Below are 141,330 nucleotides of genomic sequence, written 5' to 3'. Positions count from 1 at the left end.
TTAACGGTAAATTATATTAATTTGTCGCTATCGGTATTTATTGATTATATTTCGTAACAAATATGTATTTTGTATATAAGAGTATTTTTAGCAGCGATACTTCAGCTGTCTGTACCCGCAGCTGTATTTTGGGTTTTCTGAAGAAAAAGAAGAGGGAAAATAAAGTGTGTCGCGGCCAGACCTGTGCGACGCTGTGTTTTTATCACCGAGGGGCTCTCCGGGAGTTTCAACCTCTCCGGGGAGGGCAGCGCCGGCTCCGCGGGGGCTTTCCGAGGTGCGCCCGGTGCGGGGCCGCTCCCTTTCGGGGGAGGAAAGGCGATGGAGAGCGGCGCAGCGGGGTCCCGCTCGGGTTTGAAACCGGCCTCTCTCTGCAGGTGCCTTTTCCCGCAGAGCTGCGGCCGGTCTCCTCCTGCCGGTCTCCAGGTGAGGTGTGCCCGGCTGCGGGGCTGTTTTAAGGACGTCCCCGCGGCGCTGGTGCCCGGGGCAGCGTCGCCTCAAGCCGACCTCATCCTCCCCGGGGGTGAGTTTAGCCGGGGGCAACAGCCAGAACCCGAAGCCCAGAGCGGGGGCGGGGGGAAGCGTCAGGCCAGCTAAAAGCACAGGAGATGGGAAAGACACTGTCTGCCCTGCCACGGTAAGAAGAGAACCCGCGTGAATTCCGTAAGCCCCTCCCGGCCCTCTCCTGCCGGGACTCAATTTGTAGCTCGTAGATTTACGGCCAGGCCGCCTCCCCTCTCCGCACTGCCCCGGCGGGACGGCCGCCGCTAGACAAAGCGGCCCGCGAGGCCAAAAACCTATTGTGATGCTAATTGTTCTCAGCTGAGCCCGTTTGCCCGCGGCAAAGAGACGCTATTGAGGCAATTTGTAGAAGAAAAGAAATTTGGTTACTGGAAACAAAGCTGCACGCACAAACAACTCTGCCCCCACCCCCCCTCCCCGCAACAACCTCCCCGCACCGCAAGGAAAGAGGCGAGAGTGGAACCTGACCGGGCACGGCAACGCGGGGTCCTTGCCTCGCCGCTTCGCCACCCTCCGTGCCCCCGATGGGGAGGCAGCCACCGGGAGCCCCTTCCTTCCCCCCCTTCCCCTTCCCGCGGCATCGCAGGAGCCCTGGGGCCGGCTGGAGCGGTGCAGCTCCAGCAGCGCGGGGAGGGCTGGGTGCCGGCGGGGGCGCGGAGCGACGCGCGGCGCTGTCCCGGAGCCCCGTCCCGCACCGGAGCCGCGGGCTCTGGCCATGGTGCTGAAGGCCGGCCGGAGCGGTTCTTCCCCTCGCCCTCGGGGTCTGCCCGAGGCCACACGGCGTGATGCGGAGCCCCTCCCGATGTGTCCCTGCCGGGAGTTGCGGGGGTGCCGTCCATTCAGGTGGGCTCTGGGGGACATCGCCCGGCCCTGCCCTGAAGGGAGAGGCCGGCATGGCCCTGGTGCTGACCAGACGCTCCGCAGGTCAGAAAACACGAGGGGCTTGGTGGGTTTTGGAGAAGCAGTGACCTCTTACTCGTGCACTTGATCCAGCCTCGGTCAACGGACGGAGAGGAGCCTCAGGTGTTCCACACACCTGGAGAAGGGAGCAAGGGCACGCGGTGCCAGTGTTGACAAGCAAGGTGAGCAGATCTCGCTTTCTGCTTGAGCTTTTTTTGGAGATCTGCACTTCCTGCTGTCTCCTGCGACCTGCCCATTTATGCAGAGCCTACTCCCCCCGCCACCTTTGCCTATTCACTGCTTTGGGAAGAAACACGCACATTTCTGGAGAAACACAGGCCATGGGGCAAGGCTGAGGACTCGGAAAAGGCCGTGTGCGCCTATCTCTGTGTGTACTCTTATAGTCCCGAACGTGATCTATCTGTGTCGTAGATCAGATAGGCAGAATGAAAGCCCTAATAGTATTCCTGCCCCTTCTTCCCCCCCCCCCCCCCCCTTTTTCTGGCTGAATTGTGTATTGTTTTCCTACTCTAACAGTCTGCAAAGTGTTCCAAGGCCTCTGTGTGTGGCCACAGGCGAAACACCGTCATTATTTGGGTGATAAAATCATTTAATGTTTTCCCTGCTAGCGCAGCTCCAGTCCGATATCTCCCTACAGGAGGTATGGTATTGCCCTGGCTATCTGCATGTACCGTGGGACTGAGGATGATCACAACACACTCACTTATCCCCAAAAGCAGCGTTCTTGCAAAAAATGGCAAAAAACTCAGGGTGGGCACGGGCAAGAAAAGGAGCAAGAAGAGCACAGCAGTCCAGTGAAGTGCACGTATTACAAAAGTTCACAAAGATGTCTGTACTGTTGTATTTTCAGAAAGGGGTCACCGCAGTGGGTTTTACTGCCTTGCCGATTTTTTTTTTTCCTGGAGACTTAGGATGCTTCTGGTCTTCCAGCCGTGGGGCTGTAGGTTGGGGGTGGATGGGGAGGGGGGCAGATTTACTACCTCTAGAGAACTAGTGACTTCTTTAGGGGCTTGAATGCGGTTTTTTCCCCCTTTGCCTCCACATTATTAGGTTAATCATTGCTTGAACCGGTTGCTATGGTTTTGGCAAACCCATGGAAACTTGATAATGAAGACTGAAAGACTCCTTTTCCATTTATCTTTTCTCTATGTTTAGTGCATGATGGTCTCATTTCTCTTGACGGGGCTGTCCCAGCGCCAGTGCCCGGCTTTTATAAGGATGGCTGCTGTAATGGCCTCCGGACTTTTTGATGTGGGAGAAACAGGTGGCTGCTGGGACTGAGGCCGTTTCAGAGGCACGGGCTTGTGCCTTCACATACTCACAGGCGACAGGGTGAAAACCAACTTAACCCGGGTCCTGACACGTTTGGTTGCTGAAATCCCCTGCCAGGTGAACTCAGCTTTTATTTTTGCAGCCAGGGGAGAATGCTTCACTGCGACCTGATGTTTTCATGCCCTTAATATTCAATTTTATGTTGCCTTCTGTTTAGACAAGACAGTCAGAACATCAGTTGGACTTGATGATTTTAAAAGCCTTTTCCAACCTTAACAATTCCACAGATCCATGATATTTTTTTGAATACGTGACATCATAATTTATTACAGAAATAAGCAGATTTTATACCTGTCTCGCTCTGAATCTTCCCTCTCCTCTGTGGCTGCTGAACTCTGGTTTTACAGGTATTGACCGAACTCCGGCTGTGGAGTCTCCCACAACTGTCCTACCAATGCTCTGTTCCAGTCAAGGTTAAAATGGGGGATTGAGGATAACAAGCGGCTGAAAACAGAGGCTGTAAATTATTTGAGTGGTTCAGAGAGGCCGGGCTCATTGTCAGGGCCAGGGAAGGGGAAACACCCAGGTCCTTTCCTCAGCGACAGACTCATCCCCCTCCTCCTTGCTCCTGGTCGGCTCCCTCGTGTCTGAAGGCTGGCAAGAAAATGAAGGTGATTCCCATAATCCCAGGGCAATTCCTTTGACCTCAGGCCCCCACTCCGTGCTCTAAATAAGGCTTTAAGTGAGTTGCTTCCTGCCCTCTCACACTGTCTGCCTCTGACACCGCAGTCAGGTTCCGAGGAGGAGGAGGCTGCAAACCCCTGGCTGTCCCCTCCATGCCACTGGCAAGCAGCGGGGGCTCCTGCAAGCACAGCACAGACCCTCTCACCTCTTGCAAAGTGCACGGGGGCACGCCGGTGTCCCCCAGAAGTGCTCCTGTGCCGGGCCGCGGCAGGATGCTTGGCTGCGGCTGCACTGCCCGCACGTTTCGGTGCTTGCCGGCAGAGAAAAGGCGAAGAATCGGTATTCTTTCACATGATCAACCTTCAAAAGTCTGCCTTTCCCCCCCCTCCTCCCAGCTATAATGACAATCCAAAGAGTTCCTGATAGGGTTTTAAAAGATGCTTATTCATTCACCGTCCACCAAGCATGAAAATGCAGCTCATTTGTTCATTTGTAGCCATTCTTCGCCCAAACGACCCCACAGGGGCTGAAGCCTGTTGCCGAAAACTTGTCACTCACACTTTTAACTTCTTTTTGTTGTACTTCTCTTTATTTCATTCTTCTGGGTCCCCACCTCCGCCACCACCCCACCCTCTCCTCCGGTCACAAAGGCAAGTCTGGGAAGCTCTTTAAGGCCGTAGTGCCCCCTTTTAAAAAATCAATGCAAAAAAAAAAAAAAAAAAAGAGCAATGGCTGAAAGGAGATCCCAAGTTTGTGTAAGGAAGGGGGAAGCTCCATCCTGTCTGCACAGCACAGACGGCGAGCGCAGGAGGGGGGTGGTGTGGTACTGGGTGCCAGTACCCCTAAAACACCTTGAGCCTCGCCTGGGCTTCATGTGGCACCCTCACCAAAAGAGCTGGGCCTTTCTGTGTGGAGGGAAACATAACCTGAGGGTTTAAGGAGCTTTTAAAAGGAGGCCAAAAGCATCGCACAAGCCGCGAGCTTCCTGAGGAGCTGCCACTGAGGCGGCCTCTCTGCCACAGCGTTCCTCTGCTCTGCTCTGCTCAGAGGCTTTGCAGCCCAGGGCTGATGTGACAGCACTGCCTTCTGACAGGACTGCTCTGCATTGCCCTCTGGGAGCTGTGGACTTTCACAGTGCCCGTGGAAAGGGTAGATCAGTGTGCACTTACATTTTGAATTGGGTTCGACTGTGCTAACTGATCTCTGAGCAGGTGCTGTGTGCTTGTGAATCCAAGTCCGTGGCTGGCTAGTTGGACTCTTCTCAGCTTGGACTGTTTAGTGATGCTCTTCCTTCCCATCGGAGGAGGTGTGTGATAACACTCCCAGCATCTTTCTCCGTTCCTGGATACACAGCGTCCTTTGGTGGTTTTATTTTTTTGGGCAAAAAGCCCAGTGTCACCTTTGCTTGAGTCACTCTGCCTCCCTAGTTATTCTCTTACCTGGATTATCCCTAGAAGACCCGTGTTGGGACAAGCAGGAGTTTTCCCACTAGGAACTTTCTGTCCCTCTAAGCTCCATTCACCCCCACAGCAGTGTTTGCTGGGCCACGGGCAAGAGCAGAATGCCAGGGATGAGACTTCTGGAATCGCCTACAGCTGCTCCATCATCACTGGGGATTCTGCCTGGTCCAAGTGTGGGGCTTCTCTTCCTTCTGTGTGTGGGACAAACAGAAGTTTTGTGCTTAATGGTCCCCACTGATATTTCTGACTGTATCTAACCCTTGAAGCCAGGGGTTGTGCAGCTGCAGCCATGAAGAATTGCTGCCTTTTGTTTTCATTTCAGCCACAGCTGTGAGGCTTTACCTCATTTTCCCGGGGCCTCAGATGTGATTCTGACTGGACTTCGTGCAGATCTGCCTGGAGGTGGCCCCTGCATGGGGAATCACATCTCCACCTTCAGCCTAAAGGCTGTGGATGAAATGTGGGCTGCTTGCCCAGGTTCAGCTTGTTATCTCAGCTCGAACCTACAGGGAAATTATCTCTCCCCTCCTTCCCACCCTGCATTCACAAGCGGAGCTCGTTTCCTCTCACCATCAAGGCACCCTGTCCTCAGTCTACAGCGCGCAGATTTCAGTGGAAAAAGTTGCTACCAATATGCCCTGGTATAAAGTGTGTATAAACCCCCTCTCCAGGGCTGGGGTTGAAAGGGAAAAGAGAAACCCTCTCCCTGTCATCTCCTAGGTACCAATCCGTCATCTTCTAGGTACCAATCCATCATCCCCAGGTGTCAGGCACCAGGGCCTAAGCCCAAGCAGGCTGTTTAAGGCACCGAGACCTCACGCCTGCGGGACAGGGAGAAGATTAATGGGGCAGGTGTTGGTGCCCAGAGCTGGCTCTTGCCCTGATAAGGTGGGAGCTGAGATAGCGCTGGGTCAATACTCAGTGGTGGCCACCTGGAGCTGTGGCTGGAGCCACCTGAGGGGTTCCAGGGAGGAGAGGGCACGGGGAAGGGGGGGGTCTTTCTCCCACAGCCCAGCCGTGTCCTGGGGCAGATGCAGCTGCTGAACCTCACCGCAGCTCCTTGTGCCATGCTGGTGAAGAGCCCCTGCTCCCGGCTGGACCCCCGGGCCTCCCCCAGCCATCTGTTCCCCCTGCCCTGCTCCCACCCAGCGGCTTTCTCCACACAGCCCGGCTCCTGGGGCAAAGCCAAGGTTTCAGCCTCCCCCACCGTTAATAATTCCCGAGGGATCGCCGCGTTCCCATTTATCACCCTTCCTCCAAACCCCAGCTGTTATTTATGTGCGTGCCCCACTCGCCTTTCCCAGTGCTCTGGTATGCCCTTGCCGCATCCCGTGATGCCCCAATGTCCTCACATTTTGGCAGGGATTTATTTTTTTTTTCGCGTATGTGGGGGTCCCACCATCAATCCTCCCCACTTGAGGCACCAGAGCTCGCAGATAAATGGTGCTGTTGGCTGCACGCATTCAAACCCTGAAAAGGCACCTGTTGCTGGAAAAACTGCAACCCAGGTTATCCAAAACCTTCTGTGGTTTGAAAAAGCTACTGTGGTAACAAACCCTGATGTGGTTCATCCTAGCCAGCTCCTGGAACTTGGTTTTGTTGAACATTTATCTGGTGGTGGGTGAGTGCTATGGGAGGGGTCTGCCAAATGTTATTAAATATTTTCTTTGAGGAGCAGCATGCTTCTGGCTGCAGGTTACTTACTCCTGCCCTTGGAGTCTGTAGCTGGGAGATGTCCCTGCCTTGCCCAGCTCACTTTATCTCAGCGACCTGGGAGGATGACAGATGGGACCCTGGGGATGCAAACAGCAACGCTACAAATCCATATTTTTTGAGTACACTTGCCATCCTGCAGCACGGCCTCTACGCTATCACAAGAGGAGTCTTTTGGAGCGTTTTCTTGTTTTCCCATGGTCTGTCCCTGCTCTCTTGTGGGATGCTGCGCTGTCCCGGCTGCCCCACGCCGGGCTGCACGGCCGATTAGGGACCCTCTTTGTCACCTAATTGGATTTTTCTCCCCTTGTTAGCCCGCAATGAAAATGTCAGGGCTGCAGGGAGGTGCCCATTCATCTCAAATTAAATTCGGTCCCCTCTCGGGCGAGCCGCGCCGCTATTCACCCCGCAGCAGGCAGCTGCCGCTCACCGGGGGATGCAAGGGTGGCTGCCACGGAGAGGCGAAGATGCTCATGCTTGGCCGGAGACGCGGAGGATTGGGGTCTGCTCTCTCTCCAGGTGGTCCCAGGCGTGCCGGGGGATTTGCGGGCCGTGCACGGCGGTGCCTTGCCAGGAGGTGGTGCTGGGACCCTGCGCCCTTGGTCTTGGCCGGACACGGGCCAGGACGCCGGGCTTTGGGCACGCTGCCTTTTCCAGGGGAGCCGTGGGTTGTCGGGAGACGCGAGGGGTCGGGGGAGGTGATGCTGGGTCATGGCAGGAGAGCAAGGAGCCCTCCACAAGGAAAAAGCAGGGGAGCTATGGTTCAGAAAGGGAAGGACCCTGTCCCTGGAGCAACATGCCGGGGACAGAGAACGACAGACCGCAATTTCTGCCTGAAGAGCGGTATTTTGGGGAGGTTTTCCATCCTCCGCTGCTCTGACATTGCCTAAGCTCGCTCACGAACCCCCAAACCCCACTGCAGCCAGGGGAAGGGACCCCAGGCAAACAACGCTGCAGCCGGCGTGTGCTGGAGACGGCTTCTGAGCTGAGCACTGAGAAGTTTCTGGCACTCCGGGTTGTGGAAGGGTGTTTCATAAACGGCAATTACAGAGCTGTCAGCCCCCGAAAATGCAGCCGCAGAGGGGCAGCTGGTCTGTAAAACCAGATCTCAGGTCAGGTCGTCTTGGCCACCAGGCGCTGGGGAGCAAGAAAGCCATGGGGAGGCGATGGGAACAATCGCCTAATTGCGTACCTAGGGGCTACGCGATTGCCCCCGGAACGAGATGCTAAATAAGAAAGAGGAGGGCTTTTTTTGAATGCGCCGTCTGACTAGAGAAGGTGAAATTATTTGTGGCAAACAATGGTGTTGATAACTTTTTCCGTTCCTCGCTTTCCTGCGAGTAAACATCTATTCTTACTTCTATAAAAGCCTCCAGCAGCCAGGATTGTTTCTGTCCTGACTGGATGCCTCCCAGCCGGGGAAAGAGCTTTCCTGTTGCCTGCCCAAATTCCTCCTCGGTGATCTGCTAAAGCCCAAAGCGCCTTTGCCTTTCCCTGAACCGCACTTGCACCCGAAAACCTCTGTGACCTAAACTTAGCAAAAAGCAGATGAAGGAGCTCTGGGGCTCCCCAGGGAGAATTAATGATCTGCAAACAGACGGATACTCACAAAATGATTTTTTTTTCCCCCCCTTGCTCTCCTCCCCTCTCTGCTGCTGACATACATATTTGGAGAGACACTTGGAAAAATGTACCCCTGGGTGTATGGTACCCAAGAGAGATTTGGGATTTTGCAAGGTTCACGGGGGCTCAGAGCAGGCGATGGATGAGGAGGAGGATAAGGGGTCTGTGGGAGCACTGGGAAGGGAAGACCATTAATTTCCTTGCTCAAATGGCTTCTGCCAATGCTGCCTGGGAACTGGATCCTCAAAATCCACCCTATGGACAAGCAGAGCCAAGCGATGTAGGTGAGCTCCCCGCTGCCTTGGCTCACAGCATGATTGCGTCACTGGCCAAGCTGCGAAGCCAGAGCTCCTGCTCCAAGATATTTTTATTGCCTGGGAACAAGGCTGAGGAAAGGTGTGGTTTGTTTTTATTTGTTTCCCCCCCCCCCCCCCCCCCCCCATCTTTATTTGACCAAATCCAGGAAAAACTCAGGGGATGGCTTAGATTTTGGAGCAGCGCAAGCAAGCTCTGCTTTGCAGACAGTTCCAGACAGTTCACAGGGCTGCAGAGATGCTGCTCACAGTCCTCTTTCCCTCACACTGTAGTTTTTCATGTGCCTTCACGGTGTTAACAATGAATGCATGAGGTTCCCTGGAGCAGAGGGTGGGGGAACCCTGGGGAGCCCCAGCTTCCCAGCTCCTGCAGGAAGGAGCGGCTGCTGGTGCGTCACAGCCAGAGGTTTCTTGGCACACACTGGGAGCCCCCGAATATGCTGCAGGACAATACATCAAGAGGGTGAAAAAAAGCCCAACAATATCTCAGGAAGCAGCCCAGGACACTGCAGGGAAGAAGAGTGATTTAGACCATTTCCTGGCCTGAAGGTCCGTGCTATGCCATGGCTGTGGCTGTCCTGTCCAGACTCGTCGCCAGAGTGGCTGAATGAGATGGTTTGCAGCTCCCCACATATTTCTTCATCTACTTACCTGTCAGTTATTTGTTTATATAGTATTTATATATTTCATCAAAATCCTCGAGTTTTGCATTCCCAAACAGGCTGGCGAAAGCAGAAATAAAATCTGCTAATGGTGTGTGGAGAAACCTGGGGGAGGTGTCTGAAGGGTGAAAATATACATTTCTTATAGCACTGGGCAGTTTTGCCTCCAGTGGCCTGAGTCTGTGGCCTGACAATGTTTGCCACCTCTCCTTACCCCAGATCCTGGCTTTGGAGTGGGGATTCCCACGGGAGGGCAGCCTGTCTGTCCCCTCTGCCACTGGCACTGCTCTTGCTGTGTGCTCTTCCCCATCCCTCCTCCCGCTGTCACATCCACGCTCCCGGCCCTGGCAAGGCCACAGCAACGACCTGGCTTTGCTGCAGAAGCAGGGATTTGCAGAAAGCAAATTAAAAATCCGAGCAGCTGGGAGGGGAAGGGGCTGCACTGCCTTTCCCACTGCTCCCCCCTGTACTTTACACCTGGTCAAGGTCAGCCCTGTAAAACACAGCTGGGGGAATCCCTGTGGCTTCTTGATTACTGTTGGTGTAGCCCCTCCCAGGATAATCTCAGTGGAAACAGAGCTTGCTAGAAGCAGAGTTGGGGGGCTGAGTTTTTGCTGTAGGGCATTTTGGAGTCTTGGAACCCTGTGCTCCTCCAAGACACCTCTGCCCTGTAGGATGCCTTGGAAGGGCATCAGCCAGAAATGGAATGGCCCAGCGTTTTCATATTGCTGGAAACCAGATTTTTTTTCCCCAGATCTTTTTATATCTTTATATATACAGACAAGATCTTTAAAGAACTTAGTTTTTAAAAAAAAGTCCTTGGCCATGGGGCTCATCTCTCTGGAGCCAAGCTGCATGACCTCTGTCAGAACAGCCTGATGGGTGTGCTTCAACCACTATTGCACAGCAACCTACTTTTGGTTTAGTATTTGTATCAAAATAGAAGTTAAAGAGCCCTTTCTCAACACTTATTACTTTTTATATGACTTTCATGACTTTATTAACTCCAGTCAGCATTCCTAAGTATTTTTTTCTTGCTTTTCAGCTGAAAAACTTTTTTCACCTGGACTAAACGGCTGTGCTCCTGCTCTGTGTGAGTCTGGGGTGTTTATAAAGGTTCTGATGAGCTGGGTTTTGGGAGCAAGAAGCCCAAGGCAGGCAGTCCCAAGCCTCTACTAAGGGCTCCCCACCTCACTTCTGCCTTGGATCTGTGCAGAGGGGCTTCTCTGTGTCCCCCAAAGTCTGAGAAATGCTTATTGGACAGCCAGAGCTTTTCCTGCCACAGTGAGATGGGACTGAAGCTCCTTTCCTGTGGCAGGGATGTGTCTGGAGAGGCCTTGTGCATTCCAGTAATTCCCCCCAATTACTTTAATTTCCTTCCCCTCCCATTTTCTGTACCTCTGCTCTGCCGTGCGTGATGATGAAAGGTATTTTGACTCTCAAAGAAAAAAAATCCAGACCGTGGAAATCAAAGTCTCTTTTTTAGAGCTTCCCAGAATCAGAGAGGCTGGGGGCTAATAAAATCCCAAGTTAGGAAGTGCCATGGAGGCTGGAGCCTCCCAGAACATGGAGCCATTCATCACAGAGCTGTGTCCTGTGGAAAAGCAGAGGGGAGACCTGAGCTGGGAAGGTGAGGAACAGGCTGGGCTTTGTTAGACAGGTGTCACAGCCCAGGTAGGCTGGAGAGGTGGCTTTGGTGATGCTGGCATGTGCCAGACCTGGCTGGCACCTGGGCTGGCGGTGGCCGGGGGAAGGTGCCGGGGTTTCCTGCGCTCCCTGTGCTCCAGGAGCAGGCTCACACCTGAGCTGAGCTTTATAGGCTTGGCAGGGCAAATAAAGAGGATTTTTGCCCTGCCCTATAGACTACAGCAGGCTCAGCTGGCATAAGCTCTGCAGAGCAAGGGTGACTTTGGACTGTGCTTTAGGGATGGGCAAAGAAAGTCTGTGAGTGCTAATCCTGCACTGGATCCAACTGGTCCAGAGGGGCTGGGCCTAGGATTAACCAGGGCACAGTGAAACAGTGCAAGGGATATGCACATCTTAGGGGCAGACAGATCTGTAAGGCCACCAAGGATGAGCCTCAGCAGGGATAGGACCCCTGGGATAGTTATTAGTTGTGTCATGCCATTAATTTGTATTAATGACCCTGAGCAGCCTCACCTGGAGCATCCCCACATCCATGGTCTGGCTCTATTTAAGCCCATCTTGGGGTCTTTTCTCTTTCCTTTCCTCCAGGTGGTGTAGGAGGGTGTAAATTTAGGGAGAGAGCTAAGCTCCTGCTTCATGCAGGTAGGCCAGTTGCTGCATTGAAGGTGTATAAGATATAGGTCTACTTCACAGGTCCCTCTGCCTCCTACACCTTGGCTGTTTTAGAGATTAATGCCTCTTCCTCAATTGTTGGTATGCACCTGATGGAGGAACAACTTTTTGGTAGGAAGAAGATTGGTGGGGAAAAGTCATCATGGTGTGGGCAAGGAGAGGGTTTTGTCCAGCAAATGTGTTTTTTGGGAATGGTGAGTTGTGCCCTGTATGAGGCTGGTGATGTGGGGGTGGGACTGAATCTGGTTTGGCTGGATCTTCCTCTTCCCATTCCTGTGACTGTGCAGGCCAACCTTTTGGGGAGGCCATGAGGTCTAGGCTTGCAGAATGGCTTTGTCTCTGCTGGCATGGTTCAGGGAGGGAAGCAGTGCGGTGGGGGGAAAGTGGTTATTTTATCCCCCCCTTGCCCTCTGCATAAACACCCAGGAGAGATTTCCAACTTCTGCCTCTATTTCCAGTCTGGTCCTGTGGGTCTTGCCTGATGGGTGAGGAGTTCTGCTTTGGAGGCAGAATGTAGAGGTAAACTAAGGTAACATCATGTCAGCTGGGTCAACTTGATGATTCTTAAATTACTTAAATTGCTCAGTTGCCACAGGTTATGATATCCCACTTAATGTGGGAGATTTACAGCACATTGGTTTTTATAACTGCCTTTCCAGAGCCTTCCCCATCCACCTCTGCTTCCCAAGCAAATCCATTCCCATATATGCATGGCCACACCCCAGACAGAGCATATATGGGAATGGATTTGTTTGGGAAAAATGTTTTGTGCAATCAAGAGCCCCATGGGGTATTTCTTTTACTTCATTTTTTAATTTTAGGTCATGATTCTTTTTGCTTTAATTTTTTTTTTATTATTTGGCATTGGCCAGGGAACATTGCCTGGCCATGCTTTGCAAGGCTGAGTGAGTCTCTCCTGGTATGGGACTGCTTTCTGCAGTGATGCTGGACAAATCTGTTAAGCAGAAGGTGGTAGAGGAGGAATTAACTTTTAAAACATACAGACAATGCATATGCAAAATATTCCTGTCTAATGCAGCGCCTGGGATTTGAGAAAATGGCAGTAGCAGAGTGGTGGGGCTGTGTGGGATGCATGGCTGGCCTGGGCTGAAGGCAACAAGGGTCCAGCCAAACACAGGCAGGGCTGAGGAGCTCCTGGCAGCCACTGAGGAAATGATGAGAGTTTTTAAACATTGTTATTTTTGCCACTGTGTCTCTGTTTACCTGATGGTTCTCCCTGCCTGGGTACTCTCAGTCTGTGCTCTGCTATGGCTGAGCTGGATGTAAGGATTTAATGAGCAAAATGTCTGATTTATGGATTTAAAAAAAAATTTCTCTCTATGTACAGCATTAAAAATATATATATTTTTTTGGAGGCTAGCTTGCCTAGCTGAGCAGGGGCTGCTCTGTGATATGTCCACTACCAGCAAAACCCATGCGGTGAAAAGGGTTGGGGCATACCTGTTAACACATGGATGTGCAAATCCCCACCTTGCAGGTGGTCAGCACCCACTGGGGACAGTGACTCGAGTGGTATTTGGGTCCAGCGACAAGGACGGGAAGCAGGAGCTGCTCCAGCAAGGGGCAGGTGCAGGGAAGAAGTGCCATATGTTAAACAGCCTGGAGGAAGCTTTCAAGCCTCCGTTGTAAAAGTCTCCCATCTTTCTCCCTGTATTTAATGCATCTTTGTATGGACACTAATTCCTCAAGTATCCACGCCAGGGCTGACTTTTAGTATGTTTGTCCAGGCAGACTGCCAGCGAGCAGTTCCTACAAGGCTCCCGAGCTCTGACATTTGTTAAGGCAGCAGTAAATCACGGCAGCTCTTTGGGCAAGGTTTTTCCTGACAAAACAGTGGAGACGAGCAAAAGAGAGAAAAGACTACAAAAAAAAAAAAAAGGTGCAAAAGGCTTATTTATGCCAGAGAAGACTAACTGTCCTGAATGAAGCAGATGGGGGACAATGCTGGAAAACTCCATCTCCCCTATTCATTGTTGGGCAATAACTGAAAGGGGGAATGGTATGAGGTTGATTCTGTCTGCTGAGGAAGGTGATGAGGAAAGCTCAGCTGGCCTGCTCAGTCAAGGAGGAGCTCGCTGTGATGCCAAGGCCTTGGAAACCTCAGGCTGAGTTAGAGCTTTGGTAACAGTGGGATTATAGTCCTAAAATCCCTTGTCCTGAGCCCCTTTGGTTACTTTTGTCCCCCTTGGCAGCTGGCTGTGGTTTTGAGGGGAAAGATGGTTTGGGGAAGAAACAACTCGGTGTTATTGAATGGGGAGACCTCACCCCAAAACACCCCCTTCTGTGGCAACATCTCCATCCCAGTGTGGGCTGCATCCCATTCTGCTGCTGCAGCCCTTCTTCCCGCGCCTACCCCCAGCCCTGATGCAGCATGAGTATTTATTTATCCCTGCCAGCTATCTGTCTTCTCTCTTTTTCCTCACTTATTTATGGCTGTTGCCTTTCAGCTCCCGGCCACCGCAGCCTGAACTTGGCCATTATGTGGGGCTCATTGCAGAGGCCATCAATCTGAGGGGCCAGCATGCAGCCTGATGGACTTCCCTCATCGTCATCAATTTTCCCCATCGTGCTGGTGCATCCCTTTGGATCTGGGGCAGCTGCACATGTGCCCCTGGTGGCCTCTGCACTCCCACCCCTGGACACCAGCTTCATCCTCACAGAAGTCTTTTGTCCTGGGATGCTCACAGGCATCAGGTGGGCCTGCAGAGGGCTTGAGGTGGCTTCAAAAAGGTGGCAGGAATGCATGGCACAGGAAAAATGTCATTATTTTGCTCTCAATAAGCACTGTGGAGTCCTGCTTAGCTGGCCTGATGTTTAAGCTCTATAAGTTTAAACTCTTAAATTCTCTGTATTAATTGGGCAGCCAAGTTTCCCCTGTGCTATCTCCTGGCGCAGGCAGCGGTGGGCTCTGATGCCTTTGTAGATGACCTCTCAAAGAGGGTGCTGAGCTACAGCTATTGCCTTTCTTGGCCCTGGGAGCACTCCCCAAGGTGTTTTGTCCATCTTGCTGTGCGTGGGTGCTCTTTGCATCTTGATCTGTGAGGAGCTGGTGCTTCAATGGCAAATGGAAAAGCTCCCCCTTGTTTCAGAGTGATGTCAGGAGAATTATGTGCTGCAGGGATCTGTTTTGGAGAGGAGGCAACAGACACTGCTGAGCTCTGCCTGCTCAGTGCTTGGCAATGCGATAGCCCTGGGTTGTGCCAGGTTTTCAGAGGTGAAAATCTCCCAGAGGAATGGCTCAGGCTGCAGGGAGATGACACCCAGCTCAACCAGGGTGTCCAGTGCCTCCCTGAATTGTCCCAACCATCTCTTCCTGTTAGGGGCAGGAAAGCAGCTGAAAATGAGAAGGTAATTCTTAGTGACTTGCATGGTTTCATCCTGATTTATCCAGAATAAGTCAGAACCGGAAATAAGGCACGGTTCAGTTAAAAAAATAAAATCAGAAGATCTGCTCCAGCCGGGCTGTGGTCTACTGGGTGCACGTGTCTGGAGCTGCGGAATGCCTTTTGTGGCTGGGTGTTGATGCAAACAGAGCAGCTTTGCTCTGTGTGGGTGCCACTGCCCCATCTCCACTGAGGGATGGAGGTTGTGGCTTTTGGGGGACCCAGCAAGATCCTGCCATCCTTCACCAGAGGGACCAAAAATTTTTGGGCTAAAGTGATGCAGGGCTGACCACTGGTCAGACAGGAGCATTGCAGGAGCTTAATTTCACTAGAGGCAGAGGCCAAAGTCACTGGCGTGCCCCGTGGATGCCGAGAGCAGCTCCTGGGCTTTGCCTCCTGCCAGTGTGAGTGTGTTACCGTGGCTCTGCTGCTGCCTTGTGGTGGGTGATGCTGGGCTGTCACCGCCTCGCCCGTGTGAGGAGGAGCAAAAGCCCAGGCTGGGTCTCGCCCAGCTGCTTCACGTCGCTGCCTCGTTGGAAAATAAACGTGTGGCTGCAGCGGGTGAGCGGCCGGTGACATCTCTCCTTCCCGTGGGTATTTTTAGGGGTGGCACTTAGACTTGGCACAGGTACAAGCAGCTGGAAAATGCGTGGCATTTCCTCTTCCTGACAGGCAATCCAGGGAGGCTGGATGATACTTTTGGTCCTGCTGTGCTGGCTATGAAGAGCAGGGGCACTGAAATAATGTCACCCCTGCCCTGCTGCCCAAGGGGTTCGGAGAGGCCGGTGCTTGCAGGTCTGGCTGAAATAAAGGCTGGGTGTTGCACACTGCAGTGGCTCTGTGCAACTAAAACACTGCTGGTTCCCACTGTGGGCTGGTGCTTCAAATCCCCAAAACATTGCTGTGTGCACAAGGAGCTTTTCCAGGGGGCGACTCCAGCTGCTGGCTGCTGTGATGGGGACTTCTGCTGTTGGCATGCTCTGGTATGAGCTGAGAGTGCACAGCCTGGGCTTGTGAGCCTGACATCTGCTGCCATCACAGCTTGAGAGGGAATAGCAGCCTGCCTGCCTGCTGGTCCTTCTGCCCAATGTGCTTGCTGTGAGAAGAAAAGCGTGATCTGTGGTCTTGCGCTTACCCACCTCCCCACCTCTCCTTCTCTCTCCCTTCACCTGGAAAAAATCCACCATTGGAGACCCATCTGGAGAAGTCTTTTAGGAGGGGAAGGGCATAAATTTCCCTCTGGCTCCCCTGACCTTTGGTTTCCCAGGGGAGGTGTGTGGAGGGAGAGGAAGCATTTTCCCCACGGCAGTGACACAGAGGACCGGGGTCTCCCCTTGCAGAGCCAGATGTTATATAGATCTGCAGACCCAGGCTCTTGGGGTGGAAAGGTGCCCTGAGCTTTGCCTTGAAGTCTAGGAGAAGGATGCTGGTAGGTGGGCTAGGAAAGCTTTGCCCTGTCCTGCTGGGGATGGTGCTGGGAGAAATGGAACCCCCACCACATGTGCAGGAGGGGAGCGGAGGAGCCGAACTCGACCTTGGTATTTCCAGTCCGTACATCACAAAATGCATCGTTCTGAAGGGATGCAAAGCTCGGAAGCACAATTCTCTGGAGCCTGGCGGGGAGGAAACCTGCAGCCCTTTGTCAGGGCTGGCTGTGGCAGCAGCCTGGCCCACAGCACACGCCTCGGGGGTTCGGTGCAGACGCTCCCCGTGGCGTACCTGGGCCCGGGCTGAACAATACCTGCTTTCTTCCCTGGGAGCAGAGAGGGGCTGCCGTGCCTTCCAGAGGGGAGATTTATGAGGTGCTCGGCTGCAGGGGACTCTGACATTGATCTCCCCTGCTTGGGAGGAAAGGGAAGGAGAAGGGCTCATTTTCAGTGTAGCAGTTGTCACAGTGGCGCCTGGATTTATCCTGCTCTGCAGTAATACAGTATGGTGCAGCACAGGGTAATGGCTCTAACCATAAAAGCTGGGTTTCAAAGCTAAATTCAGCTTTGATTTCTAGCAGTGAAGTATTAATGCTGGATAGATTAGTCCAAGGCTTCCTGTGTCTTTCCTGTGAAAACCAGGCAAGTTGAATCCAGGTGCTTCCGCTGAATTCTGCTGCCCAGCTTACTGCTGCCCTAGGCCAGGCAGGCTCGAGGCACTGCTGATCCTAATATCACCCTTCATCTGTGTTAAGGAAAAGTGTGTGTTGGCCAGCCAGCTGTGAACCTGAAGGTATCACCTGGTGCCCTCCCTCAATGTGCTTTTGGCTGGACAGACCTGGCAGGTGTCCCCAGACACATCCCAAGCTGTGGCTCTGCTGATCTGCTCAGTGAGAGAGCTTGACTCTTGTTTCAGCTGTCTTCAGGATAAAAAAGCTACTGGTCTCTTCCAGTTGTCCCTTAATTTTGCCTTGGGAAGGTCTGGATCATGTTTATTTTGGGTGAGATGGTGACACCCTGCCTGGGGGGAGGGCAGTAACCGACCCAACCTGGCCCATGCTGCTGTTCCAGTTCCCTGGAAGATGCTGTGGCCCCACTCTGGTTTGTAAAAGGGAATTTCCTTGGAGATTCCTCAAGGAAATGTGCCATCCATCCTCCTTCTAAGGAAGAAGATGGGTAGGTTTTACAGGATGTCAAATGATCTTTCCACCCTGTTATGGGCATCTTGGAGATAGCAGATCCCCCTGAGACTGCACTCCTGGAGTGGCAGAGGAAGGGCAGCAGTGATTTATTTGCTGAAGAAGCCAGAAGAAATTCCTTTAGGCACTTGGGGGTATCTCCAGCTGACTGTGACCCCTCTGAACCACTGCATGGGCTGGAGCAGGGTGTCCTTGTCAGATTAATTGTGTTTAATCTACCCATCAGATCTTTACTGTGGGTTGGTGTGTGTCCTCTTCCTGGATCCATGACTTTGGTGCTCAGTCAGGATTTAAAAGGTCCAGCTCTGTCCCCCCTCTGTGCTGGTATATATAACAGCTCAAGGCTTGAGGGGAGGGTAGTTGCTGACCACTCTTTCACAGACAGCTCTGCACCTGTTTCTCCCCAATGGTCTAAAGCATAATAAAAGGATATAAATACTGCAGTGACGTTTAGTTGGGCCAGCTCAGAGCTCCTGGGCACAAGCAGCCCAGTGTGGGGCCATCAGCTGTGCCTTGGCAGGCCCTGCTCTTCAGGGAAGGCAATTTGAGCTCCTCAGTCTAGCAGCATCAGGAAGAGATGGCTTAGATTTTTTATTTTTTTTTTCTTTTTCAGGGTAAAAATAAAAAGGCCATGCCAGCACTGTTTGCACACCAAATATGTTTATTAAAATGCATATCAGTACCAGAGAGAAGCTTCTGGGACTGCCACTTATCTCTGTGTGGAGCTGTGGAAGTGGTGGGTTATAATTTGGGTGGCTATGCATAGCCCACAAGGTGCTGCAGAGGGAAGGAGACCCAGGGAGCACAGTGATTTCCCTGTGCCTGGTGTGGGGGAATAATCCTGTGCTGGTTCCTTTCCTCAAAAGCTCTGATTTTTCATTTGGGAGGGGGAGAAGGAAACCCTTGTGCTGGTTAAAAGTTACTGGGAAGGAGCCTGTTCCTGAAGGCTATGCTGTCATCAGGGGTGGCCCCAGCCCTTGTCCTCACGGTCCCCACCTGTTCTCTGTGGTACAAGCAGGTAATCCTGTTCTCTGACAGCACCCTCGGCGATGAGAGGTGTGACATCGTGTGGGCCATCCCTGGAGCCGCAGGTCCCCTCTGGCGTGTGTCCTGGCGGTCCCAGAGCGCTCCCTCCGCTCTCCAGGGAAGGAGCCTCTTTCCAGGAGATGGCAGCAGCTTTTCGGAGCTGGGGCTGCATTTCCAGCCTGTTTCTGAGGACAGGCAGCTGGGAAGCAGGATGAATGAATAGTCGGGAGAGGAGACCAGGCTGGGTGAAAGGAAGAGGGTGCTCAGGAAGCTGCAGTAGTGACTCTTGTGGCAGCGGGGGCTCTTGGGGTGATGGAAAGCCTGTGTCCAGTGATGCTCAGTGCTGCCTTTCAGTACTGAAAGGGGGCTTGTAAAAAGAGAGGGTGACTTTTTACACAGGCGAATAGTGGTAGAATAAGGAGGAACATTTTTAAACCAAGAAAGAAGAGATTTAGATTAGACGTTAGGAACAAATTTTTCCCTGAGAGAGTGGTGAGGCACTGGCCCAAGTTGCCCAGACAAACTGAGAATGGCCCACCCTGGAAAGTGTTCAAGGTCAGGTTAGATGGGGCTGTGAGCTGGAAGGCATCCCGGCCCATGGCTGGGGAGTGGAACCAGATTATATTTAAGGTCCCTGCCAAGCCAGACCATTCTGTGATGATTCTCTGCTCCCGGGGCATGGCCGCTCTTCCTGTGCGTGTCCCTGTTGCTGTGGTGGGATCATTCATCTCTGGCACTCCAGTGCCTTCCTTTCACCTGGGCCACAGCACCCAGTTTTGCATCACTCTTACTCACTCCCTCTTTTGGCTATTTTGCTCTTCTGTGACAAGCAGGTACCAACAGCCCTGTTGTTTCCCACGGCTGCCCTCCTCATCCTCCTCTGTCCCCACCAGTTGATTGTGCAATAAGACCCAGGGAGGGAGGGCTCCCCCAGCCCCAGCTGACACTTTCTGGCCTTGCGGCTTTGCAAGCAGCTCCAGAGACAGCTGGAGGCTCCCTGGGGTGCAGAGACATGGGCTGCTCATAAAACACCCTGTCTGTCAGTCCTGGTGCCTGGATGCCTATCTGCTGCCTGGACTGGGGAAAAATGGGGATTAACAAAGGGCTGGTTCCCAGCAGGGTGTACCATGGTCCTTCCTTGGGACACATCCCTGTGTGGTGTTGGGCTCTGATGCCACTGTGGGCCTCCTCTGTGAGGGAGATTTTGTCACGAGCCACTGCTGGAGAGATGGTTTAATGGGAAGTATCTCTGGGCTGAGTCAAATGTGGTTAGTGAACGTGGTTTGGCTTCTGTGGAAGTCCCTGCAGATGTGAACAGGAACAGGCTTCAAATGCTGGCAGCAAGGCACATGAAGGGAGGTGGGTGCTGTGTGAATCCATGGGTCAGTTGCTGCTGACCTGGTGCTCTTGATGCTTTACAAGCTCAAAAGCTTTGGGATCATTGTTTTTGAGTGCATATGTGCAGTCATTTGATTCCGTGGTGCCTGTTCTGCCTTTTACAAAACGAGAATAACGATACAGGAATTCTTTTAAAAGGACTTGGAGACCTAAGGCTATGCAAGCAGGGATGGCTGGAGCTCATTGTGATGAATTTTACTTAGTGCCCTGCCTTAGGGACTCTTGCAGCAGGAGGCATCAACTTCTGCATGCCAAGAATGAGATGAAGGCAGGACTTGGATCTTGGGATCATTGGCAAAACCTTATGCCTTTGACAAAGAAGAGTAAAGCCTTGTGATTATCTTTTTTATTTTTTTATTTTTTTTAACAAGAAACCAGTGAGAGGGAAGGGAGCAGCCTCCCAGGCGGTGGCAGGGGTGCTGGGGGCTGCCAGGAGACAGTTTGCAAAGCGAGGGGAGATAAGACACCGAGTGACAGCCGCTAGTGAGCTGTTTCCAGAGGGCAGGGTATAAATAGACAACAAAGAGATTTGGTGTCAGAGCAGCTCTCGCACCTTTCTGCTGCCCAGCCTGGCAGGCGCGAGTGGGGAAATGCAGCTGGGGAGCCAGTGAAATCTGCTCCGGGCTTTAAGTGCACACGGATAACGTAAGGACAAGATAAGGCATTTATCAGCCTCTTCTGGACCTCTGTCCATCTGCAGTGGGCTCACTCTGCAGGGCTGACTGGCCATAGCAGGTGGCACTTGGATGGACCCCCCAGCTGGAGCCCAGAGCTGCTGGCTCCTGCCTTGGCTGCCCAGACGGCTCCTACACAGGCTGTTGCTGTCCTAAGATGGTGCCCTGCTTGTCTCAGCTCCATCCCTTGTAAGTTATGGTGATATCTGCCATGTGCTGCCCCACGTCGAGGCTTGTCCACTTGCAGAGTGCCTGGGCTCTTTGTGGGGTCCTGGCTTGTCCTCCTGTCCACTGGTCATTCTGGGCAGCCTCACCTATGCTTTTCCTCCCCTGTTTCCCTCTCTGGCTGGGCTGTGCTTCCCCTCCAGGTGCTGCTGTCCCCAGATGCTCCGTTTCCATTTTGTAGGAACAAAACCACCAACCTAATGATGCTATAGCTTTGATGAGGTGTTGCAGTGTTTTGCCAGAGCAGCACTGGCAGTTCAAGGGTACTTAAAATACTTACAGAGGTGCACCAGCAGGCAGCAAATCCTTTCCAAGCTTGCTGGCTATTTTCAAAACTACCATAACTTTTCATAATGTTGTCCGTGGCACCACAAAGGCATCAGCCTTTCAGGCAGCTGTTTGGGGTCTGGGTTTGTCTCCTAGCTTGCTGTCAGACTTGGCAGGCTTTGACTCCTATGATGAGCATGTCCTGCCCTGAGTGCTTTGTATGGATGCTGTAAAGCACCGCCAAAAAGACTACAATGACTTGGTGAGAAGAACAGATTTAGGCTGAAGAAAGAAAAGGAGTGGAAAGACCTGTTCTATGGAAAGTCAGCCTAGCCTGGGAGAATAAGAAAAGGCCCAAGTTTTTACGTGCTGGTGAAAATCCATGCTAGCTTTCTGGGCAGCAGGGTATGGAGAGAGGCATCTGCGGGGGCGTGTGGGGCTGCTGGGGCTCGCAGCGAGCTCAGCTGTGGGGATGCTGCAGTGCTCGGCAGGGACAGACAGACTGCCCGTGGTATTCGGGGCACAAAGCAGGGCTGCTCCCCTGTCTGTCAGCCGTGTGGAATTCCTGGGATACGGAGGGCCCTTTGTGTGGGGATCAGCTGTCGAACGGCTGCCTATTTTTAGGCTGGCAGATCCCGTGCTATGCGAGGAGGAGGTTGATGGTGAGAGGTGTGTGCTCCTGCAAGCCAGGTAGTGCTTTCTACCCTAACCTGCACCTCTCTGCGTCTGGATGTAGGCGCAGAACTGAGCAGAGACTCAGCATTTACACACACTTCTGCCTGGTGATGGCTTTGGTCAGCTTATTGCAGAAATGGAGTGAGCTATGATGGCAGCACTTTGGTGCACGAGCTTCCCCACTGGCTGGCTTCAGCCTCAGCTAAGGGCAGGGAGGGAGAAAACCCCAAGGCTTTTCATTTCTCTCAGGGTTTGGGAAAAAAAACAAAAAAAGGCAACTGGGTGACCTTAGAAAAAGGTTAAGAAAAAAGCACAATCTTTCCATGTGTTCGAGGGGAACACCGTGTGAGTACAGCTTGTATCAGACACCAGGGAGGCTAAGCCAGATGTCTGAGGACATAGTAAAGGGGGTTTCATAAACTCCACTGCTCCACAGCTGTGTACAACAGCGTGCATCTTCCTGTGCCAGTGGCTCTGTTCTGCGTAGATGGCCTTGTTCTTTTATCACCAGGTGTGTGGAAGTGCATCCATGTGCACAAGTACAGATTTGGGGTATTTGTTCACTCATCTCCAGGCATGACCTGGAAGCTTTGCTTAAGAGTAACCTTAGAAGACAAGTCATTCATTGAGCATAACCAGTCTTTATCTTTTTTTTTTTTTTTTTTTTTTTTAGGTAATCTAATGTATAGAATAATGAAGTTTTTTCCACTGACCCAGCTCATGGATTCATCATCCACACCGGTAATGCTGAGGGAGAGGAAAAGAGCCCAGTGCTGCTCTCTTTAATAAGAAATCCTTGCAACTGCTCTGACAGAGAAATAACTTTGCCAACAGCCTGCACACTTTCTTTACATGTGCTAAACTGCTCGAGATGCAGCTGAATTTCTTTAAACAAAAGGCATTTGTTTAAAAACATTCTGACCAAAGTGTTACAAATGTTTTATGTTTGAGTTTTCTTTTTCCATGGGAATGAGCTTATGGAAGTATCTTTACCTGAAGTAGGGTTTTCAGTTATGTGAAATTTGCACGTATGTGTTTCTTTCTTTGGCGTTTTTCTTACAAAAACGTTTCTTTTATCATTTTAGAGAAATTAATAATTTCTCTGTTTTTCTTGTCTACTTTCTGTAGATAAGAAGAGAGAATAAGTTCAAAGGAAAACCTTGCAGCAATTCCCTGGACAAGGGGGAATGGTTTTACGCTGAAGGAAAGTAGAGTTAGGTTAGATATTAGAAATAAATTCTTTACAGTGAGGAACTTCTGTGGGTATCACATTCCTGGAAGTGCTCAAGGCCAGGTGGAACAAAGTGGTCCAGGGGAAGGTGTCCTTGCCTGTGGCAGGGGTTTGGAGCACAGTGATGGTTAAGGTACCATTCGCCTGCCTCCCAAACTTGCTGCTAAACATTTTGGAAGCCTTTTTGAAGGCTCTTTCCTGTGGAAGGATCATTTCTTCTGCACCCAGACCTGATTAATAATCAGTGTTCTTGGAAGGGACTTCCCAAAAAGGAAGACAATTGCCATATTTTCTAAAGTTTCTCCAAAAATACACAGTCAAAGGTCTGGGCTGATCAGGGTGTAAATGTAGAGCTACTGAGGTGTGGTTTGGAGAGCTGCTCAGTGCCACTCAGAGTAAAGACAATGAACCCTGTGATTGCTTTAATTTGCTGATTGCATACGTTGCCTATCAAGGCTGGGAAAATACAGAAATCAGAAATCCTCGGCTCTCAGAAATGCCTGCAGAAAGTAAAGCCTCGTTTTTCACCTGGTGTAAAGAAAGGGTTGTTGATAAAAGGAATGGCACATGCCTGTACTGCTGGGATGCAGCAGTGTTTTCCTGATTGCCAGAGCTGGGTGGGATACAGCTCCCTGCCCTCCCGCTCTGGGTGGCAGTGCTTGCTGTCAGTGCTCTTTGTGGAAATCCTCTGGCTCTGTGGAATGGGAGAGGGGGTGTGCTCTCCAAAAGCTGCCCTGTGAGGCTGACGTGTCTGTGCATGTACCTGTTCCCAGCTCCTGGGAGAGAAGCAGTGACTGTGCAGTGTCTTGGAGGCTCTGAAGCCTCAGCCTCCTGCCAGTTTTATTTTCTTGCTGATTTCTGCCCCACCCTGGAATAAACATCTGCAAATGTACAAGCCTTGGAAAAGGAGGCAGAGGCTGTTCCTAAACCCTCTCCTGCACTGAGCCAGGAGCTCCTGGCTCACACAGTTTTGGGGCACCTTCTACAAGAAACAAGACTGGCTGGGTGTCCCTTCCAAGGAGAACTAAATTTGGAGTAAAGCACAGAGCACTTTGTCAGCCTGCTGCTGAAACCTTGACATATGGGGATGTGATGGTCTTGGATCTTAGATCACCTCTGAATAATGTCAGCAATCAAAAACAATAATGGGGTAATGAGAAATTCAGGACACCAACTGTTCCTCTTTGGGGAAAAAAAACAACAAAAAAACCCCAAAAAATCCCAAGGAAAACAATAATGATAAAAAAAAAAACAACAAAACAAACCTCAGCCATGGTCTGGGCAGAGAAACAGTGAGGGCTTGCCAGCACCAGTGGTTTGCAGCAAGGTCTCGGTGTTTGCAGAGCGGTGGCCAAAAGGTGTTACGTTTTTGTCTCTAAATGAGGTTAATGAAAGCTGCATGTATTCAAATCCCTGAGTGCCACTTTGAAAATGCAGGAGCTAACAGTGGTTATTTATTGATTTCATTTTGTCCCCCTGGCTCATGTGGGAGGTTGGAAGAGAGAGAGCATGTGTATGAGAAGGTAGGGGAGAAAGCATGTAGGGATATGGGGAATGTGGGGCTGGCACTTGAAATTTGCAATCCCCCAATCTGGGGATTTTTTTAAATTTTTTTTTTTCCTCAAGCACCAGTTCAGATGGTCCACAGGGGGCCCTGCTTTTGTGCCTGTGCCTCCATCCTCAACCAGGCAGCCATCCTGGCCAGCTTGTTCTACCTCACCTGCAAGCTGCCCAAGGTTGCAAAAACTGGCAGGGCAAGGAGGTGCAGAGACCCACTGGGTAAGCTTCACTCCACAGGGACACCAGGTCAGAAACCCAGGGAAAAAGTAAACTTGAATCACAGTAAAAGGCTGGCTTTAAAAATTATCTTTTCCTTTCCCTCTCTTTCTAGTTTTTCAGAATCTCAGCCCATAAAACTTGGCAGTTCCTCAGGGTGGAGGAGGGTGACTCTTGGTTTACATGCAGCCATTGGTACCCCAGCATGCCCAAAACATCTGTCATCGGTGGAAATGAGCTTTGCTCTGGCACGGCTCTTCTTTCTTTGCAGTAAAGAACAAGCAAATTTGCTTATTTGTGGTTAATGCTTCTTCCAGATGGACAGAAATAATACATGACACACAGCCCCACTGTTGCCCAAACTGTTGAAGCGCTGTGGAACGCATTTGCAGCACAAAGACAAGCTGGGGAGATTGTTTAATTTACTGGTCTCCAGTTTGGAGCAGTCCTTCAGCCACAATATAAATGCAACCTCCCAGCAAGACTAAACTTTCTCATAGAAATGAGCAAAATTCTCAGAGGAGAAAAGCTGTTCCCCCTTGTCCTCCTCCACTGAGATGGCAACCTCCGTGACACCTTCTTGGTAGCCACTTCCAGGCCAGTGTTTGCTGTGCAAGCAGTTACATACCCCTTGTTTGCCACTGCAGACTATGGTTTGCCTCTTGTGCTGATGCTGTGAAGAGGTGGCCTGAATGTACTTTGTACGTCACACCAATATGCCACATGTATATGGGATATTTTGCATGGAACTGATGTTCTTGGTGAAGCTTGACCAATTTTTGCAGCTGTGCTGTAGCTAAAATTTATGAGGATGGGGATGTCCTAACTTAGTGCCCTTATACTGGTTTAATTTACCATTCCTTTTTGCTAATTTAAGGTAGTTTGGGTTTTTATGCTGCCAAATCTTTCTCTGAATTTTATAGGAGTGGAATAGAGGTTTCAAAAGGAGAAAGGCTGACTTTTTGCTCTTCAGTTCACCTGGCAGATTTGCTATGAGATTTTTCCTGCACATGGAACTGCCTTTCTGACAGCAGTGATGCGGTGCAAGTAGTCTCAGTCAGCCTGTGAGGACCAGAGGGGCTCTGGATGTGCATCCCCCCCCTTGCTGTGGAAATGAATTAGTGGCTTTTCTGGCCCTTTTTTCCAGTGCAAGCCTCCTCTGTCCAGCCCTGCAAAAAGTGACCATGAGAGGAGTCAGTTTTCACGTGTCAGGAAGGACTGGGAGGAGAGAAAAAGGGGCAAAGCTAAGAATCATCAGTGCCTTATGCCTGCAGTGTAACAGACAAGTGTAACACCCCTCTGATACCCCAGTGCATCTAAAATGCAACTAGTCTCTGGAGTACTCTCACATAAAAAAGCATTTTCCTAGTTGATCTTTACCTTCTGCGCCTGGCCCTGCACCCTGCTGACTGGGGGGGTGACAGGCAGAGAGTAATTTGTTAAGGTGCAGCTCTGCCTAATTAAAAGTAGCAACATCTTTCCCTGCAGTGAGGTTTGGTTTTTTAGAATTTATCACTCCAAGAGCACAGTGCTGAAATAACTGCCTGGGCTAGACTTGGCCCTGCATGCATTAACCCTTTGCTCCAGCCTGGCCTCTGAGACCTGGTGCCTTTTGCTCCCAGCTAAGTCCTGTGCTGTGCTGTGATCCGGAGCACTGCTGGCTGAGAACTGCAGCCGGGATGTCTCAGATGTGCCTGCAGGTTGGAGCAGAAATGAGGCAAAGCCTCCATGTGTCTTATGGTTTTGACCCCAAACAATACACTGACTGCATAAATTAGGAGTTGGCTCAGGCTCACTTGAAGCTCAGCCCAGGTTTGCTTGAAACTCAGCCTAATTTTTCCTGAAAGCAAAGCTGAGTGGGAGAGGAGTTCTGGGTCAGGGAAGGGGTGCTTGGCAGGTCACAGCAGCCTGAAGAGCTGCAGTTTATCAGCTCACAGCAATTATCAGCCCGCAGAAGCAGGGCTGCCCTATTTCTAATTTCTTGCCTATGCAGAGCCATGCAGATGATGGGCAAAAATGCCTTTGGCATCCCTGGAGCAAGGTGGGGATTGCTTCTGGCTGCTTGTGGATCATTAACACCGTTAGGCCCCTAAAAATCCACCCTAATCAACCCCCCTGGCAAAAAGCTTTATTTCCCCTGTTGCTGCCTTTCCATGCAGGTGCTTGCTATGTGTCCTGGGTGATGACTGCACCAGCTCCTGGAGGCAATTCACATCCTCAGGAGCGCTGCACTGGGAAAGAGGGAGGGAGCCCTGTGGACCCTAATTTCCACAAATGGAGAAGACAAATGATGGAAAAAGTCTTGAGAGGGGCTCGCTGCTCTCGTGGTTAGCAGCTGGGCCCTAAAACAGGCTGTAATTTGGAGGGCTGGTCTATACTTCCATGACAAGAGCAAGCAGCCAAGCTGGGGGAAAATCTTGCAAGCTGAAAAACCAAGTAGAGCTGGTGAGCTTCCTGTGTTTGGGGCTGAACACAAGGTGGGCACAGTGCTGCTGGGTGCTGAGCAGCCTTGGCTCTCTAAGAAAGGGGAAATTTTTAATTTTTTTGTTAGGGTTAGGGTTTCAGCCTCCAGGTTCCTGTCGGGCTAGGGCTTTCAGGTGGAGGTAGAAGGAAACGTGTGGATGGATAGGCACTTGAGGAAATGGGGGAGCTCATCTTGTACTGCTTGTGTGAAGGGTGCTAGTGGGATCAGGGCTGCTGGGTCAGAGCAGCAGAGGGGGGCAGATTGGGGCAGAGGGGTCCAACAGTGCTTTTTGGCAGCTCTCACCTCTGTGAAGCCCCTTTGGACTCCAAGCAAGAAGTTTCTACTTTCTGCAGTAATTTTGGTTTTATTGCCTAGGGGTGAGGGGTGCTGCAAACAAGTGAAACACAGGCAGGGGTGATAAAAGGTGCAAATTGAACTGGCCTCATGCAGTCCCGGGGAAGCAGCAGTGGATGAAGAGACTTTCAACTCTTTTACAGCTCTCAGTTCTTTGTTGTAAATTGAGCTTGAGGTGTTACTGTAAGGAAAACAATAATTTTTTGATGGCTCCATTACAGTTGTGACCGTCCCCTGTGGAGAGCCCTACGGACTGGTGTTTTCTGTTCATTACACCTCACTTTGCCAAGACCTGGTTTCCTGCTGGCAAGTCTCATATCCTCCATCTTTGTTTTCCTTTATTTCCCTAAAAAAATAGCAAGGTAATTATGTTTTCCCTGCACTCTTGCTTACCTCTCCTTACCAGGGGAGACGTGCAAAAGTGATGTGGGCAGCAAGGAACCCCTGAGCTCTCACCCCTGCTACCTATGGGCCCACAGGATTTAGCCTTCTCCCCCCCACCTTCTTTATTCTTCAGGAAGATTTTGGAAAAAAGGAGGGTAGGAAGATGAGGATCCTCTGCCCACCCCTGCCCAGGAGGTCTGATGCTGCACCACATCTCTGTCAGGAATTATAATCCTAGTGGGATATCTCTCCCTTTGGTTTATCTTCGGCCCTAGCAGATGCTTTGCAGCCTTTCCACAAATGTTTGGGAAGAGAAGCCAAAGTTAGGCTCTTTTGGCAGGGTTTCCACAACAAATCCCAAGCTCCCAGGGAAGATGGATGTCATTAACCCAAGCTGAGTCCATGGAGGAGTCCTCAGGCCAGTGCCAGGGGCTGCTGCTGGGGGCTCGCCTCCAGCCAGTGGTGTAAACTGAGGAGGAAATAAAGGCTCTCCCCCATCCTTGCCAGCTCTTGTTCTCCACAAAGAGCTGGAACCCTGGCTGTTCTGACCACCACATGGAGTAGGAGGAGATCCCTTTCCTTCAGTGCTATCTGCTCTGCATTTAATGGGATTTAAGGTCCCTTGTCCATCCCTGCTCACTGTTTGTTTGGCCTTCCCTGTTTTGGCAGGGTTCCTTGCTACTTGTTTCTTCTCTTTGAAGGTCTGTGTTCAGCCACAATGAAGGGCTCCTGAATTTGGAGTAAAAAATGACCTTACTGAGCCATGCAAGGCTAGCATGAGACACCAGGGAGGTGACTCAGTCCTTTCAGTACATGTTTCCATGTTCCCAGATGCTGTAGGAAATAAACAGTAAGAGGTTAACATCAATAGTAAGACACATATAGAAGAAAATGTTGTCCTAACATTAAATCTACAGTTTAAATTGGGCAATGGCAGGAAATTTGGAATTAAGGACGGACGCTTGTCTCACGCTTCTCCATTTGCCTTGGGAAATAAAAATAATTCAGGCACAAAGTGAATGAAATGGCACTGGAAATGCCATATTACTGCATTTCCTGGCTTTTATGGCAGGGAATGAAGAAGTAAGACTAAATGAGGTCTTTTGTGTCCTTCAGTTCAAAGTGATGGCAACAAAATCCAACCAGGTCTCAGGAGTCAACAGAGACCAAGACCAGTTTTACTCAGTTTTATCACTGTGTTGTGTAGCCATGACACTGGAGAGGTTCTTCCTTTGGGGGCAATTATTTTTGTTCTTTTAGTTGAGCAGTTAATTGAAGTTTCTTTTGGTTCAGATCCACTGGGACTACTTGGATGCCAGAGGACAAGTTCAGTCCAAAAAAAAAACAAAAAAACCCCCTCACATTTATTGAGGTAGAGACATTTCTGAGGAATAGAAATATTTCCAGGTCAAAAATCAAAGTGAAGCTTTTGCAGTCTATTTGTGAGTACTGTCTGGACAGAAGGTCTGAAAATCTTGCACTATCCCAATAGGTCTGTAAGTTCTGTGTGTTCCTACAAAGTCACCTTCTGATGCTCTTGTTGAGGGCAAGGAGTGTTTGTTCAATGATCAGTGGGACAGTTGCAGAACATGAACTTCAGGATAAGGGCTGAGAAAATCAACTGAATGACCAAAAGATTTAATAGCTTTAACAACTGAGTTGTTTGCATATTTCTGGAAGGAGGTGCTGGTGTTAAGAAATCCTGTTGACAAAAGTCAGGATTCAGTTCTGTAGACTAGAAATGCCTTATCTGTCTTCTGTTCAGCAGCTAACCTGGGAGATCTCTACAAACAGCCCATTTCAGAGTGTGTTTTAGGGTGGTTCCTAAAACCCAGGAGAGGGAAAAATTAAGTTTGGAAAGTATGTTGGCTGGGCTCTGGGTGAGAGATACATGGGGGAAACAGCACCATCTCAGCATGGAGTGGTTTGGAACACAGACAGAAGTACCAGGAAGGCCTTTGGACTGGAAATGTTTCATGTGTGTTACAGCCTTAGCTCTTTATCCTCCTTTTTCTGAAGAACCGTCTGTGTGGACGTTTGGAGATTATGCTGTTAGCTGAACAAACAAAAGGGATTAAGGCTGGGCTGGTTCATTTTTCCACCCTCCACCCATCTTGGAATTCATTACCATTCATTGCCACTAACCAAAATAACAAGGGGACCAGCCGTGCACAGCGCTGCTTCGTCTGTCCCAATTTCCACGCAGCAGCACATTTGTCCATGAAGACCACCAGACAGACATAGCCATAGGAAAGGAGCCAAGCTTCCCCAAAATGGCTTGGTCACGCCAGGATCCCAACACAAGACCAGATTCTTTTCACCAGAATCAAAAAGGGTTGAGGGATGTTAATTTTATATTTGCCTGTATGTATATAAATGTGTGCATGTGCTCACATTTAAATGCACATATGTCGTGGAAAGGTCTGAGTTTGGTCTTGTCTGACTTTTGGGCATGAAGTCAGTTGAGTCACTACTTGAGTCTGCTACAGTCCTCTCTGTGACCTGTTCTTCCTGCTGGGGTCAACTTGAAGAGCCACCCTTGAGGTCCTTTTTTCTGCCTCCACACATGGGAAGGTACAAGCGTGAATGGGAGAAGATGATCAAAGAGCAGCTGTTATGTTTCCAGATGCCAGGAAGGATGAAAGCAAACCTCCTTCCACTCTGCCTTTGTGGGGGGTATCTGATGGGATGTGACATCTAAGCCTGTGGATGTCTGGTGAAATAACTCCAGGCAGTGCATGGGGACACTCATCTCCCTCTGTAACCAGGGGGAGAGCAAGGGAGCTGTTCCTACATGAGGTCAATCCCTCAGGAGCCCACCAAGAGTCTCAGGGAGATCCTCAAAGTGTGGGTAAGGCACGTTTTTAATGCCTCACAGCAGCTTCCCTCCACGCTGACCCTACCTGCAGCTGAGCTGGGTTGTGACCAGAAAGGCAGTGAGGTCCTGGAGAGCAAAACCAGCATCTGGCTCCCATGCTGACATTCCATGGGGATATGTCACAGCCCTCCAGTGATGGGGCCTGAGTGTGTTTCCTGCACCAGTGTGAAGATTTTGGTATGCTGCTTGAGGTGGTCTGGGAATTTATCTGCCTAAAAATTTGGCTGTGGTGTCTGAACCAGGGGTCCAAAAAATTGTTGTGCATGCAACTCTGTGATGGCTCAGAAAATGCTGCCGATGGAGCCAAATTCCTTCCTCCAACTTGCATGCAAACAACCCACTAATTTCACTGGCAGTTGAATGTGCATATCTGAGTGCAACATTTGGCCAAAAGCCCTTGAGCAGAAGTTTTAGCATAATCACCACCCCCCCCCAAAAAAAAAAAAAAAAAAGATGGGGGGGAATTAGGGGAATTACAAGTGGCATTTTGCAGAGAAAGAAGGATAAAAAAGCAGAAATCAAAGCATTGAGAAGCTTTCCAGTAACAAAACTCTTCTGAGTTCTTTAAACAGCACAATAGCTATTGATGGGTAAAAAATAAAACAGGACAGTATATCCTCTTGAATTTATTCTGGTCCCAACAGGCTGTCCTTGGCATTTTTTTCGGAATAAACCCTTGAGTAAACATGTTGTCCGATGTGGAAAAGACACTGAGCATGTCATAGAAGCAATTTGTAAAATGTTCTGGGAGACACACCAATGCTGTCAGGGCCAGGGAGCTGCTTAGCTTCACTTTGATTTACAGATAAATACAGTGTGTCTGGGGCTTCCAGTTGCCGACTGTGCGGGCAAGCTCCTGATTACCTGCTGCGTTCTGACTCCGTGGGATTAATTGGGACCACCAGGAAGGGTGGCAGCAAGAGTAACCCTCCTGATTGCATCCTGTTGTAAGGACTAAGGAGAAGAGCTTGTGTGGCAAGGTGGGGCTCAGCTTCTCCCATCCTGGGACGGGGGGCATAGAATAAGATGAAAGGTAAAGAGGACATTGTAAAATGGGGATTTTCTGGTTGTTCTCATCTCTGAGTACTGAATGTGGCTGGCTGTGTCTGCCTGTTTTTTAACTGTGATACATGTTTTAGTGTATTTGGGGGTTTCTGCAGGTTAATGAAATGAAGCAAGTAACCTGTTGAGATATATTGGTTTTTATGGCATAATGAAACCTGCATAGCACATTTGCCCTTCAAGCCTGTGGTGCAGAAAAATAAATGCTGGAGTAGCCTGGAAAGGGCTGTCTGGGACCTGGCTTTTATGGATGAGGGGATCAATAGAGGAGGGATGGGGCTGTCTGAAAAATAAAAGTACAAATATAACTCATGCAGAGTGATGAACCACCAGGGTTCTGATGGCTGTCAGTTACTGGACTTTGCCTCTGGAAATGGCTACTTCAACACAGAGCAGGAGTGTGTTTCAAGTGTAAAAAAGTGTCAACTTTTAGTACAAGGTCACAGAAAAGCTAGGATTGTAGAAAGGAGAAGGGAAGCCAGGAAGTTATGCCATGAAAAGTAGCTTTGCACTGAGTTGTTTATTTATTTATTTTTAATATGCCTCAGCAAAGTTATGAAAAAAAGTACAAGTAGATCAGCTGGAAGTGTTGTAATAGTGAAGAGAACCTCATGCAGATGGAAAGAGGAAAATAAGCACTATGTGTGCATGGGGAGAATGGGGTGAGGTGAAATTGCCTGCTTACAGGTGATGCTTCACTGTACTGCTCTCATGGTGCAGGACAGTTCTGCACAGGAAAGTGATTCCATGAGTCCCCAGAGAAGAGCTGTAGAGTTTTTGTCCAGTTCCAAGTGCTTCTTGACATGCAGCAGGTTTGGATCATGATCCTCCACCTTGTAGTCCCTGATTTTTCTAGTCCTGATCTTCAGTTTGCAGCTCCTGCCTTCTGTGAATAAAGCCAAGACAGCATCACTTTCTACCCTTTGCTCCCAGCAGGTACTACGCTCCTCATGTAGGAGATTTTCATTTGGGAAGAGACATTTTCAGAGGCACTTCGGGTTTCTGAGGTTTGGGAAGGAGTGTGTGAAAGCACCCTCTCACCCCTATGGACAGCAAATCATCTTTACCATCCTACAATTGCTTGCAGCTGGAGGGATTTGTCAGTGGGTTCCTATTCCAGACAGGTTTCTGAAAAGTTTCGCTTTCTCTTATGAAGATGCTGTGACCCCAGCCATGGGGAGTCCCCTTGGTGCAGCTGCAGCAGGAGCTGTCATGTGCAGGGTAGACTGGATGCACAGGCTTGGCCATCAGAATCTGAGGTAATAGGGCTGGTATTCACTGTCTGCCTCCCCCATGGCTGCCCTTAGCATTACTGACATCAAAAACCAACTGATGACACCTTTCCTTCTCCTTTTCCCTTTGTTTTTTTTTTTTTTTTTTTTCCTTCTGAAGAGGGTTAAAGAGTGTGTCCCTTCCACAGGTCTCTTCTCCACCAGCTCACCTCCCTCCCTGCCCTCAATCGAAGACAGCTGCCAGGAAATATTTCTGCTGTTTAGCTGAAATGGAAACACATGGAGGTGGTGGGAGGGAAGGAATGGCAGTGTTTATAATGTAATTACTGTCATTTTGTGAAACTCGGGTTGAGGTGGGGAGAGGGGTGTGTTGAGCATGAGGGCGCATCTGTGCACGGGGTGAGACCCCCCAGAGATGGCAGCTGAGGTGAAGCACTACAGCCCTCAGTGGTCTCTGTGAAGAACAGGCTGCTCCTTGAGCACAGACACCGGCTTATCCCAGGTATCCAGGCCACCGAGGCTGAGCAGGTGCCCAGGGATGGCAGCAGGGCTGAGGGGTCCCTGAGGAGAGGCAGGAATACTCAGGGATGGTGGTGAGGCTGAGGGCTGTGGACACAGGCAGGAATGCCCAGGGATGGGGCTGAGTGGTCTCTGAGGTGGGAACTGCCTCGGGTCTGGCCAGTTCCAGCCCATTCTGGCAGCTCAGCCCAGCTCTTCAGACCTGGTGTGACACCTTGGGCAAACTGAGGTAAGGAAGGGTGAAAATGCTGGAAAATAGAGAGGAATGAGTGGAATAAAACATCCCAGTGAGCCCCAGGGGGGTTGAGGAGGAGGAGGTGGGGTCCTACCCTGCTACCTGGGAGAGGAGACACCATGGTGGAGATGCTGTACACGCCTCCCAATTTTCTTCTTGTCCTGATGAGGAGTGTGATTCTGTGGGTGACAGCCGGGCACCTGCGACCCAACACAACCTGAGTCTGGGTCGCATCATTTATGTGAGGAAAAGGAGCCCAGAAGTGTGAGTTTCATGTGTATGGCTGTGGGTTCAAGTGACAGACACTGAGGGGTCAGCTCAAGCCCTGCACACCCCACTGCGGGGTCCACCCAGAGCTTTCTCATTCTGTTTTCTCATTGCAAGGGAAGTATTTGGGTGGGTTTTCAGTTTCAGATGCTCTGATGGCAACACAGTTTTATCATGTCAGGAACCCTGTAATGTGTTCATTTTCTGGGGCAAGAAGGTGTTTTGTCTAAGAAAGGAGGGAGAAAAGCCGCTTTGGCACTTGCAACTTACAACGCGCATTTTGTGAGACAATCGGTTTTGACTACAGGATAGATTTGATAGATGTGTGCAAAGTTAAATGAAGATAACGTGATTTTATTGCAATTGTGATGTAAATTGAGACACAGCTCTGCCAAGAAAGGTATCCCTCCCTCCGGTATATTGCAGAATTGCATATAGTTCATGACTGTGCAGATTAGTTGGCTTAGGGCTAAAAGGGGATATTGAAGACTACTTCTTTGGATCATTCATTGTGGTTTTGTCCTCGTGAGGCTGGGAGCGTGAGGCAGCTCAATGGACTGATTTGCTGTTAGCACAGCTCTGTTTTTTTTCACCAGAAACAATATTTAACTGCTTAGTGTCTGGCTTCAAACTGAAAGAGGAGAGATCTAGGTTGGGAAGAAATTCTTAGAGGGTGATGAGGCCCTGGCACAGGCTGTCCAGAGAATCTGTGGCTGCTCCTTCTCTGGAAGTGTTCAAAGCTAAGCTGGGCAGGGCTTAAAGAAACCTGATCTAGTGGAAGGTGTCCCTGTTTGTGGGAGGGGGTTGGAATGAGATGATCTTTAATGTCCCTTCCAGTCCAAATCATTTCGGGATTCATTCTGTGATTCTGTGCCCTTTCCACACCGCTCCCCACAACAACCCTTGCATGGTTCTTTGGAAGGGTAGCCCCAAGAAATGTGCCAGATGAGAGTACTTGGGCTTTGATCCCCAGCGGGTGCTTCGTGGTGGGGTAGGGTGGGAGTGGAAAAACCTGCAAACTAGGCTCTGTCTAACTGGAGGCAGAGCAAGAAGAGGGAGCTGGTGACCCTGGTGTATGGTAGGCAACAGCTTGGCATGAACACCTGCTGTTGAGACCATACCATTCCTAGAAACTGCACACAATTTATATAAATAGTTGGGGTGTGAACTCCAGGCCAGAGTGGGATTTTTAGTGGCTCTTGCCAGCAGTGTTTGTGAGGACTCTCGTTGATTCTGAGCTGTGTCTGACATAGACACAGCGGTGCGGCTAGGCAATAGGCTTTTGCCAAAAAGCATAATCAATTTTTCATTATTTCTTTCTGCATTTGGGCTATTATTTTCCTCAAAGACATCACTGTTTTCCTTCATTTGTCCAAAGGCACCAAACAAACAAGCCTTCAAAGTGAAACAAGCTTGAGTTTTCTCTCAGGAAACTTGTTCTCCCTATTTTCAGAAACCAGTTCTCTCAAGTCCCTGCTGCTGGGCCTCCCAGTCCTGTTCAAGGGGAGAATCAAAGGGGACAGGGCTTGGTGGGAGCTGTTTATAACCTGAGAGTGTTTGGTGCTGCAGTCCTCATGCTTTCCAAAATGCCAATTTTTGGGGGAAATTGCCTGAATTTGGCTTGGATCCTACTATGTAGCTGCCTGGTCCTGCAGACTTTGAATTTTTTTTAATCCTGTGGAGCAGTGAGCATCAGCCCTGGAGCTCCTTGCACACCTGCAGCTATTGCTCATAGTTTAACTTGTCAGTTCTTCTGCATATGTTATTTTTATCACATCTGCTTTTGCACACATTATGTGATTTACTCCACAGAGAATCCAAGGACTTGGCCACAGCATCACAGGAGTCAAAGGTAGCGCCTTTTAGGACCACAGTGTCCCTTGTGAAGTCAGCCAGGGAAACATTGCATGCCTGCAATTATCCCAGACAGAGGGCAGTTTCAGAGAGGTGTGGGCAGGGAAGTGAAACCAAAACAAAGTATTCCTTTCAAGTAATACACGGGCTCTGGCTTTGCTCGTGTGTACTCCCTGCAGTTGTTTGGGCCTCAGCCGAAGTGGGTGTAAAGTGCAACCACTCAGATTTGATGGTGTTTTGCAGTTCCTTGCTAAAAGTGTGTCCCTACAAGAGGTGCTGGGAAGTGGAGGCTGGGGAGATGCCTGGGTACTGTTTGGTTGTGTAGTGGAGACCTGGCAGCAGATGTGCCAGCCTCTGCTGGGTGTTGCTCAACACCTTGGCTCTCCCAGACAAAAAAATGTGCCTGGCTGAGCCTCTCTTTCCAGCCAGCTGCTGTGGTCATGTTCTTGTGTAAGGGCAGTGCTTGTTACAAGTGAGTCCACCCACTCAGCTGCAGCGTGGGCTTCACTAAAGCTTTTCAGAAGCAATCTTGCCCACCTACAGAATGACTGACAATCCTCTTCTTTGCAAACTCTGGCTGTCCAGAGACCATGGCCCCAAGAAAGCTTGTTCTTAACCTTTTCCCAAAGAGCTAATTTCGGTGCCATGCATGCTGCTAGGCTGACAGAACCCCTGAAAACATGGAGGAACTTGGGAAAGGCACAGAGTCATTGCAATGGAATGGTTGTTCTCCTGTCAGCTTCAATGCATTGAGAGTGAGGGAGACTTACTCAGTGGTGTCCCTAAGGGCTTCTCGGGTCACCCCTAGCACAGTCCACTGCCTTTCCCTGGATAACACATGGCACATGTGTCTTGGAGGTGTGTGATGAACATAAACAGGCTTTTAAGTCATGTCCTGGTTGACAGGAACCTTTCCAGACCTGGGGGAGGATGCCTTTGTGGGCACCAAGACTTGCAAAGTAAGGGCTTGATAAATTTGCCTTGTAACTCCTTGTGGCTGACTGTTTATTCATCTCTTTCTTTCTTTGACCCTTGTCAGCAGTTTATCTTAAGGCAATTTAGAGCGGCCTTGTTTGTTTCCCTGGGGAGGAAAGGGAGGAATACTCCAAGAATGAAAAGCTTTCATTGATCACCAAAGGCCACCAAGCAATAGAGCAGCAGAGGTGGGAAAAACACCAAGTTGTCTGTCCATCAGAGCCCTAGGATTATACCTGCCTTGCAACAAAATGGCTTAAAGGACAAAAACGTCACAGGGACTGAGAGAAAGCCACGGACTGTCTATCTGAGGCCACCCTCTTGCTCAGATCACTCCTGTCTCTGCTGAAGACAATGGGCATCTTCCAGTGCTGTTTCCCTGCAAGTGGTCAGCCCCTGGCACTGCACCTGCCTGTGAGATAGTTGTGTCTCAGCCCCAGCTGCTGCTCCCACCAGCTCCCTAAGCTGGACATGTGGAACACTGCAACTCGGAAACCTGCTCCCAGCCACTTTGGGGGCTGCCTCAAGGCACTTGCCACCTTGCCTCACAAAGTCCCTAACAAAGCAAACGGCAGCCCAGGCTTGTTGCTGTCAGTGGCAGGATTTTAACACCTTGCGGCTGTCAGCAATGTTAGTGTCCCATGCACAGCGTGCCACGTTACAGCCATAATCTGGCTGTAACCTAAACCAGCCTCGAATATATCCTTGATTCTATCCTGGCAGGACACAAGAGAATCTAAATTCAAAAGCAGCATGGCATTTGCCTTCTTAAAATTGTTTCTTTATTTGCTGTAGTGTTGAAAAGTTTGAACAAGTCTAGCAGAGAGAAAAGACAATCTGAAAGAACTTTCCCAGGAAGACTAATTCCAAATCTGGCAGTTACAAAGCTGCTGCAGCTGTCAGATAGGCTTCTAGGAAAAATAACAGGACAGCAGGGCAGAGCTGACAGCTGAACTGGTACAGGTGACAAAAAGCGATGGTGCCTTACCAGGGATTGAAGTGACCATTAGCCTCTCATAGGGTGTAAAAAATCAAATTGCATGCCAGAGTGTGCTTTGGACAAAGCTGAATTAGGACCTGAATGCACTGGGATATCGCTGGTGAATGCAACTGGATTTTCCATCTGGAAGGCATGACTGTCTGGCCTAGAAGCCAATTTAAAGAACAAATTAGATCTGGCTGTTTGTCAGAGTCTCCTCCTCGAAATGCAGTAAGGACAGGGTGGTTATATAATGTAAACCATTCTCAGTAGTTTAGTGGTCCTGAGACAACAAACAAGCCAAGGAGGGAAAAATTGGTTTGCAGAATTCAAAGCCGAAGGAGTTCAGCTGAGGAATTCAGTCCGCATGATCCAGCAGAGATGTGTGCTGCTATTCCTGTATGTCTTGAAAGGAAACTGCCACCAGATCCTCTGCTATTTTCTGTCCACAGGGCCCTACTGATAGGCGTGATATTTCAGCCCCTGCACTGAAGCCCTGCACTCCAAATATGCAGGGACAGTTGTGTGCAGAGCCAAGCACTGTTCCCCTCTGCTGGGGCGCCAGTGGGAGGCAGCTCCTTCCTCACCAACGCATACCAGAGCCCTCAAGAAAAGGCAAGCCTCTGTGCATAAACATGGGTTGAGGTGGCTTTGCCCTGATCCATCACAATATCCACTGGCACAGGTGGGATGGGCAGTTCAGAAAGAATTTCTTCACCTAAAGGGTTTCCAAGCACTGGAAACGGGCTGCCCAAGGAGGTGGTGGAGTCACCATTCCTGGAGATTTTCAAGGAATGGCTGAGTGTGTCACTGAGTGCTATGGTTTTTGTGGCAAAGAGGTGATCGGACAAAGGTTGGGCTCCATAATCTTGAAGGTCTTTTCCAACCTAAATGATTCTGTGGTTTGCAAGGTGTGTGGTAGGCAGCAGTCCCTGCAATCAAGGGGTTCCATGCTGTCTCCTTGCTGACCCTTCTTAAAGCAGAGAAGCTTATTTTTAGTCACTGTATTGGTAGCAGCATGTGCCCAAATTAAAGAAAAATATTTTTTGAGCCTGAAGGAAGTGAACCACCACTTCAGAGTGATACCCTTTATGGGCTATTGCAAGGGTCTGTTTACTACTTAATACTGATTTAGTAATTATATATGCTTTACTTCCCGCTGTTTGTAATCATCAACAGGCCTCTCAAACTTGAAGAAGGTACAGAGCCTGCACGCAAAGTGTGTTTTATTGAGGAGAAAGCACTGATTCATTGAGGAGAAAGAGCAAGAACGTTACAGTGCATCCAGGAGGGGTTTCAGATGCCTGAGGTAAAAAAGGAGTGCTTGGCTTAGCTATGTGGACAGTGAGTTTTGTGGTCGGAGGACCCAGCTCTCCCCTTTTCTCATTGGCACCTGTCACAAGGCTCTCCCTTTTTCTGGACTGGCATAAATCTAGAATGACTACACTGATGTCAGGCTGGTATGAGACCTAAGTGCTGAAGACTAAGGAAGCTAGACAAAGCTTTTGCCCCATTGACTTTAATGAGTCCCAAATGAGAAGGATTTTGGACCCTTTCTCTTGAAACAATTTTGTTTATTGTCACTGAACTTTAGACATGCCCTTTGGGTGCCCAGCCTGATGGAGATGCTACATCCTGGAGTACTGCAGCCATCTGGTCTTGCCAAGTGTGCCTTTGGGATAGAAAAGCATCTTTCCACACTACCCCTGTGATGCTGCTAAAAGGAGGTAAAGGGCCCAGTGGCAGCTAAAAAGAGACTCAATAGATGGCTGACCATTTACTGATAGAGCTGCTTTTGATAAAACAGGTTAACTACCCTACCAGGGAGGATTTACATCAGGTGCTATGAAGGAAATGGTGACGGGAAGGAAAACTCTGCCCACGGGGCCATGCTGCTCTCTGACACCATCAATCTGCTCTCAGGCTCACATCCTTCCTGCTTCACTTTGCTATCCTCTCCCTCGCACTGGGATGCAGGAGTGACCCGTGGGGGGCAGAGGGCACGAGTGAGGGCTTTGCCCTGTGCAGGGGAAGCAGTGAGGCTGCAGGACGACGTTAGCAGGGCTCCTTGTCTCCTGGCTTTCCTCCGCGAGTAATTTCCAGGGAAATTGGACCCGACTCTGTTCCATTAGCCACTAACCTCTCGTCCGCTCGGCCTGTCTTTTGCATTATGATGGAGCAGAGCTGCCTTGTGAGCTGCTGTCAGGCTCTGAATCAGCTTTGATAAAAGACCAAGTGTTGGAATGAGAGGAAGTATTTACCTAAAGTTGTTTTCAATTTCCTGAGCTTGCTATAACCATTCTCCTTCGCTTCTGGATTCCAAAACAATCAGTCTTCTGGGGGAGCCTTGCTTCATTACTTTTGCTTCCCCCAGTGCAGTTGACACTTAGTCTGGGTTTCCCAATCCTCCCAGCTCTGATTCATTAACTTCAAAGCTCCTACAAATCTGCTGCGGGTTTCCCGGCTGCTGGCGCAGGGATACGCGCCTGCCCCGGCACCGTGGGGTTTGGTTTTCCTAGTTGGGGCTGTGACACAGCTCTGCCTCCCTCCCCCTCTGCACGTGGCATCTGGGCTGGACCCAAGGTTTTGGGATTTCCGGCTCACCCCATAGGGGTGTTCTCCCTACATACGTTGACTGGTTGTCCCGGGTTGGCGGCAGCTTGAGCCTGATCTGCACCTGCCAAAGCTGAAGAGGAAGGGTTTTCTCAGCCATGCGCGTAGAAATAGGTAGTGGAGGATTGACAGAGGTGAGGGGGAGGCAGGAGGAGGGTGGGCTTTGGGGTGGATGGAATAGCCCAGCTGTGCAGTGAGGCTGAAGGCATTTGGCAGTAGCTCTTCACTAAACTGTTCAATGGTAAATTTAAATGCAGATCAGTGCTCTGGCTTATCAGTCCCATACAGTGCCAATGCACTGTGGTGAACACCTCGGTGCACAAGTGACTAACAGAGCATACAATGCCTAAGCTTGGTTTTAATAGAGGGAGGTTTTCTGCTCAGCAAGGGGCTGAGGGAGTTGCTGTGGGGAACAGAGGAGCTTTTTCTCAGAGCCCCAGCCTTGGGATGGAGAATGTTATGCCCTGATGGTTTCATGCATGAAAATCTCACCCTTATTTTTCCACCTGGATGAGAAGATTTTGAGTGCTTGCTCTTTGCTACAGCTAAAGCTTCGTACTGCTCTAGCTGTGCTGAGAGACTTTAGCAATGCTCTGCACCAGGATTTCCCAGGTTCACCAAAACAAAGAGTTTGCAAAGCAACTCTCGCAGTGTAGGTACACCTCTGTAATGAGCAAAACCCATGTCCTGCAGGCTGCTGTGGGAATTCTTAGGCTTGCAAGATGCTGGGGAATAGTGCTGAAGGGATGGAGGCTTTTTCTTGTCCTATTTGTAGCAATGTTGTTCTTCTTAATTTAACTTCTCTTTCCCACCCAGGCTCTGCAGGAGCCAAGGTAACAGCAAAAAACAGGCTAGCAGAGATGACCATCTCTGCAGAATCCAGGGGCACCAAAAATTAAAAATCAGCCCCAAACAAGGGGGAAAAAGCCCAGCAACAAACCAAAAACCAAAGAACTGCTGCAAAGAAATAAAACTTCTTCCTGTGGAATGCTTCTTGGCCATGAAGGACTTCTGCTGTGAGAAAAAAGTTCCTCCTTGAAAACGGGTGCAGAGCCTGGTTTGCTCAGAGCCACTTCCCCCGTCATCTGAACAAAAGGTGAGGGGTTAGTTGAAAAAAGGAAGGACAAGCGTGGGCAGTGTAACTGTGTCCCCACCGCTTGCTCTCCTCTGGCAAAGCCTTCCCTCTGTGGGGTGTGCAGGAGAAGGGCTGGCCCCAAACTGTGCAAAACCTGTGTTTGCTCCATCCTCCCCTGGAAGCTCTGACCCAACCTCAGCAGGAGCTGCTGGCAGCCAGGCTCCCACCCTGGACACAGCTCAGCTCTGCTTGATTGTTCTCCCACAGCTCTGGGGACAGGTTCCCACCACTGCAGCTGCACAAAGCCAGTTCGGCTTTGTTGGGAGGGAGGCAACAATGAGCTCAGGCATTTTAGGGTTATGAAAATATAAAACCCTAACCAGATACTGCTAACTTTGCTTCTTGTTTAGTTCCTTTGCTGCTACCAGTGCTAGGAGTTCATATTGTGCAGTGAGCCCCTTTGTTTTGTAGGAGGCCAAGTGATTGAAAACAGCCATGATATTACTATGCATGGACAGTACATTTTTTCCATCTATTTTCATAACCCTTTTCCCAAAGGATCAAATGTGTCTTTATTCTATAACTCCACAATGGGTTAGAGCAGCTCCTCAGGCAGGAATTGTTCTGCTCCATAGGCCATTTAATACTTCCTATAAACAAATACCAAATTAGGTAGGTAATACTCAATATTGCTGACCTTACTTGCAAAGTATGTGTAACTGCATCTCAGAGAGACAAGGGTGGAGATACCCGTTGTGAACCTGAGGTCAAAGATGACAAAATACTTGCTGTGGTTTTTTTTTTTTTTCCTTCTGTTTCAGTTTTTTGGAGTTGTTTGTTTGCTTTAGTTTTATTTTAACAAAAGGCGAGGGTATGTGTATGTGTAAAACTGCATTTCCCACAAAAGAAATGCAGGGAAGCTTTGATCTCAGACCTCTATTGTAACTTTAGGCATCTCTGGTACCTAAGCCAATGTGTATCTAGCTGAGAATGGAGTTTCACAATAAATGCCATGGGAGATATTTTTAAGTATGCATGTGCATGCTTGCTTTTTGTCCCTAGTTAACGCTGTGTGATTTTCTAAATATTGTCTGAATTTGAGCCATGTCATCAAGACGCCACATCAGAGCGGGACCCCTTGGCTCTTCAGAGTGCCCGGCTTGGGATGTTTCCACTCTGCCTTTTGAGAACAGGCTGCTTGGGACACACAGGATACTGTGGGAGCCCTAGATCTTGCCTACACTACGGGCCCAGTGGCAGATGCTGCCAAGCTGTTATGGAGGTGACATTGTCCCACTACAAGCCTTGACAGCCTCTCTGCCCCGGTATCCTGTTTGTGTGAGGGCATTCTGACCTTCCCTTGCCAGGGCCCTGAAAGCCGATGTGAGTTTTTCTATTCCCCACGTTGCTGTTTCTGTCAGGCAGCCCCGCTAAGATGTTCTACTCTCACTGCCTTGCCTTGGAGGGATGTGGCTGCGCTTGCCTCAGCCCCTTGCAGTGCTCCATCTGAGCAGCGTTTTGCAGAAGGGATGGTCTGCAGACCGTGTACTTCCACTTGCAGGAGTCCTTCCCACCCCCTTGTTTTGTTACCCTCCTTCCTCCTCTCTTCTCTGCTCACAAAACATGTGTTTCCAGATGTTGTTCTTGAGTCTAATAAATGCAGCGAAAGGCCTTGAGTTAATATATTTACAATAGCTGGAGATGTCGGCTGCTGGTTAATGGCTCGTTCAAGCACACCAAGACCCCATGTTTCCTGCGGGGGGCTGGGGGAAAGCAGAAGAGCAGAAAGACAATTGGGGTGGGGTTTTTCTCCCCAGTAAATGGTCTGAAAAGGGGAAGGTTAGTGGTGGAATTGAGCACATGGCCATCTCCAGGCAGCTGGCTTCAACTTCCAGCAAGTGACAGGAAGGACACGTTATTTTTTTAATGGAAGGTTGTCTTTTAAGTGAGGGAAGGTGAGGAAAGCCTGCTGCTGTTATCTGTCCCTTTTCAGGTGAAGAGCTGTTGTAGATACCTCACTGGCTTGAACTGTGCTCATAGAATCAAGAGCCTCCTCCATGCCCAGCTCTATCCTTTTCTGGCCTGTGGCATGGAGTGGTTCATATCCACCGTACTTGCCTCGGGTCAAAGAGAGTTTATGGTCTATTGTAATGAGACCACATTGTGCCCTGGGAGGAATCCCCACATGTTGTGAGCGCTGCCTGTCTGTTGCAGAGCAGTGCTGAGCAAAGTCTGTGAGATGCTTTGCCCACATACAGATGTCACTGAGAAAGACAAAGTGCCTGTGCCAGACACTCAAGACTGACCAAGCTGGAGTCTTGCCACACCTGCTTGTAAGTGATCAACTGACCCAGTGCCACGTGCTAGATGTGAAAGTTTTTCATTGCACAGAGAAGTTCCAGCTACTTTGGGAGGTTATATACAAGTTCTGTTTGCTCCAGTTCTTTGTACGTTGGTGCTGAGGTCCTTAACCACCCTGGAAGACTTGCCAGAAGTGACGAAGTGTGTGGTTACTGTCCTTGCAAGGAATTTCATCAACCTCCCGAGGAAAGAGGGATACATCCTCAAGCTCAGGATATGCAGGGCGCTCTGTAAGTCACCAGTCAGTGAAATCACTCGTGATTGCAAGTGAGCATTTGTTGACCAACCTTGAGAACTTGCAGAAGGACTAGTCTCAGGCCAGCGCTCACTTCCTCTCAGGTCCTTGAGAGAGTTGAAGTCTGGGCTGTGCTCAACTCAAGAAGGAGTGCTGAGATGATTCCAGGTGCCAGGGCTGTCTCTGGAGGCGGCTTTTTTGCTGAGCAGTGCTGCAGACTTGATGTATGCAGTTGGCTCAGGTTTGTGGTTAAATTAGTCCATCTTTATTGACATGGGATGACAGGGCTCCTTAATATCTCATGGACAGAAAAATTGCCCTCCTGCACATCTGCAGCTAAGGCTTCTGCCTGAAAGCCATCTGAGTGCAGCTCCCCAGCCTGCAGCAACTATGACAAACCCTCTAAATGAGCTGATCAGCTGGAGAGGGGCTGGTGGGGAGGCAGCAAAAGGCACTTAGAGTCGTTCAGGCGATGCTCGTGTCTGAACAGCAGGATCTGTATCAAAAATCAGCGCAAAAGAGCAGAGAGCTCTCCCCAGACAGCATGGGGAAATGAGATGTAGATGCCCAGCAGATTTCCATTTTTAGCTTAGAGGGTGCATTTTTTTTTGTGATTTCAGTGCTTTGGTTGGTGTAAAAGGGGGAGAGAGATCTTGGGTGAAATAGCTGCAGTCATCAGCAGTTTAACCCCAGTCTTTAGGTAGTGTACTGCAGCACTCTCTAGGACACTCAGCACCACTTGCTAGCTGGTGTTTTCCCAAGATCTCTGCTTCTCAAACACTGTATCATCAGCCTGTAAGCATCTGCCTTTCATTTCTCTCTGTCTACTTATTTGCTGTGATTGCAGGTGGTATCTTGGGTAACTCCCATGGACTATGGTTTACCTCTGGCAGAGCCAGACTTCTTTTCCTTTGGTAAAGAAATAGGCTGCTAGCACAGGGAGACGACAGGGCAGGGGGTAGGAGACTGGGGTGGCTACACCTCCTAAATGAATAGACACCCTTTGTGCACCCGGTCTGTGGGTTACACATCTCTGCCCCTCTCATATGAAAAACTGTTGAAAGGCTGCAGCCACTACAGGGGTGTTCTCCATGGGAGCTGGAACAGCAATGCGAATTTGAGTGGTGAGATGACAAGAAACCCACTAAAAGAAATAAAGAAAGGATTTCCTGCCTCGCAGACGCTAAAACCCCATTTTGGGAAGTGAGTGGCTGTGAAAGGCATGAGGCCATTCAGAGAATTGGGGCTGTGTGCTACCGGGCCCTCAGAGGGTTTGTCTGGTGGAGGAGAAGCAGCTCGTGCTCGTGTTAACCTGCTCCCAGAAGATCTATTTCTTCCAGCCCCCTGAAACAGAGACCACGCCAGAGATGAATATGACTTTTCTCTGCCAGTTAATTTCCAGCACAGACTGCACGCAAAATCTTCATTTAAAACGTGTAAATGACGGTGAAAGAGCCACAAGGGAGCCAGATTTTAAGAGACCAGTTTGCTGCCTGGGTTTTAATGACTGTGCACCACGGTGAGCTCTGTGCTGCTTCACTGCTGAGCGTGCTCAAGGAGAGGACGAAAGAACGGACAGACAGACAGACAGGGGCTCAGCAGAGCCTGCATGTCACCCTGGAGGATGAAATATTGCATGTCGTGCTCAGGAAAACTGGGAGAGGTGGCCCTCCCTTGCTCCTGAAGAACAGAAGGAGGCTTTGTTTCCCAGCTCGGAGCTGCCCTACGGCACGTTTTGGGGAGACTGCTCCCTGCCAAAGCGGGGGACTGCCTGTCTGGTGCCCTGTGCCTGGGACACGGAGATGACGGCAAGTTCTGCTTCACTAGAGGGCCTCAGCAGATTAGTTCCTCTGAACACCCTTGGCAGGTTGTACCCCCAGATCAGGCCCCAGATGCTCCCCCCTTGCACTGCAGCTCGCCCGCCTGGGGTGCTTCTCCCCGCTGCCCTTCGCTTGCTTCTCGCAGAGCCCTCAGCTGCCAGCTCTCGTTTCCAGATGTTTCCCTCTGCTTCTCACCCTGCCTGGCTGCTCTCCTCAAAGTATCGGGGTCCGAACGCCCCACGGGCGGTGCCCCGGGATCGGCGTGGGGGACGCGGCAGTCCGTCTGTACCGTCCCACAAAGAGCTCTCGGCTCCCCAGCAAGGCAAGACGCAGGCTGGTGCGAGCCCAGCCTCTGCTTTACCATCTCTTTCCTGCCACTATAAATAACCTCGGCGAGAGTCACTTCAAAGGGAAGGGCTGGCGGCGGAGAGGTGCTTTGGGGACCGAGCGGGACAGGGGCGTCCCACCGCCCGATCCCACCCCGGCGCTTTGCATAAATAAATAAATCATGCAGCAAGGGAGAGGTGGAGAGAGAGGGCGAGCAGAGGAGGTTACTTCGGGAAGCCGCGCAGCTCGCTCATCCCAGCCCCGTAGTTCGGAGGGAGTGTGTCATGTTACAGGGGAGCCACGATCGGCCAGAGCACAGCGTCGCCGGAGCAGCTGAGAATTACCTCTCTCTAATGGGGACTTTCATGTGCGAGCTTCTGGCCAGCCTGCGAAGGAACTGAAACTGTCAGCTTAGAAAGAATCCAAAACCTACCAGCGAGCCAAAAGACTGAAATACAGGAGGGGAAAAAAAAAAAGAAAAAAAAAATCTTGATCAGATTATTTTTTTCCCCCTCGCACTCTTTGCTGCAGTTGGATCCCTTTTTTCTGCACCCCTTTTATGTGTGTGTGGTTTGTTTTTATTTTTTAAAGACACCCTCCCTCTCCCCCCGCCCGCCCATCCACTTTTGTCATTATTGCTGTCACTTGTGATTTGCTGCCACCGGGATCCCCTTCGACGTTCTTTTTCTATGCCTTCTGGATTGTGCTTCTTGGAGCAGGAGTGAAGCTTTATTTATTCTATTTATTTATTTATTGTTTCTCAGGACAGGGAGGGAATGTTGGAGGAGAAGAGCTGGAAAGGCGTCGACGAAGCAGCTTTTGACAGGGGGTGTGTGGCTCCCCCCAGGAGCGGCGATGGGGAGAGATGCTGCCGCCTCCCTCTGCTGCTGGGCTCGGGGCTGCCCGGCGTCTCCCTGCTCTCTCTGGTGCTCAGTCTCCTGCTGTACTTTCGGACCTCCGACCTGCAGTCCCGCGTGTCCCACTTGGAAGCGGACAGACCCACACAGCTCCCTGCCTGGCTCTCGGCAGACCAAATGGAGACAGCTATTTTGGGAAGAGTTGACCAACTGCTCAATGAGGTCAGTGTTTCTTCATTTTGCATGTGCAGTTTGCAGTATTATAGATTTTAGGCATACGCACACTCGTGTAGTCACCTTATCCTTCCCCCCTTCCTTAAAAATGTATCTCTGCACAAGTGATGCTGCTAGGTCGAATCCCCTGTTCCTTCGGGTCCCTCCCACCTCTCAAACTTGCTTGGTGTTTACTTCTGTCTTCTCAGGCCGTGCTGAGCTGAAGCCTGTGCTTTGCAAAGGGGAAAACCTCCAGCCCTTCCATTTGGGAGTCTTGCATGCTGAAAGAGTTAGAATTAGAGCTAGAGGTTAAATCTGGGGATTCAGCATAGGTTTGAGCCCCAGGAGAGGGACAGGCAAGGCATGTCCCAGCCAGCATGGCTATGGGAAGAGGTGATTGCCAGCAATGTTGTGATGGGCTGGCATTGCTCCTGTGCCAGCCCTGACCCCTTCCACAGCTCCTGGCTGAGGAAAATGAGACACGCTGGCATTGCCAGGATGGTTTCTGTTACTGCCAGGGCATCAGTGCAGAGCATATGGCTGTGCTATACTCACTTGAGTCACTCCAAACTCCACTGGATCCTGTGGGCTCTCCTTTGGGGATGGGGGAGTACTGCTACTGGCTTCAGCAGGTCAATAGAGAGGGCCCAAAAGCACAGATTACTGTGGCTGACACCTTTTACTTTGCTGTGTTGATGCTGCTGGGGGCTGTCTGTGTTCCTCAGCTTTGGCTGACATGAGTATTCCTTGCCTTGTTGGGCTTTGAAGTGGTGTTGACATGTGTCAGGGAGCAGATGGTGGCTCGTGTCTCTGAACTCTCCAGACAGGTCCCCACTGACCTGTTCCCACAGCTCTAGGAGAGGCTTTAGAGGGGTAAAATTCAGGGCCGGAGCCATTTCCACCCACCTCTCCTTTTCTCTGTTTACTTAGCTTTGGCTTGGGTCATGCTGGAGAGATGCCTGGGGCTAGCCCAAAAACTGTTTGTATCTGAAAAAAATCCCTCATGGGCTGCTATTGCCAAATGAGGTGAGGAATGGTATGATCAGAGTGCTGACTACTGGGACCTGCCTTGGGCAGTGCTGCTTGGCCCCTGGGGTGACCTGGACCCTCTCCTGCTTTCTAGGAGCAGTGAAAGTCTGTGGTGAGGAGTTTAAACCTACAGCTGACAGGCTCTGCTTCTGTTTATGGGCCTTGTGAGAGCAGTCCCTGGATCTGCTAGGGTATGCAGCCAAAAGCAGTGAACCCTCAGTTAGCAAACCCTGCAGGAGCTGAAAGATAATGGTTTTGAGTTGCCTCTTTCGATGAGGAATAAGGGAAAGACAGGGTCCATGGGGCAATGTCCTACTTTAAAAAGGGGTTTGGGGAGGCAGAAGCATTACAAAGTATTGGATCTGTGCCCTGTGCTTGCACTCTCATGCATGGACTCCTTCCCTCCCACCAGGCAGGGGATAAGCACAGCAGTCCTTCTGTTGCTGCTGGCCCGAGTCTGCTGGGAAGTCGAAGTTTATCTCTGCTGAGATTTGAGAAGGGCCACAGTAGTCCTCCCGGGATTGGTGCCTGGGGCCGGATGGCCTCGTGTCCTGCCGCTGGCACTGGCACCTTTACACCTTTTTATAGCTTGGCTTAGTGAGGAAAGGAAGGTCTCAGCACCCCTGTATCTTGAGCAGCCCCTCCTGTGCTCCTGGGGGTGGCCACAGTCCCCACTGCAGCCAGTATGGGGAGCAGCTGTAGGACAGGAATGACTGCTTTAGGGGCCAGCACTTGCTCCTGAGTACCACCAGTGTTACCAGCTCCATCCTGGGCCACAACTTCAAGAAGAGCTCGGAGCAAAGTGCCGGAGACTGCGGAGGGATGCCTGGCCCACGTCTGCTGTCCCTTTATACCCGTGAAGGTCTGGTGCCCATGGGGGAGGAGGGCTCTGTCTCTCGGGGAGGAGACCCTTGCCAACTGTGCTGCCCACTTCTGCTAAGCATCCAAACCTCAGACCTCCACACTCAGCCAGACACACTGGCATGGACCAAGCAGCTTGAGGTCCAGGGCAAGGGGCTACTGGTGGACAGATGGTGGTGTGCCATATGAGGCTTTTGATCAGGAAAGAAAAATCCTTCCTTTTCCTTATGTCTGAAGGGGGGCCCTGGACTGACTGGTGAGGGGAAAGGATGGGGAAAAACAGGGTCGATAAAGGGAACAGGGAAAGGATGGGAAAAAAAAAAAAAAAGTTGTACTGACCATGACTGGGGGAGAGGGGTTGCAGATGGGCTTGCTGTGATGGACATGAAAGTGGGATATTCATCTCCCCCTGCTCAGACCCTCACCGCCTCTCATTGCCACATCCTCACAGTTTCCTGGTGTTTCAACCTTAATGGGTTTCACAGCTGCCAGCTCAGTGTTATCCATCACAAAATAAAACAGCAAAGCTTTAAAGGAACCCCAGCTTTAGAAAAAGCTGGTCAGAGGTGGGTGGGGAGGTGGGAGGGGAGGCACAGCACAGGAGCACATTTCTAGCTCTGGTGGCTGTGAAGATGAGCTGGAGGGATGTGAAGAAGTTGGGTCTGTGAGGGCTGATAGAGGAGCTCTAGGGTTGTGCTCAAAGGCTGGAGTGTGTAACGCCCTCCAGTCTGAGCCCTGGCTGTGCCCGGGCGTGCCCCGGGCATTCCCAAGGGTCTGAGAGGGATACCAGACAGATTGCACTGAGAAGTGCAAATTGCCAAAGTCCTTTTAGGGGCCTTTCTTCTAGACATGCAAAAATAAAGCAAAGTGGCAGGGGGAGGAGCTGGGTTGGTTTGCCTAAGACGTTAATTTTAAGGCAGCTGGTGGGGATGTTTTCTCCATCTCGGAGCCTGGTTTTCGAGCACTGGTGCCTGGCTGTGGCAGAGTTTCCATCTCAGCTCAGGAGGAGCGAGGAGAGGGCGGCTGATGCTTTCCCAGAAGCAGCCTGACCAGTGCTTCATTTGCTACTGTGTAAGCCTCTGCCTGGTGTAGGCGAATACCACAAGGGAATTTTCTACCAGACTCAAGTTGACTAGGTTTTCTTGTAAAAACATCTGTGCAGAATGGGCCAGAAGCAGGTAGTAAAGGGAGAACGTTAACTCCATGTAGGAATTCGAATTCCTCTGCATTTATGAGACATCATAAAATCATACAAGGAACACAAACTCGCTACTGGCATTTGCAAGAGAGGCAAAGCTTTCCAAAGAAGAAAACGAGGTCCTTTCCCATGCTGGGTAACATTTGGTGCTATTTTACCTGCCAAAAACTCATCAGGGTGGCGAACGGTGCTGTTGCTGGGAAAAAAAGTCCCAGAATTTGTGAGTTTGTAGAGGTAGAAATGTGTATGTGTGATGCAACAGCAGGTAATCCTGAGCACCCTGGGGGAAGATCAGCTGCCCCCCAGACTTCTCAGGGGTTTGTGTTGAAGGTGTTTGTTGTGGCTTGAGTGATACTGAAGGGATTCAGGAATGTGCCTGTGAATGGGGAGGGAGCACTGATCCTCACTGCTTTCTCAGTAGTCTCACTTCCCTGGAACTCTGCTTACTTATGAAGGCAAAGGAGGGAAACCAGAAAACTCCCTTTTCCTCCTGACTTGAAGCATTTTCCCCACCTCCTTTTATTCCATATCTCAAAGCACACTGCACAGTTGTTCCCTAGAGTCTTCAAGCTTGCTCTAAGCATCCCCTGCCTGCATCTTTAGCTTAGTGTTCTTCACTTCACAGTCATGAGATCTGCTTTTTCCCTTCAACATCTCTGGTAGCTAAGTCCCATTTCCTTCCACATGCTTGCAATCTCTGTACCTAGGTGGTGTAATTTCCAAGCTTTTTGCTCCATCTGGGAGGACTCGCTGCTCCCTTTTGCTTTGTGCCACATGGTCCCATGATCCCAGGAGCTGGGCCTTTAAGAAGAAACGGGGAAATTGGAGGTGAAACAATAAGAGTTAACAAAACCACCCACCCCTGAAATCCTCCTGATGGTTGTAATAGATTATCTATTTAAAATGTGTTTCTCTTAGCTGTTGGAGATAGTGGTGGGAAATGATTTCACCTCCCCGGGTGACTGCAAACAACTGGGAATGCTAAAGAGCTATTAATCTGCCCCCTTTGAAGAAGTGCCCTCCCTCTCACCTAATCTAAAGTGCCCATCCAAAACAGACAGGCACTTGCAAGGTTTAGGAGACCACAGCCACGGTCCTTTAATGTCAGAAGTGGTCTTGCTGTCGCTGCTCTGCCCACCAGTGTCAGCCCCGTGCTGTCACAATGTGGTGAGTTAACAAAAGCCATGGGAAAAGCCCGTGCTGACTTTACTGCCCATTCCCAGCAGGTGTTTCAGGGATTTTCCCTTTCCTGCACTCGGCAATGCTCCCTAAATCCACGGTGGTGATCAGCTGTGGCTCCGGCGCTGGGAAAGGCGTTTTCCAGCCACTTGCCCTGGTGTAGGGGGAAGATGCAGCTGTTATGTCACTGAATAACGTGACAGACAGAGCAAGCCGGCTCTGCTGACAAAGCTAGCCCTCCGCAGGAGGTTTTCAACCTTTCTGGAAGGCAGCCTGTTGCTGCTCTTGATGTTACATGCTCCAGGTATCCTCCCAGTGAAAAAGCTTACCCCAGATCCCAGGAAGGAGATTGCAAACACTAGAGATTCCCAGAGCCTACCTTATTTTAAAATTTTGCTTACAGAAGCCGACCTTGCCCTAAAATTGAATGGTTTACTGCTGCCTGGGAATGGAAGTTTTCTCTTGGAAATGACATTTCTAGTGAGAAGTACATTTGGTCTGCTCTCCTGAACAAAGCCAGCTTCTTGTGTCGGACCAGCCAATATTTTGCATAGTGGAAACGAGGAAAGCAGAAAAGGCTGGGGGGTTTGTTTTGTTTCACCATCTCCACCCAAAGTTGAGCTGAGGTCTCCAAGAGCCAAGGATTTTTTTCTGTGGAAGTGTTTGTTTAATAGACTCTGCAGGAGAATGAACGCCAGGCACTCCTAAATCCCTGGTAGGTTTTGCCTCCCACTAAAGGGCAGCAGTCCCATGGCACCACTCCCCAGGGATGTGCAGAGCTCTTGGGCGTGAGGGAGATACGAGGGATGGGGGGAAATGTCCAAATGCTGCTAAGTGTGCGATGGCTGCATGGTCATGGTGCACAGGGCTGTGCTCCAGCCTGCCCAGCAGCACCAGCACCTCCCTCCTCAGGGGCCCCTGTCCTTGAGAAGGCTATTTCAGTTGTCCCAGGTCTTTCCACTGCCTTGACCCTGCAGATAAAGCCTTAGGGAAATGTTATCGGCCCTGTTCCGTTCCCAGTCATGCTCAAGTCCTGCTGGGTCATCACTTCCCCGTCCAGTTATGCTGCTCCTCTCTTGGTAAGCCTGCACAGCAATCCAGCCAAAGCTTCTTGCAGCACAGCCTAACTCTGCCATTCCCCCTTAGCCCCTCCAGTGCCCCTGCATTTGGTGGGGCAGGGATCTGTTCCATGTTTCCTTGCAGATTTGTGTCCTGTAAAGGCCCCTGTTGCAGCCAGGGCGTTTGGACCCTTGTTCTTGGCTAGGAAATGGCTTTCTACTCCTGCCCTTGCAAACCATCACCCATTCCTTGTCTGAGCCTGGCTCCCAAACATGGGAGCACCGCCCAAATGTGGCAGTCTCATCTTGGGACGTTTTGGTTGGCACATGTGTAGATGGGAATGGGGCTGTGTACGTCCACATACCAGTGTGAGTGTCCAAATAAGAACTCTTGCTGTCCTACTTGTGCCCATGTTTGACCCCTAGCAGTTAGAAGCCAGGCAGTGCTGCAGAGCAGAGCTGTGCCATCTGGGATGGCAGCAGGGTGGGAATGTGCCCAACACGCAGGGATTCACATATCTGTGCTTTTGACTGAGAAGGTAAACACTGAGGAAATGCTCTATGGGAACTGGCAATTTTCCTTGCCTAAAACCCTCTCCTCACCCTGTTATCGAATCAACTTGCTATCAAAACATTTCAGTCTACCGTGCAAAATAAAGCTCTGAAAATATTTAATTTCTAGTCAGTCACAACAAATGTTATTTTTTTGACTTGCAATGAAGAAGCCAGTCCTTTCCAAGTGAAAAAATGGAAATATTCCAGCCAATTCTGCCTTCCTTCATCCCAGGCAGAAACAAGTTGATTTACTTTCATCCTCTCTAAAAGATTTTTTCCCCCAAGCTGATACCTTCTTGCAGGATGATGCTCAATTACTTGTGAAAATAAAGCAATTTCTGTATGATCTTGGGCATGGGCTTCTGTTGTGCCCTATATAAGGCTATTTCATTTGAAATATTGGCCCACTTGTGAAGTAGTTACAAAAATAGGAGGGTTCAACTGGGATGGGAAGTTGAGTTTCAAGGTTAGGAGGGAAGAGAGAGTGACTCTGGAGCTTAGGAACCCCAGCAGCTCAGCCATCCCAAATCATTAACCAAGTGTGGTTCGCAGGCATTAATGAATAACTTACTTTGATTGATTTGTATTTTCTTCACTAAATTACAGTTATTTTATAAAGTGTGCGAGGGGTGCTGAGGATGCTGCCCCTGAAGCACATTTTGCTCAGGACATGGGTTAATTTTGTTCATGTTCCCAGCCTGGGAAGGTGCAGTGACCTCACTCAGGTGGACTTTATTGGAGTCAGGTGGAGTTTATAGGTGGACTTTATTTGCCATTCAAGAGATACACAGATGGAGAGCAGGAACCTGACACGCTGGCACCTTTAGAAATCCAAACTCGTGAAATGAGCATTCTATGTGAAATGAGCATTCTGACAAAATTCCACCTTGAGGAAGCTCTTGATTGTTTTTGCTTTGTTCTGCCCTAGGGGGAAAAATTAAGTTTCACAGTGTCTGAAGATTTCAGGGGATGCTGTTGCTGTTTTCAGTTCCTTTTCAGCCACAGTCTTGCAATGGGACCCTTCTGTCCATCCAGGTGTCTCCAAGAACAGAAGGAGTCTGCTGCAGGGTGGAAGAGGACCTGCTTCAGATCTTCATTTTCTGCCCGCTGAGCGGGTCTTCTGAGAAATGCGGCTTTGTCACGAGGACACAGTCACCAATTTATTTGCCACTGCTGGCTCTTGGTTTTGTAATGCCTGTCAGGAGGACCACATTTGGAGGCCATTATGAAACTCCCTCAGCCTGCTTTCAATCAAACCCTGCGCTTCTAGTTAAAGACCATGAACTTTATTGCCTCTCTTCGTTCCCAAACTGTTCTGCCCTGTCTCTCTCATTTCTGCTTGGGCAGCATCCCCTCCCAGTTCCACTTTTTCAAGAATTTGAGGCTTTGGTTTCAGTGGTATAAATTAATCCTTTTTTTGTTTTTCCTCTTTTGGCAGAAATTAAAGTTCCACTTGCCAAGACATCGAGAAGTTCGAGACACACACCAGCGATGCAACTGCCCGGCAGGTAGGGATTTGGGACAGCTGGCACTTTGGAAGGTTGACAAAAACTCTCCTGTCTGCATCTCACTGAAGGATTTTTTAATGCAGCCTCCTGTGTGAGTGCGAGGTTACGTGTACTTGTTTGCTCAAGGTATAGGAAATTGGTATGGATATGTGGCCAGCATGTGACAGGGACAACAGGAAAAGTGATAGACATGCAGGTGGATGTCTAGGTAGCCAGTAAAGAGAGAAGGATACATCTGGAGGGGCCAGTGCTCCCACGGATTTTAGATAGCAGTTTTGCAGTGGGCAGAAAAGCTCTTGGGAAGTGCAGCCTTCTTGCCTGGTTTTGGAAGGTTTGAGACATGTAGGCTAGATCCAACATCGAGGATGAATTTTGGTGAGCCAAAATGCCTCTAGGGTGAGAAGATTTGAATTCCTTGGTGTTCTACAACGATCCAAGGCATCTTGCAGAATTAACAGCCTTCTGCTGGAAGCAGCCATTTATGATGGGCTTGAATGAAGTGGTCACTTAAGGTCCTACCCATATAACATACAGAAATATTATGGGATTGCCTAATTGCATTATGGTTTTAATCACGTTAATATCAAAAGGCTCTTTGAGACACATCTTCTGAAGTGGTTTCAATACAATAAGTGACAAATTGCTATGGAAAAAAACATTTGTGAATGGCATTTCATTCCACGAGTATGAATCATCCAGCATTCCTCATTGTCTTTTGATGCATTTGACTAGAAAAAAACCAGAGAAGTGCCAGCTACCACTCGCATCCAAAGCTGAAGTTCTGGGAGAATTTGAATCTGTATATTCAAACTGCGTGACTGAAACTCGTTTTGCAAAGAAGGTGTCGGGGAAAGTTATGTCTGGATGAGTACAAGAAAGTAGCATTTCCATTTTCAGTGGTTTCTTCTTTGGTTCTCTGTGGTGTTCAGTGTGACAGTATCTGGTGGTGTGCTTATCAAAGGGTATTTAAATGTGGTCAACAGTTGGGATAAGGGTGGATAAAATTACAAAGAGGTTGTCTTTGCTGTAGGTAAGGTCTCAAAATCATTGTATTTAGGCTTGTACAGACATAGGAGGTACAGTCTGTTGACAGACTAAAATGGATTTGCAACACAGCAGCTTGTAAAAGTGAGAGTGAAAGCTGTACTGGTTTGTGGTGGAAAAGAACTGAAATCCAGGATCCAGCGCTGCAGAACACTGGATTTGACTAGTCCAGATCAGGACTGTTGGACTTTTTAGTCCCAGAAAGAAACAACGGGAGTAACTTTGTTTTAAATTTAAAAGGTGGTACAGATGAAATGTTTTCTAAGTATCATTTCTCAAAAGAGCAGATCAAAACTGAGTTCAACTGATTTTAAATACCAACATTTTCCCTTCAATGGGAACACAAATCACATCCCTCCTCCATTTTTAAGTTCTTGCCTGGACTTGACAAATAAATGCCATAAAACCACAGGAGTGAATGTCCTCCTGGTGTTTCTGAGCCAGCTTGAAGAAGGGAACTTAGAGCTCGAATGCAGAGCAGAGAAAAAAGAGATTTGCTCCTTTTTGAGGCCATGTGAGTGTCACTCCTACACCACTTGTGTGATAGATGAGTCGCCCAGGTATTTCAGCATCGAGATCACAACACTTGGTTACAGATACCCACATCCTTTGGGAAGCTTTGACAGCAGTCTGTGCTGGATTTCTCATAACTCTTAGGTGCCTATTCGTTCCATTAAGCTCACAGTATTGCTGAATAACAGCTTTGATTTGGGAGGATAACAATAATAAATGTCTCATAAGGGTTGAGGCTTCCTTTTTACCTGTCAAATTTGCTTGTCTTCATCAGATATTCTATGGATACAGAAACTATATATAAAATTCTCCCCCACCCTGTCAGCTAATCTATTGAGGGAAATGAAACCATGGTCTAAAGCTGATGTTGTGGTAGGTGAGGTTTTGTTTGGCTTGGAGCAGTACAGAAACAAAGGCACCTTCAGCCAGCTGCTGTCTCCTCTTAGACCCTTTGCTCCAGAATATTTCCCTTTGGTCTCCAGGCTGGTGCAATGCAGGCCACCTGACCACGTTTCAACGTGGTCTCTCTTCCAGTACAAGACCTTGAGAATCCTTTTCCTCTGTGCATTTTCCCCCTGGTGTTTAAAACGCCCCAAGGACCAGACAACATGACTTCTGCGGGAGACCAAGGTATTCAGAAGCGTCAAGATGTTGCAAGACTTGGCGCATGCCTGCTGCTTCTCACTGGCCCACTTTGCTGCCTATAAACACATCGTGCTCATCAGCAAAATAAATGTTTATCATAAGTGACATTTGAGTTCATCCCTAACTGTGAGTCAGGTCCCTGCATGGCAGAGAAGGGGAAAAGGAAGACAAGTTCATTTGCTGACCTGTTCCGTGCGGATGTGGAGGTCTGGGGCCATAGAAGAGCTTCAGAACAGATGGGATTGTGAACATAAACTGTTTGAAAAAGCTGGGAATAGGAGAAAAAGAAGATTGCGAAGTGTGTGACTCTACTGTGGCTGTGATAAGGATTCTAGAAATAACATGGTCAGGAAAACAGCACAGCTGTATTTATAGAAAACAATAAGGAAATAGAAGTTTCTTTTGACTGGAAAGCAGCTACTTCAGATCACTTGGGCTGGGTGTGACTACCTGTGAGATGTTGATCCTTGGCATCATGTTTTTTGAGTTTAGAGGTCACAGTGGGCTTCTCCAGCAGTGTCTTCGTGGGGAGGACACAGCCCTCAAGTTTAGCATAACCTATCTGGGTAATTAATGACTTTGTTCCCTTCAATAGATAACCTCTGTCATTCCTTCTGTCCCCAGTTACTGCTGAACAGATCTGGGACAACTTTGTACAGGCTGGAGAGGAGAAGCATTAATGGCAGTGATGGCTGTACCCAGCTATTCTCCAACCCCAGACCCTGTGCTGGGATGGGGCCAAGTGTGGGCAGGGAGCTCAGCACAGGTTTTGGTCTGAGGTTGTTGGAGGCATGGATGTGACTTGGGGAATTTTTCTGGGACTGAGCAGATGCTTTTCCATATGGTGTGTGGATGTGGTCAGGAGCTACCTGAGGCTGGAGGATCCTCTTACAGCCAATTGACCTCCCTTAATTTCCTCCATGTAGTAAAAATTGCTGCAAGGGGAAAGCATTTTGTTTCAGGTTGACAGGGAAAAAAAAAAACAACTAAGCTTTCCTGGTCTAATCTTGATCCAGTTGCAGATCCAGACTGTGTCTGCCTGGGCAGCGTCAAATAGCCAGGGATTACACCAGAATCCCTTCCCACAGCTTTCCTGGCAGAGGTGGGAGCTTGTGTATTTTGTATATTGTGACTCTCTTTATTAGCTCTTTCCCATCTTCCTTTCCTCCGCTCTGATTTTCACAGTCCCCACGTGGCTGTTTTTCACTGTACTGGCCCTCTGCTTTGGTCTTCAATATCCCTTTAAAAAAAAAAAAAAAAAAGAAAGAAGGCTGGCTGCTTTCCCTCTGCCTCCACAATGCTTGTTTTGGTCCGGTTTCTCCTTGGTCATGTTGGGAAGCTGTGGTGCTGGAGGCGGTCAGCCATGCAAGCAGAGAAGCAGCTCAGAGGGATGCTGAATGACTTTTCCATCCTTCCCTGTGGCAGCACTCTCCTGGGGCAGAGGAGGGACCTGGGCTGCAGGAGGAGGCAGCTCCCAGGGACTGGCACTGGCAGTCAGAGGAAGGTCGCACAGCCCTGCCACAAACTTCTGCTGTTACAAGGGCTTGGAGGATGATGTAGGGCAGCCACAAGGATTTTGGCAGTGGCCAGGAACTGATGTTTTGTCCGGAATGTCTTTGAGGCTTTGCAAAGGAATGTCCCCTGGACATTTCTTCTCATGCAGAATTTCACCCATGTTTCCTATCTGCCTCACGATGGGGCACAGAGAAAGCTGCTTTGCCACCCTTCAGCTGTGATTGACTTGACAGAAATACCAACAGGAGATACTGCAACTCAAAATTGTTTCTGCTGTTTCCCTTCTTGCAGGGAAGCTTGCAGGAGCCAAGGTGCAGTGGCAGCCCCAGCTGGACCCAGGGAGCGTGTGGTGCACACATGGTGCACGCAGTCAGTCCAGGCATTCTGCTTTCCTTCTTGGCTACACCCATCCTGTGCTGTCCAGCCCCCTCAGCACACTGGCAGCTGCTGGGTGAGGCCAGCAAGACACAGTGTAGGGCTGCAGTGGGGTGATGGCTTCCAGCCAGGATGTGACACCCAGAGCCAGCGGGGCAAGCTGATGGGAAGTGCATTTCCAACATCCCAGCCTGTGCCCGTGCCCAGAGACAAGTGCAGAGGAAGGAAAAAATGCTGGGAAAGGCAGCAGATAAGGGGTTGGTGGGGATGGCTGGAGCAAGGGGAGAGTCTCCTGGGCAGTGTGGGCTGAGCCTTGGCCCTGCCACAGACAGGCAGGATGTTGTATCCAAGTGGATGCATCCGTTTCTAACTTGGGGATTGTTATCTTCTCCCCAACATTTCTGTGGAGATGAACCAAAAAAGGGGGACAATGCCCAAGTTCTGCCCCCTCCTCACATCCCAGCTGGGATGTGCTCCATCTCTTGCCAGGTTGTTCTCATGGCTTTTATATTTTATCTCTGTCATGTTTAACATGATCCTTTTCTAGCTCGCTGGGGCTGCTTGGACAGATCATAGGATCATGGATTGGGTTGGGTTGGAAGGGGCCTTAAAAGATTGTCTAGTTCTACCCCTCTGCCACAGACAGGAACACCTTGCATTAGACCAGGCTGCTCCAAGGCCTGTCCAACCTGACCTCGAACACTTCCAGGGATGGGGCTGCCCTGGCTTCTCTGGGCGATCTGTGCCAGTGTCTTAATGCTGCACAGAGGCTCCCATGAGATTAAAAACATGAACACAATGGTGAGCCCCAGGAGGTGAAGATGGTGTTTGGGATCCCTGGTGTGGGGTGAGGGTATGGAAAGGTCAACTCCAGCTATTTAAACACCAGCAGCCACAAGCTGTGTCAGTGGCTGTGGCTCAGAGCCATGAGGAGGATGAGGTGGGAGGGTGCAATGGAACACCCTTGGCCCCTTGGCCTCACTGTCAGGAGGTGCACTGAACTGGTTGAAATGCTATGGTTTTGTATTTCACCCCTTTTGACGACAGTAAGTCAGCGTGGCTTTCTATGCTGACTGTGCAAAAGGTGTTTCCTGCTTTGAAAGTGGCTCAACGCAGCTTTTTGAGGAGCGCTAACAAAAAAATTGGAAAAGAGGACTTCTGTCTTAAGCAGCTGCTCCTTGCCAAAAGCTTTGAGCTCTCTCAGTCGTGTTTTCCCTTGGAAGGACTAAGCCCTCGTGGCAGGGCTGGCCAGAGAGCTGGGATCTGGAGGGAGCAGTGCCTGGGCTGCTGCAGATGGACATCCACCACCAAAGCAGCACATTGCCATGTCAGAAAACGGGATTCTCTGGCACACCACCCCTCAGCGCATCTGGGAAAAAAATTGCAGCATAATCATTGCTTAAATACTACCCTCCTTATTTGCCTGCTTTGTAAGACATCTTCCTGGGAATTCTATTATTCCCTGAAATTTAAGTATATTCCCCCATCCACATTTTTGGGCCCTCCAGAGTATATACACACTTCAGCCTGGAAAGCTGCTCATGCGCCCTGGGCTGCTGGCTGTAATTTGGGTTGGGGTTTGTTTGGTTTAGACATACTGTTGTTTCTTTTGTTTTTAAGATGCAAACCACACAATGAATTCCATGGATTCTGTGAGCAGTTATGAATAAATGGGGGTGAACAATTCAGGAAAAAAACCCCAAACAAATAGTTTGTTTGGTCACTTAACTCTCTTTCTTTGAACGTGTAGGCTGCTGTGCTCTTAACTGGAGCGGCTTGAGGAGTCACCCCAACCTTCACTTTTGTCACCTGTATGTTGCCACATCTGTGGCTGAGGGACGGGAAGAGGGAGGAAGGATATTACTTAAACCTCTAAGCATCAACTCATCCGGCTTAGTCTGCTTTTGGGATCTAAACTGACTTTATTAAGGAGTGTTTAATTGATTTTGATTAGCCTGCTGTTGTCGCCTCAGTGCAGACCAGGGGGGCTTACATAAGCCATTAATACCCTTGTGAGCGTGGCCCATGCTGCGGAATGGTTGGAGAGCTCAAAGCATCCCCGTGGTGCTGCCATGCAGTAGAGTTAGGATGGCACACACCTCAGCCTTTCCCTCTTTATCCAGAATATGCTTAGAGACAGCCAAAGCATTGAGAAAGGAAGGTGATCTGGAACAGTGATGGGCACAAGTGCTCTGAAAGAGGGTGGCCTGGTAGTTTACACCCATCTGCTTGTTCAGATAATTCCCACTTGCCATGCTCAGGCCTGCCTTCTGTACACCCCAAGGCTCCCCTCTTTGTCTTTTATACACCTTCTTATTTTAAACTTTTTATTTTTGGCCTTTTTTATTTTAAACTGTCTGGAAGGTTGGAAGAACTTCTTCCAAAGACATGGAATTGCTCTGGGACTTTTTTTCTGGAGGGTGAGCTCTGCCCAAAGGTGCAAACAGTTAAACATTTATATTCAGGTGTGCATGAGTCCTGGTGGCACAAGCATTAACTTTAATGATGCTTGTATATTATGGCCCAAATGTTATATCCCAGCCCTGGTTATTTGATACAGCCGTTCCTTGTGCAAAACCAGGGATAAACTAACCTATTCCTCAGGCAAAGGTAAGGTGCAGGGAAAGACGTTGAGGAAAAGATTTTAGAGGAGATACCCACCATGGAGCGCTCCGGCCAAAGCACAGATTGAGGCAGGAGAAAAGCATGGTGGCTGTGCTGATCTTTATCAGACGATGGTCCCAATGTCACCTTTACTGCCCATAACAATCCAGTAACAGCCCAGTGGTGCACGGCACCCCACATGCACACTGGGTTGCCTGTGGGGCACCAGGAGCTTCTGCATGTTCGATGGGTTTGTGTACAGATGTTTGGAGGAAGTGTTTACACCATTGCGTGCCTGCGCTTACAATGTATATGGTACATATGGGCATAAATCAGTGCCTTGACAAAGCAAGGCAAAAACATCCCAGCTGGCTGAGCAAACCCCAAGAGCACATTGTGCTGCTACTGTACGGCGACGGCTTTGATTCAGCACGAGTTTGCTACCGGCCTGGAGGATTTTTCCCAGGCCTGGGCTGGGTGCACATGGCCGGGCTGGTTTGCGTCAGCCGCTGACGCACGTCCGGGCCCCGCGACGCGGGTCTCGCGTGTGCTGCCCGTGCTGGCAGCTCTGTGGTGGCTGGAAGAAGCAGGGTGAGCCGTGGCACGGCGGGGCACGGCGCCCAGGGAAGGCCGAGCCCCTTGCGCAAAGCGTGGGCGCCCGCCAGCCGCTGAGGAGCGCTGGAAATACTGAAAATACTGAGAATAAATACCCGGGCTGGGCCAAAGGAGAGGTTGCAGGTGCCAAGCGGATCACTATGAAGCTGCGTGCGAGGGGACTTCGCTCCGGTGCCCGTGTTAGGTGCTGCCATGCACCTGAGGGCGATGGGGAGGTGAAAAGTGGGTTGCTGGCCTGGCCGGTGGCAGGATGGCTCTGTTTGGTGTCCTCGTGGTGGGGCATGGAGGGGTTTTGCAGTGGGATGCAGAGGAGCCGTCCTCTCCGAGGTTTCTGCTTTCAGTGTGGTGATACTCGATTCCATGCTGGCTTTTCCGGGCATCTGCCTACGCCTTTGCCCTGTGGGGAGCAAGAACTGTGCTGATCCACTGGTGCCCGAGGGTGTCCCAGGACGCAGATCAGCAGGAAGAGGGGAGAGGTGGCTTTCCTTCCCCCGGATCGCCTTTCAGCCCTGGTGCCAGGCCAGGACCACAGGTAACGCTGATGGTACAGGGGCAGAGTCAGCCTTTAAAAGGGAGAGGTTGCATCATGCAGGGCTGGGCGGGCCTCGGGAGGCAGAAACCTCATCTGTTAAACATATACCGCCCCCCCTCCGCCGGAGAACATTCAATCCTCTCTTTGATGGACGTCCAAGAAAATACTTCTTCCACATCCTAAACTTGTTAGCACCAGTTAATCATCTTAACCTTCTTCCCCTCCGAACACACTCCGATGAGTTTCCCATCGCTGGCAGCTGTTAAAGACGCAGCGACGCTTTTTGCGCCAGCCTTTGCCGGCGAGCTTACGGACATTAATTATTAAACCTCCCGGCTGGGTGTCCCCGGCTGGGAGAGCAGCAACCCACACCTAGTGCTGAAGCCCCTTCAAAGTGATCATCCTGATGAGTCACTTTGAGGGTTGGATGCACCTGATGCAGCTCTCCCTTCCAGGAGCTATACCAAGTCTGTGTCCCTCTGCACATGGCCTCTTTGGCGTTATGAATGCACTGTGAAGCAGAAGCCCTGGAAAATTGTTTGCATTAGAGTGATGCTCAAACATCCCAGAATAACGTTGCATAATGCCAGCAGCATGATGGTCAGAGGGGTTGGAGAGATGTGCCCATCTGTGGTGTCTGTGCCATGCACCCAGTGAGAGGAGTGGGCTGTGACATGACACCTGGGCATCTGCCCTTCACTGCATCTGGCAATTTCTCCCCTTTCCAGTCTGGAAACCCCTTTGTTGCCCATTACGTGTCTTTGGTTTTCCCCTCAAAATAAGGTTGTGTTTCAGATAGAAGAAAGGTACATCCATCCCCTCTGCAGTGCCCAAGGCTCTGGTGGGGCGGTGATGTGCCCTTTGATGCTGTTTACCTCTTGCACGTAAAGGATTGGGTGGCAGCCCGCTTGCATGGGCTCCCTGCACCAATTCAACCCCTCACTCCCCAAACCAGGGCTGGGATGATTCCTGTTCTGCTTGCCAATTATGTTCTATCCTGGCTGCTGAGACTCGGTGTCTGTTTCTTCCTCATGCAATATCTTGGGTGAGCAGCACTGCAGACAGGCTGTGCAAGCAGGCAGTAATTAAATCAGCATATTCCCTGGGGAGGGGCAGCTGATTAACAGCACATGGGGGGCTGAGGCACACACAGGCAGTATCAATCCATCGCTTGCCTCACTCCTCTCCCTTAGGATGTCTGGGTTTTTTTCTTTTTGCTTTTCTTCCCCCCCCCCTGCCCCCCCTTTCTTTCAAAGAGAAAATGAAGATTATATCAGCTGAACTGGAATCTGAACTGACAGAGCTTTGTGCGAGGGACTTGTTTATTATGATTTGGTGCTGCTCCGGGCAGTGTGTCCGCCTTGCTGGGGACCACCCAGCTGTCCCATCCATACCAGGCTCTCCTTGCTAGGTGGCTCAACCAGCAGCAGGTAGAGGACCTTTTGGAAGGGCTCTTCCAGAGGCTGAACCTGGTACTGGAATGCAGCACTGGGTGGATGCAGCCAGATCCTGGTGGCTGCTCTTTTCTTGTCCTTCTCTGTCATCTGCTGCTGCTGTCCAAGGGAGGAGATGTTGCTGGAGGCAACAGCAGCTGCTGGGAGTTGGCTTCGTCCCTAACAGAGCTGAAGAACACAATGGGCTAGGATTTTTAAAATCCTTTTTCTTGTTTCGTTTTTAAATATTAGCTCCTTATTAGAGTGATTTTGACAGCAAAGAGGGAGTTGTTAAGTCTCCCAAAATGGCTGTTCTTGCCTACAGATTAACTTCCCCTTAGACCCTAGGACATATAAGTACCACACACATGAAAGAGGGGTTGAAACCCCAAAAGCACCCACAGAGCTTACACGTCTCTCTGCCTCCCTGGTCACAGTGAGGGAGCCCCATGTCAGCTCTCTGCTCAACAGGGAGCAGTGTACCTGGCTCTGACCCATCTGAAACCTCTTCTCTCTGACCTAGGGAGAAGCTGTGGTATTCTGAGGCTCTTTGCCATCCCCTGTGCGGTGTGATTTAATGTGAGCTTTAAAACAGGAGAGGGTCAAGAAGTGTGTTTTTGTTCTGAAAGGTGTAGCCTTGTGTTTTTTAGTTTATCCCCAGTTTGTTCATGCGTGTAGTGATCTCTTGCTTATGGATGACCTGAGTTCTTATAGAAAATGCTTATTTTCTGGGGAAGTAGGTGGAGATGGGGGTTATCAAGTGTGGTTGTGAATATTTCTGTCTCTGAATTCCAAAGCCATCCTGGATGGATCCCCATGCTCTGCTGTTGCACTTGGTGCGCAGGGTCCTGGAATTTCCTGGGACGGTGATGGGAAGTGGCTCTCAGGCCCTGTAGGAAGGGAAGCTACAAACATGTGGCTCTTGGCTCAAGGGCTGGTGTGGGGCATGCGCTACCCCCAGCCCACATGGTTTGGCATGCATTCAGCCATTCCTCCCTCCTCCACATGGGTTTTTCTACGTGCCTTTCCCATGCAGCAAACTGCTGCAGACCTTGGTTCTCATTCCTCCGCTTTGCTCTCTTCTTTTCTAGAACAGTGAGGGTTTCCTGTTTTGATTGAATTTGCCTCTTTAGCAGTGGGTGAGGAGCCTCAAACTTTTTTTACCAGGTGTACCACAAGGTCCATGTACTTTGGAGAAACTTCTCTCTAAATATAATGCCCTTTTCCCCTCGTGCCCTCAGGGCCTTTCCTTTTGTCTGGGAGGAAGAGCTTCAGAGTAATTAATGTCTAAATGTGTTTGGTTTTCCTCCAAGTTGTTTTTTCTCTGATCAGGGAAGAAGGGAAAGTATTTCTTGTCCATTTCCATTGTGTTCTCTTTTCTATTTGAGATTATAATGGGATTTCTTGCTACCTTAAAAAATAGCCACCTGTATGACTAAACAAGAAAAAATCTTGCCCTCTCAACCAAATGGAGGTCCTGACAGAATTCAGCAAATGTACTGAATCAAATTTGCCATGTTGGGAAGATGAGAGAATACAGGTGCCTTCCAGACCATGCTCAGCGGGAGGCAGCAGTTGGTTGGGGTTCCTTCTTTGCCTTTCCACTTGGATGGCTCTCTCCATAGTGTGTGCTGTGCATCTGGTGTTGGCACCAAGGCAGCAGGGAAGGGATCTGCATGCTCAGTTTATTCTAGGTAAGGGAAGCCATCAGTCCTTTATCCCTGTAAGCCAACGCAGGTTGTCTCCATATGTGCTGCCCCAGCCTGGCTCCCGCTGGGCACGGCGTAGCCAAGCCAAGCCAAGCCAACCTCTCCAGCTTGAGATGTGCTAAAAAGTATCAGCTAGAGTTGGCTGGATGAATACTCTCCTCTTCTGCTCCATAAAACACACTGAGCAAACCCACTCAGGCTCATAAACCCCATCACATTTTTCCTTTTGAAAGAACTAGCATCAGCCCCACTCCCCTCCACATGCTCTGTTTGGAAACAAGGCGACGCATCAGGAAGAGCCTGAAGGAAGAATTTATGGTGTCTCTAATTAGTCAGTTTGTTCCATCCTTGAAGGAGAGGATAACGAGTGACAGGGATGCATTGCTGGCCTCTGGAGGAAGAGCACTGTGGCTAGGCTCATGTCCAACTGCTGATAGGGTAATTAGTGGTAACTGGGAGCTATCAATCATCTGGGGTGGAAAAATGTCTGGGCTAAAGGAAAGACCCTCCCAAACATTTTCATAACTCAAAAGGGTGTGAGACAGGGTCTGGAAGACAGTACTGGCAGTCCGTGAGGTATTTGAGGAAGAAGTCTATTAAAAGATAAATTGAATACAATGGTCTTTTGTTTGTCCCTGGGTAGGTGACAGAATTTGCTGTTATAAAACTTGCAAAGTATTTTGGAAGGAGGAAGGAAGAAGAAAAGAGTTAGCAGATGGAAAAGGGAGAAGAATAACAAAAATTGGGGGGAGGGGGATAAAAAAGTAACAGTGCACTAGTTATTAAAATTAGCTGTTAATTGCAAAAATTACATAGGGTTAAAAATAATTATGCAATTTACCAAGTGAATAAAATGCGCCATTTTCTTTTGAAGTGCATGAGCAGAGAATTTATTCAAATAATTATTAGCTATAGTAAGGTCCAACTTTCTACTTTCCCCAGACAACCACATTATGAGAGGGATTGTAACTTGCAGCAGGAAGTAAAAATGCCACTGATTTTGGTTTTTGTTTCACCCAGCCATGATTTACTTTGGCCATTTTTTCCTTGTGGTTCCTTCCTAATTCTGCAGCTCTCTGAGGAACAGGGCTTGTGCTGGGCCTGGCTGATTGCTGAAGAAGTGGCCAGCTCCTCGGTGCAGAAATGAGAGACTCCTCTTGAACAACCAGCTGCAATTTTCAAATTGGTTTGGATCTCTCCAGAGCTTTCAGCTGCCACCTTCTTATTCCTGGTGTGGAAGAGGATGTATTAGGGTGGGAGCTCCACGGAGGTTATCAAACATCTGCCAAAGGGTAGGGATAGTTGGAGTCGTGCCTTATGGAATTGGCATGCGTGTTTCAGACTAAGAGTTGTGAGGTGCTTCTGGTCCTCGGGTGTTTGAGGTGAATTTCAAAAACACAGAAGGAGCTGGGGAGTTGGTGGGGTAGTTCCCTGGAGAGCAGGAGCAGGGGAAGAAATTGAGAAAATTCTGCAGCCTGACAGAGAAACTGTTGAAGGCACGAGTTGGAGTTGCCCCAGTGCAAAGGAGCTACCAGAAGAGATCAGCTAAAAAAAAATAAAAATCATTAAGTCCTCATCAAGGTGAAATTTGAAATGGGAGGAAAGTAAAGCTGGAAGGCTTTAAAGAATGAATGGGTATGCACAATGAAAATCTGAGGGCCCAGGGTGATGTGGGACTGTCAAGGACACCAAGAAAAGGCTGAAGTTGTTCCTTGTGGGTGAGGAGACCTTCCTCCTCACCAGAACATGAACGCCAGTCACACCCGACAGCGAGGACTTCTTAAAGAAAAGAGCCTTTGAGGGCTCATAGGGAACAAGTGACATGTCAGAGCATAAGGGCAAGGCAGAGGTGGTGACAGGGAGGAGATCATTGTCCCTCTGTGAGTAAGACCCTGTGGATAAGGTAAACAGACGTGATGTCTTCTGCCTTCACCAAGTTGTCTGCCATTGACTCATGCAGTGAGCTGGGGAGGCAGTTGCTGTTTGAGAATTACTTTTTAAGACACAAAAAGGCCACTGAGGGGGAGCAATGAGAACAACCAGAGGTCCAGAAAACACGGCCTCTCTGGAGAGACTGGAAGAATTATGTTTTGTTTAGTCTAAAGACAAGAGAAGATTGAGGAACAGGACAGCAGACATCAAACACATGAGGTAACCGCAAAAAGGAGAGAAATAAAAAAATTCTCTTCTTTGAATTTGCTGTGCATCAGAGGTCACCGACTGACTTAAACAACAACACTGGAAATTTTGGGTAGTCTCTAAGAAAGATAATAAATATGGCCTTATGAATCAGGGCTTGGGTATTGCCTGGACTGGATTACTGGGGAAACATGTGGTGTCCCTATCCCCAGAGGACAGCAACAGGTTAGAGAAATATTTGCCCAAATGGGCTAGGTACAGACTTTTTATTCCTTTGGTTGCTTTGAAGATGTTCCCTCCTCAGTTTCGTGTCACTCTCATTTCATGGGAATCCTTTAATCTCTGTTTGGTTTGCTCAGGGGAGGCAGAAGGGGAAGAGAAAGGGGGATAGTCAAGAACAGTGGTTTTGGGCTGGTGATTTGCTGGAGCCTGGGGGCACACTGGCTCTTTGGCAGAAGGTGGTGGAGTGGAATGAGCCTGCCACCATAAGGTTTCCATTTACCATCCAGGGGTCTGCACCACTACTGGAAAACCTTGGGGGGGCCTTCAAGCATGAAAACCCACTGGGTGAGCTGACCCTGGGAGTCTTTCCCAGCCTGGATTTCTCTGCTTTCTGTGGTGCTAAGTGCTTCAGCATGGCAGGGACAAATGTGATTGTTTGCTGCTTGGGAAGAGCTTGCTGATCCATGGACGCCTGCCCAAAACAAGCACTGTGCTGCCTGGCATTGGCCATCCCACCATCTCTCCCCTGACAGTGCCAGAGGTGCTCTGTTTGTCTGGGTCCAGCCAGCACTGTGTGGGCCCTCTGCTCTTGACCCTTTCTTGCCCTTGGTTTTTGCGAGGGGCTCTCCCAAATGTTTGTCAGAAGATTTCTGCTTGTCTATTGTTGAGCACTTTAATTTGCCTAACGGGCTGGCTGTGGTTATGCCAAAGGCCCCACTTACCCTTATCAGATTCTTCTGTCTCTGGAGGCTGACTGGCTCCTGTTGTCCCTGTTTTGAAACGAGCAGAGATATTTGGAGATGCACTTGGGATCTGTGATTAAACTCTGCTATCAGACCCCCTCTTTTATTTTTGAAACTAATGCTTAATCACATTAATTTTTCTGTGAGGCTTCACCTTGGTGTCTGCTTTGATGGACTGGACTTTTTTTGGTGCTGTGCTTGTGGCCTTCTGCTTGGCTTGGGCTGGTGGTGATGGTGTGCTGGGATGCTCAGAGTGCCTGAGCAGTGACTTTCATCCTCAACAGCTGCTGCTATTAACTGCCGAGTCTCAGTGATGTCATGGGTTTGATTTTGGGGGTGAGCTTGGATGACTGTCATAACCTGTTGCCTCAGCTTAGCGTTGGTCAGATTTTTTGGCAGTGGAATCCTGATGGTCCTTTTACTGTCCAACATTTCTGCATTTCTGTTCTTTGAAGAACCTCTTGCCACTCTGCAAGGCTGTAGCCAAGAAGGGAATGTTTTAGGGATGGAGGAGCCTGGCCTTTTGCAAGGGCCTTCTGCTTTCTGGACTGAGTTACCCACATGGATTGTCTGCCACTGCTGACAAAACCTGAAGCGAAATTACAGGAGGCTGTGCTTTGGGCAGTCAGTGTTCAAAATTTTCCTTATTATTTTCAAGATTTTTTTGTCTTTAATTCCACTGAGAGCTGATGATAATAATGAATTATAGCAAGGCACATGGCATTTTTGCCTTTTTGTTTGAAGTTCTGTGAGTTAGTGTTCCCTCCGCTGCCCCCTGCATCATTTGCCCCCTGATGGAGGTTGGGAAATTGGCTCTAGAAGAATATGAGTACTCTGGATCAGTTGTGTGAAAACAGCAGCATGGCCAGTGTTTAAAATAGGCCAGACCCATCGTTTGTGCTCCGTGCATTGAACTGGGCCATGCCTGCTCTGAAATGGGGTCAGTCTGCACTGAATACCCATGCAGCCATGAATTAGGGGTTCCATGCCACCTTGGGTAAGGTCATGCTCAGGCCGCTGACATTTTAATCTGCATTTCATAACCAATTGCCTGGGCACAGCTATCTTGTTATCAATTAACATAGCCCTGAATGTCAGGAAGTAACCGTATCTCTCCAACTCCCTAAGGCTGGCTTCTGGGTCTGTGAAATGGCTGGATTTCCTCACAGGGATGGATTACATGTTTACATCTTCCCTGCTGCCGGAGTGTATAAGTGAGAATGACCCAAGTAAGCAACAATAATATCTTAATCTTTTGTATGCTATACAAGAGGGGGAAAAAACCCCTTTGCATGTGAGCTCTTGGAGCAGGCTGGAAGATGCACACATAGCAGACCCTGTACTTCCTGAATCCAAGAAATTGGAGGGAAAAAATTAAGCAACAGCATTTGGGAACCTTTTGGGAATGGACACTTTTCCAGACTTCAGGAAGTGCCCGTAAGTGGATGAGATCATTTCAGTGATCCTCGTGGTCCAGAGAGCACTGCCATCTCAAGTGGGAGAATATCTCTGTCATCAGCAGAAGGCCTCTCACCAAACCTGCTCCTCTACACCCAGCTTGTAACATCGGATAGTCTGGAACACGAGACTTTCCAGATTAGGATAAATTTCACCCACTCGCAAAACTAAGCCTCTCCTTTTCTGAGGCCAAAGAGGCAACAGCGTGGAGGGTGGCATTTTATCTCTCTCAGTGAGTGAGAGAAAAGGAATCATTGCAGTTCTGTTGTGGTCAGTGGCTGGTTGAACGGGCCATGAGGAAGGTCAAGTGAGCAGAGGCCTTGCTGTTCACCACAGGTGTGGTCCTCCTGTGTGCGAAGTGAGGTGGACCTGCCCTTAGGTGGCTGCTCATTTGCTAGCTTGGGTTACGGAAAGGCAGAGCTTCTTTAAGGAAGTTTTCTGTCGGTATGAAAACCAGAGCAGCTGAGAAGGGACAGTGCAGATGGTGCTAATTTCCAGAGGCCATATGTTTGGAGGGACCTTGGGTACCCCTACAAGAATTCTTTGTTTTCTCAACGCTCAGTTTCAAAGGTACTCTGGAGGTCTCCTCTTTGCAGGAGACCACTGCTTCCTCCCACTCGTCCACTCCTGACACGTTTTCTCCATCCCCTCCCTCCATCCCCTGCTGCTCCACAAGCCTCACAGCTGGATAAACAGCACTTACAGTCACTTACAGCCCTCCAGTGCCTTCCAGCACGGAGAGATTCTTCCTGAGCAGCCCGTCGTGGGCGGACGGTCGTGCTGCAGCCCGCGTGCCAGCACCGGCATCGCTCTGGTCCCAGTGAGATCAGGTTCAAAACACACAGGGTCTGGAGGTGCTAATTACAAGTGTGGGTTCTCTGTCCGTGCAGGGCTGAGGAATTTGGTGATCTGGAAGCTCTGGGTCTGTCTGCTGGCTGGGCTTCCCTGTGGAGTGGGCTTGGAAATGTTCACAGTGGCTTTTATCGCTTCTCTGTTGACTCATCCTTTCTCTGTTGACTGTATGGAAAGGGGATCTAGCTCATCTCCTGTGCAGCATCACCTCTGTCTCACCCCAAAAGAGCCTGCTGTAAGGAGAGGAGGAACCCCCAGTATGTGCGATTTGTACTTGTGGCTGTCAAAACCATTGGCTTCCAATTGTTTGTGGAGCCCTTTGGAGTTCACCTCCAAGACCTGGCCCACGTGGAGGCAAGCAGGCCAAGTTTCCATGTGGTTGCCCCAAATTGGCTGGACCTGCAAGAGGCATGTGACACGGGGGACTATGTGCAGTGGTGGTGGTGTGACTCTGTTGCAGTTCAGGGGGCTTTTGTAAAGGGTCCCATGCAGCCTTGTCAACTTGTGGGTTTGTTCCCTTGGCTTGCAGGGTTGTCAGCGTCCCTGTCCGGGCCAGAGTAGCTCTGCCAGAGCTTTGGCCTGGGCTGAGTTCACTGCACTGCCGACTATTGGAGCTGGTGAGAGTAGAGGCTCAAGTATCTCCCTCCTCCTTTACCCACTCTTTCCTCTAATGTGCATCAATTTACTACTTGTATTAAGGACCGAGCCTCTTTAGAACCTCTGCTCCCCCTTGTCATTTATCACTGTGACAGAATATGACCGAAGCATTTTGCTGAAGCTTTATTTTGCTTTGTAAAATCCCCTGTGCTTTGCAACAGGTTAGCCAGCAGCACCTCCTCCCTTCCTGCTGTCTTTAGGACATCTTTTCTCCTACTTCTCCTCCTCCTCCTCCTCCAGCCCATGTGAGATGATGTTGCTTTTGGAAATGCCTCTGTCTGAGGGCTTTGCTTTCTCCTGGGTTACACAGATGATCCCAGCATTTGAAGCCCAGTCCCTGGATGTTCTCTCCCGACTGACTTATTGCAGCCAAGACTGTGTCCCTGCAGCTCACTGAGGAGTGTTTACACAAGACTGTGCAGTCCCCTTCACATAGCCATTAATTTCATAGGGGGCATGTAACAGAGATGGGCCTCCACTGCTCCTCCTGCCTTTGATCTGTGTGGGGTGTGTGGCCCAGAGCTGCTGGCATTGCTGATTTACTCCGCTCTGTGGACCGAGCTTCTGGAGCAAACAAGAGCTCGTGTTTGCTCTCAGCGGTATGGCAATACCACTACAGGCTGTGCTGCTGGCTGGTTCTGTTTGGGCTGGAAGGCCAGTCATGTCCTTAAATTTTTCTTTTAATGTTAGCTGAGCAGTTGAGTTCATGCAATCCATGAGTGCCCCAAATCCACGCAGACAGGTAGGTGGGTTATTAAGGGTCTGCAGCGTTGCTAATGGAAATAAAGTCCGTGTGTTGGCAAGCTATAAGCATTGACCTTGTGACAGGGCACTCAGTCTGAAACAAAATCTCTCCAAAACAGTTCTCTCACAGAACTTTATTGTCATCCAAGCCAGACTCAGAAAACGCTCTCTCTCTTTATTTTGTTTTTTTTTTTTTTAATTTTTTTTCTTTCTTTTCTGCCAGTCTGGCATAGACTAGGATTCCAGCATGAGTCTGACCTTGCTCTCCTAAATGAACTGTCTGATCAGAAGCCCTTTTGTTGTTTAGACTTGGTGTACCAAGCAGGACAGTGACCTCAGCATCAACACCGGAGGTGGGTGATAGCCAGGCCAACCAAATCTGGGTTGTCCCTGAGTTCCTGTCCTAAATTTGATTTGAGTTGTTTTGAGTTGTTGGGCCTTTCAGCTGCGAGTGTTGACTTTAGCTCTGTCAGCCATCATAAAAGGGGTTATTATTTTTTGTATTTTAACCAAAAGTTACATTCCAGAGGTAACCTCTTCTGATCAGCCGCAGTAAAAGCTGAGTCTAACAGTGGCATTCGACAGGGCAGTTTCAGGTCACCAAACCTGGTATGAGAGAGTCATGCTAAGTGAGAGATTTCTAATGTGGAAAATGTGTGTTCATCCCAAGTCTCCAGTTTCTTTTGTGGACATTCAGCCAGGGGCATTTTCAGGATGACGACGTATTCCGCAGGTGCTCGCTGTGACATCTGCCTCCCGTGCAAAGAGGAGGTTGCTGCCTGTTATCTGTCAGCTCGCCTGTTATACTGCTTAGCCTTTACTTCTTGGCACTCTGTGTGAAGAGAAAAGAAAAAAAAAAGAAAACAGAAAGTCTGTAAAGTATGGAAAATGTAGGAACCCCTGACAGTTGTATGGTTTGTCTTGCTTCTCCCACAGAGAGGAAACCACAAAATAGTGAGTCCAGGGGTTTCTTTCCACACACACAATATCTGTCAGGATTTTGAGGAATTTTCTGGGAACTGATGAAAGAAATGTTCTGTTTAAACCCTGACATATATATTGTACAACCATCCTGTATAAGGGAGATGCAGTGTTCCACGCTGGCAGGTTCCAAAGAAAGATTTCCAAAATAAAAGAAGCCCAAAGGATTTGAGGGAATTTCTTCCGAGAGGGCAGGTTGGCTTCTATGGGATCAGAAGCAGAAGAAAAGGGGAACATTTGCTTCTATGAAAGAGAAAATGTACCTGATGTCTTTAATAGCTGTAGTTTCCTTGTTAACTATTTCACGTCTTTGCAAAATCACTGATGCTGGTGGGAAATGGGTAGGAATTTTAGCAGCAAAGCGACTCTTGCCTCCTCAAAGTCAACTTTCTCAGCCCCCAGGGGTGGGCAGGATGTGAGGAAGAGTCCTATAAATAGCAAGTTCCCCACTCTCATGGGTGCCAAGGACCAAAACTGAGTTCGACAGTGCTAAGAGCCTGACCTGCATGGCCTTCCCAACACCCAGGGCTCTGACAGGGCTGTCAGAGGCTGCCCTGCACTCGGTCACTTGGTCACCAAGTTATTAGCAGCTGCTAATTGTGGGGACACCTTAATTAAGAAGCAGGGAGCTCGTGAAAGTGCATCAGCAAATAGGAGCAGACTGAGGATTAAGCCCAAAAGATGGTGCAATGTTTTTTTTCCTAGCTCTTCTTGTTAGGATTTATTGCATTAAAAATAATTTCATTATTTTTTATTTTTCTTCTCTCTTTCAGGTCCACCTGTAAGTACCAAACCTCTACGGTTTTAGAAGCTGCTGACATGGAGTCTGTGGGGCATGAACCCGCAGCCTCCTGTCTGTGGTGTCTGGTGTGGTATCCACCTTTGCAGTCCTGGCAGCCTGGGCTATCCCAAACAGCAAGTACTGCGGGAGCTCAGGGCTGGATTGGGGTGGGATTGCTCTTGGCTGCAGCTCAGCCTCTGAGGGGGAGCTGGAGGGAGCACAGGGATGGGGCCATGGCAAATTCACGTGGTGCAGAGATCTGTGTGTTACCAGCTGGCCCCGCAGCCTCTGGGGGAACCGGCTCTATGTGCTTCACATGCATGGGATGCCACGTGCTGAATGAGATGTGTTTGCAGGAAAGGGAAAGATAGATCACAAACACATGGCAGGGGCTGAGCTGGAGGGACTTGTTCCCTGCTACTCACCCGGACTGGCTGAACGGCCAGGCCTTCAAGTATAGCTGTGCAACTATCAATTTCAGAGGAAAAATTGTGTTGACAGCTTCCTTTTCAAATGTTAGCTAATGTAAAACCTCAGCGCAGACAATTTGGGCTTCAGGAAAATAGCTAGGTTATTGCAGAAATTTTCTTGCAGCTATTAGGAGACCCACAGTGAACCAGGAGCAGCAATGCAAGGACTGAAGCCTTGTATCAGCAGCTCTCAGGATTATAAAGAAACACTGCATTGTCTCTAGCATGCTCCTTCCAGAGGAAATGGTTTATACCCGTGTTACAATAGAGGGACTATTCAGGGTTTCTGCGAAGGAACATGAAAAGTTAAACATACGGTAGTCATCTTTTGTCTGTTCACGCAAAAATGTCTTAAACAGTTTGCAGATGACGTTCTGAGTAGTGGTTGCTGCACAACCTATTTTCTTTCCCCTTTCATCAGGCTGAAATGCTATAGACTGAACTCCCACAGATATATGAGCACAGACCTATTTAATGACAGCAATCTTCCAAAAAGTTGCACCTCCTAGGCCAAAGGGTCTGAAAGCATTTCACAGCTGGAAACCCTGATCCACACAAACCTTCAGCGATAGCTTGTCCCAAGGGTCTTTCGGGACTGGCTGCTGAAGTGGATGTACTTCAACATTAGCTGTGGCTTTCTGGGAGAACAGCAGTTCTCTGCAGGCAGCTGCAGCTGGGTCCTCTGCCACTTCAGCCCACATGTTAGCACTAAAGGGATGAGGTGGGCACAAAACTGGTAGTGGTGCTGGCATTTCTACTGTTGCTGTGAGAAATTAGAGAGAAATCACTAGATCAACACAGGCGTCTTCTAGAGAGCAGCCAGTGCCTTTGTGGGGTGAGGAAGGCGCACGCTCCAGGCTTCCTCTGCAGCAAATAAGGGTTAGAAACCTAATATTGTAATGAGAGATTGAAGCCTGGCAGAAGCACACGGGACCACCAGAGAAGTGCTGACATTGTATGCTACCGTATCCTGGCTTATTGCGACCCCCTGAACCTGTCTCTGCAAGCAGCCTTCTAGGGCAGACTGTGAGGAACACTACAGCCAGTGGAAATAGCAAGAGGAAGTTGGGCAGACTGAGTGCTCTTAGCCAATGTGGAATTTGTCTTGGACTAGTAGGACCCTCATCTCATTCAGGACCTCTTGGGTTTCTGATCAGCTGGCTCAGTCACTGTGAGCGAAAGTTCAGCTCCGAAGAGCCGAGTGAGTCCTACGTGTCACCATAAGAAATATTCCCCCATCCCTCCATATTTCTCCTGATTGAAGTGGAAATGGTTTTGTGAGCAGCAACCTGGGCTCCTGCCTGGCTGACTGTCATACACATTGTTCTGGACAGCAACCCCAAAGCAGTGACCACCCCACATCTCTCCTATTTTTGTTTCCCAGCTTGCAAAAGAGACAACACGCTCTGTGACAGGGCTTAGCTCCCAGTGCTGGTGTTGGCTTGAGTGTGGAGATGGGCAGAAATACTCATTAGAAATTCACCGAGCCCTGCTCGCAGTCTAGGACAACAAGGACAAAAGCCAGGGAAATGGATGAGCAATACCACAGCAGCAAAAGGGAACTAACTTCATGTTCTTCTCTTGCCCAACCAACGCTTCCACCCTTACTCATGAAGTCAGTCAAGGCTTTGGTGAAGGCAAGGGCAACCCGCAGTCATGTAAGATATTTGATGAGATTGGGACTAAAAGGGGCGAAGGAAGGAAGTGATGAAATCGTGCAATAGTCCTTTTGCTGTCTGGACCACATCCGAAGCAAATGATCCTCTCACGGACATTTTCTCTCCCATTTCTGATCATGCAACATTTCTGTGGCAACTACAGCAATTCCATACATGAAAAAATAATATCTAGCAGATGGAAGCTGAGGAAGAAAGTCGAAGCCCTGTAATTAGCTTGTTCTCCGTGGATTTGCAGATACCTTCGGAGCTCGTGTGGAGAGCTGTGGGTAGAATCGTGCCAAAAGGAGAGAAAACTTCACAAGCAGGAGATTAGGAAACCAAAGCAATCAGAGCTGATGGTCAAGGAGCTGTGGACAGTTTTTTTTTAACCATTCTGTTTCCTAAACCATTCCATGTGATTCCATGTCTTTATCAAGCCCTTCCTTCAGAGTTTGAGGCTAGCTTTTGCTGTTTTGTTCCAGGGCCTCACAGAAGGGCCCCAGCTCCTGGTAAATACTTCATTATTTCTGTTTCATCCCCTCATTCTTTCTGTCTGGCAGTACTTTGGTCAGGAGGCCTCCAGCATTCATAAGGTGGTAGAAAGCAGACTTGCATAAAAAATGCGACATGGAATGGAATATTGCAAACAGGACATGGCCCAAACAGAGCAGGGACCACAGCAGCTTTGTAGGTCCAAACTTAAAGGGTAGCATAATGCTCATGAACCCTCCTGGGTGTGGGAAACACCACTTTTGAAGATATCTTTGAAGGTCTGGTTGAAGAGGCAGAGTGTTCAGTGTTCTCTCTGATGGGCTTTGCTAGTTGCAGCAGGATTTAGAAGGCCTAAGTCACCTTGGGACAAATGCAAAAATCCATAACAACAGTATCTGCATCTGAGTTAGTCATGACTGAGGAAGGAGCGTGGGTTTTGGAATTACAGCGGCGTGATTTCCTGGTGATGTTCCCTGCTCCCCAGGCTGCGGCTCACCTGGAGACTGCACGAGCCATAACAGGCAGTTTCCCAGTGAAGGAAATGCAAACTGTGCTGCTGGCTCTCCCCTGACTCAGGACAGAGGCTACTGGTTGCTTTTCATGCTCTTTTAACTCTGATGTGGGAGCTTCAGGCAGCTTTTCATGACTCTGTAACCAACCTACGTGGTATCGTCCACCCACCCACGAGTGCTCTTTGCTGTCTCCTTGTCACAGACAACCTTTCCTTATGGACATCTGGCATTTATTTGCTGTCCTACCGGGAGCTCCCCCTTTGCTGCTGTTGCTTGGAGGGCTGTAACTCTGCAGTCACATACCAGACACGGTGCAGTCATGTACCACTGCAGGTACTCACTCACGGGAGACCTGACACAGCTCAGCCCTGGCCTTGGGCTCTTCCTGCTCGGCCACCAGCCACAGCAGAGACACAAGAAGCAAATTCAGCTTTTACCTCAAAAGCCACGAGGGAAATCAGCCTGGGCTCAGCTCTGGAGGAAAGCAGCATTTAAGGGACTAAAAGCAGAGGAAAGCTCAGTGTTATGTTTTCCAGCAGCCACAAAGTAATCCCAGGGCCAGATGCCGACACCGGGAGTTCCGCTCACTGCTGGCATGCAGAGAAAGGCAAATATTAGCAGGACTAAGAACCCACCTAAAACCCTAGAAGAAAGCAGTTTCCCATAATATATCCCCCACAGAACTTAAAATCAAGCAGCTGGTCAAGGTTTCATCCATTTGGAAGGGGTGCTTTTGCGAAGGGTATATGGCTCTTCAATTTATCACGACATACGCTGCGTGGAAAGGAATGCCCCCCACACCAAACAGCTCCCCACCCAGCTCTGCAGAGGGAAGCGGCTGAACTTCCACCAGGGGATGGTTGGATCCCAAGCAATAATGTCTGAGTTTGGGATACACAGCCTTTGTGTACACCCAGAAGAACAAACAGAGCTAAGTGCCTTCCCCTTCCCGAGATTTCAGATTGTGTTCACACGCACTGGGACTGAGCATGTGGGGAGGCATGAAGAGGTGACACCAATGGGGTGGTGTCTCCAGCTGCAGAAACCAGAAAACCAGGTTTATGTCTACAGACACAGTCAGCCAGGGGCAGGAACATTCTGTTTTACATAAGGAAACCCCAAACATGGCTGGAAACAGAACTGAGGGATTATTATCACGTCATTTCTGCAAAATATAGAGCAAAAGCTACATGACTGCTGAAGCCATAATCATCAAGATCCTTTAGCAATGAGCTGCTATCTTCCAGATCTGCACAGCCTTCAGTTTTGGTGACCAGGAATGCAGAGGGGATAGTTTTTTCTGGTGTTTTTTTTTTTTTTTTTTTTTAATTGCATAGTACAATTTAGCTGTAAGAGGCAGCCAACTGTATTGTAGGTAAGTGGGAGAAGAAAATTGTCACTGCTCCTATGTTCATGTGTTTACGAGGCTCTGTCCAGTGTCACCTGACCCAAAGTCATTCCCAAAACCACTGTTAGGCTCGCTCACGTGCTGACAATGCACTGGGAAGTATCTCAAAGGGGTAGAGGACACTGAAAACAGCTGCTCATATGTCTTCTTCCAGACGTGCTTTTTCCTGTGTCAGCTTGTGTTCTCACATTTTTCTCTTGCTTCTGGACAGGACAGTATTTTCAAGTCTAAGAGAATTGTGTTTTAATGTGATAACTCTATAAATAAAAAGCTAACACCCAGATGACTTTGGTCAAGAAAGAGAAAAACATGACAGCTGGCTGCTGCAGGAAGCCAGTTCCCAGGACCTGGATTTTATGAAGTGTTGGAAATAGGGATTGTACTTTGTTTGACTGGAGACTCCTGTCTTCCTTTTTCTGCTCAAGTTGCTGTATGTAATTTGTGTTGTGAGATGTGTGGGTTTGTCTTATGTGGAAATGGACTGGTGGCTCACACATTCTAAAGACAGGTTCAGTCACATGCAAACACACTCTGCTCTTTAACTTTCTCTGTCTCCCTCTCAAAATCCCTAGACACTTGCACCACAGTGGGAAGCTGCTGCTGTGGTTTAGCTTATTTGTGCTGTTTTATAACCTTGCTTTTGGCCATTTACCAATTCCCTCTGATTTTTTGCCTTGATTGCCAGGGGGACAAAGGTGCGATGGGAATCCCTGGGCGGCCGGTAAGTCAAACCACCTCTTTTGTGTGCCTTATCTTTCCCATTCTTTTCCAACCTCCCCAGGATTTGGGCAGGGTGGCTTTCAGGATAACCCTTGTCATTTGGAGCAAAACTACTCTCCCTAAGGGGCTCCCCTGGTCTCAGCAGGGTGACCAGCCATGCAAGCCACCTACATGCTGGGGAGGTGTTTCCATTGCACTTGCTGTACTCTCCAGGTCCTCCTCTGACTCAGCATCCCTCTGTTTGGGTATCTCCCACTGCCACCTCATGCACCAGCTGGGCTCGCTAACCCTGGGTTTCCTAATACGCATCCCTGCTTGCCACTGGCAGCTGCTCCTTCCAAATAACTCTGCCCTGAGCAAAGGGGCCCATGCCCTGCCTGGCTGAGCGCTGTATTTTGGAGTTGCTCCTTGCTCGGGCATCCCAGGGCGAGGATGGAGAAGAGGATCAGGGCAGGAGCTGAGGCCACCCTGCTCATCCCAGCCCCATAGCCAGGGTTGTGGGGTGGGAGAGCGTGCCTTTTCCGCTGACGCCTGTGTTTGTCTCTCTCTCCCTTTCTCTTCCCTGTACGCTCTTGCATGTGGCTGTTGACGGCTGCCACTGACCCAGGGACTAAAAGGGCAATCTGGAGAGAAGGTGAGTCAGCCACCTGTAGCCTGTAGCACCCCCAAACTGTCCTCTTCTAGGGCCAGCCCAAGCTCCCCCATCACAGTCACGGCCACTGCAACCAGCTTTGGGCTTCCAAACCCCTGGGCTGCCCCATCTTCCGTGTCAGTGCAAGTATATTTCCCAAATTCCTTCCAGGCCAGTCAACCTCCAAAGATGCTGCATTTCTTGTTTATGACAATTTACTAACAGCGTAAGAGCCAGTGGGCACATGCAGGGCTTCCCTCAAGGCTTCCTGGATTTTAACCATTGACTTTCTCCCCCTCTGGCAGCTCTGCTTGCCCCACCAACCTGCAGCTCCCCTCTACCTCCCAGGTTAGCCTGATCCCTGGTGCAGGTGGAATAAAAGGAATAAAAGTGGCATGGCACGCTCCCATTTCTGACACAGTGGGACCTGTTCCTCCTGAGGAAACCTGACGGTGTGGTTTTAAGTCTGTTTTAAAGCGATCCTAATGCTGGCCCCTGTTCTGAAGAGTTTGGCATTTTAGTATTTTTTCCCCAGTGCTGTGAGTACCTCCCACCTGTGAGAGCAGTGAAATGGAGGTGTTTGGGATTCCTGAATTACAATGTGTAGAGATTAAGAAAGGTATGGGTATTTACCTGACAAGGTAAATCTATGCAGTACCATACTACACCCAATCGTCTTCCTCTTCATAATAGAGAGGAAAACACAACAAGGAAGGGTAAAGTAGGATAGAGATTCTTCCTCCTTGTGTTCAGTCTTTGCTCATTGGAGCCAACCAACATTATCTAACAGACCAGAATTTCCAACCCGAAGACGTTCTGCTTTTTTCTCTGCATATCCTTGCATTTGTTTCTGGCCAGAATTTTCATGAAGGGACAGCAGATAGATACAAACAAACAATGGAAATAAAACCACTCCTAATTTCCCCTGCTTCCCCGAAGGCCTCCATGAGAGCCCTAAGTCTTTGGCAGTCCATAGCTTTGTTTTGCAGATTCCTTTGCTTTCTTACAGGCTGCTTGGTTTATGGGATGCTCCATCCCAAAGCTCCTCAGCCCTGGGCACTTCTGGAGCTGCCTCTTAGGAATACACCATGTTTCCAAAGAGAGTGACATGTCCTGCCCATCACACGCTGTGGGTGGCTAGGAGTTGGAGAGGCAGCTGTTTCTTTTTCCAGCAAGCACTTTGCTTTGTTTTCATCCACATCTCAACTGAGTTTGAGAAGTATGCAAGGGAGGCTTTCCTGGAGGCAACCAAATGAGCTGCCCGCAGCTGCCATTTCCCTGGAGCCCAGCACATCCCTCTTTTTCTTTCTTCTGCAGGACACAATCCTCCTGGAACTCGCAGGAAGGAAACAGAAAGGGTTTCAGGCCATCTTTCACACTTGCAGTGGGGCAGAACCTCTGTTTTTCCAGAAAGTGTTTTATGTGTTTATACTTCTCCTTGCTGTGCAGCTTCCATTTTCTGGCATATCTGAGCAGCTCTCAAGGACATATTTTTCCCAGAGTGTCAGGCAGGAGCTGGGGGAGGCCAGAACAGCAGCTGCCCCATAAGCCCTAAAGATCTCACACCTATGGCACCCTCACTTAACCCCAGTCTTGACAGGAATATAGCTGTCTTTGTGTTTTCCCCTCCTATTATCAGCCCCTTTTCCTCTGCTTTGTCTCTCTGCAGGGTGCTCCAGGAGAAGCTGGCATGTCTATCATCGGGCCCAGAGGTCCACCCGTGAGTGTTTTTTCTCTCTATTTTTGTCTGATGCAGGATGTGGGCAAGTTACTGGGAAAGACTTAGGAGGGGCTTTAAGATTCAGCATCAGCTGTTGAGAGCAAAAGCCCTGTATAATGTGGTTACCATGCTGAGCCAGCCTTGGTTTTATACTGCTATTATATACTATATATAATGAAATTATAGCTCATATTCAAGAACCAACAAGGGAGCCTTCCCTTTGCAAGGAAACCCAAATTCCTGCATTTAAAATGAAGAAGCATATTTCCTTTTTGCAATGGGGCTGCTATCACTTTTGGAGAAAATTCGCCCTTTGCCTGGCTGATTTCAGCCTTTGGTTTAATCAGCAGGGAACAAGCACCCTGATTTTACTGAAGAGCAGGATCAGAGCTAAGACGGTGACTGGGGAGCTCGCAAGGACTAAGGGTAGTTCAGAGGTCTTTGTCCTGTACCCAAAATCTTGGAAGCTCTTTGTCAGCATGGTTACCACTTCTTTGGCTGAGAAGAGGCAGGATTTTCCACCCCCTTCCAGTAAAAGCATCTCTGCAAGGTGCAAGGAGTCAGTCAGACAAAACTTTTTGCAAGAACAGGACCATAACAAAAGGCCAAGATGAAGGGTTGGAGTGATTACCTGCCCTAAATGCAGGGTGCTTCTTGCACTGTGGTTCAGCCATCAAGCCTCTGCTTTTGTGCTGGTGCAGCCAGACCTCTCAGCTCCATCCCTGCTGCAGCCTCCACCGGAAATTTCCATGAAAAAAGACCTGGAGATTCAATTCTCTCCCTCGCAGTGGGCACTTCCGATTCTGATTAACCTGTGAAGAGCACTGTCCTTGACCTGCAGAGAGGATGGGCTGCTGGCAACCTTTGTTTCACAGCAGAGGTCAAGTGAGAGGGACCCAGGCAGTGCAAACACTTGGCTACATCTGGCTTTCCAATTAACTTCCCAAAAGCCCCATGACAAGTGTTTCTAATAAAAAACAGCTTTGCCGGTCCCCAGGCCCACCTGCTGGGGATGCTGGAGTTTGAGAAGTGACAGAACCAAAGCCAGGACCCAAATGGGTTTCCCCAAGTGTTTTATGCCTAGCAGATGGTCCCTGGCCACGTGTCCAGGCAAGGAAGAAGGGCTGGCAAGTCTCTCAAGCCAAAGTCTGAGCAAGACCACCCTGCTCCACAAACAGCTGATTTTGGAGGGTAGGTGCCCTGTTGCTTTTGCTGTTTCCCACAAGCTCTGGCTCTCAGCCTTCTGAGCAATGTAATTATAGTAATCAGAGTGAAAAGGCATCAATTCCTGTCCATGTATGCCCTGCAAAGGACACAGTTTTCTTGAAGAACATGTGCCTGGGCTGCAGGACAATTCTGCTTTGGTACTGCTGCCTTTGCTGCTGTTTGGGAAACTGCAGAACACGTTGTATCTTTATAGCAGCAGAAAAAATAGATGGCAAATGGTATCTAAAATGGAGTTTTGCCTACACCAGTCAAAGCCCTGAGGTGCCAGGACTGGCCCAATTCCACACTTTCCCCCTGCAAAGCCTACTGTGAAGATGATCCCAGTTTCCTGGGGAGCTGGTGATAGGTCAGAAGGATGGCTGAGCACTGAAGACAAACACGGAAATCCTGGCCAAGGGGCCACTCGGAAAGATGTGGGATGACAAATAGTTTCCAGATTTTTGTTTGGGGGTTGAAGTTTTTGCTTGAGCTCAGAGCTGCTTAACTCCTGGCCAGAGAGGGACAGTGCGCTGATAGTGGCAGAAACAGACGGTCTCCATGATTTGGCAGCTCCAGGGATTACATACTTCATGCAATCAACATTTTAAAAAGGAGACAAGGAAAACCAGCCACCCAACAAAAACAGTCTCTTGGAATCGCTCGCTGCTGAACTGTTGTCTTGGCGTGATACCGTGCAAATCATTCTGCTGTCCTCCAAGGAGAAAGAGGCAACAGTCTGTAGTCTACAGAGGAAGCCAAATTGCACCACTTCCAGGTTTTTCTCCCTAATTCTTTTTTTAGCACTTTTTGTCAGGGAGGTGTCCAACAGGGAACCAAAATTAATGAATTCTGGCTAGGCTCTTCTTGCTTCTTGCCTTTTCAGAAGCCAGCGGTGGACAGATCCTTTAATTTATAACCTGTGTTCCCTTCTGGTCACTGGCCAACAGGGCCAGGTGGTTTTGTGTGTATCTTGCAAAGCAGAGCTGACCAAGTTCAACTTCGCAGAACTGAAGAAACTGCAAATGTGATTAGGTCCTGCTAGCATTGCATACAAAACCAGAACTCTTCAGTGCGACGTGAGGGGTTTTGTGATGGGGGCATCCCTAAGCCCTGCAAAGAGGCTATTTGGGCCCATCCTCTGCAAGGGTAAACCTTCACTGAGTCTCTCTCTTCTTTTTTTGGGAAACAGACTGCAAAATCCTTCAGTGAAGCAGTATCTTTCCTGGATACCAACAGAGGTAGAACAATTGTGACCTGGGATGTCACAGGCCCCAAAAATTGAAGAACTCAGAAAACTTAACAGCCAGGACATTTTCTCTTTTTCTGGTGTTCTTAACTAGGGGATGAAGAAGCTGCCAAACACATCCCAAGCCAGTGTTTGCTGTACCTGGTCCCAAACTGGTAGCCATAGCTAGCTAGCCAGGAAGGGGTGGGGGAAAAGTCTTGGTGCTCATGTTCCTCTCATCACATGCCCTAACTCTCCTTTTTATCTTGCCTCTCAGAGGAAAAAAGAAAGAAAGCAACCAAAAAAACCCCAACCCCCAAAAAAACAACCAAAAAACCCAAAACAAACAAAAAAAAAACTCCCAAAAACCAACCAACCAACCAAACAAACAAAAAAAAAGGAAAAAAAATCTCCAGAATTATTTGTGAGGAAAATGAATGAGCTGGGACATAAGATGAGGGGAGGAGGAAAGGGATGGTTCCATTTAGACACCAATGACCTGCAAGGCTTGTCTTGCACAGAGCAGCACCCTGCATTAAACATCTCAGGTTTATGGCAGCAAGAATTGCCATAAAATGAGCTCAGCCTCTGGAATATACTCCAAAAACCTAACATATGGGCTAGGGACACCCATTTAATTAATGTAGAGACTTCAAGGAAACTGCTTGCAATCCAAACTGGAGCTGCTCCAGCATTTTCTTGGCCCTGTACAAATTGGAGAGGGGATGAGAGATTTCCCCTCCTTCCCAAGACACTTTCCCCTTGGAGGGGACTTGGGTATCTCTTCAGAGAGTTGTAGGATAATTGGTCAGAGGCTGGAGGAAAGGCTCTGTAGAGAGGATTTAGGATCCATCAAAATTCATTTCAGTTCCTCTAAAGTGCCGTCTCTGTTTCATCCTTCCCAGGGACAGCCTGGAACAAGAGGTTTTCCTGGATTCCCGGTAAGTGTAACTCTTAATTTATGAGGTACGGATGTGTGATATTACTGGGAAGCCTCATAAGTGCTTGCTGTATCTCATCATTTCTTCCTGAAACCAATGACCTGATCTGATATCACTGGAAAAAGCATTTTTTTCTTCATTTGTTTTTCTGCTTTTTTCTTTCTTTTAAATGATACTTAGGGAGGGAAAAAAAAAAAAACAAAAAAACCAAAAAAACCCAAACCACATAACTCTGAAAGGAAATTAATTTAAAAATAAAAAAAGCCCCAAGTGTTAAAATAACATAGTTAAAGCCAAATCTGGTTGGTAAAAGAAAACCACCCTAAGAAATACTCCCATCCCAAACAAAGAAAACAACGCCTAGGTAGGGGAAATTCCGACTTTAATTGAGCTTTTAGGTGATATTCCAATATCAGCAAGTGCCTGGGATCCAACTGGCTGTTGAGGGTCAGCTGGGGACTGTGCTAGACTGAACACCCTGGTCATGCCAAAGGGAAAGGACACAAGACATGAAGAGGAATTCTTCTCCAGCACAGTTGCAAGGGAACAGAGATTATACCCGGGAGAGGACAAAGCAAATTTCATTTCAGTCCAACAGTTGCTGGCAGCACTCTCTGAAGCACCGAGGCTGCTGAAGAGCTCGAACAGTTGCTATTTATTCATTTATGCATTTACCCTGGACAGCTAGGAGACCTGAGGCAAACACAGTCACCCCCTACATCCCTGCTCCTGCCAGGCAGCTCAGCTGCTGCTCCAGGACACTGGATGTGCCAGAGCAGGTCTGCAGGGGAGACTCTCACTGGAAGGTGGGAGGAATTGGCAGCATCCGAGCTGCCTGAGCGGGCTCTGTGGCTCTGCCCGTGGTGGGAAGCAGGGCTGTGAGCTGCCCCTGGGCTGAGGAGAAGCAGATCTCTCCAGGCCCTCGTGGTCTCTTGGCTTTTGGAGGAGCAGAAAACAAATCGGCGCAGCTCATGAGAAAGTGCTGGGTGAGGCAGCTCGGCAGAGCCTGTTTCTCATCAGACAGTACCTTCAGCATGTGCTGAGCTGTATGTCACCTCTTCCCTGGGACACTTTTTTTATTGTATCATTTCCAAAAATTCCTCTTCTCCCAAAGGTAGGCGCCCTTTTAAATCATTGTCTTGCGAAAAACGCTGGTATTCAACTACTTTACTGAAACACTGTAAAATTTTAAATTCTGAGATTTTTTTTTTTTTTTGCAAACTTCCTATGAATCCCTCCTTGCTTCTATTCCTGTGTCCAGCATTGCTGCTGAAATATGCTGGCAGTGAGCCGGTCCCCGCTGAAGCAGTCTGAAATCTGGGCTGGTAGGCAGGGACCAGAGACCTGCCAGGGCTGGACAGGAGGGCAGGGAGTCACCTCACAGTCACCCCAGCCCGTGCAGTCTCGTGGCACATGGTGCTTCCTGGGGCAGATGGACAGACACCCCAGGGAAAGCATTTCTCATCGTTTTCCCTCTTTTATTTCAGGGCCCTATTGGCTTGGATGGCAAACCGGTAAGCAAAGAGCTCTGCAGGCTTCCTGCCCTGCCTCCTGCTAGGTCTCACTGTGCTGCCAGCCTGTGTGTCACACCATATGTTTTAAGGGGATTATTTTGCAATGTCATGCACATGAAGGCTTAAAAGAAAAGTAGGAGGTTGGCAGGCAGAAGGATGCCCAAGATGCCTTGGGGGAGATGCAGGAGTTGGGAGATTAAGGAAGTCAGAGTATGGCCTGTTCCTTTCTCGGTAAATCTGTAAAATAGGAGTTCACAAGTGCAGCAGTCTGGCTGCTGCAGGGAAAGCCTTAGCAGGCACTCCCACCCAGAATCAGACAGGCACAGCAGATCCCCGAGGTATCAGCCCTCTGCCTTAGCCAACAGCTTCCTTCTCTTTGCTGCTGTACTGAAAAGAGCTGCAGGAGAGGAGGGAAGGATCCTAAAGACCTCTGTGAGACCTCCATGCTGTCCTTAGAGATTTGGAGTTCCTTAGAGGAGCCCAAGGTTCTTCCCATCCTTTGGAGAGTTGGGCACAAATGAACCACTTCTCCATGAATGCAGTGGATGTGAAACCCACAGCTCCATGGAGCAGCCAGGTTCCCCACCACAATCCTCCAGTGCTGGAATGGAGAAGGAGCTGGTAGCACATACCTCTGGCTTCTAATTTCCTGCAGCAGGACCTGGTTTTGCCATGAGGAACTTCACCCCCAAGAGAGATGCAGCAGCACCTTTCTTGTGCTGCTCTGGGGACACACACTTCACTCAGCAGAAGCTGTTAAATCAACATTATCTAGAGTCTGCAGTGGCCAAAGCTGATGTGCGTTTCCTTTCTTTTGCAGGGCCATCCTGGACAGAAGGGAGAGATGGTAAAAATACATGTTTGTCTGTGGGTGGTGGGCTGGTTTGCAATGATGTTGTGCCTCAGCTGGAAACAAGCTCATGGGCAGGGTAGCAATCTTACCTCAGCTGATGCACTAGCTGCATCCCTAATTCTGTAACTTCATAATAGCAGTGCTGGGATGCATGTCTGTAATTTTTGCATTATGGCTATCATATTCATCATGTCACAACAGCAACTCTCTAGTTACACATGAGATGTGTTTTCCTTGCACTTAGCAATTATGTTCTTTAAATATATTCTGGGAGCTGACATTTTTTGTGGTTGGCCTCACAGGACAAGTAAAAGTTGATGGAAGGATTTCTGAAAACCCATCTGGCAGCTTTCAACTTATCTAACAACAACCAAAAAAAAAAAAAGCATATTTTTGTATTAAATGCGGTTCCCCGCCCCTTGAAGCTCTGTTTCACATGTGCATCATACTAAAATGCTTTTGGTTGAAAATGATAAACTTAGACTGCACTGTATGGAAGCCCAAATGCTGTCTTGTTCCTCTTGACATCTCTGATGATGAAGCCCCAAATACGAGCGTGTCAAGAGAGAGGCTCCGTAGTCGCCTTCGCTCGCTGAAGCGTTGAATGTTTTCTTCTGCTAATTCTGTAATTCTGTTTTTTGAGCCTGAGTGTCAGTAAAGCCCTCTGGCAAGCACATGTTGAAGATCCCCCTCCCCACTCCCCTGTTGCACAATCCTAGCTCAGGCTTCAGTCCTGGCTGCTTCTGGTTCCATCCCAGTGCGTCGGCCGAGGAGACTCGCTGTCAGCTGAGGTCCTGGGAACAATAAGGGTGTGTTTTCCTGATGATTTTTTTCCCCTCTCCTTTTAATATTTCCCCCCCGTGGTGCAGCCAGAGCATGTGTGCATTTTCACTCCTCCAGAGTAACAAAAAGAACCCGAGTCTCTCTTGGGAATTCTCTTCACGATTGTTTCTAAAAGCTCAGTTTTTCACTTACTCCATACACTGTGTTTTTGTCACTGTAAATGGAAACCCATTCCATGTTAAATTCTGTGTTTCTTTAAAGGGTGCTGCAGGTCCCAGGGGACAACCCGTAAGTATCTCATCCCTATCCCATCTCTCCCCCTAATCCCTTTCCCCTTGCATTCACTGAACTCCTTCATTTACTGAGGCCTTCTTTGATCACTTTTCTTTTGTAGGGACCCCCAGGACAAAAAGGAGAGAAGGTAATTTCCATGGGGGTCTTGTTGGAAATTAAAAGAGATGAAGGGACCTGGTGGACTTGGTGCTGCTTGATCTGACTGTGAGTGAGGCGTGCCAAGAGCAGAGGGCTCAGGGGATGGGGACAGGAGGCAGGGTGCTTATGGGCTGCAAATTGGCATAACTGCACTGAGTTTGATACAATGATTTACACCTTCTGGATCCGACCCTGCGTGCCTATTTTGGTGGCCTCTGTGGTTTAAACTCTTTCCTTTTTAATCCCCTTCTTTCACAGGGTCAGTGTGCAGAGTACCCGCACAGGGTAAGTCATTAGCGTTATTATCCTCTCTCCCCGTGCCTTCCCGCATGATAATCCTCCTTCGTTTGAATGGCTTTTTGTTGGAAGTAGAGATCGTTTCATTAGCAAGAAGCGTCATCTGGACCCCCAGGGCAGTGCTTGGCTGATTGATGTGTTTCGCAGAAAAGCAGCAGATAAGTTTTTCCAGGAGGGATATTGGTTCTCCGGTCTGCTCCTGCCCACCGGCGCTGACCCCTAGATAGCCGCTGTCAATTCTGCCTCCTGGAGAGCCTCCTGTGCTTTGTGCTGGAGAGGGGAAGGTCCACATCCTCACCCTAAAACCCGGTGAAACCCGGGGGTTCTGGAGGGGTGGAGGTCACCCACCCACGCTGCTGCACTGGCTCCATTCTGCTTCCACAGCCTCTGCTCTGGTTGTGTGGCCGGGAGCACTGTGGGATTTGAAGACCTGGGGGAAATTGTCATCATTCCTCCCTTTTCCTTCTCCCTCATGCTGGTGCCATCCCTGCATAGAGACAAGGAGAAGGGTTGTGCTCCTTGCCTGAGGGACACCCTGCACCCCTGGCCACGGTTCTCTGTCAGGTCCCCAGCGAGCTGGTTCCCCTGCTGGTCCCCAAGCCTGGTGGACTTTCTCCCTGCAAGGAGGAGGCTGAGTGGGAGGGTTGATGCCAGTTTAATGAAAGCCAGGATGTTGCTCCACCTGCCCCTTTGTCTTGGCCTGGCCAGCATGTGCTGCAGCCAAGAGCGGAGGGAGAACATCACGAGGTTTGAGGGGATCTAACCAGTTCTAAAAACAACCAGAGTGCTGAAAATCCACTGGAAATGCATTGGAACGACATCATATGAAGTGGCTGGAATTTGTAATCTGGGTGTACAGGGAGACAAGCTTAAGAGCTTTCTGTTTATTTTTGATGGGCCTCTGGATAATCAGCTGGGCTCTGGTCCCTGGCCCGGAGGGAGCAGGGTTGGAGCAGCAGAGCCACTGGAGAGAGAGCTGGGCTGGCAGCAAGGGAGAAGGGGGCCGTGGGTAAGTGCCAGTGCCCCGTTCGATAACAGCCGGTCAGCTGTGTTTATTTAGTGAGCCGGCTCACTAGATTGTTATGTTGAAAAGAAGCCAACAACACTGGTCACCGGAGCAGTGTCCTGAGTTCCTGTTAAAGCCCTTGTCTCTGACTGTGCCCAGTGCTCAAGGTGAAAAGCTGTGGCAGGACCCAGAGCAGCACTGAGAAGGGAGCTGGTGCATCCCTGGAAATAGCCTTGGGGCAGAGACACACTGGTTTGGTGGGTCGGGGTTGCAGGGTGACTGAAGAGCTGCAGGGCTGTGGCAGTAGGGAAGGGTTGAGTACAAAGCCTCACATCCTGGCGGTGTTTCCTTGCCTCTCATGGAGATACTTTTGGTCTCATGAGGCACCAAGCTCGGCATTATAAAAAGCCCATGAGTTGTTCAAGGCTGAGACATGCTCACGGGAAGGGTGACTGTCCTCAGATCAACTCGAGGACACGCTGTCCTGAACTGCAAGTTCAGGGAGCCAGAGGCTCAGACCAGCCAGCAGAGGTGCAGTTGTCTTTCTTCCTCCCTGAATGAAAATTAGGATGGGCCTTGTTGCAAAATGGCGACGCTGCTGACCGAATTGCAATTTATTCTTGCTTTTCTGTTTGATAAGGTTTTTTGTCAGATGTTCTGGTGAGGAAATGAATACCAGCATCCTGACAAACCGGGGATGTTGTTTCAGTTTTGTTTCATACTTGTTTTCTTAGGAAGGAAATGCGGGGTTAGGATATGTGCCGTGGCTATTGTTGCAGTTTCCTAATTTTGTGTCTGTACGAGTCTGTGTGGCCTGCACTGCTGTGAGGGATGATCCCATGCACCAGGGCTGCCCATTCGGGGTGAGAGGGCACTCAAGCTGCTGCAAAGTGCCACTCAGTGGAAGGGGGGGGAGCAGCCATGCTGCGTTTGCTCTGAGAAATGCTGTTTGTCTCACTGACCCCGTTTGTCTCATGTGTGTTCACTGTTCCCCAGGAGTACCTAAGTACCACACTTGCAGCCCTGCGCTCTAACCAGATCCTTACTCTGAAGGTTTGTGGGGAGTGGTCTGAAGGGACCCAGTTCTGATGCAAAGGCTCGAGGGTGCAGATCCAACATTGCATGCTGCCTTCTGAAAAAGCTTCCCATTGGAACGCAGAGGGGGCAGGGCAGGAGCTGGGTGGAAGTGCCTTCAGATTTCTTCTCTGAACCCTCCCGCTTGCACCTGAAGCCATTGCAGGGTCTTGTCTGGCCTGTTTTTAAGACTGGTTCTCTCCATTTTCCTCTCCTTATCCTTTCCAGCACCCTCCATCACCTTCCCTGCAAGCTGTGTAGTATTTCAGATACCCTTCAGCACTTGAACACCCAGGCAAAGCCAGCTTAGCTGGCTCTCCTGAGCTAAGGGGCCTCCTGCACTGTCTTGTAGAAAGGGGAGGTTTGCCTTTGGATAATATCAGCCCAGCTGAATTTCCAGCAGCTCTGCTTTTGGAGTGACAGCTTGTGGCTGTCTGGATCAGTGCATTTGAACACAACCACCTGATCGTGATGCTGCAAAATTGGGTTACCACTTCTCTTTGCAACAGGACTGGGTCCTTGCTTTCACTGCACACACAAAGGACAATGTTTAAAGGGAATAAAATGTGCTGCTTGGAAGTATATGGTTTCTGTGGTGGGACACCTTGCAGGCACACCTCTGGGATCTGAGCACACAGTTCACGTGGGGAAGTGTCACAAGTGGGCACGTTTTTGTGCCTGAGCACAGAAAGGCTCTCCTGCTTCTCCCTATGTAAATCAAGAGCAACTTCAATGGAAAACTGATAGGAACAGGAAAGTGGATCAGGCCAGAGCAGCATTCCTGGGCCTGGAGCCGGCATGGTGGGTGCCAGGCTGACAGCAGCATGCGTACGAATGGAAACTGGATACAGCAAAAGGATGAACAAATGCTCATGAGCTTTAGTGCATTTGATTTCTGTGTGTCCGGGTCAGCTTTGTGCCCTAAGGCAGCATTCCTGGCTATAAGCAGTCAGAAGTTGATGATACTGTTGAGCGAGGAAAAACAAAGCACAGGCTGCCAAGGCAATGCCGTGCTTTGGTGTCCAGCTCCAAGGCCTGGTCTTCTCCCTTGGCCATGGTGCTTGTGTCTGCCAAGTTAAGTGAACCAGGCCAGGACCTCTGTGCTGACACCAGCTAGCCCCCTTTCTCCCACCCCCTTCCACACCTGAAGGAAGGGTGAGACCTGGAGATACACTGGGTTTCTTGTAAAAGAACTAGAAAACTCTGCTTGGAAAACTTGGAGGAAATAGTAATTCTGATAGTTGTCCCAAATCTGATGATGATGAGAAGTTAAGAGAAACAATCCCATTGCCGGACACCCTAGCAGAGCCAGTGAGGGGATGTCTTGCAGTGAGCACTTCCTTATGAGATCAGCAGAGCTGGGTCAAAGATCCCCTGGGTAGCTTCTGTTTCCCAGCAGAGGAAGCTGTGACAGCTCTGTGCAGTGGGAGCACTGGGATGGTGAGCGGGCACCCCACACCTGCCAGGCTGGCACCTGCTGGGTGCCCCTGTGAGCAGCACGGAGGAGCTCAGAGGTCTGCCAGCAGGTACCCACCCTGCTCTCACGCCGGGCTTCGTTTTCATGGCAATCTCTGTGTTCCCCTTCTCTCTGTTCTCTCCCCTGGCTCTCTCTGACTCTTGGTACCCTAATGGCCTCCTTTGCCCTGCGACCTTCTGGTTTGATCTTCTTCAGCTGCTGCCTCTCCTCAATTCAGTGCGGCTGGCTCCACCTCCGGTCATAAAGAGACGCACTTTCCAGGTAGACTTCTCCTCCTTGTTGCCTGTTTCTGAGCTTATTCCAATGCTTGCCATTAATTAGCTTGCTACTTGTCTTTCTTCCCCTACAGAGGGCTTTCCAAGAGTTTCAGGCAGAGCTGAGGGATTTTCTTTAAAGCGGAGGAAATCTTTGATGTGATAATGTTGCTAAAAAGAAATGCAGTGAATCCAGTTTTTTGAACTAAAAGAAATGGGCCATGAAGCTGTTCTTGGGGCTGTCGACAAGCAGCCTCCTCCCTAAAGGAGTCAGTTCTTGCATATTCAATCTCCAGAAGAGTTTGGAACCCTCTTGCTGAAATACATATACTGTCTGTGAAATTTAACTGAGATGAATGAATAGGCAAACGCTTCTTCTAAGGGCTAGTCTAGTCTGAGGCACTCGGGGAAATGTGTTTAAATAAGCTCTTAGAATGGTTTCATTAGATCACATTAAATCTTTGTGTAAACACATTTATTTTGGTTTCCAGGGCCATAATTCATGTTTAGTTTATTTTGGGAATGAATTCATAAAGTGAATTACGGACATATGAATAGTGAATTAGAGTGTCCATAGTCAGAGTTCATGTGGCTTTTAATGAGCCCACTTTATGCTCCCTCATTCCATCCATCAGAATTAGCTTTTCTGTGTGGACAAACTGCTGCAATTACCCCGCTGAAGTGTGCTGGGCACTCTCTATGAAGTGGCTGGGTTTTGTCACCCTGCTGCCTGTCTAGACAGTCGGATGCCAGCAGGGAGCTGCAGGACGCAAGAGACCTTCACCATGAGGTGCCTGGTCCTTGCCCAGTGCTGGGCAAATCCTGACCTTACCACTTGAGCCCGTGGTTTCAGTTCAGTTTCTATCGATTCAGCATTTGCACCACACAGAACCCCACGGATTGCGCTGTTTGCCCTTCAAAGTTGACAGTCTGGAGAACCAGGCCAAGGACTGACCTCTTGGGAAGGCTTTGAAAGCTGAAGTTCCTCTCCAGGATGAAGTGGGAAACTTGAATAGCTGCCCTACATCCTGTCGTCAGCCTGGGCTGCAAATTCCCTCTGTCCGCAGAAGAAAATTTCACCGGAGAGTTTTTCTGTGATCTGTTTTGCCTTCGCTGTACTCATCCTCTAAATGCAACAGGGTGTGGTCTGCTCCTACAGATCTGCCAGCACCAGGCAATTCCAGGAGCCCACCATATGAATACTAAGAAAAACAGTGAGGCTGCAAAATGGATGTTAACACCAGCACCTGGAAGGGAGGAAAATCCTGCTGCTAACTCTGAGCACATCAGCAAGAGTGCTTTGCCCAAGGGCTGGGGCCAAGTGGGGTCCTCTGTGAGGAGGCTGAGCATTGCATTGCTGGGGTGCAGTCAGGGTGGCTGGCTGGCGTTTAAAAGAACTGAAAAGTAGTTCCAGACAGCTAAAAATACAGAATGACAACTGAGGAAAATGACACCTGATGTCCCACTTGCTGTATCCACTTACTGTATGGACTTACTGTCCATTTAGCTCTGTGGGGGTCCTTTGTGCTGAACAAATTAATGAGACTATAATGATGTGGTAATAACACTTCGTGTGTTTAGGGATCTGCAAGGATGGGCACATGCCTAGACAAATTCTGCTGTGCCCAAGACAGCAAAGTGAGGGTGATGCAAACTAGACTTGGGGTGAGCTCCTTCCAGCCACTCCCTGTGCTGGGGCAGGGCTCCTGCTCTGCCTAGCTCCCTGTCCCCTACCAGCACCCCATTCCAGCACCATGCTGTGTTTTACTGCCATAAATTTGGGGGCTGGCAGAGAGCAGCTGAGGTGAGAAGAGAGGAGAGAGTGCCAAAGTGAGATGGTCAAAGCCCCCTTTGCCTTCCCACGGTGCACCCATGCTGGGGGTGTTGTAAGATGCAGTGGAAGTCTTTGAAGCTGGAATGAGAGGTCAAGGCAAGAGGACATCTAGAAATATATTCCAGTGTCCTCCCAACATCATCATTATATCCAAATCACCTTCCATATTTAGAAGCTATGAGACCATTTACGAGGACAGTTCAACAGCACTGAGTATGGAGGATAAGGAAGCCTAGAAAAGAACCTGCATTCCCTTGCAAGGACCACAGGATGAATGAAGATGCACTTTGGGCACCCCTCATGCCTGGCCCAGCAGGCTTCCCAGCGTGGGCTGCGGGTTGGACGGTGAGACACAGGAAAAGGGCTGTCGCTCCACATATGACCGAGCTTCTTGTGAGCCTGGCCCACATGGTGGAAATTTTCTTTTAAATAGAGCTCATGGCAGAAAGGATGAAATTTGCAGCTTATTACTTTCATTAATCATTCTAAATAAAGCAAACATCCCTGTATCTGCATGTTTTAATAAAGGCAGCCAGGATAAACAGCGCACTTGGTAGGAACGCAGGGGACAGATTTCATGTGTTTTCCTCCAGTGTATAAGGCTGTGGAGAGGATAAATGCAGCAGAGACCCAACTGCATACCCACTGACTTTTAATTGAGAAACAGACACGTTCAGTTGCTAGCTTCCCATGGATCCACCAAGGAAAGTTTTTCAGATTTAAATCGGATCACTGGCAGTAGGCTGTCATGGTGTTTTATCTAGGGAGGTAAGCCTAATAAATTAACAGCTTAGCAGGGGTGCCACAGTGCCCTAGGAGCACGTGGATTCATCAGTTATAGATCAGCAGTCTGGTATTCAAATGTGGTGCTTCCAACCCACTGTCTCCTCCGTGCCGCTTGGTGCCACGTCCAGGTCCTTTGGGCCAGATGACATTGCTGAGGCATGAGCCACAGCCACCGAGTGGCCACTGAGGGGCCTGGGGAGGAACCGGCTCAAACAGCTCCATTTCAGAGAGCTGAAAATGGCAGGTGGCTCAGCAGGCACCGCCTTGTTAAATCTTAGAAAAACAGGCTCTGCCTGGTGTACATGGGCCTGCCTTGGGTGGGCTCCAGGAATGCCATGATGATCGTGTTATTTTCTTCTGGGTTTGTGGCATTTCTACTTTTGGTCCTTGGCAAAACAGAGGGAGAGTTGTCCAACAAATATAGTATGGGGGGAAAAACAGACTGAGGTAAGACACTGCGGCTCTGCCTGGAAGCTCCAGTGTCATCACGGGAGGCTTTGCTTCGCATGTGACTGTCAAGTGCTTTGGAAAGCCTCCTCAGAGACTCAAGAGATGTTGGTCTTTGACACATAAATTTTACTTGACTGGCTCAATGAAGAAAATGGTCTCTTTGGACTGCTCTGTCATCACTAGATCCCTTTAGAAGGGAGCTCTGACCAGGTGACCTCAGATGTCTTCGCAAACCACTGGGTGCTGGCTCCTGCTTCCCAGGCAGCCCAGCTGTCCTCGGCAGGGCTCTCCATCGCTCTTGGAAACTTCTCCTGGCAGTAACCTGGGTCTTGCTTCTATCTCCTCTGCTTCAGTCAGGCTGGCCTGCCTTGGGCCCTTGGGGTGGTGGTGTGAAGGGTTTGCTCTGTCTGCTGATAACTCTTGTTTTACAAACTGCAGGGTGAACAAGGACAAGCGGGGATCCAAGGTCCCCCGGGGCCCCCTGGTCCCCCAGGGCCTGCTGGACCAGCCGGACCTGAAGGAATCCCAGGACGTCCTGGGCCAATTGGACCCCCTGTAAGTCCTTACCAAAGCCCAGATCCTTCTGTTTCCCCATCCCCGAGGGTACAGGCTGTTTCCTCTGGCCCCTGTTGCTTCTAGCGCAGCTGAGGTAGCCACAGAGGGGAGGCTTGCAGAGAATGTGGATGTGTGGAGAGGAAGAAGTTCCGAGCAAGGAGGAAGGCAGAGATGTGAACTGGGCACTGCTGCTATCTGGACGCACAGCGGGGGACACCAGGCTCATTTCCTCCTCCTCCTCAGCCCCTGCAGATGGCCCCGGGGAGGAAGTAACGCTGGGGTGTAATTGTCGTGCTCCCTGTCACCCCTTTGAAGTCCTGTCCTTGTCCTAGCAAGCAGCCGAGGAGGGTGGGAACAGAAGCACCGTTTATAAAATAATGCCATTGCTGAATGGCAGGGCAGAGGACAGAAAATGCTGCTAATGTACCTCTCTCTTGCAACAGGGCAGAGCGGGAGAACCTGGAAAGCCTGGCAGAGATGGAAAGGTGGGTACCAGAAACCAGCTCTGTTCCTGGGAGCTGCAGGGGCAAATGTGGTGTGCTGGCTCTGCAGCCACTGCAGAATGAAAGGAGCTTCCGTCTCAAAGAGTTTTCAAAGCCTGCTAGCAGGACAAACAAGTCTGGTCCCTGGAGGCAAATGCACCTCTCCACACATAATCCGGGGGTCAGGGGTCCTGTAAGCATCCTCATTTCTCTCTGAGAGATCTTCATCTCTCTCTGAGGAGCCAAGGACAGGATGGCTAAACAGGTGAATTGCCAAAGCAGGCAACATCAAGGGTGGTATAGTCATTAGAGCATATTTAGAGTAGTTTTCCTTTCCTGCTTACTCACAGGCAGCTCCTGCATAGATATTTTGTTTATTTATATTTACACACACATATGTCTGGTATGCTTCATGGTTCATATCAGGTAAATTGTTTGGTTATTTCTCATTAAAAGACACAAGTGGTTTGTTTGTTAATATATTCTCTCTGTTTAGCTTGCCAGAGGAAGCTGCAAATGCCTGATTTACTCCAGAGCTGCAGTGGGCTGGGAACAAGTTCCCCAAGAGAGCCAGAGAAACAAGAAAAGATTCTGGAGCATAATGCATAAGGCCAAGCAGCTTTTTAGTCTTCAAATTCAGCAAGAACAAACCTAGGGGAATGGAGCACTATGGGCATGAATTTATTTGGGTGTATGGACTAAGATATCTCCATGAAGAATAGATTGGGGATTTTTGAGCTCACCAGTGTGAAATTCTACGGGGTGTTTCAAACCAAACCAGCCATCATCCTCCCCATCACCCTGCTGTCCATGTAGTGTCTACACTTTTACACCCTCCAACCCCAGTATCTGTTTTGATTTTATCCACAGGGCTTACCTGGGCCTCCTGGACCAAAGGTGAGACATCTCACCTCACTTAGAGGTGTAGAAAGATGATGAACAGAGATGGACTCTCCTGACGAGGACCGATGTGTACATTTTGATGGATGGAGGAGGGGTAAAAGAGGTTACATCAAATAGCTGAGAAAGATTCCTAACCCAGCTCAGCACTGCCCCTGGGGCCCGGCCCGTGTGCTGACTCATGGGTTTCATCCAGGGACACGTCTGAGTTACATCTGACTGAGCCAGGCACGCCTCATCAGCCCATCTTGCAAAATTGTTTGCCACACACAGCTTTATTGGCTTCTTCCATTCTCAAAGCATTTCCCAGTGCTTCAGGAATGGGTTTTGCAATGCTATTGTTAACTCTGCCACGGTTTCCCATTTATTCACTTGCCAAAGTGCGAGGGAGGGGGTGGCGGTTGTTGTTTTTCAGCTGCAGCCACCCAAACTAATTGTTTTTTATCTGAGATGTGTAGCCAGGGTGAGGAGATAGGAACCGTGGAGTTGGGGCATAGAGCTGGCACACGTTACCTGTATGCCAGGACTTTCCTGCCAGGGCTCAGCCCAGTGTGGGTAGCTCTGACCCGTGGGCCTGAAGGGACAGGAGCTCAGTGGAATCACTGTGAACAAAAGGCAAATTTTCCACATGGGATGCTCTCCCATCCCAGCAGTACCCCAGGGAAAAGGGCAGAGATTTGTCCCTCTCAGGCCAAGCCTCACTTTCTTTTGTCTTTTTGCCTTTTGCAGGGAGACACTGGGATTCAGGGATACCCTGGCAGAAAGGTAAGGAGGGAAGCTCCAGTGTTGTTCGATGAATTAAGTGCACTGATGCTTTGTGGAATCATGGGTCAAGGTCCATGGGTGATGCTGGAGCCTCCTGTGGAGCTCTGCTCCTGCTGGGTTTGCAACAGGCTCACAGATTCCCTTCTGTTACGTGTGTAAAGAGAGCCTGAGCCCAGAGTTATCTTTATCTCTGCAGCAGCTATGGAATAAATATCTCCCTGTGTGTCTGTGCCTCTCTACACCCACTTCTGGGCTGAAGTGCATCTCTTGTGCATCCAGACCCATACAGGAGGCTGGAAAGGGCCAAATCCCTCTCTGGGATGCAGGAAAGAGTCAATCCTGCTCTGAGTTAAAAGGCAGAAGCTGGCAATGCCCGAATGCCTTCAGCAGCAGCTGATAAACAGCAGGGTTGTCAAGCCCGGAGGGCGTAATGAACAGACAGAGACAGGGGAAAGGCACAAAGGAAGATCAAACGGGAGAGAGGGAATGAGGAGATACTGCTAAAGAGATGTCAGCTGGAGAAGGGGAAGGTAAATATTGCCATCAGGAAAGAATCCTGTGTCCCCTGTTATCTCCACGTTGCTTTATGGGTGCTCTGCAAGCAAAATGGCAAGACCTGAGAGCTTTTTAATTAGCTCTGTATAAACGGAGAAGTTTTCTGTTATGTCAGGAAGTGGGAATTATAGCCCCTGCAGACCACAGCCCACTCCTGCAGACAGACACGATTTATTGCCACTTCTCCCAGGGAACCGTCGGATTTTCCATTAGGAGCCCATCCTGTTCTGTGTGTGCAGCGACCTCACAGCGAGGGCCTCTCCTACCAGCTCCTCTTACATGAAACAACTTGTCTGGCTAATTCACTTCTGAGCAAAGAGCCCACACTGATCTTGGGAGGATGAGCCCAAGGCTGTGACCTTGCTCAGGGAAGGCTGGAAGAAATGGATGAATGTAGGGGACCAAATCCTAATGGGCAGGGAAAGGAAGGCTACATGTTGAGGAAAGTTGTTAACTCGGATATGATGTAGGATATGGGGCCGCTCCTTTCATTCCATACACTCCGTACACTGAGTGGTGCTCCTCTCCCAGCGACCCGGGGTGGGTTGGTGTGTGTGGGACACCTCGGTGTGGGACATCCCTCTCAACACCTCTGCTCACCTTTCTGGCATCCCACAGCTCCTTTTCTTGCTGCTGTGTTTGCTTCTTCCACTGTTTCCTTTCTTCTCTTCCTCAGGGTGAGGTGGGTGAGTCAGGCTTGCCCGGTGCCCGTGGCCTCCCTGGAGCCTCTGGCCCCAAGGTAACCTAAAACTCGAGTCAGTAGGGGCAGATGAGTGGCACAAGCCTGTCCTAAAGGACATATCCAAGGCCAGGGGCTGGAGACAGTTCTCTAGAGCCTGGAATGAACCATGCAGACAGGAACAGTTGCTCCCGTGTGAAGAATCTGGGCAATTGTTGGCCAAGGTGATTCCATGCTATCCTGGACCTGGACCTACACGGTCCCCCATTAAAGAATTAAACTGACCCAGCCTTTATAGGCTTTTGCGCCAGGGCTGTGAAAATGAGGGTGGCTCTGGACCATGAAATGTTGGAATGGTTTCCACAGCCTTACCACGTGCCTCAGTGTGGGCAACCTCCAGCATCCACTGCAAGGACCTGAAGCGCCTTTGCACCCCTGGGAGGGGAGGGGGGGCTGTGGCCAGTGCTTGACTGGTATTGTGTTGCTGTGAGGAGAACCAGAGTGCTGGGGTTGCATTTGTCACACCTCTCTTTTGGCTACTTTGTCTCTTGCTGTTACAATTGAGCTGCTTGCTTGGTTTCCCTTCATATTCACTGTCCCTCTCTGTTTCCCCCCTTTCTCTCTCCTTTGCTGGGCAGGGTGAAAAAGGGGATGCTGGCATAAAGGTAGGCATGACAAATACGTTTTTCTAACACACGGTAGATCACCTGGGAGATGCTGCTCCTTGAGCTGATGGATTGTAAGGGGAGGTTGGGTCCAAGGCAGCTCTGTGGGGTGTTTGATGGAGTGCACATCTGTGCTCTGATTAACCACAGACAGGCACTCCGAGCTCAGGCCATAAACTCAGCCTTTATCCTTTTGGTGGAATTTAATTCTTACCAAAGGCATTTCTCTGACTATGAAGCTTGCTGGTGATTTGTTACATCTCTCTATTTGATGGGCTAGGTTGGGGTTTCCTCATAAAATCTGGTTAGCTGACGCATCAAATCCACTCAAACTCCACGATTCAGGCTGAGGTTTGGCAGCAGCTTTTCTGTCTGTTTCTGGACACTTTTTACAGGCTCATATGGTCTCTGCCCAGATGTTATCTATTTGACTGAAATTTACTGTACCCATATATTTAAAGTATATTACTCAATGCAGACCGTGCTTAAAACATTACAACATTGGCAAGTGCTCATGGCAGTCAGAGCACACTGTGTCATGCCATGCATCTTAGACATCCTGAGGAAAGACTGGTCCTGTAATATTTGGAAAGGCATAAACTGTGATACGTACATTTCAAGTATTTAGACTGTGGCATGCAGCTCATCTATCGTGCAGCACATAGACTTTCTATATCTCTTCCATGTGGGTGGATTACTGTTTGAAGAGAGAAAAGGCCCCTTCAGAGCTTACCAAGGAATTTAAAGAAATGTTCTTTGGGAATTCTGGCTCTGGGTTTGTAGCTGAATAGAGCAACAGTGATTGTCTTCCTACAAGAAGACTACCTCCTCAGAAATACTACAGTGCATGTAGAGTCCAAAGGTTCCCTGTGTCCATCTCCACATCAGTGGAATTCTGTCAGGCACAAAGGTATTGCTCCTGTTTGCACCTGTGTGAATGAAGGTGGAATAGCACCCAGAACTGATATGTTTCAAACGGCTTGGAGTTTGCTGCTCTCTCAACAGCAGGTTTCCCATTAAGCTGAACTGTAGGACTGAAGTCAGAGGTGGCCTGGGAGGGAGAGAAGGCTGAAAGGAGAAGCTGTGTTTTGTCCTTGCTTAAACTCCCATGTTTCACTGCTGGCCCTGGAATGCAGGCTTTGCTCATGCCCATGTACAAGGACTAGACGGCTCTTCATGCTACTTGACAGTAACAGCCATTTGTTACTGTCAAGGTCACTTTCCTCTTGACTTCCTTTCTTTTTGCTCAGAGGAGTTGAAAAGGAAGTGCACACACATTCTTAAATCAGCAGCCAGACCTCACCCAGTAGCAGCTCCCGAGCATCCAACAGCACGTGCATCTGTTGTCTTTGGAAATTGCTTCTTTCTGTTGTCCTCCCACCTAGGAGGATTGATTGGGACTCTAGGAGACTTTTGAATCTTCTAGCTTTGGATCCAATTACCTTGACTAGATTTTACCTTCTCTTTGCCTTGAGGAACCCTGAAGAAACAATGATTCATAGGTTAGCTGTAGTAGCCAATTTCGCATGGAATATCACTGCTTTGGCTGGCAGTGAAGAATATCTCTGGCCTGAAGAGGTTTCTTAGTGGCACACAGACCCCTTGTTCATTTAACCACCTCTCCCTCACCCAGTGGCAGGTGCAGCACAAACTAGATTGTCTCTCAGCTGTTTTTTTTCTGTGGCCACCATTTGTACTTTGATCACGTGAGGACCTAAATCTGAGTCTCATGAAGGTCATTAGGCAGTGATGTAATCAACCCGGGCCACTTAAATGAACATTTGACTTGAGTGTCCCCAGATTGTCACATTCAGTTTCACTGATGTTTTTCTTACTTTTTTTTTCCCCCCTGAAAGATCCATAGGATAAGGCTCTGAGGAAAGAGCCATGAAGTGCCCACAGCTTTTCTCAATAAAGCCCTGATAATTTGCCTCTCACAGCAGAGAGCAAAAGGGAAGGGTGTCTGCTTTAAACCAGCAGCTAATGAGCTGATCAGCGTGAGGCATCATTAGCACCCAGCGGGGATAGAGCTGCTCACACCAGGTACAGGAGAGTGTGAGGCTTCTGCGTGGAGGGAAGAGGAGTGGGAAGAGCTGGGAGCCGGGCGGGATGTTTTGCCTTTTTCCCGGCTCCTGGCTCGGCTGCACCGTTCCAGCGCTGTGATGTTTTGCCTTTTTCCCGGCTCCTGGCTCGGCTGCACCGTTCCAGCGCTGTGATGTTTTGCCTTTTTCCCGGCTCCTGGCTCGGCTGCACCGTTCCAGCGCTGTGATGTTTTGCCTTTTTCCCGGCTCCTGGCTCGGCTGCACCGTTCCAGCGCTGTTTTTAGTGCTGTGCCCGGCACCGTGCGCAGCTCCGAGGGCACCGGGGGATCACAAAGGTAGCAGCCCAGAGGGTACTCGCTGTACTTCAGTGCCTTTCCAACACTTAAGGGTTTAAAGATGTCCCGGAGAGTTGTCTGTCCTGCTTTTTCTACGGTGCTGGGTTTCTTTCTCTTCTCCAGTGGCGCAGTGTCTCGTTTGTTGCTGCCTTCTCCAGTTAGCCCCAGTGCCTGTGTGTCCCGCCGGTGCAGAGGGATGTGCCAGTGCCATCAGGAAACACAGCCCAGGCTGGTTGCTCTTGAGGTGCCCCTGTGCGGGTTCCCGTGCTCCCTCTCACCGAGGGGGTTTTGCTTTTGCAGGGTGAAATAATAATGAACAGCTCTTCAGGGGGCGGTTCTTCCAGGAAAGTCTCTGGGAAGGGGAATTATTGTCACAGGCTGGGCTGCCCTATGGGGATGGTCTCCACAAGCAGGGTGGGTGTCTCTCACCAGAGAGCATTCCCTGCTGGGTCTCACTTAAACAAGACAGGGAGCATGGCTGAAAGAAGAGAGATCCACATTCTCCAGTACGAAGTATTCCTAATTATTGCTTTACATAAGATGTGTAGGTTAGAAGGTGCATGCAGTAGGTCATGTATATTATGATACTAGAAAGTGTTTTACAAAATACAGTTCACAGGATGCTGTAACTACAAAAAGTTATTTTTTTTAAAAAAAAAGCGTACACGTACATCCCTGCTAAATAGCTCTTCCAACCAAGGACTGAACACCCAGAACAAAACGACAGTAGCAGTATGCAGATTGCCTGGCGATGTTTCATTTTCCCGTTATCAGCAGACAAAATTCAGGCTAACAGCACAAAGCAACCTTAGGATTATCTGTCTCTCCAAATAGGTTTGTTCACCCCAGAGCTGCTGCAGGCTGGGTGCCTCCCTGTGCCCCACAGCGTGCTGTGACATGGGATGTGGCAGCAGGGTATGGAGGCTGTGGCACTGCAGTGGGGTCAGTTCAGAGGTGCCACTGATGGGAAGTGGCCCCAGCTAGGACAGTCAGGTGGGGAAAACGGTGCCTCACCTTGCTCAGGAGGGTTTCTCATCACCTGTGCCCTGGACCCTCCTCACGGAGCCCTGGGAGGACTCATCTCTTGTCTCTTGCTGTCTTTCTCTGTGTGTCTTGCTTTGCTTCCAGGGGGAGAGAGGCATGCCAGGGCTGCCAGGAAGACATGGCTCTAAGGTACCTTGTAACCAGAGGAGTGATGCTTGTCTGCCCCATCTCACCCGTAGCACTCGACTGCCCCTGATGCACAGGCATTTGTGTGTGTGTCTGTGAGTCAGTGACTGTCCTCAGCTGAACTATTTATGCTTCTAAATTGCAAAATACAGGGCCTAATTTGTGAAGGCAGTGGTGGGGGAAGAAGTGTTTTAAAGAGCAAATGGCATGCCTGGCCTGATGCTGACTTGCAACATCAGGGTCTTAATGCTTGATGCCAATGAGAGAAGCCAGTTGCTGATGCTTTGTAGGGAATTGGCGTTTTGTAAATTGGGTTCCCAGGTGGATGATGCAGATGTGTGTTAGCCCAGCTGGGATAAGCAGGGCTGCCCAAGTGGGAACCTGGGCTAATGCAGCAATGAATCAGGATCAGTTTGTGTGAGCAGCCCTGCATGTCTGTGGACTGCAGTTTAAGAGTAAATACTAGAAAATAACATGATCTGCATTCACTGATTTTTGGCTGAAAAAATGAGGAGCAGGCATCCCAAAGCCACTCACTGCATGTTGTCCCTTTCATGACTCTAGCCGGTGTTTGCTAAAACCTGCTGACCCTGAGACAATCTGGAATGCTTTTTACCCCCCATTTATTGCATAGAATCCCTGATCTCCATCTTCTGTCCTTGTGTTTTTTAGCTTTTGTCCCTGATTTCTGTTTCAGAAAGCTGAGAGGTATGATCCTGCTGCTCTCTGACTACCCACTCCTCCTTGTTTGAACTCTTCCAAGCTTTTTTTTCACTTTGAACTTGGCTCCCAGTCCTCCTCACTACCTCATGTGCTACATCCCAACACCTCATATTTCCCAACTTCTAACACCACTTTGCTCCCTCCCCTCTCCTTAGTTATCCCTCGTACTCCCTTTTCTAACTGGACCTTTTCTAACTAATGCTAACACAGGGGATGCAGAGATTTCAGAGTGGATGGTTGACAGGGACGACCTGCTTTTTGCATCAGTGCTGTCCAGGGAAGTGTGACAGTCCCAGTGGGAGCAGCTGCTCCTGAGGCTCCCAGACCCCTGTCTCGGGTGGCAGGGCAGCCTGTGCTGTTCCACGGCTTGCTCTGTGCTGCAGAATAGCACCTGAACTGCAGTGCTGGCAAATCTGTTTTTTCCCCTAAGGTGTCTGGCTTCAGAGCTCTCCTGGAAACGTTTTGTCTTCTGTGATAAAAACAGACTGAGGGGGAATAGCAAGACCAAGGCTCTGGGGTATGAGCTGGCCTTTCTCAGGATGCTTGAGCTGATGTAGCTGGGCTCAAGCCTTGAGGCAGGGGTTTGGTCTTTGGTCTGTCTTTGCATTCCTCAGTTATTTGACACTGTTCTACTTGTTGGCCTTTGCTTCGCTTGCAGGACTAAAACCAGGGGCGGTGGGGGTGAGGTGGAAATTCGTTTGTCTGAACTGGGTTGTGCTCGTGGAGCCTGCCTTTGGAAGAGCTTTCTGGAACCCAGAGCCGCTGCCGTGGGTGGACGGCTGCTCAGGGAATGAGGATGTGTGCTGTGGGGTGTTCCAGCATTATTTCTGAGCTGAGGAGAGGAAAAGATGCGGATTTTTTGCATTTTTGGTTTCACCTGACCGATACCGTTTCGTTTTAAAATAAGTGTGTGTCGGGTTACTTTCTAACAAGGTGTTGCTGTCTTTCCTCTCTCTGCCAGGGCGCTCCTGGGATGGCCACCGCAGGGATGAAGGTCAGTTTTGCACTGCAGTGCCTTGAGCTGGGCACGGGCTGGAGCTGGGAGAGCGCAAGGCGCTGGAAAATGGTCGGACAGCTCCCACTGATGGGAAATGTCAGAATTGCCGTGCCTTTGGCAGAGGTACCAGACCTGTCTCCAGCCTCACCCCTGCTGCCCGGCAGTGAGGCTGGGGAACACAGCACAGCCTCCCCTGGCTGCACCCTCAGCCTTGCTCTTTCCCTGTGAAAACAGGGCAAGGAGCAGAAATTCCTTTGTGCCGGCGCCCGAGTCTTGTCTTGCTCTGCTCTTTTGTATCTGGTAAATGTCTGCAAGCACTGTTTTCAGTGGAAGCCGTGAGTCTGAGCTTTGGTGGTTTCTTACGGCAGCCTGGGAGCTGGCTAAAGAAGATGAAACGAATTCCAGGCACAAAAATACACAGCTGAAGCACTCTGGTGCCCTTACTTACCAGCTCAAGACCCCCACAGATGAATGTTCTTTTCCCCACTCTGATAGCTCTAAGAGGATTTGTACTCTCCCCTTGGTGATTGACTTCTCACTCTATTTTCCTGTCTCTTTCTCACTAGGGCGAGCCTGGGACTCCAGGAGAAAAGGTACTCTAGGAAGGTTTTGCTCTGAGCCTGCACTTCTGGTTGGTTTGTGTATTTTCCCCCTCCCTGAGCAGCTGAGGGAGCTGAGGAATGTCTGTGTGCTTCCCAGTGCCCCAATCCAGGCCCTAATGGCACCTGCCACTCTAAGCAAAATGGTAGTAGGATACAGTGATACCGAGTGAGACAGGGACCATACTGCAAATATTTCCATTCTCCTGCTCACGTCTGTGCCAATGGGAATACCTTCCAGCTGCCTTCCTCCTTTCCTCCCTACTCCACAAGAGCAGGGCACACTTTGCTTAGGAAGTAGGTTCCCTCTGCCCCTTCCCTTGTCCATCTTTCTGCCTCCCAGTACTTCTGTGCCCCCCGAAGCTTTCCCATGTCCCTGCAGAGTGCTCTCCCTGTCGCAGTGCAGTGTGAGTTCCTGAGGTGCCCGAGCAGCTGGCTCCTTTTGCTGGAGGCTCGCTGGGTTGTGTTACAGCCCGTGACAGCCGTCTAACAGACACGTTCTCTGTCTCTTTTCTTCCCCACGAAGGGAGATTCTGGAGTGCCAGGGAGGATGGGCCCCCCAGGTTTGCCAGGGAAGAGGGGGCAGCGGGTAGGACACTGCGTGTTTGGGCTGGGTGTCCTGGCAGAGCTGCGCTGTGTTCCTGCGAGCGGGAGCTCCGGGAGGGAGCCTGCCGTGTGTGTGTGCTGCATTGTCGTGCTTGCAGGGGATTATGTGTCCTTTGCTGGCTCTTGCCCCCTTGGTGAAGTGTGTTTGCTTGCAGGAGGTGGGGGCTGGTGGCAGGCAGGGCAGCATGAGATGCCTGGGATGTAGTCTTGTCCCGGGAATGATTAAGGATGGTGTCTCATCTCTTGACTCCAGAAATAACACTCTAAACAGCAATTCAGTAATCTGACCTCCTTCCTCAAGAAATCCACTTCTTTGCACCCTAGTCCTGGCAGCACAGGATGTTTTCAGTAGCTCTTATGGACATGTGTATTCAAAACAGTCCTTGAGTGAATGAAAAGTGGAACACCAAGGTGGAATTAGGGATCCACAGAGCCCTGGGTCGGGATTAGGAATTATATTTTTACAGAAACCTCCAATGCCAAACCTTTTCCTTGGGTATGAGGTCCTGAAAATGTTTTCTCTCTTTCCAGGGAGAGAAGCATTTATTTAGCAGTGTGCATGCTCTGGCAAGGAAATAAAGCTGGGGGAGGTGAGGGGTGGCTTTCAGGTGGCTGGAAGCCAAATTACCTTGGAGAAAAGGGTCACTGCAGTCCAGAATTGCCTAACTGAAAGATTGCTGCTAGTAGATTATTTTCCAGGAAGCCACCAGTGCATGTCTGCTCCTGGAGCATTGATGCAAGCCCCCTGCATGTCAGATGCGTGCCCTTGAGCTCTGACAGCAGCACCACCCTCTGCAGGCCAGCAGCACAGCTCCAGGAAAGAGCTGGGCACCTGTGGGGGGAAAGAGGGTTTGAATTGCTCTGTGTAATCTGTATAAGTTGCTGAATCTTGGAGCTGTAGGGATGGCATCTAAGAGCACACATTTCCCTGGTGCTCCATTTGAAACATCTCTTCAGGGTCACAGCAATCTCCAGTATCTCTCTCTGTCCTGGCAAAATGCAGACTCCCAAACAGGACACTGTCTGGAAACCATGGGTTTAGCAGCTGGGTGAATTGATCTGAAGAGAACTTAACTTCAACATAAAGACCAGTAATTGAGCTCCAATATTCAAAATCTGGCTCAGGTGTCATGGTGAACTGAGCAAAGCCACTTCACCAAGGGAATGCTGGATGCTCTCCATTGCTCACTGCTCATGGCATCCTCTGTGCTCCATGGTGCCTCACACAGCTCAGCCTGCAGCTCTCCAGGCATCATCTTACACCATCAGCTGCTGCCTTTGCCATTTTTGCCACTCCTGTCTTCACTGCTTACATGACCACTGTGTGTCCCAGAGCTTGGCTGCCAGCTGAGACACTGCACTGCTTGGGTTTTTTTGAGAGTATGATGAGTCTGGGATTTGGAGCTAGGGAAGAGGAGCAGAGCATGGAGAAAGTCCTGCACTCCAACTAAAATTCACCCTGGGCAACAGCTTCTGTGGGCATATAGATTGGGGAAAGCCTGTGCAGAAGAATTGACAGGGGAAAGTGTTTAGCAGACCAGAGGGATAGGGAAGATGCACGGGGGGGGGACCCTGGATCCCATTCCCACTCTCCTTTCTTTGGAGAGAAATGGCAAGGATGTGCAGAGATTGTCAAAAGGATGGGCAAAAACATGTTGTGTCTTGAGCCGGTACTGCTCAAGGAGGATGCCTTGTCTGTGCCCAAAATAAAATCCCAAGGAAAGGGGAAGAGGGTGTGAAGCCAGGAGCAGCTCATCCTTTTGCTGCTCCTCCAGGTTGGAGAGCCCACAGAGTCAGCCTTGACCATGTCTGTTTTGCCAACAGGGTGAGAAAGGACGAGCCGGTGACCCTGGGCTTCCTGGACTCCCTGGCCCTAAGGTTTGTCTCTTTCCTGAATTTTTTTTTGTTTGTTTGTTTGGTGAGGCTGCTGTCACCCCTTTTCTTCCCTCCCTCCTGTGCACAGCTCACACATTCTTAGCTGACTTTGGCAGGGTGTTCTGCACTGCTCAGCTGAATGTCATCCTCACACAGGGATGTGGGGTAAGCACACAAAAGATGCCTTTTTGTAGGAATTGAATGCCTTCATGCAGTGAGGGGGAGGTTGTGGTCCTGGGAGCAGGACCATGGAATTGTGCTCCAGTAATTCCCCTTTAAAAGCACGACCTCAGATGTAACATGGCCCTTCAGCCTTCTCCTGCTCCAGGATCCATAGCTGGTGAGGAGATGAACTTTTGGGGAGCAGCACTGCTCTGCTCTGAGTTAGAGGAGCAGCTTTGCGCTCAGAGAGACCCAGGGTGGGTCAGATAAAGCTAAGCCCTGAAACCAACTTTTTCCTGTGCCCTGAGATTTTCAGGTAGAAATCACACCTTTCAAATCAGACTTGCACAGCGTGTTTTTTCTTTGGGAAAGGGGACAGTGCAGTGAATGTCAGTGGACATTTCAGGAAGGGATGAGGGTGTAATGGCAAAGCTTTCCTGTTACTGCCTTATTATCTGCCCTGTGTAAAGGACATGGTGAGTCAGCTGAGTGGCTGATGACTACAGCTCCAGAGGGAGACATTCCAAAAGAAGCCATCACCAGGTGGCTTAATCAGCACAGTTTCAACATCAGAAGAACATAGAGGGAGGCTGGGGATGTGGCCTGTCCACGGGCAGCCTTGCATTGCCCTGTGCAGCTGAAGGGATGAGTGTGGCTGTGGCTGCTGGCAGGGCTCCACAAGGACCCTCAGGCTGGACCATGCTGTCCTGGTTCCTGGCCAGCTGCTGCCTCTCTGGGCTATCAAGAGTCCAGCTGATGGATCTTGTCTTGGCCGGGTCTCTCTAAGCCAATGTTTTGGCAAATGAGATTACAGAGGTGCAGAGTCTGAACTGAGACACATGGCTTCTTCTTCACAAACAGGGAGAGAAGGGAATTGCTGAGAATGCCTTGGTGGGAGCTAAAGGAGAACCTGGCCCTCCAGGTCTGCCTGGACCCCCTGGACCAAAGGTGAGTGATTCTTCCTTCACAGAGTTGTGTGTTGTGAGGGACTGTGCCCAGCACAAGGTGTGTAGGGAGGAGCAAAGGTTGTATTTATCTGTGCCTACCTCTGAGTTACCTGCTGGAGGGATATCAGGCTTTACAGAGTGTTTTGGTACTGTTGTTCTACATGCTGCAGGTGAGAGAGTTTGTGAACTGTTTCTGGAAGGAAAATACTCTTCTTGTGCTCCAATAACTTCCCTCTAGGCTCTGTCAGAAACCAGTCTGAACACTCCCTCTGGGCTGGGTGGGACAGAAGAGTGCCTGGTGGGCAGTCGTGGCAAGAGATTTGGGCTGTCTGAGGAGAAGGGGCATGGAAGGGGTTGCTTGGCTGGTGCAGTTCTGCAGTTTTTCCTCCTGGAAATGCAAAGCCAGCAGTGAAGTTGCACCCTCTCAACACAATACAACCCCATCCCTTTCCCTTTCTCTTCTTGTCAGGGAGAAGCTGGTGATGTTGGTCAGCCTGGTGCTACAGGATCACAGGGAGAAAAGGTATGGAATGCTTTTGCACAACGCAGCTCCGATTGTGAGGTTCAGTAGCTGCAGATTTGTTCTTATGTGTACAAAACTCAGCTGAAAAGGAGAATTTTAAATTAAGCTGTCTAGCCCAGACTGTTTCAGGGAACCAGCAGGGCATGATTCCTGGAGTTCAAGAAAGTGAAGGGACAGGCTTTGCTAAAACTGTAATCTTCCTGTTGCAGGGGGAACGTGGTTCACCGGGAGACCAGGGACCCATGGGCCCCAGGGTAGGTGTTCCTTCACTAACGAAGAGTTTTGGCCCTTCAGAGGGTCTAAGGGTGGTGGGACCACACTGACAGTCCAGACTGGGTCTTGCTGTCACTATTAGCACTGATAGATGGGCAGTGGCTAAGTATGATATGGGCTGCTTCTCCACTCCATGTCCTCACCCCTGCATCAGAGGAAAAACTTCTCCCAGGCCATCTCAGGGTGGCTGATTCATAGGAGGAGGTGGGTTTGGACATCCCAGTCTGGTCTCAGGCCCTTGACCTACCAGAAAAGGGCAGCAAGAGGGTGGGTGCATGCCCACATCACACAGTCCAGTTCCTGGATTCTGGCCTCAACTTCACCTCTTCCCAAACTGCCAGCTTGAATGGTCATGACATGGTGATCTGAGCTGGGCTGGCTACAATTCTATAGAATCTCCTGCACTGCAGAGGCTTTCTTTAATAAATGAAAAACTGGACACTGGTGAAATGGGCCCCTCTGAGCTCCCTTTTTCAGAGTGAATCACAGCTCTGAGCACCCTGATGGAAGGGCAATCCCAGCTCCTGGCTGAAGATCTGGTATTTTGCAGGGTCCCAAAGGAGAGCCTGGGAAGGACGAAATGATGGACTATGATGGGAACATCAGTGAAGCTCTCCAGGTGAGCAGCTGCCCTTCTGTCCTGTGAGGTGACTGCTGGATGTTTTGCTATTTCCCAAGGGATACAGACAGGGGAACAGTGTAGTTCTGCTTAATCTGAGTTTTTAGTTTGGGTTTTTTGGTTTCTTTCCCCCTCCTGTAAATTTTGTAAGCTCCTTACTCATTTGGGCCGGTGTTACCTTAGTGGAGAACAAGCAAACTCCAGGAAAATGCTTAGTTTCTTAATGGCTGTTTTATTTTTTAATTTCAGTTTTATTTTTTTCACTCTTCTTTTCCTAGGAAATACGAACTTTGGCCTTGATGGTGAGTTCCTCTCTGTGCTGTGGGGTTTTACACAAGTAGCCATATGTCCATCCTAAGCAGATGGCCTGACAATTTAGGTGCAGCTAAAGCACTTGGCCTTTGCCATTGGGAGCTAAAGCTGGGGCAGCTGACAGCTGAAAGAAGAGCTCATCTTGCCTTCTGATCATGGCACTTGAATTCTAATCAAGACTTTCATCTCTCTGCTTTGAGAGGTCATACATGCTGCAGAAGGAGCAGGGAAGAGCAACTCTTCGTTGCTCATCTTCGCAACAAAATATGATTTTAGGAATCCCTTGGAATATTCCTCTGTGATTTCCCCTTAAACTTAGAAGAGGTATTTGGTTTCAAAACACAAAAGTACAAACCCTGCTGATAATATGAAAGTATTTTTTTTTCTTTACCTAGGGACCCCCAGGACGTCCAGGTGTGGCTGGACCTCCAGGGCCACCAGGACAGAAGGTATTGTCTCAGTTCAGCACTTGCAGACCTCAGGGAAACACAGGGCTGGCCCAGGCAGAATTCCCACCTACAACTCTTCCCAGTGCTCCTCTATTTCCTGTACAGCACTATCACGCCATCCTGCTGTCCTCTGCCACTCCTCCTCACTCACAGTATCCTGAAAATCTCTTTTCCCACAATGATAATGCCTAATCTGAAAGATGAAGGATCCTTTCTACTTGCCTTCCCCTTCAGGAAGCAGCCTGTGGGAACCAAACTGTGGGATTGTGTTGGTTGGGGACTGCATGACTGCACTTGGGCTGTGAGCTGGCAGACAGGATTAACAAGATTGGGAAAATTCTCAGGCAGTCACATAATGTAATGTTTCAATGGGGGTTTCTGCATTTTTGGGAGGGTTTTTGGGGGATTGTTTCCTGGGGGGATTTATTTTATTTTTTCTATGATTGCAGAAAAACTCATGGGTTACCATGCTTTATTTTTGATGATTATGGGGGGAAAAAAGACTGGATTTTTCATGCTTTTTTTTTTTTTTTCCTTCCTGTGAGTGGTCTGTGCAGGCTATTTCTGCAAAGCCTGCCCTTTTTCATCACACTGCCCCACAGAAGGAGTCAGAATAGCTGCTTTCAGACTGCCAAAGTAACAGTTCTGTGTTGCAGGGTGAAATTGGCTTGCCGGGTCCTCCAGGCCATGACGGAGAAAAGGTGAGGCACGATGCTTTTCCCTTCAGAGGTTTTACCTGCAGTCATCTCTGTCACTGACATCACGCTCTTGCTTTTCCCACAAGGGGAAAAAACTATTTTGCTTCACAAAAAGGAGACTTAGTGGTTTGTCAGTGTCCTAATATTTGTCATGGCAGTGCTACTGTGTCCCGTTTCCAAAGGGCATAGCTGGGAGGGAAAGGATGAGCAGTACAAGAGGCTCTGGGCCAGGCAGGAGTAGCCTTACTCTGTCTGTAAATATTTCGCTTTATGTGGTGTGAATTTCATTTAGGGACCACGTGGCAAGCCCGGAGAAACGGGCCCCCCTGGCCCTCACGGACTGCCAGGAAAGGATGGACCCCCTGGAATAAAGGGAGAGCCAGGCCATGTCGGGGTCAGAGGAGAAAAGGGCGATAAGGGAGAGCCAGGACAAGCGGGCTCACCGGTGAGTAAATCAATGCCTCTCCTGGTGCCTGGAGCACTGGTGCCTTCTCAGCTTATGGGGCAAGACCCCAGGACTCCTTGGGTGCCTCAGAGCCCCTGCAAGGCGGGTGCTGCTGTGTCAAGTGTCACAGTATGGGAGATCCTGGCTTCCTGGCACATGTGCTGTCCTCTTGCTGGAGTGGCTGTCCCCAGTTCCCTTCCTCAGCTGCTGCCCGGTGCCGTGCTGGCGCTGAAACGCTGCTGGAAGCGAGCAGGTCTGACTGTGAGCCGGGAGGCTGAGGCACCAGCACACCCCTTCTTGGGAGGGCAGCTGCATGGGCTAGCCCCTCACATCCCAGCCACTAACTGGAGCAGAGTGCCCAGCCTCCCAGCATCAGTCTGTCACAGCTTCTGTGTCCTCAGCTCTGCTTGGGGGGGTTATGCAACAACTTTCTGCCTCTCTGTGGGATTACCGGGATGAAACTCCTGCCGTCTCCACAGCTGGCTGTGGGCAGTGATTCCCAGCATGGACTCCAGTAAACTGCATAAGCCTGAGCAGAACTTGGAGGCAGGAAAGCAGTATCCCATCCCCACTCTGGGGACTGGTACGTCCGCAGTGACGCAGTTCAGCCGTTTGCCCCTCTGCTTTCAATACTGGTGAAGCCCTACATTTCCCTGGGTACCTGGTGGACGTCCAGGGTTTTCAGAGTATTCTTGGGATGACCAGAGGCAGTCTTGGCTCTTGCACTGATATCTTATGTCTTCCTGACTTAGTCGTGCAAAACTCCACAGATTTTTCTTAATCTATAGGGTCTAGATGGCCCCACTGGAGAGAAAGGAGACCAAGGGATACCAGGACCATCAGGATTGCCAGGGCCCATTGGACTTCCAGGACTGACAGTAAGAATGGAAAATAAGACTGCTCTTTCCTGCTTGGTAAAGAGAAAATAGCATAGAGCAGCACACACGGGCTCACTTCCCAAAGTGCTGAGTACCCTGGGAGCCTCAGAGCCTTTGTGAGGTGTCACAGAATGTCCACCAGGCCTCCAGCAGCAGACAGGGAATGTGAAACACATGGGCTGCTCCCACTTCTCCTGGGGGAGCTGCTGCTTGCCAGCACACGGGTGGTTCACAGGCAGCCTCAGAGGAGGGAGACTCCAGAGCAGCTGGTGGTGATGGGTCTGCTTGTTGTGTGCAGGGAGAGAAGGGTGAGCCTGGGGAGCGTGGGGACAAAGGAATTCCAGGAGAATCGGTAGGTTACTGTTCCTGTATTCCTTCATCATCTCGGCAGTAGGGGAGGGGTGATTTGGCAGCAGTGTTGCTGGAAAGTGGCACACCCCCTCTCTGGTGACACCCCTTTGCTGAGGACAGCAAGCCTCATGCTGTGGGGCTGCACCACCAGCCACCTCTGGCTCCTTTCCTTTCCACCTCTCTCCTCCTTTGCCTGACGCAAGAACAATCTGTCTCACAACCAGCAATCGGTAAGGAATGCCTAGAGAAGAACAGATCTTGGAAAACATAACAAATGCTTTCCTCAGCTTTTGCATTAAATGCATTTCCTCGCCATTATTTTCATGTGTATATATACACTTCCACCCCCCCCCCCCAAAGGTTTTGGTATTCTTGAATTTGCCTGTTCTCTCCTCAAAGCTCACCCCCAGCTTTGGAGCGCCCTGCAGCAAGGAGTCCCACAGGCTATTGGCACCTGTGGAGCCAGACACCTCACCTTCTTTCCTATCTTTTACTCTTTGATCTCATGCCTCTTTGTGGAAATGGTAAAATAGTGGAAGCGGACATTTCTTTGGAAAAAAACTCGCTGCTTTCCCTCCTCTTAAATACTGGCAATTCTTGCATGAGCCTCCCCTGAGTCCTGCTGCTGCTTGCCAGGCACTCAGTCCTGGATTGCTGCTGCTTCCTGACGCAGTCCTTTGGGGAGTCCCTGCTTCCCAGCCTGGTAGAGGAGCTCTGCTGCAGCCTGTGTCCTGTGTCCCCTCTGAGGGCAGCAGTTTGACTGTGATTTCTCTTGCCTTGCTTTCCAGATATCTGGGCCCCCTGGACCCCAAGGCCCTCCAGGACCTCCAGTAAGTTTTGAGTGATTCACCTGAGGAGCAAGGCACTGGGAATGGGATTAGAGCAGGCAGTGGTTGGGGAGGATTCTGTGTGGAGAAGACAGCCGGAATCACTGCAGTGTAGAAATGGGAACATATCACTTCCAAACCCATCCCCAGGGTAGGTCAGAGCTGCAGTGGGCTGGGAGGGCAGAGAAAGAAGGTTTTATGTTAGTCTGAGAGGAAAGGCAAGACAGTGGCAAGATGGGATGGATGGGATTGAAGGGATCAACTGCAGAAATTGTCTTAATAGCACACCTGGCCCCCTGCCAGGGTGTGCTTGGCAAGAGGCTCCTCGTTGGAGAGGAGAACAGTACATGAAGTGCCCATCACACAAACAAAGAGGCCTTTGGGCTGGGGGTTCATGCCCCAGAAAGTGAAACCTTTGTACTGCACCCCTAACTGGATGCCTGGACTTTAACGCCCATCCTGAAATGTTACTTATATCTTGTCTCTCATCCCAAATACAGGGTCTCCAGGGTGTTCCCGGACCCAAGGTAAGGGTACAAAATATTACATACTGAAATGCAACAGAAGTTGTCCCAGGTGCTAAACTTCCCTTTAGTAACAACTTCCTAGTGTTCAGGTGGTGCTTTTCTTCAGTCTTGGTAAGAGATAAATCTTCCTGGATATTTTTTTGAAAGAAATAGATTAGCAGCTCTCATTTTAGGACCCAGAAAAATGGTCATTCCCTCCAGTTTTCACCCAGAGAAGTGGGAACTCACTGGTCTGTGGAATTCTGCCCATGAGAACACAGTTGAAATATTTGTTTGGAGGGTGGAGATCTGTACAGTGTGATGAATAGTCTGCCACAGAGTCCTAAGGAATTGAGCTCTAGCTAAAAATTAGTCTTAAAATTACGTTCTGTGGTAAAGCAGAATTCCTCCACTGTCCTTGGTGGTGAGAATCTTTCTAATCTCCATCTAAATGCTCAACCTGCAACACTGGCTTGCCTGCTGTAAAACAGCTCCTACACAAAAAATAGTGGAGTGGAAATGTTCAAGGAGAGCTGCATCTTTCTGGTGACACTCTGGGCAAAGATTGGAACATGTGCAGAGTGTCTTAATTCTTCTGCTTATTGTTAGTGTTTGGCTACCAGCATTGTTTGGACACTAAAAGGAATGGATATGTTTTAAAAAGCCTTATGGACAGGAATGAGGAGGAAAAAGGCTTTGGGTTACACTTTGAATTTAAGAAAAAGGGGTCTTTTTAAAATATTGCTTTATAGTTTTTAATACAGAATTTAAAAAATACAGCTAGGAAAAGGAGGCTGAGTTTTTTGTTTTTTTTTTTTTTTTCTTGAAATGTTGGAACTGATGCCTTAGCATTTACAAAAGTATTTCCAAAAATTATTTTTGTATTATTTTTTCTTCAAGGCTTATAGACAGCTGTCATTGACTTCCAGTGGATCCACTTCTTAAAATGTAAACCCACTGTATCAGATAACTTCTGGTTATTCATATTTATATAAAATATATATATAGCAACAACAGCAGGGAGAGCAGCACTGAAGTGAGCTCAATTCTCCTCTGAGCATCTTCACCAACAGGGCCTGAGTCTCTTTTTATTGCCACTGAGTTAAAACAAGTGCTCACACAAGGGTAATTTGAATGGCAGTGGTTTTCTTCAAATTAGGCTGAGAACTGGGCTAAAGCCTCACTCTGCTGCCTCTTGTATTCCCTCTGCTAATCCAGCACTCTCTGAAGGGAGGAATGTTTGTTATATAAGTGCTGTTACGGTGGGTTTATTTTCTGCTCCATCCTTCCTTTAGGGGGAAGCAGGGATTGATGGAGTGAAAGGAGAGAAGGGTGCCCAGGGTGAAAAAGGAGACAGAGGGCCACTGGGATTACCCGTAAGTATCCAGGAAGCAAGCAGCACTTTGTGAGCCAAACTTAATATCAGCTGTAAAAAGATCCCTCAATAGGAGATGCACGTGGGGATTTGGTATGTAAAGTCAGAGAAAGAGATGGTCTATAAATAACTGTGCTTTTGCTTTTCAAATCCAAAGCCTCAATTTCTGTACTGAGCCTTCAACTTCTAGACCTGTTGAATAGATCAGCGATCCCTTTATTTCCTCCTGCTTCTGGCAGGACTGGGAAAAACAAGCAGTAGCTTTCCTGGGGGTTCTCTGCACTTCAGGGCAAGACCAGAAACATAAGTCAGAGATGTGGAGAGAGAAACTCCTACCCCAGCCATTTGTCTCCTGGGCTAAGCTTTGTACAAAGCATGGTGGTTCTTAATACAACAGCTTCTTTGATAGCTGAAACATTCCTGTCCCTTCTGCCATGGAAGCAGTGCTCCCCCAGTGTGTCCCTGCCGTGTGTGGACTCTGTCCCATTGCCTGGTGTTAGAGAACTGCTTGGCTTAGCCAGAGGAATTGGGGCACAGTGTATTATAGAGAAGTTGCAGGAGCTCTAGATACAAACCTGATGATGGGTTGGTTGTAACTTAGTCCCACCCAGTTGTTCTGCCAGCCCCCAAGTTCTCTCATCATAAAAAGCACTGGTGGCACAGTAGACCTTCCCCAAATGTTCTGCCTGGAACGAGCACCTGCAGGGTGCATTTTCATGTACTGTGTGGCTTTGTCGTCCTGTGTTCAACCACCCAGGTCCCTCGTCCCTGACTTTGGCTGAAATGTGCGTGTCTTTGTTTGTAAAATGTGTTCCTCCTTTGGCTGTGCCGAACAGTAATTCCCTTCTAGAGCTTGAATGAGTCCTCTCCAACTCGAGGCACTCAAATGAGCCCAGCATGAGTGCATTCCCTGGGCCTCCAGGCAGAGCCAGTGGGGAGAAAGAGGTGCTCTTGGAAGGCTCAAAGGTAAGGGATTGTGCCTCAGTGAAGCAGTGGGAAGTCAGAAGCCAGTCCCTGAAGAAATGCAAGTGGAAGTTTTCTGTGTAAATAGTTACTCCCTCAAGCCTGTGGAGTTTCTGGACAGGGGAAGGAGCTCCTTGTGATAGCCCGAGCAGAAGATTAGCCCAGCAATTATCCCAAGAACTCATCTTTGTGGCAGGGAATGTGCTAGCTGCTTCTCCTACAGCAGACCCCCACGAGGGTCCTTTGGCTTTTCCCATCATTCTTCCTGAGCTGTGGAGGTGGGAAGACTGACTCAGAAGAGTCCTCTTAGAAATGTTTTGTTTGGATCAGTAGTATCAGCTGGCCAACCAGGAAGCACAGCTCAAAGATCAGATACTGTGGAACTTGCATCCTTCCTCAGAGCCACTGAACTCTCTTCAGAAACTTTTTCATGCCTGACCCAGTGTATCTTCAGCCTGTAAAACTAAATGCAGTGCCAAGCAGGTTCTGAAATATTTCAGACTGTAAAATCCTGAAGCTGGATCTGCTGCCTTTTTTTCTGACTTGGAGCTTGGCATCACACTGGAATTCCAGTCCTGAGGTCTGCAATAGGCTTGGGCTTCTCCATGGCTGACACATGAAGAGTTTGTAATGCTCAAGTGGAGGAAAGCTCAGTTTTTGGTCCCTATATCCCACCACAGCTTTCCCTCCCAACCACTGTCTGAGACAAGTCACTGGGCTTGATGGGCCTTGGGCAGAACCACTGTGAGGGCTTCTGGACGAGGAAATTTGGGGCACGAGCCGAGCAGACAGCAAATTGCCACTCGATCTCCGTGTGGTGCAAATCTGCACTGGTGACACAGGGAGATGAGCCACCTGTTTCATAAGCCCCTAGACAACTGCATGTGGAGTGGAGCAAGCCTGCAGCTGACCCAGTGGGCACCACGAGCCCTGGGGTTTCTCAGCAGCAACTTGAACAGCTGACGGGTCTGCGCTGCCTGTAAATGCCTTGGTGGCCAGCAGCCTCTGAGCCTTGTGTCTCACCTGTGTCGCCCAGCCTGCCACAAAGGCAGTGCAGATTCCAGCTCCACTGTCATTGTCCTTGTCACCACCTGCCACAGAACAGCTGCTTCCCCAGGAGTTTTTTCTGGTGGCATTGAGAGAGGGGAATTTGCACTCTTAAGAGGATCTGAAAGTTGCAGGTCAACATTATATGTATTCAGTGTTCTATGTTTTTGTTGGTTTGCTTGTAAGTGCCATCACCTGTCCTTGAGATCTGAAGTTTTGTTAATTGCAGGCGTATGTTTGTCTCAAGTCACTGCTTTACTTACCTCTCCCCTCCCTTCTCCTTTCCCCTCACCCTTCCCTCTCCTCTGCCTTGTTTTTGTGAACCCTCCCCTCCTGTTCAGGGTGCTTCAGGTTTAGACGGCAGGCCTGGACCACCGGTGAGTTCCATTTCTCTGTTACCCCATGTTTGTCCTCCCCAGTATTGTGACTCATTTTGTGTCTGCCACCAGAGTCTTGTTCACACCAGGAGTCATCTTATTTTACCAAAGCAGGCTTGGGAGGGGGTTAAACTTAAGATGAGGAGTCATGTCACACACTTGCCTTCTTTGATGCTACAAGTCTGGATCCTGGGATCACAGCCTGCTTGTTCCACTCTGTCTCAGTAACAAGAGGAGTGAAAGCTCTGCATGGTTCCATGATGCTCTGTTCTCCTGTCCTCTTTGTGCTGGGGGGGGGGTCTCCAACCTGTCATTCTCCATGAGACAGGAGAGGGGACACATCAGGAACTGACAGGGGGAATGGCTTCAAAATGAAAGATTGAGTAGGTTTAGATTGGTTATTAGGAAAAAGGTCTTTGTTATGAGGCCCTGGCACAGGTTGCCCAGAGGAAGTTTTCGCTGCCTCTCCCCTAGAAGTGTCCCAGACCAGGTTGGACAAGGCTTGGAGTGACCTGGGATGGTGGAAAGTATCCCTGCCCATGGCAGGGGGTTGGAATGAGGTGATCTTTAAGGGCCCTGCTGACCCCAAACCATTCTATGACTCTAATGCCAACCTGGTTCTGCAAACCATTCTGCTATTTTTGGGTAACAGCTGTTAAATAACAGCCGAATATTTTTAATCCCTCTTGGGACATCACAGATCACCCATGTACAATCCATTTGGCTATTTAAAAACAAAAAGCAATTTCTCTTCTGCAGTGTAGCTGGGAATAATTTCAGCTGCTCTGAGTTCTAAAGAGAATCTGAGTGGCAGCTTATGCAGTCACTGGTTTGGGGAAACTCTAGATGGATACAGTTTTATAGACATGATTTTGGTGTATTTCATGGCACTAAACGATGCATAAGTGAAGGCAAGATTTCCATGAATGCATGAATCCAAGGAGAGCCTGATTTTTCTCTCTTCCTTTGCCATGCTGAAGTTGTGTGCTGCATGAGCTACTCCTCCACTTGTATTCTGCAGATCTTGACTTCTCTGAAAAGCTCTCCTGATCCACATGAGCTGTCCCCTTGCATCAGAGGGGTTACTCGAGTGACTAAGGATTGCAGACTGACATTAAAAAGTGCTAAACCCTTGCCCCCGTTTGGCAAGCTTGCTCCTGGGCTCTTCCTAGGAGTCAGCTAATGTGCCTCAAGAGTATCCCTTTATCGAGGCTCCATGAGGGTAGACCCATACCTATATGGTACAAGGAGCCTGAGTTGGAGGTGCCAAAATCCTGTTCTTAGCCAGAGGCACTATTACTGAACCACCATGCTGCCCACGTTAAAGATCCCTTTGATTAATTTCCCAGAGACCAGGCGAGTCTCAGGAGCACCAGCAAGGAAGTTTGGTTGTGCTGGTGGGAGATGGCCTCTGTGTCAAAGGGTTAGGAAAAACACTGGGTTTTCCTGTCAGTGTGACTGGGAGCCTGGTGGAGTGACAGGAATGGCAAAGAGGGAGTGGAGGATCCCCCTCCCAGCTCACATATGTGCCTGTGCACACCTGCATTCAGCACTGTAGCTTGGGGTCTGTCAGCTTGCATGAACCACTGACCCAACGCTTCCCATCTCGCTCAGCTCTGGGAGGGGGAAAAGAAAATAAGGAAATAGGCAAAAAGAAATGTGAATTGCTTATCATGTGTGTAAGTTCTGCTGCAGCTTTCAGCCTTGTCTGGTATAAACTAGCAGGAAGGAATTCCTGCTGGTAGAAATGCCTGCTGAAATAATTGTCAGGAGAGCTTCAGAATTAAAAATGAGGCTTTGTACAGTGGTGCTGGTGTGATCTAACATAGCAGTTCCCATGTTCTTCGAATTGCCTTAACAACTGCTTCAAATCCATCTCCACCAACACTGAAAGCTGCTAGGTGCCTTCCACCACCACCCTGTCCTTCCAAGCTGTGCTTTTCCTAAGTGAGCAGCAGTGTCTCCTGGCTTTAAGGAGGCCCTGGAATAAAAGCATTCTGATGTGTTTTCCTTCCTACAACTGCAGGGTATTCCAGGACCAATTGGTGTTTCGGGACCAGCAGGACCAAAAGGAGAAAGGGTGAGTTTGCTCCAGAATCGGTGGATGCTCAGTAACTTCTCTGAAGGTACAACAGCTGTAAGGGATAGAAGATCTCCTGGCTTTCCCTGAGCTGGAATTGCTCTCCCCTTGTGCATACAGGACCCTCAGCTGGGCCTCTGTGGTGCTTGAGTATCTCATCCTTGGGGTTTTCAGGTGCTTTGAAATGCATCCTTTGCAGCTTCTTCTCTGGTGCTCTGCTGCCTGTTTGTAGTGAGGAGGAAAGCAAATAATTTATACTCTTTTTGTATCCATTTCAGGGCAGTAAAGGAGATCCTGGAGTTGCAGGACCAATGGGGCCCGCAGGGCTTCCTGTAAGTATGGGAAGCCTAGGGATTTATCTCCAGAGCCCATTTCCTTGCTCAGGTTGACAGCTGAAGATGCTGCTGTAGTACGTGGTTTGCAGTCACAGCTGGGTTAGGCGTAACTCAGGTTACAAGATTTTGTTCACTATGGGAGTGACAGCTGAGTAGCTTCAGAGCAGACTCAGAGTGATATGGAAGAGGCTGAGAGAGAGGAAACTGATAATTCACCTTTGTCCTTGAACTACCTAAAGAAGCTGTATGGGACTCCCAGGGTGTGTCTCTTAGTCCAAAATGCTGCTTTTGAGCAGCTCCCTTTACCTTTCACAGCTTGGGTGCCTGCCTCCCACCTGTCTACAAGAACCCTGTCTTGTCATTTCAGGGACAAAAGCTGCTTTCAGTGAGGTTAATTCTACTGTCTGGGATTGCTTTTTGCAAAATGGGGCCAGTGTTGGTGCTGTGGTCGAATGTAGTCATGGAGCAGCTTTGTTGTTTAACACGAAAGAGGAAGTTTGTGTCATCATAGTAATTTTTTTCTTATCTGAAGAGTCCATAGGGTAGGCAGTAGTGGTGTTACCGCTTGGATGGAGGTTTCCTGCTGGAAGAGTTGTTTGTCTATTTTTTTACATAGTCATTGGTACAAATGAGGGGCAGGGAAAGACACCAAAATCCTGAGCACACATTTCTCTCTTTAATGGGAATATGATGAAACCTGCTTGTTTTCCAATATTTCTTTCTGTGTTGATGCATTTCAGGGTTTACAAGGTCTACCTGGTGACAAGGGAGTCCGGGTAAGTTAGCAGGCAAACTGCTTGTGTTCAGTTGCTAACACGGGTACACAGTGGCAGCCCAGCATGTGTTTTGTGTGCCAGACCTTCACCCAAGTAACTTTGCACACTTGTGTTCTAGAAGGTGATACCCATAGCTCATTCCATCACCTGGAACATTGTGCTACATCTCTCTGAAGGCTGTAGGAGGGATTTTCTGATGTGTTCTCGTTCATTGTGGTCACACCTCTGTTCTAACTGAAGTACAGGACTTGAGTTAGGCCAACGTGGTGTGCTTTAGGAAATCCTGCTTATCTAATTACTCATGTGTGTAGAGATTTCTGGGAGAATTAGCTGAGGTGCAGCCAGCAAATCTTATTTCAGTACTTCTAAATTGTCCCTGAAGCATGAAAAAGAAGGTTGTCTTCTGGCAAAGAATCCTGCAGAGAATTTGAAAGATGGAATTTTTGAAAATATAAATTAAATTTGCCTGTCTTGAAGAATCAGGCCTGAAGTGTCCTCAGGCATTGTCCTGAATGGATGTGATGGTGAAGAGCTGGTCAAACCCAGTAACAGGAATGGCAGCTTTTCTATCGTGCCACCTGTGTTATGGAAGGATAAACATTGCTAAGAAGTGCATGTTGACAAGTTCCTTCTTTTTCATCAGCTTTTCTTGCCTGTTAAGGCTTTGAATCTGAATCTTTTTGATAAAAACATTTAGGAGCTATGGTTGGATATAGTTTATAAACATAAATTACTTTTGGATTTGAGTCTAATATTACAACTGTATGACTGTCAAGCTGTTCAATACAGTACAAGTCTGTGTAGTCACACTTTTTATCCATAAGACTCTGGCATCACCTAAATTTATCTGGAGGTGTTATTTTTTTATAGTGCATGTGCCCATGTGATTATTTCATTATATGGATTTGCTTTTGACAGATAGTGAGTGTTCTCTGTCCTCTATCTGCAGTGGACCTTACTCTGCACAGAAAGGGTAGTTTTGGACAGCACTAGCCAACTGGCATCTTAAACTAGGGGAGAAAGGTTCAAGTTTCATGAAAGCACTAAAGTTCTCCCCTTTTGTAATCATTGCATTTCCGGCTTTGCTTCTTAACTTTGTCTTTACTTTTGTTTTGCTTGTGTGGCTTCTAAAAAAATGTCATTTTTAATTCCTAGACTTTTTCAGTTGGTTTTTGAACTGAGTTTCTTAGTCAAAAGAAGGATCTTTTGTTAGCTTTTATTCGATGGGATTTTTCTGAGCGATGGCCAAAAAGCAAGTGAAAACTGGGAGAAATTGCATCTCCTCTAGAGGGTGAGCTGCAAAGCACGAGTGGGGAGTTCTGCTGGCCCCTTGAAGCATGCATGCACTCTGCCTCACTGCAGCCCATGGTTTGCAATGGAAAAGTGTGAGACACTCAGGAGTGCAAATGGGCAAGTGCAATATCTTAGGGGACCCTAGAAAATACTCGTTTTGCCACTGAGCCTTCGTACAGGGATTTCCCCTTGATGCTTACTCTGAAGTCCCAGTTTGCCAAAATCCTCTCTTACACCACATTTTTTAAATCCCAGAAATGTTCCTGCTGCTCTCTGCTTGGAGCAGATCAGCATAGCTGTGCCTGGGGTTGTGACACTCATGGCAGTGGGAACAGGCAGCATTTTGTGTAATCCAGCTGAAAAAGTGTGAACCCTGAACTTGTCCTGCTGTTATTTTAACACCTGAGGAAGTGTGTGTGTGTTTGTGCATCTTCCTCGCTCCTACAGGTCCACCTTTGTCCCCTTTATCCCTTCCTCCTCTTCCACCTTTCTTCCTGGCTCCTTCCTCCAGAGCAACCCATGCTGCATTTTTCCTGGATTATCCTCTCCATTCCAGTGTTCCTGGGTGACTTCTCCTCATTGCCTCTCCTCTCCCATCCATTTCTCTTGCCAGCTTTGGGTTTAACACTTTAAAAAAAAAAAAAAAGAAGCAGCAACCTGTGCTGTCTGATTTTATCCCTTAATTCCTTTAACACTCCCTATGGGCACCAAGAGTTCAGTGTGAAGCAGCCCCTTCCCCCTGTTTCGTGCTCAGCAGCTTTGAGAATTTCCTGTTACACAGAAGGATTTGGCATGGATGTAACTGGCAAACACCACACTATGCCCTGCCTTGTGCTGCCAGTTAAGGATCAGGGACCAGTTGCTGCCCTGTGGCTGTGCTGCCTAGGACTACTCCTTGGTCTAACAGGTTTTTTGGGAGAGCCCTACTCAGAGCATCCCAAAGGACAGCCAGACTGTGCAGACGCAGAGCTGAGTACTTCCTTCATTCCCTGGCTGACAGTTCCCTGAGTGAGACTTTGTTTAAGAATGGGAATTCAGAGGGGTAAGAAAAGCATCCTAGTGCTATCCCAGAGCTCCAGTGGCAGAGGAAGCTTCCCAGTCAGCTGGAGATAGAGCTAAGGTGGCACACTGCTGGCCAGAGGGGTGGTTTCCCATCCTGTGTGCCTGAGGTCAGCCAGCTCTCCAAGGTGCCCCTCTCTGATGTATGGGAAGCCCCAAGAAGGGGTGTGAGGATCCCTTTGATGCCAAGCCCTTGCAGTCTGTTGGTGTGGGACTGCATCTACAGCCACAGTGTTTATGCAGCTCGGTTACAGCTCAGCAGCTCCACATGTTGATCTTCACTTAACATCTCAGGGGGAGATTTATTTTAGAATGTTTCCTAAATGTTTATCCTTTTTTAAACTATCGCTGACATTTGTTTGAAATGGATGATCCTAAAGCTTTTGTGTATTCTTTTTTTCTTGGACTAAACTATTATTTACAGGGGGAGAGGGGCAAGAAAGGCTCTAGAGGGTCTAAAGGGGATAAGGGAGACCAAGGAGCACCTGGATTAGATGCACCCTGTCCGTTGGTATGTCCTGTTTCATCAAATGTATTGTTTTAAGATGTGTTGATGGGGAAGACAGAAGGAAACCATAACATAAATAATGGTCTTGCAGAAGTACAACATTCAGATAAGGCCCAGCTGGGTTCCCACCACAGCCTGTGGCAAAGCTGTGGGACCAACTGATCCTCTGAGAGATCAGGCTGCTGAGTGACCATGGTTATGTTCCTTCCTCTTCCAGACCTCACAAAGGTTTGAGTACATGGGGTGTCCCATGTGCTGGGAGCTCAGAGCTTTCTCCACTGCAGACAGAGCCCCATCTCCTTTGCTGCTGGTTATGGCTCTTCTCTGGAGATGCTCAATGAGATCAAATCTATGTGACAACAAAACTGGAATGCTGGTTTCCTTGCCTTGGAATAACAGCCAGCTGATATGATGGCCTGAGAGCACACAGGGCACTTGAGCTGCACTACCCAGAGGGAAAACAAGTCTCAGTTACTCTAAATGGGATTTGTTTCTGTCAAAACAGATTGGCTATAAGTCCAGGCAAATGAATAAATACAGGGATATGTGTACATTTTAATCTAAATTCATACGCTGCAGCTAACGCTGCCAATAATCTGCTAGCAGTGCCACAGATTTGAGGAGTACCTGGGAATCATGCTTTTAGAAATCCAGCTGCTGGGTTTCTTAGCGATGATGATGTTGGAATGGAGGAAACGCTGTTCACATCATCTTAGGTTTAACTCAGAGAAGCATCTCACAGATGACAGAAAACCAGGAAAAGGCAAGTGCTGCTGCTGCGGACACAGCTCACTGTGCAGCCAGGGGTCTGTGCTGGGTGTGCAGCTGAGTGCCCTGTGCCAGTCCCAGCAGGGACTCAGCCTCTCCTCCCGGGACACGGAGCTGGCTGGCACTGACTGAAATAACGATAGTGGTTGATTTCATGAACAGGGTCTCCGAGGTTTTAAAGGCGAGAAGGGTGAGCCGGGGCTACCTGGGCTGGACGGCCTGGATGCCCCATGCCCATTGGTATGGTGTACCTTCCCTTTCCTGCATGCTTGTTTGCTTTTTGGCTTTTGGTGCTGTTTTCTGATTTCCCCCCCAGACGGCTGCACGCCCTAGAAATGCCTGGCAGTTCCTTCCTTACCTGTCTCCATAGTCCTTTCCTCTCATTGCTGCTGTCAGAACCAGGCCCTTCCCTTCGCTCTGATTCCCAACTGCTGTCAGCAGCACTTTGTGGCATGAGAAAAAATAGAGTTGGAATGTGGTTTTATTTACAGCTGCTTCACTTCTTCCTTTGTCTTCACTTTGACAATTTCCAGTAAACCAATGTATGCAGACCCAGCTCTGCACTGGCTTGGCTTCCTCACAAGGAGCTTCAGTGCTTGTGTCCTTCATTAACTCAATTTTTTAAGTGCTTGTGTGTGTTGAGCACAGCCTGACATGGTTCCATATGACCTCAGTCACCCCGTACATGAAGATGACTGTAAATAATAGTTATCCCATTAGTAAGCTCATGTGAAACGTTATTAATGGGGACACCTAAGCTCCCTGTGGGATAATTCCTATTTATGACTCTCCTCAAAAGTCCAGATTGTACTCACAGCACCCAAAAAACTTGAATTTAGAGTTGCCTGTTTCCCAATATTGATCTTATTCACGTGATAAAATTATTATTTGTATTAGTGCCTGATCTAGCCCAATTGTTGTAGGACAAAAGTATTCAGAAACACTTGACCCCAGCTGATTTCTTAGTATCCCAATAAAGGTTACCGATTTATTCGTTTTCTCTGAGTTCTCTGGAGATGCAGCATTCAGGTGATGTAACAGTCTCAGCATCTCTGTAATACAAGAAACTTGTACCCCCTTGCCCATCCAGCCCTGTTTGGCATGAAGAGGTTTGCTTGAGGATAGTCCTTCCAAGCTTTACGCTCACTTTAAGGATGTTTGATGCCATCTACAAGGGATGGGTTATTGTTAACTAGCTGGGAAAATGCATCCCAAAGCAAAAAGTCACATTTAGTTTGAAAGGTTTTCCTAGTTTCTTGGGAAGAAACCAAAAGCCATGAAATTGCCATTAAAATCTTTGGTATTTGAGCTTTGTGAAGAGCTAGCGTGATTGTCCTTCCAGTGTTCCTTCCTTTGCGTGCTGCCACTGCCTCTTGGGCGCAGTGACCACTGGTAAAGTCTCAGCTGGTGCTCTGTAAGTTCTGGGTAGTAGAAACTTCTTCTAGTTCCACAGGTGAAACCATACCTGCCCAGACCAGTGCACAAAGGAGGAAGACTACAGTGCCATGTGTTTTGTCTCTCAGTGATCACGGCCAGGTTTCCATGGAGTAACTCCTGGCTGAGTAAGGTGCCTAATTTCACAGGTGTAAGGATTCCACCAGTGCCCTGGCAGGTGACCTTCCTGGGTTTGTCACTGTTCCCAGGGAGGATTCATCCTACATGGCCATTTTGGAGCTCACCCTTCTTTTCATACCTATTTCCATGAAGGCAAACTTGCCATAAAATCTGATGAAACATGGACCTGTAATTTTTTTATACATGGTGTTCTGGCAGGCACGACAGCTTGGGAACGTGAATAAGCATGTTTTTTGATCCAACTAGGTTAAAAGCTTAGCATCCAGCTGACACATCCATGTGTGTAGCTTCTGGAGGCTGTGAACTAACTCTTTGCACATCTGAGATATGTGGAAGGAGATCCTTGGTACTAATAAGCATGTCATGTTTCCGTTCTCGGCACACTGGCCCGCAACAAACGTTTCCTTGTGACCCTGGTCTTCCTTTGATCCCTAAGCTGTGACTCCCTCACCTCCCATTCCATCAAACACCTAACTTCCCATCTCCTCCTGTCATGCACTGCACCAGTCATTCCTATCACCACCAGTGTACCAATGGGAATACCACAATTTACCCAGTGAATAACTTGGAATTCCGTATTTCTACATAGTTGGGGAAGGGGAGGAAACAGCACAAGGGGACTAAAGTCCAAAAAATGCATTTGAAAAGCAATATTGTTATGACATCATGGAAATGTTGAGTTCATCAGCCCCCTGGAAGTGCATCTCCAGTAAATGGTTAATTTCTCAATATGTTACTGTGCTTTTGCTTTTCTGTTTGTATTTTTTGGGGGATTTCCCGGGGAATAGTGCTAGACCATGAATCTGCCACACGCACACAGCACAAGAATTTGACTTCTTGTGTCAGAGATGTATTTCCTTACACCTGACTTCATCTGCTGCTCCAGAGCACCTTAGCACTGGGCTCATATCTAGCCCGTCAAAGAGGGCTGCACAGGGTTGAAATGAATGGCAGTCATTTACAAATGCATTTCCCAGCCATAGAGCCCAAGACATTACAGTTGCTGGAGTGCCAGGGGATTTTCACAGAAATCCCACCGATGTTATTGAAGCCAAAGTTGCTCTTCAGGGAGTCAGCTGAGACACCCTGAACCAGCAGCAGGGCTGCCCAACTGCTTGCCTTCCTAATTTCCCTGGAGTAGGATCTCCCCAGAGGCAAGGGGGGATAACTGGACAGTCATGACAAAGGAAACCTTTTAACAGACAGGGAAGAAAGGAAATGGAGGTATTTTTTTCCAGACCCTCCTCAGGGTTTGAGGTTAGTTTGAGGCTGACTCTGGGATTGGCATTCAAGCTCAGTGTTACAGAGCCGAGCCTGAGGACACAGAGCAGCCGTGTCTCAACTTTCTATTGCCAGCCCCTGCCAGGGTTTATCTGGCTGAGTTGGACTTCCTGTGTTCCTTCTCTTCTTCCTTCAAATAAGCCTGGATAGACTCCTTCCCTAGGGGAGAGTGGTTCTCAGGTACATAAATCCCTTGCACAAGCTGCAGGCATTTCCCCTCTTCACCCCAGCTCCTGCTTCAGGCTGCACTGGTTCTGCCAGCAGGAAGTCTGGGTCATCCAGAAAACGGTGAGGGATATCTCTCAGACTATTCCTCCAGCCCTGGTTCAAATTGTTTGTTGCAGTAGCAGTTAACCCATGCCTTCCTTTCTCCATCTCTGTACTGCTTTCTGTGTCCTAAACTGCTATTTCATCCATCTTTTTCACAGGGGGAAGATGGCCTTCCAGTTCAAGGCTGCTGGAATAAGGTAAAGTAGTCTTGGAAACGTTGTTGTGCTGAGTTGGCAGTGCCACGGGTCCTGCTAATGTTTTTTCCATTAATTTGGCTACGGGCAGAAGAGGTGTGGATGCATGGCTGGGATTTCCAGGACTGTATCCCAGAAAAGTGGCCAAAACGCCTCCTTATTTGTATATTACAGTTCAGCTCTATGGGCTACAAAGGAGAGAACTGTGTCTGTGGCCTTGGAGCTGCCTGGCCCCAAAGTGCTCTAATCCTTGCACAAAGATGAGATTTCCCCCTGGGTTCCCTCAGATGCCCCCTTGCCCGCTGTGGGTGTTCATGCCAAGTGCTCAACCACAGTGCGAGGAAGAGGGTGGAGGCAGAGTCAGCCCAGGATGAATCTCACTTGGCCACCTGGAGAGGTGGAAAGGGTCCCTGCTGGGATCCATCAGCATTGTTTTTCCTCCTGGAGAACCCAGAGCCAGCTTCCCTAACAGGGTCCTTCCCCCCGTGGTGTGGTCCTTGCCCCTGTGAGCTGTCACTAACACTTGTTTATGTTTTCTTTTGCAGTGATGATTCTAACCCTGGACTGACCTGTGTGTGTTACTGTACATAGAATATTTATTTTTATACGGTGTTCTTCTCTGAAATGCCAAAAGTTATGCATTTTTACAAATTATCAGAAAGTGGCATATTTTTTGTACAGAAAATATGAGATCTCCCTCTTTTCCCATTTGTCAGTTCTCAGTATGATTCTATGTCTGCGTTACCCTTGTTTTGTCATGGAGTACAGCTGTAATATTTACATGGTATTTGTGCACACATGATGAATATAGGAACTTAATAAATTATTGCATTAAAAGTGCCCAAAGGAACTGCCCTGTATAGATTTAAAGGTCATTTTCATTTTTCAAGCTGGATCATTCAAGAATATTTCAAAATATTATGTATTTTTATTAAAGTGAAATATTAATACTTCTGTTGTTATGAATTAAAGTGTTGCTGAAAAACCTCATACTAGCCCCCGTGTACTGGGAATGTAGAGACACCATGATGTACAATTATCCTCCCGTGACCTGGAATAACCCTCATGAAAACGAGCTCTGGTTGGCAAGAAATTCTAATCCCTTTCTAAATTGTCGGCCTGCGAGCAGCTTAATTAAAGCCTTATTTAAAATTAAGCACAATGCAGCATACCTTGGTATTCTAACAAATGTGTGTTTGTGAAATCAATCCACGTGGCTTTAAAAAATGTTAACCAAAGGTCGCATGTAAATTTGTGGAGTGTGTAATTATCGTTTGCATATTCACGTCTTAATTATCCTTCCTGACCTACCTTTGTTCAACTCTAAACTACCAGAGAGGAAAACGCTACCAGACTAAAGTGAATGTAATGGTGTGCTGCTTTCCTTAGAAAACGAGGGGAAAAGTGGAAGCCTAAATCTGTTCCCTAAAACACAACCACTTGCCTTGGCCCTTCACATAGGGGGCAAAGGCAGTGGGCAACGCGGGAGTCTCAGGGGGAAGCTACCAGTATTTAATGATCCCAAAGGAAAATACCAGTGGTGATTTATTAGTGAGACTGATCTACGGGAGTCCTGCTCTTTGCATGATCCTGCCACTACAACAGGAGTTCTGCTCCTCCTGGCTGCAGCTGTGCCAGTGGAAGGGGTCACCACCGTGATCATTCCTATACTCAACTATTCACTTGTTCACAAATATTAATCAGTTCTTTTTCCAGACGATTCCACACAGCCTTTTAGCCCCATGATAATAAAGTGACAGAGTAAGGGACGTAGTTCCCCTGTACGCAGGGAAAAGCTTGCTGGGGACTGCCCAAGGAACCCAGTCCAGCCCCTGACTGCTGCAATCCATCTGCAGCCTCGCCCTTTCAGAAATGGGTTGAACTTCATCTAAAAACCAGAGAGGTTTCCACTGTCCTGTGTCCTTTCCCTCCCCACCCTGCAGGCTGTTCCGACTCCAGTGCCCTTGCAGTTAGGAAACTCCTTGCAACTTTCAACCTAAACTAATTCATGGCATTTACAACCATTTGTTCTCATGCCAACATTGTCCTTGGGATGAAACGCTTCCATGTATGATGTTTTCATGAGATGCTTGGCGTACTGGAGCTGAAACGGCACAGAAAGAAAATGAACTATAGAACACTGAGGGATTCTCGCTGGTTTTCTCAGTAATAGATGTCGTTAATACAAGTCCCAGTTCCCTGTTAGGAGGCTTTGCAGCTGTGAAGCTGAGCTAATTGGAACAGCTAATGTTCCAAATGTGTTTTAAGTGCACACCTTTTAAAGCAGTCACTAAAGACCCAGCCAGGTGTACTTCTCGCGCTTTGGTTTTGGAAGGCTGTAGTTGCAGCAGTGAGTTCCTGCTCTGATCTTGAAGCATTCAGCTGCAAAGTAGGATGTCGGAATGCTTCAGTCCCTTCTGAAAATCCTGGCTATTCTTAATCCTTAAAAACATAGAGATCCCTAGGAGACCCTGCCAGTGCTTCCTGTTCCCTTTGGTCTGTGCAGCATGGTTTTTGTGATTGCACTGCATGGGATTGTTGTTGATTGTTTTTATCTCACCCAAGAGCAGAACGAGTGCACATCTGTTACGTTGTCCTGACACAGCTCCTGAAAGGTTAGGGACTCTCGAGGTGATGCTGTACCTGTTTTACTTCTTGGGATGTTTTTTGACTGCTATATTTGTGAGAAAGCTCTTGCCTGAGGTGTAAGGGACCTTGAAGTGAAATTGCCAGAGCTCTTGAAAGTACCTGATTTGGGTCAGCAAAGACTTACCTACTACTGGGAAAAGGTGTAGGGTGCCCACTCATTTAAAGGTTGGAAAAATGGTGGCAAATGTTCCCTGTGGCCGAGGCAGATTATAGCCTGGGATTTTAATTAAAGTGCCAGATAACAGTTTAGTATTGCTGTTCTACAGCCCCAACACTGATACAATCTCATCAGCCGCTGGGGAGAGATAAGAGGGCTCAAATCAGTGATACCACGCCAACCTGCTGTTCTTCCTAAACCTAAGCTCCCTGCATGTCAAAAGAAATCCAAGTGGAGCAGCTGGGTTTGTACCACCCTGAGTGTGGCAATTTAGTTTCAGGCTCTGTCCCTACTAAAACCTGTAACCAGGCTGCTGTTGCTGTGGATTCCTGTCAATTCTGCCTGTCTGTTTTCACGAGAAACCTTTTGTCTGCCATTTCAAGGGTCAAACTCCTTGGCTGATAGCCAGAAAGTGAGTCTGAGGGTGGAGAAGCTTGGGAAGTGTCAGCAGAGTGAAAGGAGCGAGGAGGACCTTCCTGAAGATTTGCTGGAGATGTTTCGCAAGTTGCCTCCCTGGAGCTTGGGAAGAAGAGTTCCTCAGCAGTGCACCAGGAATGTGTGCCCAGATGCTGGGGCTGCGGGAGCTCGGCGTGCCAACGCTTTCTGCTTTGCTTTCTGTTTTCTCCCAGAGGCCAGTGGCAGGGGTTGAGAATGGCACCATTTATCTTCTTTTTCTTTGGTCGTTTTCACTTCATTCTACTATTGTGGTCGGACTCTTCAGATGAAGAATTAGGCTCGTTTTCCAGCTGCAGCTACACAAATGAGTGCAAGACATAGACAATATTTCTGGGAGGGGATCCTTTGATCCAAGATAGAAACCCTTCTTGAACAGTTTTCTTTAGAAAAGCAGAACCCCCGTGTTCAGTTCAGAGTGCTGCTCAGAGAGGATGTGATGACATTTTTTGCTACCATTTCTGGTTACCAGGTGACAAACTTCCACCTGTATCATTGATGATTCCATCTTTAACATTTTTCATCACGAACTTTCTTCTCCCGTTTAATTATAAGGAAATGGCATTGTTTTATTTGGGTTTTTTTAAACCATACCGGATTCTGAAGGCATGAAATATATTGTCAGAAGAGGAAAATGTGGAGTGTGGAGAAAATCTGTTTTCACTGACTAATTCCTTTGCTTCCTGTACTTGTGCTTTGGTCTCTACTGCACCCTCTGGATGTACTTTGTCTGGAGCCCTCCAGGAATGTTTTTTGCTGGCCCATTAAGGCCCTTTTGTGGGTGCATCTCCACAGATGTACGTCCAGATGGAAAAGAAGGATCACAGAGGTTCAATTCCACTGTTACATGTTTAAATACGTTCACTAAAGGGAAGTAAAGATTTGGCAAAGTGCTGAGGGGTTCAGAGGACATTTTCCAGCTTGCCTGAAGGGCAGAATATACAATCCTGGATGCTTCCTACCAGCTGCCATGCAAACCTGGCATCCTTTACTCGGCCCCCACTGCTGAAGGTTAACATGTAAGCTCAAGTGTCTTTCCACCATAGCTCTTGCAATTTATCAAAAAAACAAAACAAATCAACAAACCCAAACTTAAAATAAATATCTACCTTTCGAACATGACAAAACACCTCTACATCCCTGAGTACATAAACCACATGTTTAACTTCAAGGGAATGATTCCCGCTGGCCTAAATGATTCCATTTGCATGCTGAAATACTTCGGTGAGCCAGGGCCATTGTTATTAGAGCTAATGAATGATATTATCTCGATCATTAGGCAGAAGGAAGCGCTAAGCAATTCACATTACAGTTAGGGAGAAAGTTTTTCAAGCTCAAAGGGATGCCATTAACCCAGAGCAATCCCAGATACAAACACTCTTTGTCAGTCAGATGGAATCATTCTGATCTTCTGACAAGGACACCTGTACCTGACACCCATCTCCTCTTTCCAATGAACAGAAAATCTACTGTTAAAATAAATCTGGGTTTGCAAAGACTGGGGGGGAAAGTCCTACTTTCAGGTTCATCTGAAGAATTGAAGATTTTTATTTTTTTTTTTTTGAGGTTGCTAGCTGATGTGTTCAGGGAATAGAGTAGGGAGGGAAGAAATTGTTTCAGTTGGGAACCAGGCTGATGGAAAGATTAATTTATTTTATCTGTTTGGTTTTTTTTTTTAATTTTTACTTTTTTGAGGTGGGCAGAGGGAGAACCTGACCAGAACTGCAGGCGGTAGTTGTGCATTTTTCCTTCTTTTTTAATGAAAACCATTATATATATAGTTTGATAATGTTACTTTTACTTTTTGTTAATGATTTTTTTGGGCAATTTGTTTGCTCTATTCTGTTTTCTTGTGTTTTCTTTTAGGTATATTCTTAATGCGCTTTTGGATTAAGTGTGTAGAAGTTCCTCACCCAAAGTGTCCTGAGGACATTCCTGTCGAGCTTTTTCTCCCCAGGTTCAGTAGTGAAAAGGTGCTTTCTATGGACAAGCCCGTTTTTAGTGGGGATAAACATATCCCCAGAGGCCACACCTAGGGACCAGGTGCCAGTGATCTCTCCCAGACGAGAAGCTCCCACCACGACTCATTTACATTTACAAAGATCAAAAGGGCTACGTTAGGGACCAGCCGATTGGAAATGGTCTCTTCCCACCTTAGGTGGTCTGTTTGAAAGCAGTGAAGTCTGGCAAGAGGCACTGTGCTCTCTTCAGCAGCCTGAAATCGCAGGCTTGGCTAGAAAGAGCTGAAAAATTAAACTAGGAAGACGTTTTATTGGAAGATGGCAAGTTCTTGGAGGGTACCTGCTCAAGTATTACTGTCTGTTGCTATTGTTTTCCCTCCTCTGAATCCAGCAGCACACACGGGTTCAAGCTTAGCTTTAGGCTGTGCTTCACCCTGAGCCTATGCGCAAATGTGCTGGATGAAGGTTTCCCCTTCTTTTACACTTCGAGTTTTTTCTTCCCTTCCCTTCTTTTTGTCCCTATATCTTCCAGATGTCCAGACAAAATAACTGCTTTCTTTCCTGCGTTTTCAGAAAAATCTCTGTTGGTCACGTTTTGATAATTTTCCACTCACTGTTATTATCTACCCTTCCTGCTATCCTCCCTCCCTCCTTGTAGGCCTGCTTTGGTAAACATTTTCGTCTGATGAGAACATCGTGACAAAACATTAATTAGGATTGTAGAAATTTGTGATTTATTTTAGAGTTGACTGTAAAGCTTTTACTGTTTAAAAGGCAGCAAGGGCAGTGCAGTTTTGTAGCTTTCTTACGATTTTGTTTGTTCTTTTTTAAATGGGGTTAGAATATTACAGATTTTTTTTTTCAAGAAAAACCTGCTAAGCTTTTGTTTTTCCTGCAAAACATGAGTTTGTTGAACTGCTGTTTCAAAGCTTAGTAAGTTAGGTACTAATGCCAGTTACGAGAGGACTGATTGTGGAGCTTGTGAAGTGTAACATGCTGTTTGTCAGTCTCTTGTCTCCCGTGGCGGTTTGCTAGGAGTGTGAAATTCCATTTTGTGATAATTCCATTGTTTTTTCACAGTCGTGTTTCAAAATGTTGCTTCAGTAAATCGTCCCTTTAGCTCTCCTGCAAAGATTTGCTTTTACCCTGATGATGCACCCTACTAGCAGTGCCACAGACAGAGCAGTTTCCCCCTTTTTTTGAGCCTTCCAAAGGAAGAAATGTTAGGTCCTTAAATTCCACAGCCTTTTCTGTGTGATGTCAGTGAAAAGGGAGACACTTGGCAGCAGGGCTCTGCTGGCCTCCATAAGCAGACTCCTTCTCTGAGCCTGGTCCCTCAGCACTCATTCATGTCCTGTTCCTACTCCATTTGCTCTGCTTTTCCTTGTTCTCACTCACCATTACAGATCAGGATGGGGAAACAGAGGCAGAGCGGTCATTGCTGTGTTCACCCACGCCCCAAAAGGGCTGAGATTATGCCCCCATGCAGGGAGGAATGGCCTGAGCTCACCCCACTCTCGTGACTTTAGTGATGCAGAATGAGCTCCAGATGCTGAGCAGGGCAGCAATGGGAGGGACTTCCTGATTTATGGGGACAACCTGTGGATGTCACGGGCTCTCCACGCTTTCATCACCAGTGGGTGCAGTGGGGAGGGGTTTCTATTGATGCTCAGGCTTGGAGGTGGGTCGGCCATCCCTTATTCAGGTGACTTAGCTCCTCCAAAAAGTCACATTGATCCCCCCCGCCCTTGGCATTCCGAGTCCTCAGAGCAACAGGAAACACATCCCTGATGGCCTTTCCCACACCCGGAGTGCTTGTGTCCTTGGCGCTGCTCCTGTTTCTCAACTTTGTGTCACTCGGACACCAAATTCTTTGGTACCAGGATACTTTCTGTCCAAGATCTGCTCATCAGCCAACACCAGACAAACACTAATGACAGCAGGAGAATGATTTCTGAAGCAACTCTGTGTACTTACATATCTGGTTTTCTTGTGTTTTACAAGAGAGGTTTTTCCCCTTTAACGGCATAGGATGTAGAATATTTATTGTAGCTGTAGTAAAGTGATGAATTGTGAGTAGACCTTGACAGGGCATTGTTTCTATGTTTCTCTTACACACACTGATTGATTGAGATGTTTAAACCTGAATACATTCTGTACACCTTTTTTTTTTTTCCACATTGCGCTTTTCAGCCTGTATATTGAATATTTAATGTTACTTGGCATTGATTCATGTATGTGCTGTGTATACCCTTGTGTTGACAGTAATTTTTACTGTCATTGCGCTGTTTCTAGGACATTATTTCAACTCCTTTTGACATAGTTTAGCTACTTGGAATTTTTTGGACTTCCACAAAATTCCACACTAACTAATTGCTAGAATGAAGAGAGCAAAGGGCTGTTCTTCCCTACGAGCTGTTCAACCTTAGCAGGAGGTTCTTCAGCCAAAATGAGCATTTGACTTTTGTTTTTCACTTTTTTCTTGTTAATATGATAGTGCTGATTTGTTTGGTTTTTACTCCTGGGAATTCTGAATTCCATGTTGACCATTCCTAGCAATATTTTACAAAAGCAGAGATAGCTGTGCCATAAGGAGTTATAGTGATTGTAACAGAATTGAAATATTGTAATTATTTGGTGTTTCTTTATAAATATTTTTTCCACTATTAATTTTTTAAGCAAATCTTTTCTCAGTGTGATATAAGACTAAAAAGACACTAAAGGACTAAACACTCAACACGTACAAGGAAAGGGGTTCTGGTAAATGATTTCCATCTGTATGAGTGAAAAATAGTTTAGGAATTTTTATGTCAGAACAAAAAGCTGAGTTTCAGTTACACATTTCCTGAGTCCATTAATTAATCCAGTGATTTCAATGAAACCATCCCTGTCCTGGAAACCAGAGATATGCTTAAAGAACCCCCTAAATCCACTCCTCAGTAGTAAATAAAGCTGAGTTTTGTAGAAGTAAAGTGTTATTTAAATACAGCATCTTCAAAGCATTTCTGTCTTCTTGTAAAAGACAGGAATTTTATGTTTAATCACCAAGTACTCATTTATCAGATAAAGAAACTGATATTATCAGCGAGGTGTTGGTTTATATTGTGATACTGGTTTATATTGTGATTTTATATTGATATTACTATGCAGAGCAGTATATTACTATTTTAAATACCTTACCTTAGTAAGGTATTTACATTACTCATCTACTTTAGGAGAACAAGTATGTGAGATTTTTAGGAGGAAGTTTGTTTGGGGAATGGGTTTTGGATAACTAAAAATGGGCTAAAAATCCTGGCAGAAGGTTATGAAAAATATCTCTGGGGCATGGTTGTAATGGTAAACACGACATCATATTTAAAGTGTCATCCCATTGTTTTCCAAGAGGAGCCTGATGAATTCCCCGTGCCTTGTGTTGAAGCTTTACTCCTTTGTGTCAATGTTTTAGTGAAATTTCTATTTTAATTTATAAATTAAATACATACACAGATACCTATTCCAGTAGTCTGCATTTGTTCCCTACGATGTACATACTTTCTTCTCCTTTTATAAAAATGCCTCTTTACCTACACATAGTTTGTGTCTTTTGTAGATGACACCACATGCAAATCATAGCCCAAGAATTCGCTTGCAGGTGAATTCACTTCCCCTTTTGGGGGGGGTGGGGGGGGGTGGGTTTAGGTTCCTAGGCTGAGGCAACCACGCCACCTGCTGTTTGCCAGTCAGGCCCGGGAACTGTGGAACTGTGGGAAACCTTAATGGATTTAGAAGAGAAACCTCAAAAAAACCCCCTGTTATCACTATAAAATTAGATGGCTGGAGAGAGGACAGCGTCTTACCTAAGGATTAAGGGAAAGGCAGCAGCATCTGCTGAGCCCTAGCACTGGACACTGCAGAATGTGCATGAGAGAAGGGCAGCCTGAAACCTCCCATGGCACAAACAGCAGCTTGCTCTTACAACAGGAATTAATCAACCATAAGTCACAAACCCACACTAACTGTGGAACTGAGAGAGCAAGGGCAAAGAGGGGACAGACAGACTCTCTCCAGTTATGCACATGCTAAAATGATTGCAAAGATCAGCTTTGTGTGCTGTCTTTCCTTGAAACTGAGAGAAGCAATGGGAAGGTGTCCATCCACCTCTCCCTTCCCTCAACTCAGGGGAAGCTTTCCCTCCCCTCTCCTGTATGCCTGCGTGTGTTTCTGTGTGAGCCAAATCAGCAACACAGTGTTGGTTCCTTGGAATGAAAGTGATGTGATGAAAAAGCATTAGCTCTGAGTTCAGCTCAGCAAAAGTGTGCTTCACTCATCTCCTCTGGGTACAGACAGTGAGCTTAGAGTGTGAGGCAAAAATCCTCAAGGATCTGGATGTTTAACAGTGACTGATGCATAAAATTAGATAGGAAAACAAACATCTTTTGATGATCCAACTTGGAATGGAGTATGTATTTGAAACTTTGGCTTTTACCACTCCTTAAGGATTCAAGGTCACTCTTGGTTTATAAAGTGATGGCTCCTGGATATGCATTGCTCTGCCCTGGGAGAGGAGTGAAATTTTACACTTGCACAATAAATAAATGTTCTGGATGCTTGCTCTGTCCTGCCTCAGACAAATGTGAGACCTAAAGGTTGGCTTGTTTCAAAGCATTTTCATTTATTTATAGGACACAGTTGAGGGTTTTTTTTTCTTTCTTTCAGGCTCTGCAGTTAGCAGGAAAAAACAGCTAATGAGATAAATTTCTTGTTTTAAATCAAACTCAGGAACAATTATGAAAGCAGACAAACAGTGCTGTGCTGTCCTTACCTGTGAAGCTGCTCTGAAAAGAACTTGGAGCTTAATGGTCCCAGCCAGGGAGACAATTTGCTTATCTGTGTCACCAGAGAAAGGAAATGTGTGTCACTGCTCCAAACTACACCAGAGGGTGTATCAGAAAGGGACAGGTATCCTTATTAGCCCAGGAATAATCAGTCAGATCTAACAGTCCTGACCTGTTCTAATTCTTTGGAGAAGTCATTCTATACTCATGATTCCCAGAATTTTCCCCATCCCTTTCTGGCTACTCTTTCTGAGTTGGGGAGAGGGATCCTACAATGTATTCCTCAGCTGAAAATGATGTTATTTTCTGGTGTTTGTTTCCTTATTCTTTTTTTCTTCATTCTGAAAGATGTATTTGTAAATCTCCATTAGTACAAGAAAGTCATGTTGATCGTGAATAAACATTCAATAAATATTTTTACTTACATGACTAAGGAATAATTAAGACAATGATCTCTGTAGTCAGCATAGCTACATTTAGGGACAAGTAACAAGGATTAAAGACTCAGTTTAAAGGATGAAAAGACATCTTTGATATTTTTTTAAGCTAATAAGCTACATTTAACTTTTAGAATCAGTGTTTGGGGAGGAAAGACCTTTCCCCTTGCTTACACACTATGGCTAACCTGTGACTGCAGCTAACCAGCCTATGTTAAACATGTCAGAATCTGACACACACACAGACTTTAAATTCTGAAGTAGGTGAGTTGGTGTAACTGAAGAAAGTACTATTAAATAGTTTTCCAGAAAGTTAGGATGTAGCTCTTCTGGCTTCCTTAGACCATTCTACCCAATGTACTGGCATAACAAGCACATAAGCAATGAGAAAGGTGGAGAAAGGGTTTAAAAATGGCTAAAAAAATATGGGAAGAGCATTTATTACAAAAATACAAATTAGTTGCAGAACTTGGTTGTTAGAGCTGTTCTCTGTGACTGCGGTACAGGCACACACCAGCTTTGATTGTACTTGGTAATCCTAATGCCAGGGCAATGGTTACAGTGATTTAATCAAGTTCCCTGGGTTATATACACACACACAAGAGAGCTTTTGGAGTACTTGGCATTCCTGTCCTGCCAGGATGACCCTGAACACCTGCCAGCCCAAGCGAGAGCAAAGCCCTATCTCTGTGTTCTGGAGCTGTGAAATATGATTTACAACGTTTGAGATCTAACAGCTTCTGCCCCAAAATGGGAGTGCCATAAACAGGCTGTTTTCCCCCATAGCTGGGGAGTCAGGCAAGCAGCAGGCTAGAAATGATCAGATAGATG

The 141,330-nt window shown here is 48.7% G+C and overlaps 1 protein-coding gene across 1 annotated transcript; it reads left to right on the top strand.

The window, feature by feature from the left end:
* The first annotated feature begins 47,199 nt into the window (after positions 1-47,199).
* COL13A1 (collagen type XIII alpha 1 chain) lies at positions 47,200-130,928 on the top strand. The gene is made up of 45 exons (XM_062496204.1): positions 47,200-47,502; positions 54,812-54,882; positions 74,864-74,897; positions 79,669-79,704; positions 80,311-80,337; positions 82,004-82,054; positions 85,391-85,426; positions 86,914-86,940; positions 87,761-87,787; positions 88,838-88,864; positions 88,971-88,997; positions 89,267-89,293; positions 93,058-93,123; positions 96,625-96,741; positions 97,185-97,226; positions 98,094-98,120; positions 98,853-98,888; positions 100,120-100,182; positions 100,761-100,787; positions 104,293-104,337; positions 106,019-106,051; positions 106,621-106,647; positions 107,180-107,242; positions 109,084-109,137; positions 110,158-110,244; positions 110,713-110,766; positions 110,976-111,020; positions 111,590-111,658; positions 111,937-111,960; positions 112,366-112,419; positions 113,076-113,120; positions 113,410-113,562; positions 114,351-114,440; positions 114,739-114,792; positions 115,580-115,621; positions 116,119-116,145; positions 117,420-117,500; positions 119,851-119,886; positions 121,913-121,966; positions 122,245-122,298; positions 123,042-123,077; positions 125,854-125,940; positions 126,868-126,945; positions 129,990-130,028; positions 130,571-130,928. The coding sequence occupies exons 1-45, from the start codon at positions 47,200-47,202 to the stop codon at positions 130,571-130,573; spliced, it is 2,505 nt and encodes an 834-aa protein (XP_062352188.1). The 3' UTR covers positions 130,574-130,928.
* Positions 130,929-141,330: the final 10,402 nt, after the last annotated feature.

Source organism: Cinclus cinclus, chromosome 7 (genome assembly GCF_963662255.1).
Source record: "Cinclus cinclus chromosome 7, bCinCin1.1, whole genome shotgun sequence".
NCBI lineage: Eukaryota > Metazoa > Chordata > Aves > Passeriformes > Cinclidae > Cinclus > Cinclus cinclus.
The sequence above is the reverse complement of the archived record's forward strand: the minus strand, read 5'-3'. Positions and strand labels throughout refer to the sequence as shown.

What these genes read in the sequence shown, in the direction of transcription:
- COL13A1 (XM_062496204.1), top strand. Translation starts at nt 47,200, where the DNA reads ATGTTGGAGGAGAAGAGCTGGAAAGGCGTCGACGAAGCAGCTTTTGAC. An exon ending in CAGGAAGACATGGCTCTAAG is followed by an intron (nt 104,338 to 106,018) that starts GTACCTTGTAAC and finishes TCTCTCTGCCAG; the next exon opens with GGCGCTCCTGGGATGGCCAC. An exon ending in AGGGACCCATGGGCCCCAGG is followed by an intron (nt 111,021 to 111,589) that starts GTAGGTGTTCCT and finishes GGTATTTTGCAG; the next exon opens with GGTCCCAAAGGAGAGCCTGG.